The following is a 144,179-nucleotide window of genomic DNA, read 5'->3' as shown; positions in this document are numbered from 1 at the left end:
CAACTAGAAACTGTGCAACTAGAAACTCCACGACTAGAAACTCCACAACTAGAACCTCCACAACTATAAACTCCGCAACTAGAGACTCTGCAACTAGATACTCCGCAACTAGAGACTCCAAAACTAGAAACTCCGGAACTAGAGACTCCGCAACCAGAGACTCCGCGACTAGAAACTCCGCGACTAGAAACTCCACAACTAGATACTCTACAACTAGAAACTCCACAACTAGAAACTCCAGAACTTGAAACTGCACAACTATAAACTTCACAACTAGAAACTCCGCATCTAGAAACTCCGATTACAAACTGCACAACCATAAACTCCACAACTAGAGACTTCTCAACTAGTGACTCCACAACCAGAAACTCCGCAACTAGAAACTCCACAACTGGAAACTCCACAACTAGAAACTCCACAACTAGAGACTCCGCAATTGAACATCCACAACTAGAAACTCCACAACTAGAAACTCAACAACTAGAAACTACACAACTAGGGACTCCACAACTAGAAACTCCACAACTAGAAATTTCACAACTAGAAACTCTGCAACAAGAAACTCCGACTAGAAACTCCACAACTAGAGCCTCCACAACTAGAGACTCGACAACTAGATACTCCACAACTGGAAACTCCAGAACTAGAAACTCCACAACTAGAAACGGCGCAACTAGAAACTCCACGACTAGAAACTCCACAACTAGAACCTCCATAACTAGAGTCTCCACAACCAGAAACTCCACAACTAGATACTCCACAACTAGAAATTCCACAACTAGAAACTCCACAATCAGAAACTCCGCAACTAGAAATTCCACAACTGGAAACTCCACAACTAGAAACTCCAAAACTAGAGACGACGCAAATGAAACTCTGACACTAGAAACTCCGCAACTAGAAACTCAACAATTAGGAACTCCACAATTAGAGACTCCACAACTAGAGACTTCACAACTAGAAACTCCAGAACTAGAAACTCCGCAACCAGAAACTCCACAACTAGAAACTCCGACTAGAATCTCCACAACTAGAGACTCCACCATTTGAGACTCGACAACTAGAGAGTCCACAACTAGAAACTCCAGAACTAGAAACTTCACAACTAGAAACTCCACAACTAGAAACTCCACAACTAGAGACTCAACAACTAGAACCTCCACAACTGGAAACTCTGCCACTAGAAACTCCACAACTAGAAACTCCAGAACTTGAAACTCCACAACTAGAAACTCCACAAATAGGAACTCCACAACTAGAAACTCCGCAACTAGAAACTCCACAACTAGAAACTCCACAACTAGAAACTCCACAACTAGAGACTCCACAACTACAAACTCCACAACTAGAAATTTCACAACTAGAAACTCTACAACTAGAAACTCTGACTAGAAACTCCACAGCTAGAGACTCCACAACTAGAGACTCGACAACTAGACACTCCGCAACTGGAAACTCCAGAACTGGAAACTCCACAACTAGAAACTGCGCAACTAGAAACTACACGACTAGAAACCAGAAACTCCACAACTAGAAACTCCACAATCAGAAACTCCGCAACTAGAAACTCCACAACTGGAAACTCCACAACTAAAAACTCCACAACTAGAGACGACGCAAATGAAACTCTGACACTAGAAACTCCGCAACTAGAAACTCAACAATTAGGAACTCCACAACTAGAGACTCCACAACTAGAGACTTCACAACTAGAAACTCCAAAACTAGAAACTCCACAACTAGAAATTTCACAACTAGAAACTCTGCAACAAGAAACTCCGACTAGAAGCTCCACAACTAGAGGCTCCACAACTAGAGACTTGACAACTAGATACTCCGCAACTGAAAACTCCAGAACTAGAAACTTCACAACTAGAAACTGCTCAACTAGAAATTTCACGACTAGAAACTCCACAACTAGAACCTCCACAACTAGAAACTCCACAACTAGAGACGACGCAAATGAAACTCCGACACTAGAAACTCCGCAACTAGAAACTCAACAACTAGGAACTCAACAACTAGGAACTCAACAACTAGACTCCACAACTAGAAATTTCACAACTAGAAACTCTGTAACCAGAAACTCCACAGCTACAAACTCCGCAACTAGAAACTCCACAAGTAGAAACTCCGAATATAAACTCCACAACTAGAGACTCCACAACTAGAAACTCCACAACTAGAAACTCTACAGCTAGAAACTCCACGACTAGAAAGTCCACAACTAGAAACTCCGACTAGAAACTCCACGACTAGAAAGTCCACAACTAGAAACTCCGACTAGAAACTCCACAACTCGAGACTCCACCATTAGAGACTCGACAACTAGAGACTCCACAACTAGAAACTCCGAAACTAGAAACTTCCCAACTAGAAACTCCACAACAAGAACCTCCACAACTAGAAACTCCGCAACTAGAAACTCCACAACTAGAAACTCCAGAACTTGAAACTCCACAACTAGAAACTTCCCAACTAGAAACTCCACAACTAGAAACTCCGACTAGAAACTCCACAACTAGAGACTCGACAACTTGACACTCCGCAACTGGAAACTCCAGAACTAGAAACTCCACAACTAGAAACTGCGCAACTAGAAACTCCACGACTAGAAACTCCACAACTAGAACCTCCACAACTAGAAACTCTGCAACTAGAAACTCCACAATCAGAAACTCCGCAACTAGAAACTCAACAACTGGAAACTCCACAACTAGGAACTCCACAACTAGAGACGCCGCAAATGAAACTCCGACACTAGAAACTCCGCAACTAGAAACTCAACAACTAGGAACTCCACAACTAGAGACTCCACAACTAGAGACTTCACAACTAGAAACTCCAAAACTAGAAACTCCGCAACTAGAAACTCCACAACTAGAAACTCCGACTAGAATCTCCACAACTAGAGACTCCACCATTAGAGACTCGACAACTAGAGAGTCCACAACTAGAAACTCCACAACTAGAAACTCCACAACTAGAGGCTCAACAACTAGAACCTCCACAACTGGAAACTCCGCCACTAGAAACTCCACAACTAGAAACTCCAGAACTTGAAACTCCACAACTAGAAACTCCACAAATAGGAACTCCACAACTAGAAACTCTGCAACTAGAAACTCCACAACTAGAAACTAAACAACTAGAGACTCCACAACTACAAACTCCACAACTAGAAATTTCACAACTAGAAACTCTGCAACTAGAAACTCTGACTAGAAACTCCACAGCTAGAGACTCCACAACTAGAGACTCGACAACTAGACACTCCGCAACTGGAAACTCCAGAACTGGAAACTCCACAACTAGAAACTGCGCAACTAGAAACTCCACGGCTAGAAACTAGAAACTCCACAACTAGAACCTCCACAACTAGAAACTCCGCAACTAGAAACTCCACAACTAGGAACTCCCCAACTTGAAACTCCACAACAAGAAATTCCTCAACTAGAAACTCACAACCAGAAACTCCGCAACTAGAAACTCCGATTACAAACTGCACAACCAGGGACTCCACAACTACAGACTCCACAACTAGAGACTCCACAACCAGAAACTCCGCAACCAGAAAATCCACAACTGGAAACTCCACAACTAGAAATTTCACAACTAGAAACTCTGCAACAAGAAACTCCGACTAGAAGCTCCACAACTAGAGGCTCCACAACTAGAGACTCGACAACTAGATACTCCGCAACTGGAAACTCCAGAACTAGAAACTCCACAACTAGAAACTGCTCAACTAGAAATTTCACGACTAGAAACTCCACAACTAGAACCTCCACAACTAGAAACTCCACAATCAGAAACTCCGTAACTAGAAACTCCACAACTGGAAACTCCACAACTAGAAACTCCACAACTAGAGACGACGCAAATGAAACTCCGACACTAGAAACTCCGCAACTAGAAACTCAACAACTAGGAACTCAACAACTAGGAACTCAACAACTAGACTCCACAACTAGAAATTTCACAACTAGAAACTCTGTAACCAGAAACTCCACAGCTTCAAACTCCGCAACTAGAAACTCCACAAGTAGAAACTCCGACTTTAAACTCCACAACTAGAGACTCCACAACTATAAACTCCACAACTAGAAACTCTACAGCTAGAAACTCCACGACTAGAAAGTCCACAACTAGAAACTCCGACTAGAAACTCCACAACTCGAGACTCCACCATTAGAGACTCGACAACTAGAGACGCCACAACTCGAAACTCCGAAACTAGAAACTTCACAACTAGAAACTCCACAACAAGAACCTCCACAACTAGAAACTCCGCAACTAGAAACTCCACAACTAGAAACTCCAGAACTTGAAACTCCACAACTAGAAACTTCCCAACTAGAAACTCCACAACTAGAAACTCCGACTAGAAACTCCACAACTAGAGACTCGACAACTAGACACTCCGCAACTTAAAACTCCAGAACTAGAAACTCCACAACTAGAAACTGCGCAACTAGAAACTCCACGACTAGAAACTCCACAACTAGAGACTCAACAACTAGAACCTCCACAACTGGAAACTCCGCAACTAGAAACTCCACAACTAGAAACTCCACAACTGGAAACTCCACAACTAGAAACTCCACAACTAGAGACGCCGCAAATGAAACTCCGACACTAGAAACTCCGCAACTAGAAACTCCAGAACTAGAAACTTCACAACTAGAAACTCCACAACTAGAAACTCCACAACTAGAGACTCAACAACTAGAACCTCCACAACTGGAAACTCCGCCACTAGAAACTCCACAACTAGAAACTCCAGAACTTGAAACTCCACAACTAGAAACTCCACAATTAGGAACTCCACAACTAGAAACTCCGCAACTAGAAACTCCACAACTAGAAACTCAACAACTAGAAACTCCACAACTAGAGACTCCACAACTACAAACTCCACAACTAGAAATTTCACAACTAGAAACTCTGCAACTAGAAACTCTGACTAGAAACTCCACAGCTAGAGACTCCACAACTAGAGACTCGACAACTAGACACTCCGCAACTGGAAACTCCAGAACTGTAAACTCCACAACTAGAAACTGCGCAACTAGAAACTGCACATCTAGAAACTAGAAACTCCACAACTAGAACCTCCACAACTAGAAACTCCGCAACTAGAAACTCCACAACTAGAAACTCCCCAACTTGAAACTCCACAACTAGAAATTCCTCAACTAGAAACTCCACAACCAGAAACTCCGCAACTAGAAACTCCGATTACAAACTGCACAACCAGGGACTCCACAACTACAGACTCCACAACTTGAGACTCCAAAACCAGAAACTCCGCAACCAGAAAATCCACAACTGGAAACTCCACAACTAGAAATTTCACAACTAGAAACTCTGCAACAAGAAACTCCGACTAGAAGCTCCACAACTAGAGGCTCCACAACTAGAGACTCGACAACTAGATACTCCGCAACTGGAAACTCCAGAACTAGAAACTCCACAACTAGAAACTGCTCTACTAGAAATTTCACGACTAGAAACTCCACAACTAGAACCTCCGCAACTAGAAATTCCACAACTAGAAACTCCACAATCAGAAACTCCGTAACTAGAAACTCCACAACTGGAAACTCCACAACTAGAAACTCCACAACTAGAGACGACGCAAATGAAACTCCGACACTAGAAACTCCGCAACTAGAAACTCAACAACTAGGAACTCAACAACTAGGAACTCAACAACTACACTCCACAACTAGAAATTTCACAACTAGAAACTCTGTAACCAGAAACTCCACAGCTACAAACTCCGCAACTAGAAACTCCACAAGTAGAAACTCCGACTTTAAACTCCACAACTAGAGACTCCACAACTATAAACTCCACAACTAGAAACTCTACAGCTAGAAACTCCACGACTAGAAAGTCCACAACTAGAAACTCCGACTAGAAACTCCACAACTCGAGACTCCACCATTAGAGACTCGACAACTAGAGACGCCACAACTCGAAACTCCGAAACTAGAAACTTAACAACTAGAAACTCCACAACAAGAAACTCCAGAACTTGAAACTCCACAACTAGAAACTTCCCAACTAGAAACTCGACAACTGGAAACTCCGACTAGAAACTCCACAACTAGAGACTCGACAACTAGACACTCCGCAACTTAAAACTCCAGAACTAGAAACTCCACAACTAGAAACTGCGCAACTAGAAATTCCACGACTAGAAACTCCCCAACTTGAAACTCCACAACTAGAAATTCCACAACTAGAAGCTCCACAACTAGAAACTCCGCAACAAAAAACTCCGAATTCAAACTGCACAACCAGGGACTTCACAACTACAGACTCCACAACTAGAGACTCCACAACCCGAAACTCCGCAACCAGAAAATCCAATACTGGAAACTCCGCAACTAGAAACTCCACAACTAGAGACTCCGCAATTGAACCTCCGCACCTAGAAACTCAACAACTAGAAACTCAACAACTAGAAACTCCACAACTAGAGACTCCACAACTAGAAACTCCACAACTTGAAATTTCACAACTAGAAACTCTGCAAAAAGAAACTCGACTAGAAACTCCACAACTAGAGACTCCAAAACTAGAGACTCGACAACTAGACACTCCGCAACTGGAAACTCCAGAACTGGAAACTCCACAACTAGAAACTGTGCAACTAGAAACTCCACGACTAGAAACTCCACAACTAGAACCTCCACAACTATAAACTCCGCAACTAGAGACTCTGCAACTAGATACTCCGCAACTAGAGACTCCATAACTAGAAACTCCGGAACTAGAGACTCCGCAACCAGAGACTCCGCGACTAGAAACTCCGCGACTAGAAACTCCACAACTAGATACTCTACAACTAGAAACTCCACAACTAGAAACTCCAGAACTTGAAACTGCACAACTATAAACTTCACAACTAGAAACTCCGCATCTAGAAACTCCGATTACAAACTGCACAACCATAAACTCCACAACTAGAGACTTCTCAACTAGTGACTCCACAACCAGAAACTCCGCAACTAGAAACTCCACAACTGGAAACTCCACAACTAGAAACTCCACAACTAGAGACTCCGCAATTGAACATCCACAACTAGAAACTCCACAACTAGAAACTCAACAACTAGAAACTACACAACTAGGGACTCCACAACTAGAAACTCCACAACTAGAAATTTCACAACTAGAAACTCTGCAACAAGAAACTCCGACTAGAAACTCCACAACTAGAGCCTCCACAACTAGAGACTCGACAACTAGATACTCCACAACTGGAAACTCCAGAACTAGAAACTCCACAACTAGAAACGGCGCAACTAGAAACTCCACGACTAGAAACTCCACAACTAGAACCTCCATAACTAGAGTCTCCACAACCAGAAACTCCACAACTAGATACTCCACAACTAGAAATTCCACAACTAGAAACTCCACAATCAGAAACTCCGCAACTAGAAATTCCACAACTGGAAACTCCACAACTAGAAACTCCAAAACTAGAGACGACGCAAATGAAACTCTGACACTAGAAACTCCGCAACTAGAAACTCAACAATTAGGAACTCCACAATTAGAGACTCCACAACTAGAGACTTCACAACTAGAAACTCCAGAACTAGAAACTCCGCAACCAGAAACTCCACAACTAGAAACTCCGACTAGAATCTCCACAACTAGAGACTCCACCATTTGAGACTCGACAACTAGAGAGTCCACAACTAGAAACTCCAGAACTAGAAACTTCACAACTAGAAACTCCACAACTAGAAACTCCACAACTAGAGACTCAACAACTAGAACCTCCACAACTGGAAACTCTGCCACTAGAAACTCCACAACTAGAAACTCCAGAACTTGAAACTCCACAACTAGAAACTCCACAAATAGGAACTCCACAACTAGAAACTCCGCAACTAGAAACTCCACAACTAGAAACTCCACAACTAGAAACTCCACAACTAGAGACTCCACAACTACAAACTCCACAACTAGAAATTTCACAACTAGAAACTCTACAACTAGAAACTCTGACTAGAAACTCCACAGCTAGAGACTCCACAACTAGAGACTCGACAACTAGACACTCCGCAACTGGAAACTCCAGAACTGGAAACTCCACAACTAGAAACTGCGCAACTAGAAACTACACGACTAGAAACCAGAAACTCCACAACTAGAAACTCCACAATCAGAAACTCCGCAACTAGAAACTCCACAACTGGAAACTCCACAACTAAAAACTCCACAACTAGAGACGACGCAAATGAAACTCTGACACTAGAAACTCCGCAACTAGAAACTCAACAATTAGGAACTCCACAACTAGAGACTCCACAACTAGAGACTTCACAACTAGAAACTCCAAAACTAGAAACTCCACAACTAGAAATTTCACAACTAGAAACTCTGCAACAAGAAACTCCGACTAGAAGCTCCACAACTAGAGGCTCCACAACTAGAGACTTGACAACTAGATACTCCGCAACTGAAAACTCCAGAACTAGAAACTTCACAACTAGAAACTGCTCAACTAGAAATTTCACGACTAGAAACTCCACAACTAGAACCTCCACAACTAGAAACTCCACAACTAGAGACGACGCAAATGAAACTCCGACACTAGAAACTCCGCAACTAGAAACTCAACAACTAGGAACTCAACAACTAGGAACTCAACAACTAGACTCCACAACTAGAAATTTCACAACTAGAAACTCTGTAACCAGAAACTCCACAGCTACAAACTCCGCAACTAGAAACTCCACAAGTAGAAACTCCGAATATAAACTCCACAACTAGAGACTCCACAACTAGAAACTCCACAACTAGAAACTCTACAGCTAGAAACTCCACGACTAGAAAGTCCACAACTAGAAACTCCGACTAGAAACTCCACGACTAGAAAGTCCACAACTAGAAACTCCGACTAGAAACTCCACAACTCGAGACTCCACCATTAGAGACTCGACAACTAGAGACTCCACAACTAGAAACTCCGAAACTAGAAACTTCCCAACTAGAAACTCCACAACAAGAACCTCCACAACTAGAAACTCCGCAACTAGAAACTCCACAACTAGAAACTCCAGAACTTGAAACTCCACAACTAGAAACTTCCCAACTAGAAACTCCACAACTAGAAACTCCGACTAGAAACTCCACAACTAGAGACTCGACAACTTGACACTCCGCAACTGGAAACTCCAGAACTAGAAACTCCACAACTAGAAACTGCGCAACTAGAAACTCCACGACTAGAAACTCCACAACTAGAACCTCCACAACTAGAAACTCTGCAACTAGAAACTCCACAATCAGAAACTCCGCAACTAGAAACTCAACAACTGGAAACTCCACAACTAGGAACTCCACAACTAGAGACGCCGCAAATGAAACTCCGACACTAGAAACTCCGCAACTAGAAACTCAACAACTAGGAACTCCACAACTAGAGACTCCACAACTAGAGACTTCACAACTAGAAACTCCAAAACTAGAAACTCCGCAACTAGAAACTCCACAACTAGAAACTCCGACTAGAATCTCCACAACTAGAGACTCCACCATTAGAGACTCGACAACTAGAGAGTCCACAACTAGAAACTCCACAACTAGAAACTCCACAACTAGAGGCTCAACAACTAGAACCTCCACAACTGGAAACTCCGCCACTAGAAACTCCACAACTAGAAACTCCAGAACTTGAAACTCCACAACTAGAAACTCCACAAATAGGAACTCCACAACTAGAAACTCCGCAACTAGAAACTCCACAACTAGAAACTCAACAACTAGAAACTCCACAACTAGAGACTCCACAACTACAAACTCCACAACTAGAAATTTCACAACTAGAAACTCTGCAACTAGAAACTCTGACTAGAAACTCCACAGCTAGAGACTCCACAACTAGAGACTCGACAACTAGACACTCCGGAACTGGAAACTCCAGAACTGGAAACTCCACAACTAGAAACTGCGCAACTAGAAACTCCACGGCTAGAAACTAGAAACTCCACAACTAGAACCTCCACAACAAGAAACTCCGCAACTAGAAACTCCACAACTAGAAACTCCCCAACTTGAAACTCCACAACTAGAAATTCCTCAACTAGAAACTCCACAACCAGAAACTCCGCAACTAGAAACTCCGATTACAAACTGCACAACCAGGGACTCCACAACTACAGACTCCAGAACTAGAGACTCCACAACCAGAAACTCCGCAACCAGAAAATCCACAACTGGAAACTCCACAACTAGAAATTTCACAACTAGAAACTCTGCAACAAGAAACTCCGACTAGAAGCTCCACAACTAGAGGCTCCACAACTAGAGACTCGACAACTAGATACTCCGCAACTGGAAACTCCAGAACTAGAAACTCCACAACTAGAAACTGCTCAACTAGAAATTTAACGACTAGAAACTCCACAACTAGAACCTCCACAACTAGAAATTCCACAACTAGAAACTCCACAATCAGAAACTCCGTAACTAGAAACTCCATAACTGGAAACTCCACAACTAGAAACTCCACAACTAGAGACAACGCAAATGAAACTCCGACACTAGAAACTCCGCAACTAGAAACTCAACAACTAGGAACTCAACAACTAGAAACTCAACAACTAGACTCCACAACTAGAAATTTCACAACTAGAAACTCTGTAACCAGAAACTCCACAGCTAAAACTCCGCAACTAGAAACTCCACAAGTAGAAACTCCGACTTTAAACTCCACAACTATAAACTCCACAACTAGAAACTCTACAGCTAGAAACTCCACGACTAGAAAGTCCACAACTAGAAACTCCGAGTAGAAACTCCACAACTCGAGACTCCACCATTAGAGACTCGACAACTAGAGACGCCACAACTCGAAACTCCGAAACTAGAAACTTCACAACTAGAAACTCCAGAACTTGAAACTCCACAACTAGAAACTTCCCAACTAGAAACTCCACAACTGGAAACTCCGACTAGAAACTCCACAACTAGAGACTCGACAACTAGACACTCCGCAACTTAAAACTCCAGAACTAGAAACTCCACAACTAGAAACTGCGCAACTAGAAACTCCACGACTAGAAACTCCACAACTAGAACTTTTACAACTAGAAACTCTGCAACTTGAAACTCCACAACTAGAAACTCCCCAACATGAAACTCCACAACTAGAAATTCCACAACTAGAAACTCCACAACTAGAAACTCCGCAACAAAAAACTCCGAATTCAAACTGCACAACCAGGGACTCCACAACTACAGACTCCACAACTAGAGACTCCACAACCCGAAACTCAGCAACCAGAAAATCCACTACTGGAAACTCCACAACTAGAGACTCCACAACTAGAGACTCGACAACTAGACACTCCGCAACTGGAAACTCCAGAACTGGAAACTCCACAACTAGAAACTCCACGACTAGAAACTCCCCAACTTGAAACTCCACAACTAGAAATTCCACAACTAGAAACTCCACAACCAGAAACTCCGCAACTAGAAACTCCGATTACAAACTGCACAACCAGGGACTCCACAACTACAGACTCCACAACTAGAGACACCACAACCAGAAACTCCGCAACCAGAAACTCCACAACTGGAAACTCCAAAACTAGAGACTCCGCAATTGAACCTCTGCAACTAGAAACTCAACAACTAGAAACTCAACAACTAGAAACTCCACAACTAGGAACTCCACAACTAGGCTTCACAACTAGAAATTTCACAACTAAAAACTCTGCAACCAGAAACTCCACAGCTACAAACTCCGCAATTAGAAACTCCACAAGTAGAAACTCCGACTTCAAACTCCACAACTAGAGACTCCACAACTATAAACTCCACAACTAGAAACTCTACAGCTAGAAACTCCATGACTAGAAAGTCCACAACTAAAACCTCCACAACTAGAGACTCCGCCACTAGAAACTCCAACACTAGAGACTCTGCAACTAGGAACTCCGCAAAAAGAAACTCCACATCTAGAAACTCCGCAACTAGAAACTCCGCAACTAAAGACTCCACAACTAGGAACTCTGCAAATAGAGACTCCACAGCTAGAAACTCCACAACTAGAGACTCCACAACTAGAGACTCCACAACTAGAAACTCCGAAACTAGAAACTCCACGGCTAGAAACTAGAAACTCCACAACTAGAACCTCCACAACTAGAAACTCCGCAACTAGAAACTCCACAACTAGAAACTCCGCAACAAAAAACTCCGATTACAAACTGCACAACCAGGGACTCCACAACTACAGACTCCACAACTAGAGACTCCACAACCCGAAACTCCGCAACCAGAAAATCCACTACTGGAAACTCCTCAACTAGAAACTCCACAACTAGAGACTCCGCAATTGAACCTCCGCACCTAGAAACTCAACAACTAGAAACTCAACAACTAGAAACTCCACAACTAGAGACTCCACAACTAGAAACTCCACAACTTGAAATTTCACAACTAGAAACTCTGCAACAAGAAACTCCGACTGGAAACTTCACAACAAGAGACTCCACAACTAGAGACTCGACAACTAGATGCTCCGCAACTGGAAACTCCAGAACTAGAAACTCCACAACTAAAAACTGCGCAACTAGAAACTCCACGACTAGAAACTCCACAACTAGAACCTCCACAACTAGATATTCCACAACTAGAAACTCCACAATTAGAAACTCCGCAACTAGAAACTCCACAACTGGAAACTCCACAACTAGAAACTCCACAACTAGAGACGCCGCAAATGAAACTCCGACACTAGAAACTCCGCAACTAGAAACTACATAACTAGGAACTCAACAACTAGGAACTCCACAACTAGGCTTCACAACTAGAAATTTCACAACTAAAAACTCTGCAACCAGAAACTCCACAGCTACAAATTCCGCAACTAGAAATTCCACAAGTAGAAACTCCGACTTCAAACTCCACAACTAGAGACTCCACAACTATAAACTCCACAACTAGAAACTCTACAGCTAGAAACTCCACGACTAGAAAGTCCAGAACTAAAACCTCCACAACTAGAGACTCCGCAACTAGAAACTCCAACACTAGAGACTCTGCAACTAGGAACTCCGCAAAAAGAAACTCCACATCTAGAAACTCTGCAACTAGAAACTCCGCAACTAAAGACTCCACAACTAGGAACTCCGCAAATAGAGACTCCACAGCTAGAAACTCCACAACTAGAGACTCCACAACTAGAGACTCCACAACTAGAAACTCCACAACTAGAAACTCCACAACTAGAGACTCCACAACTACAAACTCCACAACTAGAAATTTCACAACTAGAAACTCTACAACTAGAAACTCTGACTAGAAACTCCACAGCTAGAGACTCCACAACTGGAGACTCGACAACTAGACACTCCGCAACTGGAAACTCCAGAACTGGAAACTCCACAACTAGAAACTGCGCAACTAGAAACTACACGACTAGAAACCAGAAACTCCACAACTAGAAACTCCACAATCAGAAACTCCGCAACTAGAAACTCCACAACTGGAAACTCCACAACTAAAAACTCCACAACTAGAGACGACGCAAATGAAACTCTGACACTAGAAACTCCGCAACTAGAAACTCAACAATTAGGAACTCCACAACTAGAGACTCCACAACTAGAGACTTCACAACTAGAAACTCCAAAACTAGAAACTCCACAACTAGAAATTTCACAACTAGAAACTCTGCAACAAGAAACTCCGACTAGAAGCTCCACAACTAGAGGCTCCACAACTAGAGACTCGACAACTAGATACTCCGCAACTGAAAACTCCAGAACTAGAAACTTCACAACTAGAAACTGCTCAACTAGAAATTTCACGACTAGAAACTCCACAACTAGAACCTCCACAACTAGAAACTCCACAACTAGAGACGACGCAAATGAAACTCCGACACTAGAAACTCCGCAACTAGAAACTCAACAACTAGGAACTCAACAACTAGGAACTCAACAACTAGACTCCACAACTAGAAATTTCACAACTAGAAACTCTGTAACCAGAAACTCCACAGCTACAAACTCCGCAACTAGAAACTCCACAAGTAGAAACTCCGAATATAAACTCCACAACTAGAGACTCCACAACTAGAAACTCCACAACTAGAAACTCTACAGCTAGAAACTCCACGACTAGAAAGTCCACAACTAGAAACTCCGACTAGAAACTCCACGACTAGAAAGTCCACAACTAGAAACTCCGACTAGAAACTCCACAACTCGAGACTCCACCATTAGAGACTCGACAACTAGAGACTCCACAACTAGAAACTCCGAAACTAGAAACTTCCCAACTAGAAACTCCACAACAAGAACCTCCACAACTAGAAACTCCGCAACTAGAAACTCCACAACTAGAAACTCCAGATCTTGAAACTCCACAACTAGAAACTTCCCAACTAGAAACTCCACAACTAGAAACTCCGACTAGAAACTCCACAACTAGAGACTCGACAACTAGAAACTCCACAATCAGAAACTCCGCAACTAGAAACTCAACAACTGGAAACTCCACAACTAGGAACTCCACAACTAGAGACGCCGCAAATGAAACTCCGACACTAGAAACTCCGCAACTAGAAACTCAACAACTAGGAACTCCACAACTAGAGACTCCACAACTAGAGACTTCACAACTAGAAACTCCAAAACTAGAAACTCCGCAACTAGAAACTCCACAACTAGAAACTCCGACTAGAATCTCCACAACTAGAGACTCCACCATTAGAGACTCGACAACTAGAGAGTCCACAACTAGAAACTCCACAACTAGAAACTCCACAACTAGAGGCTCAACAACTAGAACCTCCACAACTGGAAACTCCGCCACTAGAAACTCCACAACTAGAAACTCCAGAACTTGAAACTCCACAACTAGAAACTCCACAAATAGGAACTCCACAACTAGAAACTCCGCAACTAGAAACTCCACAACTAGAAACTCAACAACTAGAAACTCCACAACTAGAGACTCCACAACTACAAACTCCACAACTAGAAATTTCACAACTAGAAACTCTGCAACTAGAAACTCTGACTAGAAACTCCACAGCTAGAGACTCCACAACTAGAGACTCGACAACTAGACACTCCGGAACTGGAAACTCCAGAACTGGAAACTCCACAACTAGAAACTGCGCAACTAGAAACTCCACGGCTAGAAACTAGAAACTCCACAACTAGAACCTCCACAACAAGAAACTCCGCAACTAGAAACTCCACAACTAGAAACTCCCCAACTTGAAACTCCACAACTAGAAATTCCTCAACTAGAAACTCCACAACCAGAAACTCCGCAACTAGAAACTCCGATTACAAACTGCACAACCAGGGACTCCACAACTACAGACTCCACAACTAGAGACTCCACAACCAGAAACTCCGCAACCAGAAAATCCACAACTGGAAACTCCACAACTAGAAATTTCACAACTAGAAACTCTGCAACAAGAAACTCCGACTAGAAGCTCCACAACTAGAGGCTCCACAACTAGAGACTCGACAACTAGATACTCCGCAACTGGAAACTCCAGAACTAGAAACTCCACAACTAGAAACTGCTCAACTAGAAATTTAACGACTAGAAACTCCACAACTAGAACCTCCACAACTAGAAATTCCACAACTAGAAACTCCACAATCAGAAACTCCGTAACTAGAAACTCCATAACTGGAAACTCCACAACTAGAAACTCCACAACTAGAGACAACGCAAATGAAACTCCGACACTAGAAACTCCGCAACTAGAAACTCAACAACTAGGAACTCAACAACTAGAAACTCAACAACTAGACTCCACAACTAGAAATTTCACAACTAGAAACTCTGTAACCAGAAACTCCACAGCTAAAACTCCGCAACTAGAAACTCCACAAGTAGAAACTCCGACTTTAAACCCCACAACTAGAGACTCCACAACTATAAACTCCACAACTAGAAACTCTACAGCTAGAAACTCCACGACTAGAAAGTCCACAACTAGAAACTCCGACTAGAAACTCCACAACTCGAGACTCCACCATTAGAGACTCGACAACTAGAGACGCCACAACTCGAAACTCCGAAACTAGAAACTTCACAACTAGAAACTCCAGAACTTGAAACTCCACAACTAGAAACTTCCCAACTAGAAACTCCACAACTGGAAACTCCGACTAGAAACTCCACAACTAGAGACTCGACAACTAGACACTCCGCAACTTAAAACTCCAGAACTAGAAACTCCACAACTAGAACTTTTACAACTAGAAACTCTGCAACTTGAAACTCCACAACTAGAAACTCCCCAACTTGAAACTCCACAACTAGAAATTCCACAACTAGAAACTCCACAACTAGAAACTCCGCAACAAAAAACTCCGAATTCAAACTGCACAACCAGGGACTCCACAACTACAGACTCCACAACTAGAGACTCCACAACCCGAAACTCAGCAACCAGAAAATCCACTACTGGAAACTCCACAACTAGAGACTCCACAACTAGAGACTCGACAACTAGACACTCCGCAACTGGAAACTCCAGAACTGGAAACTCCACAACTAGAAACTCCACGACTAGAAACTCCCCAACTTGAAACTCCACAACTAGAAATTCCACAACTAGAAACTCCACAACCAGAAACTCCGCAACTAGAAACTCCGATTACAAACTGCACAACCAGGGACTCCACAACTACAGACTCCACAACTAGAGACACCACAACCAGAAACTCCGCAACCAGAAACTCCACAACTGGAAACTCCACAACTAGAGACTCCGCAATTGAACCTCTGCAACTAAAAACTCAACAACTAGAAACTCAACAACTAGAAACTCCACAACTAGGAACTCCACAACTAGGCTTCACAACTAGAAATTTCACAACTAAAAACTCTGCAACCAGAAACTCCACAGCTATAAACTCCGCAATTAGAAACTCCACAAGTAGAAACTCCGACTTCAAACTCCACAACTAGAGACTCCACAACTATAAACTCCACAACTAGAAACTCTACAGCTAGAAACTCCACGACTAGAAAGTCCACAACTAAAACCTCCACAACTAGAGACTCCGCCACTAGAAACTCCAACACTAGAGACTCTGCAACTAGGAACTCCGCAAAAAGAAACTCCACATCTAGAAACTCCGCAACTAGAAACTCCGCAACTAAAGACTCCACAACTAGGAACTCTGCAAATAGAGACTCCACAGCTAGAAACTCCACAACTAGAGACTCCACAACTAGAGACTCCACAACTAGAAACTCCGAAACTAGAAACTCCACGGCTAGAAACTAGAAACTCCACAACTAGAACCTCCACAACTAGAAACTCCGCAACTAGAAACTCCACAACTAGAAACTCCGCAACAAAAAACTCCGATTACAAACTGCACAACCAGGGACTCCACAACTACAGACTCCACAACTAGAGACTCCACAACCCGAAACTCCGCAACCAGAAAATCCACTACTGGAAACTCCTCAACTAGAAACTCCACAACTAGAGACTCCGCAATTGAACCTCCGCACCTAGAAACTCAACAACTAGAAACTCAACAACTAGAAACTCCACAACTAGAGACTCCACAACTAGAAACTCCACAACTTGAAATTTCACAACTAGAAACTCTGCAACAAGAAACTCCGACTGGAAACTTCACAACAAGAGACTCCACAACTAGAGACTCGACAACTAGATGCTCCGCAACTGGAAACTCCAGAACTAGAAACTCCACAACTAAAAACTGCGCAACTAGAAACTCCACGACTAGAAACTCCACAACTAGAACCTCCACAACTAGATATTCCACAACTAGAAACTCCACAATCAGAAACTCCGCAACTAGAAACTCCACAACTGGAAACTCCACAACTAGAAACTCCACAACTAGAGACGCCGCAAATGAAACTCCGACACTAGAAACTCCGCAACTAGAAACTACATAACTAGGAACTCAACAACTAGGAACTCCACAACTAGGCTTCACAACTAGAAATTTCACAACTAAAAACTCTGCAACCAGAAACTCCACAGCTACAAACTCCGCAACTAGAAATTCCACAAGTAGAAACTCCGACTTCAAACTCCACAACTAGAGACTCCACAACTATAAACTCCACAACTAGAAACTCTACAGCTAGAAACTCCACGACTAGAAAGTCCAGAACTAAAACCTCCACAACTAGAGACTCCGCAACTAGAAACTCCAACACTAGAGACTCTGCAACTAGGAACTCCGCAAAAAGAAACTCCACATCTAGAAACTCTGCAACTAGAAACTCCGCAACTAAAGACTCCACAACTAGGAACTCTGCAAATAGAGACTCCACAGCTAGAAACTCCACAACTAGAGACTCCACAACTAGAGACTCCACAACTAGAAACTCCGAAACTAGAAACTCCACAGCTAGAAACTCCAACACTAGAAACTCCACAACCAGAAACTCTACAAATAGGAACTCCACAACTAGAGACTCCGTGACTAGAGACTCCTCAACTCTAAACTCCACAACTAGAGACTGTACCCAGAAACTCCACAACTAGAAACTCCACAACCAGAAACTCCACAACTAGAAACTCCGCAACTAGACAATGCACGACTAGAAACTTCGCAACTAGAGACTCCACAACTAGACACTCCACGACAAGAGACTCCACAAGTAGAAACTCCGCATCTAGAAACTCCGATTACAAACTGCACAACCAGAAACTCCACAACTAGAGACTTCTCAACTAGTGACTCCACAACCAGAAACTCCGCAACTAGAAACTCCACAACTGGAAACTCCACAACTAGAAACTCCACAACTAGAGACTCCGCAATTGAACATCCACAACTAGAAACTCCACAACTAGAAACTCAACAACTAGAAACTACACAACTAGGGACTCAACAACTAGAAACTCCACAACTAGAAATTTCACAACTAGAAACTCTGCAACAAGAAACACCGACTAGAAACTCTGTAACCAGAAACTCCACAGCTACAAACTCCGCAACTAGAAACTCCACAAGTAGAAACTCCGACTTTAAACTCCACAACTAGAGACTCCACAACTATAAACTCCACAACTAGAAACTCTACAGCTAGAAACTCCACGACTAGAAAGTCCACAACTAGAAACTCCGACTAGAAACTCCACAACTCGAGACTCCACCATTAGAGACTCGACAACTAGAGACGCCACAACTCGAAACTCCGAAACTAGAAACTTCACAACTAGAAACTCCACAACAAGAAACTCCACAACAAGAAACTCCAGAACTTGAAACTCCACAACTAGAAACTTCCCAACTAGAAACTCCACAACTGGAAACTCCGACTAGAAACTCCACAACTAGAGACTCGACAACTAGACACTCCGCAACTTAAAACTCCAGAACTAGAAACTCCACAACTAGAAACTGCGCAACTAGAAACTCCACAACTAGAAACTCCCCAACTTGAAACTCCACAACTAGAAATTCCACAACTAGAAACTCCACAACTAGAAACTCCGCAACAAAAAACTCCGAATTCAAACTGCACAACCAGGGACTCCACAACTACAGACTCCACAACTAGAGACTCCACAACCCGAAGCTCAGCAACCAGAAAATCCACTACTGGAAACTCCACAACTAGAAACTCCACAACTAGACACTCGACAACTAGACACTCCACAACTGGAAACTCCAGAACTGGAAACTCCACAACTAGAAACTGTGCAACTAGAAACTCCACGACTAGAAACTCCCCAACTTGAAACTCCACAACTAGAAATTCCACAACTAGAAACTCCACAACCAGAAACTCCGCAACTAGAAACTCCGATTACAAACTGCACAACCAGGGACTCCACAACTACAGACTCCACAACTAGAGACTCCACAACCAGAAACTCCGCAACCAGAAACTCCACAACTGGAAACTCCACAACTAGAGACTCCGCAATTGAACCTCTGCAACTAGAAACTCAACAACTAGAAACTCAACAACTAGAAACTCCACAACTAGGAACTCCACAACTAGGCTTCACAACTAGAAATTTCACAACTAAAAACTCTGCAACCAGAAACTCCACAGCTACAAACTCCGCAATTAGAAACTCCACAAGTAGAAACTCCGACTTCAAACTCCACAACTAGAGACTCCACAACTATAAACTCCACAACTAGAAACTCTACAGCTAGAAACTCCACGACTAGAAAGTCCACAACTAGAACCTCCACAACTAGAGACTCCGCCACTAGAAACTCCAACACTAGAGACTCTGCAACTAGGAACTCCGCAAAAAGAAACTCCACATCTAGAAACTCCGCAACTAGAAACTCCGCAACTAAAGACTCCACAACTAGGAACTCTGCAAATAGAGACTCCACAGCTAGAAACTCCACAACTAGAGACTCCACAACTAGAGACTCCACAACTAGAAACTCCGAAACTAGAAACTCCACGACTAGAAACTAGAAACTCCACAACTAGAACCTCCACAACTAGAAACTCCGCAACTAGAAACTCCACAACTAGAAACTCCCCAACTTGAAACTCCACAACTAGGAATTCCTCAACTAGAAACTCCACAACCAGAAACTCCGCAACTAGAAACTCCGATTACAAACTGCACAACCGAAGACTCCACAACTACAGACTCCACAACTAGAGACTCCGCAACCAGAAACTCCGCAACCAGAAAATCCACAACTATAAACTCCACAACTAGAAATTTCACAACTAGAAACTCTGCAACAAGAAACTCCGACTAGAAGCTCCACAACTAGAGGCTCCACAACTAGAGACTCGACAACTAGATACTCCGCAACTGGAAACTCCAGAACTAGAAACTCCACAACTAGAAACTGCTCAACTAGAAATTTCACGACTAGAAACTCCACAACTAGAACCTCCACAACTAGAAACTCCACAATCAGAAACTCCGTAACTAGAAACTCCACAACTGGAAACTCCACAGCTAGAAACTCCACAACTAGAGACGACGCAAATGAAACTCCGACACTAGAAACTCCGCAACTAGAAACTCAACAACTAGGAACTCAACAACTAGGAACTCAACAACTAGACTCCACAACTAGAAATTTCACAACTAGAAACTCTGTAACCAGAAACTCCACATCTACAAACTCCGCAACTAGAAACTCCACAAGTAGAAACTCCGACTTTAAACTCCACAACTAGAGACTCCACAACTATAAACTCCACAACTACAAACTCTGCAGCTAGAAACTCCACAACTAGAAAGTCCACAACTAGAAACTCCGACTAGAAACTCCACAACTCGAGACTCCACCTATAGAGACTCGACAACTAGAGACGCCACAACTCGAAACTCCGAAACTAGAAACTTCACAACTAGAAACTCCACAACAAGAACCTCCACAACTAGAGACGCCGCAAATGAAACTCCGACACTAGAAACTCCGCAACTAGAAACTACATAACTAGGAACTCAACAACTAGGAACTCCACAACTAGGCTTCACAACTAGAAATTTCACCACTAAAAACTCTGCAACCAGAAACTCCACAGCTACAAACTCCGCAACTAGAAATTCAACAAGTAGAAACTCCGACTTCAAACTCCACAACTAGAGACTCCACAACTATAAACTCCACAACTAGAAACTCTACAGCTAGAAACTCCACGACTAGAAAGTCCAGAACTAAAACCTCCACAACTAGAGACTCCGCAACTAGAAACTCCAACACTAGAGACTCTGCAACTAGGAACTCCGCAAAAAGAAACTCCACATCTAGAAACTCTGCAACTAGAAACTCCGCAACTAAAGACTCCACAACTAGGAACTCTGCAAATAGAGACTCCACAGCTAGAAACTCCACAACTAGAGACTCCACAACTAGAGACTCCACAACTAGAAACTCCGAAACTAGAAACTCCACAGCTAGAAACTCCAACACTAGAAACTCCACAACCAGAAACTCTACAAATAGGAACTCCACAACTAGAGACTCCGTGACTAGAGACTCCTCAACTCTAAACTCCACAACTAGAGACTGTACCCAGAAACTCCACAACTAGAAACTCCACAACCAGAAACTCCACAACTAGAAACTCCGCAACTAGACAATGCACGACTAGAAACTTCGCAACTAGAGACTCCACAACTAGACACTCCACGACAAGAGACTCCACAAGTAGAAACTCCGCATCTAGAAACTCCGATTACAAACTGCACAACCAGAAACTCCACAACTAGAGACTTCTCAACTAGTGACTCCACAACCAGAAACTCCGCAACTAGAAACTCCACAACTGGAAACTCCACAACTAGAAACTCCACAACTAGAGACTCCGCAATTGAACATCCACAACTAGAAACTCCACAACTAGAAACTCAACAACTAGAAACTACACAACTAGGGACTCCACAACTAGAAACTCCACAACTAGAAATTTCACAACTAGAAACTCTGCAACAAGAAACACCGACTAGAAACTCTGTAACCAGAAACTCCACAGCTACAAACTCCGCAACTAGAAACTCCACAAGTAGAAACTCCGACTTTAAACTCCACAACTAGAGACTCCACAACTATAAACTCCACAACTAGAAACTCTACAGCTAGAAACTCCACGACTAGAAAGTCCACAACTAGAAACTCCGACTAGAAACTCCACAACTCGAGACTCCACCATTAGAGACTCGACAACTAGAGACGCCACAACTCGAAACTCCGAAACTAGAAACTTCACAACTAGAAACTCCACAACAAGAAACTCCACAACAAGAAACTCCAGAACTTGAAACTCCACAACTAGAAACTTCCCAACTAGAAACTCCACAACTGGAAACTCCGACTAGAAACTCCACAACTAGAGACTCGACAACTAGACACTCCGCAACTTAAAACTCCAGAACTAGAAACTCCACAACTAGAAACTGCGCAACTAGAAACTCCACGACTAGAAACTCCACAACTAGAACTTTTACAACTAGAAACTCTGCAACTTGAAACTCCACAACTAGAAACTCCCCAACTTGAAACTCCACAACTAGAAATTCCACAACTAGAAACTCCACAACTAGAAACTCCGCAACAAAAAACTCCGAATTCAAACTGCACAACCAGGGACTCCACAACTACAGACTCCACAACTAGAGACTCCACAACCCGAAACTCAGCAACCAGAAAATCCACTACTGGAAACTCCACAACTAGAAACTCCACAACTAGAGACTCCACAACTACAAACTCCACAACTAGAAATTTCACAACTAGAAACTCTGCAACTAGAAACTCTGACTAGAAACTCCACAGCTAGAGACTCCACAACTAGAGACTCGACAACTAGACACTCCGGAACTGGAAACTCCAGAACTGGAAACTCCACAACTAGAAACTGCGCAACTAGAAACTCCACGGCTAGAAACTAGAAACTCCACAACTAGAACCTCCACAACAAGAAACTCCGCAACTAGAAACTCCACAACTAGAAACTCCCCAACTTGAAACTCCACAACTAGAAATTCCTCAACTAGAAACTCCACAACCAGAAACTCCGCAACTAGAAACTCCGATTACAAACTGCACAACCAGGGACTCCACAACTACAGACTCCACAACTAGAGACTCCACAACCAGAAACTCCGCAACCAGAAAATCCACAACTGGAAACTCCACAACTAGAAATTTCACAACTAGAAACTCTGCAACAAGAAACTCCGACTAGAAGCTCCACAACTAGAGGCTCCACAACTAGAGACTCGACAACTAGATACTCCGCAACTGGAAACTCCAGAACTAGAAACTCCACAACTAGAAACTGCTCAACTAGAAATTTAACGACTAGAAACTCCACAACTAGAACCTCCACAACTAGAAATTCCACAACTAGAAACTCCACAATCAGAAACTCCGTAACTAGAAACTCCATAACTGGAAACTCCACAACTAGAAACTCCACAACTAGAGACAACGCAAATGAAACTCCGACACTAGAAACTCCGCAACTAGAAACTCAACAACTAGGAACTCAACAACTAGAAACTCAACAACTAGACTCCACAACTAGAAATTTCACAACTAGAAACTCTGTAACCAGAAACTCCACAGCTAAAACTCCGCAACTAGAAACTCCACAAGTAGAAACTCCGACTTTAAACTCCACAACTAGAGACTCCACAACTATAAACTCCACAACTAGAAACTCTACAGCTAGAAACTCCACGACTAGAAAGTCCACAACTAGAAACTCCGACTAGAAACTCCACAACTCGAGACTCCACCATTAGAGACTCGACAACTAGAGACGCCACAACTCGAAACTCCGAAACTAGAAACTTCACAACTAGAAACTCCAGAACTTGAAACTCCACAACTAGAAACTTCCCAACTAGAAACTCCACAACTGGAAACTCCGACTAGAAACTCCACAACTAGAGACTCGACAACTAGACACTCCGCAACTTAAAACTCCAGAACTAGAAACTCCACAACTAGAAACTGCGCAACTAGAAACTCCACGACTAGAAACTCCACAACTAGAACTTTTACAACTAGAAACTCTGCAACTTGAAACTCCACAACTAGAAACTCCCCAACTTGAAACTCCACAACTAGAAATTCCACAACTAGAAACTCCACAACTAGAAACTCCGCAACAAAAAACTCCGAATTCAAACTGCACAACCAGGGACTCCACAACTACAGACTCCACAACTAGAGACTCCACAACCCGAAACTCAGCAACCAGAAAATCCACTACTGGAAACTCCACAACTAGAGACTCCACAACTAGAGACTCGACAACTAGACACTCCGCAACTGGAAACTCCAGAACTGGAAACTCCACAACTAGAAACTCCACGACTAGAAACTCCCCAACTTGAAACTCCACAACTAGAAATTCCACAACTAGAAACTCCACAACCAGAAACTCCGCAACTAGAAACTCCGATTACAAACTGCACAACCAGGGACTCCACAACTACAGACTCCACAACTAGAGACACCACAACCAGAAACTCCGCAACCAGAAACTCCACAACTGGAAACTCCACAACTAGAGACTCCGCAATTGAACCTCTGCAACTAAAAACTCAACAACTAGAAACTCAACAACTAGAAACTCCACAACTAGGAACTCCACAACTAGGCTTCACAACTAGAAATTTCACAACTAAAAACTCTGCAACCAGAAACTCCACAGCTATAAACTCCGCAATTAGAAACTCCACAAGTAGAAACTCCGACTTCAAACTCCACAACTAGAGACTCCACAACTATAAACTCCACAACTAGAAACTCTACAGCTAGAAACTCCACGACTAGAAAGTCCACAACTAAAACCTCCACAACTAGAGACTCCGCCACTAGAAACTCCAACACTAGAGACTCTGCAACTAGGAACTCCGCAAAAAGAAACTCCACATCTAGAAACTCCGCAACTAGAAACTCCGCAACTAAAGACTCCACAACTAGGAACTCTGCAAATAGAGACTCCACAGCTAGAAACTCCACAACTAGAGACTCCACAACTAGAGACTCCACAACTAGAAACTCCGAAACTAGAAACTCCACGGCTAGAAACTAGAAACTCCACAACTAGAACCTCCACAACTAGAAACTCCGCAACTAGAAACTCCACAACTAGAAACTCCGCAACAAAAAACTCCGATTACAAACTGCACAACCAGGGACTCCACAACTACAGACTCCACAACTAGAGACTCCACAACCCGAAACTCCGCAACCAGAAAATCCACTACTGGAAACTCCTCAACTAGAAACTCCACAACTAGAGACTCCGCAATTGAACCTCCGCACCTAGAAACTCAACAACTAGAAACTCAACAACTAGAAACTCCACAACTAGAAACTCCACAACTAGAAACTCCACAACTTGAAATTTCACAACTAGAAACTCTGCAACAAGAAACTCCGACTGGAAACTTCACAACAAGAGACTCCACAACTAGAGACTCGACAACTAGATGCTCCGCAACTGGAAACTCCAGAACTAGAAACTCCACAACTAAAAACTGCGCAACTAGAAACTCCACGACTAGAAACTCCACAACTAGAACCTCCACAACTAGATATTCCACAACTAGAAACTCCACAATCAGAAACTCCGCAACTAGAAACTCCACAACTGGAAACTCCACAACTAGAAACTCCACAACTAGAGACGCCGCAAATGAAACTCCGACACTAGAAACTCCGCAACTAGAAACTACATAACTAGGAACTCAACAACTAGGAACTCCACAACTAGGCTTCACAACTAGAAATTTCACAACTAAAAACTCTGCAACCAGAAACTCCACAGCTACAAACTCCGCAACTAGAAATTCCACAAGTAGAAACTCCGACTTCAAACTCCACAACTAAAGACTCCACAACTATAAACTCCACAACTAGAAACTCTACAGCTAGAAACTCCACGACTAGAAAGTCCAGAACTAAAACCTCCACAACTAGAGACTCCGCAACTAGAAACTCCAACACTAGAGACTCTGCAACTAGGAACTCCGCAAAAAGAAACTCCACATCTAGAAACTCTGCAACTAGAAACTCCGCAACTAAAGACTCCACAACTAGGAACTCTGCAAATAGAGACTCCACAGCTAGAAACTCCACAACTAGAGACTCCACAACTAGAGACTCCACAACTAGAAACTCCGAAACTAGAAACTCCACAGCTAGAAACTCCAACACTAGAAACTCCACAACCAGAAACTCTACAAATAGGAACTCCACAACTAGAGACTCCGTGACTAGAGACTCCTCAACTCTAAACTCCACAACTAGAGACTGTACCCAGAAACTCCACAACTAGAAACTCCACAACCAGAAACTCCACAACTAGAAACTCCGCAACTAGACAATGCACGACTAGAAACTTCGCAACTAGAGACTCCACAACTAGACACTCCACGACAAGAGACTCCACAAGTAGAAACTCCGCATCTAGAAACTCCGATTACAAACTGCACAACCAGAAACTCCACAACTAGAGACTTCTCAACTAGTGACTCCACAACCAGAAACTCCGCAACTAGAAACTCCACAACTGGAAACTCCACAACTAGAAACTCCACAACTAGAGACTCCGCAATTGAACATCCACAACTAGAAACTCCACAACTAGAAACTCAACAACTAGAAACTACACAACTAGGGACTCAACAACTAGAAACTCCACAACTAGAAATTTCACAACTAGAAACTCTGCAACAAGAAACACCGACTAGAAACTCTGTAACCAGAAACTCCACAGCTACAAACTCCGCAACTAGAAACTCCACAAGTAGAAACTCCGACTTTAAACTCCACAACTAGAGACTCCACAACTATAAACTCCACAACTAGAAACTCTACAGCTAGAAACTCCACGACTAGAAAGTCCACAACTAGAAACTCCGACTAGAAACTCCACAACTCGAGACTCCACCATTAGAGACTCGACAACTAGAGACGCCACAACTCGAAACTCCGAAACTAGAAACTTCACAACTAGAAACTCCACAACAAGAAACTCCACAACAAGAAACTCCAGAACTTGAAACTCCACAACTAGAAACTTCCCAACTAGAAACTCCACAACTGGAAACTCCGACTAGAAACTCCACAACTAGAGACTCGACAACTAGACACTCCGCAACTTAAAACTCCAGAACTAGAAACTCCACAACTAGAAACTGCGCAACTAGAAACTCCACAACTAGAAACTCCCCAACTTGAAACTCCACAACTAGAAATTCCACAACTAGAAACTCCACAACTAGAAACTCCGCAACAAAAAACTCCGAATTCAAACTGCACAACCAGGGACTCCACAACTACAGACTCCACAACTAGAGACTCCACAACCCGAAGCTCAGCAACCAGAAAATCCACTACTGGAAACTCCACAACTAGAGACTCCACAACTAGACACTCGACAACTAGACACTCCGCAACTGGAAACTCCAGAACTGGAAACTCCACAACTAGAAACTGTGCAACTAGAAACTCCACGACTAGAAACTCCCCAACTTGAAACTCCACAACTAGAAATTCCACAACTAGAAACTCCACAACCAGAAACTCCGCAACTAGAAACTCCGATTACAAACTGCACAACCAGGGACTCCACAACTACAGACTCCACAACTAGAGACTCCACAACCAGAAACTCCGCAACCAGAAACTCCACAACTGGAAACTCCACAACTAGAGACTCCGCAATTGAACCTCTGCAACTAGAAACTCAACAACTAGAAACTCAACAACTAGAAACTCCACAACTAGGAACTCCACAACTAGGCTTCACAACTAGAAATTTCACAACTAAAGACTCTGCAACCAGAAACTCCACAGCTACAAACTCCGCAATTAGAAACTCCACAAGTAGAAACTCCGACTTCAAACTCCACAACTAGAGACTCCACAACTATAAACTCCACAACTAGAAACTCTACAGCTAGAAACTCCACGACTAGAAAGTCCACAACTAGAACCTCCACAACTAGAGACTCCGCCACTAGAAACTCCAACACTAGAGACTCTGCAACTAGGAACTCCGCAAAAAGAAACTCCACATCTAGAAACTCCGCAACTAGAAACTCCGCAACTAAAGACTCCACAACTAGGAACTCTGCAAATAGAGACTCCACAGCTAGAAACTCCACAACTAGAGACTCCACAACTAGAGACTCCACAACTAGAAACTCCGAAACTAGAAACTCCACGGCTAGAAACTAGAAACTCCACAACTAGAACCTCCACAACTAGAAACTCCGCAACTAGAAACTCCACAACTAGAAACTCCCCAACTTGAAACTCCACAACTAGGAATTCCTCAACTAGAAACTCCACAACCAGAAACTCCGCAACTAGAAACTCCGATTACAAACTGCACAACCGAAGACTCCACAACTACAGACTCCACAACTAGAGACTCCACAACCAGAAACTCCGCAACCAGAAAATCCACAACTATAAACTCCACAACTAGAAATTTCACAACTAGAAACTCTGCAACAAGAAACTCCGACTAGAAGCTCCACAACTAGAGGCTCCACAACTAGAGACTCGACAACTAGATACTCCGCAACTGGAAACTCCAGAACTAGAAACTCCACAACTAGAAACTGCTCAACTAGAAATTTCACGACTAGAAACTCCACAACTAGAACCTCCACAACTAGAAACTCCACAATCAGAAACTCCGTAACTAGAAACTCCACAACTGGAAACTCCACAGCTAGAAACTCCACAACTAGAGACGACGCAAATGAAACTCCGACACTAGAAACTCCGCAACTAGAAACTCAACAACTAGGAACTCAACAACTAGGAACTCAACAACTAGACTCCACAACTAGAAATTTCACAACTAGAAACTCTGTAACCAGAAACTCCACATCTACAAACTCCGCAACTAGAAACTCCACAAGTAGAAACTCCGACTTTAAACTCCACAACTAGAGACTCCACAACTATAAACTCCACAACTACAAACTCTGCAGCTAGAAACTCCACAACTAGAAAGTCCACAACTAGAAACTCCGACTAGAAACTCCACAACTCGAGACTCCACCTATAGAGACTCGACAACTAGAGACGCCACAACTCGAAACTCCGAAACTAGAAACTTCACAACTAGAAACTCCACAACAAGAACCTCCACAACTAGAGACGCCGCAAATGAAACTCCGACACTAGAAACTCCGCAACTAGAAACTACATAACTAGGAACTCAACAACTAGGAACTCCACAACTAGGCTTCACAACTAGAAATTTCACCACTAAAAACTCTGCAACCAGAAACTCCACAGCTACAAACTCCGCAACTAGAAATTCAACAAGTAGAAACTCCGACTTCAAACTCCACAACTAGAGACTCCACAACTATAAACTCCACAACTAGAAACTCTACAGCTAGAAACTCCACGACTAGAAAGTCCAGAACTAAAACCTCCACAACTAGAGACTCCGCAACTAGAAACTCCAACACTAGAGACTCTGCAACTAGGAACTCCGCAAAAAGAAACTCCACATCTAGAAACTCTGCAACTAGAAACTCCGCAACTAAAGACTCCACAACTAGGAACTCTGCAAATAGAGACTCCACAGCTAGAAACTCCACAACTAGAGACTCCACAACTAGAGACTCCACAACTAGAAACTCCGAAACTAGAAACTCCACAGCTAGAAACTCCAACACTAGAAACTCCACAACCAGAAACTCTACAAATAGGAACTCCACAACTAGAGACTCCGTGACTAGAGACTCCTCAACTCTAAACTCCACAACTAGAGACTGTACCCAGAAACTCCACAACTAGAAACTCCACAACCAGAAACTCCACAACTAGAAACTCCGCAACTAGACAATGCACGACTAGAAACTTCGCAACTAGAGACTCCACAACTAGACACTCCACGACAAGAGACTCCACAAGTAGAAACTCCGCATCTAGAAACTCCGATTACAAACTGCACAACCAGAAACTCCACAACTAGAGACTTCTCAACTAGTGACTCCACAACCAGAAACTCCGCAACTAGAAACTCCACAACTGGAAACTCCACAACTAGAAACTCCACAACTAGAGACTCCGCAATTGAACATCCACAACTAGAAACTCCACAACTAGAAACTCAACAACTAGAAACTACACAACTAGGGACTCCACAACTAGAAACTCCACAACTAGAAATTTCACAACTAGAAACTCTGCAACAAGAAACACCGACTAGAAACTCTGTAACCAGAAACTCCACAGCTACAAACTCCGCAACTAGAAACTCCACAAGTAGAAAATCCGACTTTAAACTCCACAACTAGAGACTCCACAACTATAAACTCCACAACTAGAAACTCTACAGCTAGAAACTCCACGACTAGAAAGTCCACAACTAGAAACTCCGACTAGAAACTCCACAACTCGAGACTCCACCATTAGAGACTCGACAACTAGAGACGCCACAACTCGAAACTCCGAAACTAGAAACTTCACAACTAGAAACTCCACAACAAGAAACTCCACAACAAGAAACTCCAGAACTTGAAACTCCACAACTAGAAACTTCCCAACTAGAAACTCCACAACTGGAAACTCCGACTAGAAACTCCACAACTAGAGACTCGACAACTAGACACTCCGCAACTTAAAACTCCAGAACTAGAAACTCCACAACTAGAAACTGCGCAACTAGAAACTCCACGACTAGAAACTCCACAACTAGAACTTTTACAACTAGAAACTCTGCAACTTGAAACTCCACAACTAGAAACTCCCCAACTTGAAACTCCACAACTAGAAATTCCACAACTAGAAACTCCACAACTAGAAACTCCGCAACAAAAAACTCCGAATTCAAACTGCACAACCAGGGACTCCACAACTACAGACTCCACAACTAGAGACTCCACAACCCGAAACTCAGCAACCAGAAAATCCACTACTGGAAACTCCACAACTAGAAACTCCACAACTAGAGATGACGCAAATGAAACTCCGACACTAGAAACTCCGCAACTAGAAACTCAACAACTAGGAACTCAACAACTAGGAACTCAACAACTAGACTCCACAACTAGAAATTTCACAACTAGAAACTCTGTAACCAGAAACCCCACAGCTACAAACTCCGCAACTAGAAACTCCACAAGTAGAAACTCCGAATATAAACTCCACAACTAGAGACTCCACAACTATAAACTCCACAACTAGAAACTCTACAGCTAGAAACTCCACGACTAGAAAGTCCACAACTAGAAACTCCGACTAGAAACTCCACAACTGGAGACTCCACCATTAGAGACTCGACAACTAGAGACTCCACAACTAGAAACTCCGAAACTAGAAACTTCCCAACTAGAAACTCCACAACAAGAACCTCCACAACTAGAAACTCCGCAACTAGAAACTCCACAACTAGAAACTCCAGAACTTGAAACTCCACAACTAGAAACTTCCCAACTAGAAACTCCACAACTAGAAACTCCGACTAGAAACTCCACAACTAGAGACTCGACAACTAGACACTCCGCAACTGGAAACTCCAGAACTAGAAACTCCACAACTAGAAACTGCGCAACTAGAAACTCCACGACTAGAAACTCCACAACTAGAACCTCCACAACTAGAAACTCTGCAACTAGAAACTCCACAATCAGAAACTCCGCAACTAGAAACTCAACAACTGGAAACTCCACAACTAGGAACTCCACAACTAGAGACGCCGCAAATGAAACTCCGACACTAGAAACTCCGCAACTAGAAACTCAACAACTAGGAACTCCACAACTAGAGACTCCACAACTAGAGACTTCACAACTAGAAACTCCAAAACTAGAAACTCCGCAACTAGAAACTCCACAACTAGAAACTCCGACTAGAATCTCCACAACTAGAGACTCCACCATTAGAGACTCGACAACTAGAGAGTCCACAACTAGAAACTCCAGAACTAGAAACTTCACAACTAGAAACTCCACAACTAGAAACTCCACAACTAGAGGCTCAACAACTAGAACCTCCACAACTGGAAACTCCGCCACTAGAAACTCCACAACTAGAAACTCCAGAACTTGAAACTCCACAACTAGAAACTCCACAAATAGGAACTCCACAACTAGAAACTCCGCAACTAGAAACTCCACAACTAGAAACTCAACAACTAGAAACTCCACAACTAGAGACTCCACAACTACAAACTCCACAACTAGAAATTTCACAACTAGAAACTCTGCAACTAGAAACTCTGACTAGAAACTCCACAGCTAGAGACTCCACAACTAGAGACTCGACAACTAGACACTCCGGAACTGGAAACTCCAGAACTGGAAACTCCACAACTAGAAACTGCGCAACTAGAAACTCCACGGCTAGAAACTAGAAACTCCACAACTAGAACCTCCACAACAAGAAACTCCGCAACTAGAAACTCCACAACTAGAAACTCCCCAACTTGAAACTCCACAACTAGAAATTCCTCAACTAGAAACTCCACAACCAGAAACTCCGCAACCAGAAACTCCGATTACAAACTGCACAACCAGGGACTCCACAACTACAGACTCCACAACTAGAGACTCCACAACCAGAAACTCCGCAACCAGAAAATCCACAACTGGAAACTCCACAACTAGAAATTTCACAACTAGAAACTCTGCAACAAGAAACTCCGACTAGAAGCTCCACAACTAGAGGCTCCACAACTAGAGACTCGACAACTAGATACTCCGCAACTGGAAACTCCAGAACTAGAAACTCCACAACTAGAAACTGCTCAACTAGAAATTTAACGACTAGAAACTCCACAACTAGAACCTCCACAACTAGAAATTCCACAACTAGAAACTCCACAATCAGAAACTCCGTAACTAGAATTTCCATAACTGGAAACTCCACAACTAGAAACTCCACAACTAGAGACAACGCAAATGAAACTCCGACACTAGAAACTCCGCAACTAGAAACTCAACAACTAGGAACTCAACAACTAGAAACTCAACAACTAGACTCCACAACTAGAAATTTCACAACTAGAAACTCTGTAACCAGAAACTCCACAGCTACAAACTCCGCAACTAGAAACTCCACAAGTAGAAACTCCGACTTTAAACTCCACAACTAGAGACTCCACAACTATAAACTCCACAACTAGAAACTCTACAGCTAGAAACTCCACGACTAGAAAGTCCACAACTAGAAACTCCGACTAGAAACTCCACAACTCGAGACTCCACCATTAGAGACTCGACAACTAGAGACGCCACAACTCGAAACTCCGAAACTAGAAACTTCACAACTAGAAACTCCAGAACTTGAAACTCCACAACTAGAAACTTCCCAACTAGAAACTCCACAACTGGAAACTCCGACTAGAAACTCCACAACTAGAGACTCGACAACTAGACACTCCGCAACTTAAAACTCCAGAACTAGAAACTCCACAACTAGAAACTGCGCAACTAGAAACTCCACGACTAGAAACTCCACAACTAGAACTTTTACAACTAGAAACTCTGCAACTTGAAACTCCACAACTAGAAACTCCCCAACTTGAAACTCCACAACTAGAAATTCCACAACTAGAAACTCCACAACTAGAAACTCCGCAACAAAAAACTCCGAATTCAAACTGCACAACCAGGGACTCCACAACTACAGACTCCACAACTAGAGACTCCACAACCCGAAACTCAGCAACCAGAAAATCCACTACTGGAAACTCCACAACTAGAGACTCCACAACTAGAGACTCGACAACTAGACACTCCGCAACTGGAAACTCCAGAACTGGAAACTCCACAACTAGAAACTTCACGACTAGAAACTCCCCAACTTGAAACTCCACAACTAGAAATTCCACAACTAGAAACTCCACAACCAGAAACTCCGCAACTAGAAACTCCGATCACAAACTGCACAACCAGGGACTCCACAACTACAGACTCCACAACTAGAGACACCACAACCAGAAACTCCGCAACCAGAAACTCCACAACTGGAAACTCCACAACTAGAGACTCCGCAATTGAACCTCTGCAACTAGAAACTCAACAACTAGAAACTCAACAACTAGAAACTCCACAACTAGGAACTCCACAACTAGGCTTCACAACTAGAAATTTCACAACTAAAAACTCTGCAACCAGAAACTCCACAGCTACAAACTCCGCAATTAGAAACTCCACAAGTAGAAACTCCGACTTCAAACTCCACAACTAGAGACTCCACAACTATAAACTCCACAACTAGAAAGTCTACAGCTAGAAACTCCACGACTAGAAAGTCCACAACTAAAACCTCCACAACTAGAGACTCCGCCACTAGAAACTCCAACACTAGAGACTCTGCAACTAGGAACTCCGCAAAAAGAAACTCCACATCTAGAAACTCCGCAACTAGAAACTCCGCAACTAAAGACTCCACAACTAGGAACTCTGCAAATAGAGACTCCACAGCTAGAAACTCCACAACTAGAGACTCCACAACTAGAGACTCCACAACTAGAAACTCCGAAACTAGAAACTCCACGGCTAGAAACTAGAAACTCCACAACTAGAACCTCCACAACTAGAAACTCCGCAACTAGAAACTCCACAACTAGAAACTCCGCAACAAAAAACTCCGATTACAAACTGCACAACCAGGGACTCCACAACTACAGACTCCACAACTAGAGACTCCACAACCCGAAACTCCGCAACCAGAAAATCCACTACTGGAAACTCCACAACTAGAAACTCCACAACTAGAGACTCCGCAATTGAACCTCCGCACCTAGAAACTCAACAACTAGAAACTCAACAACTAGAAACTCCACAACTAGAGACTCCACAACTAGAAACTCCACAACTTGAAATTTCACAACTAGAAACTCTGCAACAAGAAACTCCGACTGAAAAACTTCACAACAAGAGACTCCACAACTAGAGACTCGATAACTAGATGCTCCGCAACTGGAAACTCCAGAACTAGAAACTCCACAACTAAAAACTGCGCAACTAGAAACTCCACGACTAGAAACTCCACAACTAGAACCTCCACAACTAGATATTCCACAACTAGAAACTCCACAATCAGAAACTCCGCAACTAGAAACTCCACAACTGGAAACTCCACAACTAGAAACTCCACAACTAGAGACGCCGCAAATGAAACTCCGACACTAGAAACTCCGCAACTAGAAACTACATAACTAGGAACTCAACAACTAGGAACTCCACAACTAGGCTTCACAACTAGAAATTTCACAACTAAAAACTCTGCAACCAGAAACTCCACAGCTACAAACTCCGCAACTAGAAATTCCACAAGTAGAAACTCCGACTTCAAACTCCACAACTAGAGACTCCACAACTATAAACTCCACAACTAGAAACTCTACAGCTAGAAACTCCACGACTAGAAAGTCCAGAACTAAAACCTCCACAACTAGAGACTCCGCAACTAGAAACTCCAACACTAGAGACTCTGCAACTAGGAACTCCGCAAAAAGAAACTCCACATCTAGAAACTCTGCAACTAGAAACTCCGCAACTAAAGACTCCACAACTAGGAACTCTGCAAATAGAGACTCCACAGCTAGAAACTCCACAACTAGAGACTCCACAACTAGAGACTCCACAACTAGAAACTCCGAAACTAGAAACTCCACAGCTAGAAACTCCAACACTAGAAACTCCACAACCAGAAACTCTACAAATAGGAACTCCACAACTAGAGACTCCGTGACTAGAGACTCCTCAACTCTAAACTCCACAACTAGAGACTGTACCCAGAAACTCCACAACTAGAAACTCCACAACCAGAAACTCCACAACTAGAAACTTCGCAACTAGACAATGCACGACTAGAAACTTCGCAACTAGAGACTCCACAACTAGACACTCCACGACAAGAGACTCCACAAGTAGAAACTCCGCATCTAGAAACTCCGATTACAAACTGCACAACCAGAAACTCCACAACTAGAGACTTCTCAACTAGTGACTCCACAACCAGAAACTCCGCAACTAGAAACTCCACAACTGGAAACTCCACAACTAGAAACTCCACAACTAGAGACTCCGCAATTGAACATCCACAACTAGAAACTCCACAACTAGAAACTCAACAACTAGAAACTACACAACTAGGGACTCCACAACTAGAAACTCCACAACTAGAAATTTCACAACTAGAAACTCTGCAACAAGAAACACCGACTAGAAACTCTGTAACCAGAAACTCCACAGCTACAAACTCCGCAACTAGAAACTCCACAAGTAGAAACTCCGAATTTAAACTCCACAACTAGAGACTCCACAACTATAAACTCCACAACTAGAAACTCTACAGCTAGAAACTCCACGACTAGAAAGTCCACAACTAGAAACTCCGACTAGAAACTCCACAACTCGAGACTCCACCATTAGAGACTCGACAACTAGAGACGCCACAACTCGAAACTCCGAAACTAGAAACTTCACAACTAGAAACTCCACAACAAGAAACTCCACAACAAGAAACTCCAGAACTTGAAACTCCACAACTAGAAACTTCCCAACTAGAAACTCCACAACTGGAAACTCCGACTAGAAACTCCACAACTAGAGACTCGACAACTAGACACTCCGCAACTTAAAACTCCAGAACTAGAAACTCCACAACTAGAAACTGCGCAACTAGAAACTCCACGACTAGAAACTCCACAACTAGAACTTTTACAACTAGAAACTCTGCAACTGAAACTCCACAACTAGAAACTCCCCAACTTGAAACTCCACAACTAGAAATTCCACAACTAGAAACTCCACAACTAGAAACTCCGCAACAAAAAACTCCGAATTCAAACTGCACAACCAGGGACTCCACAACTACAGACTCCACAACTAGAGACTCCACAACCCGAAGCTCAGCAACCAGAAAATCCACTACTGGAAACTCCACAACTAGAGACTCCACAACTAGAGACTCGACAACTAGACACTCCGCAACTGGAAACTCCAGAACTGGAAACTCCACAACTAGAAACTGTGCAACTAGAAACTCCACGACTAGAAACTCCCCAACTTGAAACTCCACAACTAGAAATTCCACAACTAGAAACTCCACAACCAGAAACTCCGCAACCAGAAACTCCACAACTGGAAACTCCACAACTAGAGACTCCGCAATTGAACCTCTGCAACTAGAAACTCAACAACTAGAAACTCAACAACTAGAAACTCGACAACTAGGAACTCCACAACTAGGCTTCACAACTAGAAATTTCACAACTAAACACTCTGCAACCAGAAACTCCACAGCTACAAACTCCGCAACTAGAAATTCCACAAGTACAAACTCCGACTTCAAACTCCACAACTAGAGACTCCACAACTATAAACTCCAAAACTAGAAACTCTACAGCTAGAAACTCCACGACTAGAAAGTCCAGAACTAAAACCTCCACAACTAGAGACTCCGCAACTAGAAACTCCAACACTAGAGACTCTGCAACTAGGAACTCCGCAAAAAGAAACTCCACATCTAGAAACTCTGCAACTAGAAACTCCGCAACTAAAGACTCCACAACTAGGAACTCTGCAAATAGAGACTCCACAGCTAGAAACTCCACAACTAGAGATTCCACAACTAGAGACTCCACAACTAGAAACTCCGAAACTAGAAACTACACAGCTAGAAACTCCAACACTAGAAACTCCACAACCAGAAACTCTACAAATAGGAACTCCACAACTAGAGACTCCGTGACTAGAGACTCCTCAACTCTAAACTCCACAACTAGAGACTGTACCCAGAAACTCCACAACTAGAAACTCCACAACCAGAAACTCCACAACTAGAAACTTCGCAACTAGACAATGCACGACTAGAAACTTCGCAACTAGAGACTCCACAACTAGACACTCCACGACAAGAGACTCCACAAGTAGAAACTCCGCATCTAGAAACTCCGATTACAAACTGCACAACCAGAAACTCCACAACTAGAGACTTCTCAACTAGTGACTCCACAACCAGAAACTCCGCAACTAGAAACTCCACAACTGGAAACTCCACAACTAGAAACTCCACAACTAGAGACTCCGCAATTGAACATCCACAACTAGAAACTCCACAACTAGAAACTCAACAACTAGAAACTACACAACTAGGGACTCCACAACTAGAAACTCCACAACTAGAAATTTCACAACTAGAAACTCTGCAACAAGAAACACCGACTAGAAACTCTGTAACCAGAAACTCCACAGCTACAAACTCCGCAACTAGAAACTCCACAAGTAGAAACTCCGACTTTAAACTCCACAACTAGAGACTCCACAACTATAAACTCCACAACTAGAAACTCTACAGCTAGAAACTCCACGACTAGAAAGTCCACAACTAGAAACTCCGACTATAAACTCCACAACTCGAGACTCCACCATTAGAGACTCGACAACTAGAGACGCCACAACTCGAAACTCCGAAACTAGAAACTTCACAACTAGAAACTCCACAACAAGAAACTCCACAACAAGAAACTCCAGAACTTGAAACTCCACAACTAGAAACTTCCCAACTAGAAACTCCACAACTGGAAACTCCGACTAGAAACTCCACAACTAGAGACTCGACAACTAGACACTCCGCAACTTAAAACTCCAGAACTAGAAACTCCACAACTAGAAACTGCGCAACTAGAAACTCCACGACTAGAAACTCCACAACTAGAACTTTTACAACTAGAAACTCTGCAACTTGAAACTCCACAACTAGAAACTCCCCAACTTGAAACTCCACAACTAGAAATTCCACAACTAGAAACTCCACAACTAGAAACTCCGCAACAAAAAACTCCGAATTCAAACTGCACAACCAGGGACTCCACAACTACAGACTCCACAACTAGAGACTCCACAACCCGAAGCTCAGCAACCAGAAAATCCACTACTGGAAACTCCACAACTAGAGACTCCACAACTAGAGACTCGACAACTAGACACTCCGCAACTGGAAACTCCAGAACTGGAAACTCCACAACTAGAAACTGTGCAACTAGAAACTCCACGACTAGAAACTCCCCAACTTGAAACTCCACAACTAGAAATTCCACAACTAGAAACTCCACAACCAGAAACTCCGCAACCAGAAACTCCACAACTGGAAACTCCACAACTAGAGACTCCGCAATTGAACCTCTGCAACTAAAAACTCAACAACTAGAAACTCAACAACTAGAAACTCGACAACTAGGAACTCCACAACTAGGCTTCACAACTAGAAATTTCACAACTAAAAACTCTGCAACCAGAAACTCCACAACTACAAACTCCGCAAATAGAAACTCCACAAGTAGAAACTCCGACTTCAAACTCCACAACTAGAGACTCCACAACTATAAACTCCACAACTAGAAACTCTACAGCTAGAAACTCCACGACTAGAAAGTCCACAACTAAAACCTCCACAACTAGAGACTCCGCCACTAGAAACTCCAACACTAGAGACTCTGCAACTAGGAACTCCGCAAAAAGAAACTCCACATCTAGAAACTCCGCAACTAGAAACTCCGCAACTAAAGACTCCACAACTAGGAACTCTGCAAATAGAGACTCCACAGCTAGAAACTCCACAACTAGAGACTCCACAACTAGAGACTCCACAACTAGAAACTCCGAAACTAGAAACTCCACGGCTAGAAACTAGAAACTCCACAACTAGAACCTCCACAACTAGAAACTCCGCAACTAGAAACTCCACAACTAGAAACTCCCCAACTTGAAACTCCACAACTAGGAATTCCTCAACTTGAAACTCCACAACCAGAAACTCCGCAACTAGAAACTCCGATTACAAACTGTACAACCGAAGACTCCACAACTACAGACTCCACAACTAGAGACTCCACAACCAGAAACTCCGCAACCAGAAAATCCACAACTATAAACTCCACAACTAGAAATTTCACAACTAGAAACTCTGTAACCAGAAACCCCACAGCTACAAACTCCGCAACTAGAAACTCCACAAGTAGAAACTCCGAATATAAACTCCACAACTAGAGACTCCACAACTATAAACTCCACAACTAGAAACTCTACAGCTAGAAACTCCACGACTAGAAAGTCCACAACTAGAAACTCCGACTAGAAACTCCACAACTGGAGACTCCACCATTAGAGACTCGACAACTAGAGACTCCACAACTAGAAACTCCGAAACTAGAAACTTCCCAACTAGAAACTCCACAACAAGAACCTCCACAACTAGAAACTCCGCAACTAGAAACTCCACAACTAGAAACTCCAGAACTTGAAACTCCACAACTAGAAACTTCCCAACTAGAAACTCCACAACTAGAAACTCCGACTAGAAACTCCACAACTAGAGACTCGACAACTAGACACTCCGCAACTGGAAACTCCAGAACTAGAAACTCCACAACTAGAAACTGCGCAACTAGAAACTCCACGACTAGAAACTCCACAACTAGAACCTCCACAACTAGAAACTCTGCAACTAGAAACTCCACAATCAGAAACTCCGCAACTAGAAACTCAACAACTGGAAACTCCACAACTAGGAACTCCACAACTAGAGACGCCGCAAATGAAACTCCGACACTAGAAACTCCGCAACTAGAAACTCAACAACTAGGAACTCCACAACTAGAGACTCCACAACTAGAGACTTCACAACTAGAAACTCCAAAACTAGAAACTCCGCAACTAGAAACTCCACAACTAGAAACTCCGACTAGAATCTCCACAACTAGAGACTCCACCATTAGAGACTCGACAACTAGAGAGTCCACAACTAGAAACTCCAGAACTAGAAACTTCACAACTAGAAACTCCACAACTAGAAACTCCACAACTAGAGGCTCAACAACTAGAACCTCCACAACTGGAAACTCCGCCACTAGAAACTCCACAACTAGAAACTCCAGAACTTGAAACTCCACAACTAGAAACTCCACAAATAGGAACTCCACAACTAGAAACTCCGCAACTAGAAACTCCACAACTAGAAACTCAACAACTAGAAACTCCACAACTAGAGACTCCACAACTACAAACTCCACAACTAGAAATTTCACAACTAGAAACTCTGCAACTAGAAACTCTGACTAGAAACTCCACAGCTAGAGACTCCACAACTAGAGACTCGACAACTAGACACTCCGGAACTGGAAACTCCAGAACTGGAAACTCCACAACTAGAAACTGCGCAACTAGAAACTCCACGGCTAGAAACTAGAAACTCCACAACTAGAACCTCCACAACAAGAAACTCCGCAACTAGAAACTCCACAACTAGAAACTCCCCAACTTGAAACTCCACAACTAGAAATTCCTCAACTAGAAACTCCACAACCAGAAACTCCGCAACCAGAAACTCCGATTACAAACTGCACAACCAGGGACTCCACAACTACAGACTCCACAACTAGAGACTCCACAACCAGAAACTCCGCAACCAGAAAATCCACAACTGGAAACTCCACAACTAGAAATTTCACAACTAGAAACTCTGCAACAAGAAACTCCGACTAGAAGCTCCACAACTAGAGGCTCCACAACTAGAGACTCGACAACTAGATACTCCGCAACTGGAAACTCCAGAACTAGAAACTCCACAACTAGAAACTGCTCAACTAGAAATTTAACGACTAGAAACTCCACAACTAGAACCTCCACAACTAGAAATTCCACAACTAGAAACTCCACAATCAGAAACTCCGTAACTAGAATTTCCATAACTGGAAACTCCACAACTAGAAACTCCACAACTAGAGACAACGCAAATGAAACTCCGACACTAGAAACTCCGCAACTAGAAACTCAACAACTAGGAACTCAACAACTAGAAACTCAACAACTAGACTCCACAACTAGAAATTTCACAACTAGAAACTCTGTAACCAGAAACTCCACAGCTACAAACTCCGCAACTAGAAACTCCACAAGTAGAAACTCCGACTTTAAACTCCACAACTAGAGACTCCACAACTATAAACTCCACAACTAGAAACTCTACAGCTAGAAACTCCACGACTAGAAAGTCCACAACTAGAAACTCCGACTAGAAACTCCACAACTCGAGACTCCACCATTAGAGACTCGACAACTAGAGACGCCACAACTCGAAACTCCGAAACTAGAAACTTCACAACTAGAAACTCCAGAACTTGAAACTCCACAACTAGAAACTTCCCAACTAGAAACTCCACAACTGGAAACTCCGACTAGAAACTCCACAACTAGAGACTCGACAACTAGACACTCCGCAACTTAAAACTCCAGAACTAGAAACTCCACAACTAGAAACTGCGCAACTAGAAACTCCACGACTAGAAACTCCACAACTAGAACTTTTACAACTAGAAACTCTGCAACTTGAAACTCCACAACTAGAAACTCCCCAACTTGAAACTCCACAACTAGAAATTCCACAACTAGAAACTCCACAACTAGAAACTCCGCAACAAAAAACTCCGAATTCAAACTGCACAACCAGGGACTCCACAACTACAGACTCCACAACTAGAGACTCCACAACCCGAAACTCAGCAACCAGAAAATCCACTACTGGAAACTCCACAACTAGAGACTCCACAACTAGAGACTCGACAACTAGACACTCCGCAACTGGAAACTCCAGAACTGGAAACTCCACAACTAGAAACTTCACGACTAGAAACTCCCCAACTTGAAACTCCACAACTAGAAATTCCACAACTAGAAACTCCACAACCAGAAACTCCGCAACTAGAAACTCCGATCACAAACTGCACAACCAGGGACTCCACAACTACAGACTCCACAACTAGAGACACCACAACCAGAAACTCCGCAACCAGAAACTCCACAACTGGAAACTCCACAACTAGAGACTCCGCAATTGAACCTCTGCAACTAGAAACTCAACAACTAGAAACTCAACAACTAGAAACTCCACAACTAGGAACTCCACAACTAGGCTTCACAACTAGAAATTTCACAACTAAAAACTCTGCAACCAGAAACTCCACAGCTACAAACTCCGCAATTAGAAACTCCACAAGTAGAAACTCCGACTTCAAACTCCACAACTAGAGACTCCACAACTATAAACTCCACAACTAGAAAGTCTACAGCTAGAAACTCCACGACTAGAAAGTCCACAACTAAAACCTCCACAACTAGAGACTCCGCCACTAGAAACTCCAACACTAGAGACTCTGCAACTAGGAACTCCGCAAAAAGAAACTCCACATCTAGAAACTCCGCAACTAGAAACTCCGCAACTAAAGACTCCACAACTAGGAACTCTGCAAATAGAGACTCCACAGCTAGAAACTCCACAACTAGAGACTCCACAACTAGAGACTCCACAACTAGAAACTCCGAAACTAGAAACTCCACGGCTAGAAACTAGAAACTCCACAACTAGAACCTCCACAACTAGAAACTCCGCAACTAGAAACTCCACAACTAGAAACTCCGCAACAAAAAACTCCGATTACAAACTGCACAACCAGGGACTCCACAACTACAGACTCCACAACTAGAGACTCCACAACCCGAAACTCCGCAACCAGAAAATCCACTACTGGAAACTCCACAACTAGAAACTCCACAACTAGAGACTCCGCAATTGAACCTCCGCACCTAGAAACTCAACAACTAGAAACTCAACAACTAGAAACTCCACAACTAGAGACTCCACAACTAGAAACTCCACAACTTGAAATTTCACAACTAGAAACTCTGCAACAAGAAACTCCGACTGAAAAACTTCACAACAAGAGACTCCACAACTAGAGACTCGATAACTAGATGCTCCGCAACTGGAAACTCCAGAACTAGAAACTCCACAACTAAAAACTGCGCAACTAGAAACTCCACGACTAGAAACTCCACAACTAGAACCTCCACAACTAGATATTCCACAACTAGAAACTCCACAATCAGAAACTCCGCAACTAGAAACTCCACAACTGGAAACTCCACAACTAGAAACTCCACAACTAGAGACGCCGCAAATGAAACTCCGACACTAGAAACTCCGCAACTAGAAACTACATAACTAGGAACTCAACAACTAGGAACTCCACAACTAGGCTTCACAACTAGAAATTTCACAACTAAAAACTCTGCAACCAGAAACTCCACAGCTACAAACTCCGCAACTAGAAATTCCACAAGTAGAAACTCCGACTTCAAACTCCACAACTAGAGACTCCACAACTATAAACTCCACAACTAGAAACTCTACAGCTAGAAACTCCACGACTAGAAAGTCCAGAACTAAAACCTCCACAACTAGAGACTCCGCAACTAGAAACTCCAACACTAGAGACTCTGCAACTAGGAACTCCGCAAAAAGAAACTCCACATCTAGAAACTCTGCAACTAGAAACTCCGCAACTAAAGACTCCACAACTAGGAACTCTGCAAATAGAGACTCCACAGCTAGAAACTCCACAACTAGAGACTCCACAACTAGAGACTCCACAACTAGAAACTCCGAAACTAGAAACTCCACAGCTAGAAACTCCAACACTAGAAACTCCACAACCAGAAACTCTACAAATAGGAACTCCACAACTAGAGACTCCGTGACTAGAGACTCCTCAACTCTAAACTCCACAACTAGAGACTGTACCCAGAAACTCCACAACTAGAAACTCCACAACCAGAAACTCCACAACTAGAAACTTCGCAACTAGACAATGCACGACTAGAAACTTCGCAACTAGAGACTCCACAACTAGACACTCCACGACAAGAGACTCCACAAGTAGAAACTCCGCATCTAGAAACTCCGATTACAAACTGCACAACCAGAAACTCCACAACTAGAGACTTCTCAACTAGTGACTCCACAACCAGAAACTCCGCAACTAGAAACTCCACAACTGGAAACTCCACAACTAGAAACTCCACAACTAGAGACTCCGCAATTGAACATCCACAACTAGAAACTCCACAACTAGAAACTCAACAACTAGAAACTACACAACTAGGGATTCCACAACTAGAAACTCCACAACTAGAAATTTCACAACTAGAAACTCTGCAACAAGAAACACCGACTAGAAACTCTGTAACCAGAAACTCCACAGCTACAAACTCCGCAACTAGAAACTCCACAAGTAGAAACTCCGAATTTAAACTCCACAACTAGAGACTCCACAACTATAAACTCCACAACTAGAAACTCTACAGCTAGAAACTCCACGACTAGAAAGTCCACAACTAGAAACTCCGACTAGAAACTCCACAACTCGAGACTCCACCATTAGAGACTCGACAACTAGAGACGCCACAACTCGAAACTCCGAAACTAGAAACTTCACAACTAGAAACTCCACAACAAGAAACTCCACAACAAGAAACTCCAGAACTTGAAACTCCACAACTAGAAACTTCCCAACTAGAAACTCCACAACTGGAAACTCCGACTAGAAACTCCACAACTAGAGACTCGACAACTAGACACTCCGCAACTTAAAACTCCAGAACTAGAAACTCCACAACTAGAAACTGCGCAACTAGAAACTCCACGACTAGAAACTCCACAACTAGAACTTTTACAACTAGAAACTCTGCAACTGAAACTCCACAACTAGAAACTCCCCAACTTGAAACTCCACAACTAGAAATTCCACAACTAGAAACTCCACAACTAGAAACTCCGCAACAAAAAACTCCGAATTCAAACTGCACAACCAGGGACTCCACAACTACAGACTCCACAACTAGAGACTCCACAACCCGAAGCTCAGCAACCAGAAAATCCACTACTGGAAACTCCACAACTAGAGACTCCACAACTAGAGACTCGACAACTAGACACTCCGCAACTGGAAACTCCAGAACTGGAAACTCCACAACTAGAAACTGTGCAACTAGAAACTCCACGACTAGAAACTCCCCAACTTGAAACTCCACAACTAGAAATTCCACAACTAGAAACTCCACAACCAGAAACTCCGCAACCAGAAACTCCACAACTGGAAACTCCACAACTAGAGACTCCGCAATTGAACCTCTGCAACTAGAAACTCAACAACTAGAAACTCAACAACTAGAAACTCGACAACTAGGAACTCCACAACTAGGCTTCACAACTAGAAATTTCACAACTAAACACTCTGCAACCAGAAACTCCACAGCTACAAACTCCGCAACTAGAAATTCCACAAGTACAAACTCCGACTTCAAACTCCACAACTAGAGACTCCACAACTATAAACTCCAAAACTAGAAACTCTACAGCTAGAAACTCCACGACTAGAAAGTCCAGAACTAAAACCTCCACAACTAGAGACTCCGCAACTAGAAACTCCAACACTAGAGACTCTGCAACTAGGAACTCCGCAAAAAGAAACTCCACATCTAGAAACTCTGCAACTAGAAACTCCGCAACTAAAGACTCCACAACTAGGAACTCTGCAAATAGAGACTCCACAGCTAGAAACTCCACAACTAGAGATTCCACAACTAGAGACTCCACAACTAGAAACTCCGAAACTAGAAACTACACAGCTAGAAACTCCAACACTAGAAACTCCACAACCAGAAACTCTACAAATAGGAACTCCACAACTAGAGACTCCGTGACTAGAGACTCCTCAACTCTAAACTCCACAACTAGAGACTGTACCCAGAAACTCCACAACTAGAAACTCCACAACCAGAAACTCCACAACTAGAAACTTCGCAACTAGACAATGCACGACTAGAAACTTCGCAACTAGAGACTCCACAACTAGACACTCCACGACAAGAGACTCCACAAGTAGAAACTCCGCATCTAGAAACTCCGATTACAAACTGCACAACCAGAAACTCCACAACTAGAGACTTCTCAACTAGTGACTCCACAACCAGAAACTCCGCAACTAGAAACTCCACAACTGGAAACTCCACAACTAGAAACTCCACAACTAGAGACTCCGCAATTGAACATCCACAACTAGAAACTCCACAACTAGAAACTCAACAACTAGAAACTACACAACTAGGGACTCCACAACTAGAAACTCCACAACTAGAAATTTCACAACTAGAAACTCTGCAACAAGAAACACCGACTAGAAACTCTGTAACCAGAAACTCCACAGCTACAAACTCCGCAACTAGAAACTCCACAAGTAGAAACTCCGACTTTAAACTCCACAACTAGAGACTCCACAACTATAAACTCCACAACTAGAAACTCTACAGCTAGAAACTCCACGACTAGAAAGTCCACAACTAGAAACTCCGACTATAAACTCCACAACTCGAGACTCCACCATTAGAGACTCGACAACTAGAGACGCCACAACTCGAAACTCCGAAACTAGAAACTTCACAACTAGAAACTCCACAACAAGAAACTCCACAACAAGAAACTCCAGAACTTGAAACTCCACAACTAGAAACTTCCCAACTAGAAACTCCACAACTGGAAACTCCGACTAGAAACTCCACAACTAGAGACTCGACAACTAGACACTCCGCAACTTAAAACTCCAGAACTAGAAACTCCACAACTAGAAACTGCGCAACTAGAAACTCCACGACTAGAAACTCCACAACTAGAACTTTTACAACTAGAAACTCTGCAACTTGAAACTCCACAACTAGAAACTCCCCAACTTGAAACTCCACAACTAGAAATTCCACAACTAGAAACTCCACAACTAGAAACTCCGCAACAAAAAACTCCGAATTCAAACTGCACAACCAGGGACTCCACAACTACAGACTCCACAACTAGAGACTCCACAACCCGAAGCTCAGCAACCAGAAAATCCACTACTGGAAACTCCACAACTAGAGACTCCACAACTAGAGACTCGACAACTAGACACTCCGCAACTGGAAACTCCAGAACTGGAAACTCCACAACTAGAAACTGTGCAACTAGAAACTCCACGACTAGAAACTCCCCAACTTGAAACTCCACAACTAGAAATTCCACAACTAGAAACTCCACAACCAGAAACTCCGCAACCAGAAACTCCACAACTGGAAACTCCACAACTAGAGACTCCGCAATTGAACCTCTGCAACTAAAAACTCAACAACTAGAAACTCAACAACTAGAAACTCGACAACTAGGAACTCCACAACTAGGCTTCACAACTAGAAATTTCACAACTAAAAACTCTGCAACCAGAAACTCCACAACTACAAACTCCGCAAATAGAAACTCCACAAGTAGAAACTCCGACTTCAAACTCCACAACTAGAGACTCCACAACTATAAACTCCACAACTAGAAACTCTACAGCTAGAAACTCCACGACTAGAAAGTCCACAACTAAAACCTCCACAACTAGAGACTCCGCCACTAGAAACTCCAACACTAGAGACTCTGCAACTAGGAACTCCGCAAAAAGAAACTCCACATCTAGAAACTCCGCAACTAAAGACTCCACAACTAGGAACTCTGCAAATAGAGACTCCACAGCTAGAAACTCCACAACTAGAGACTCCACAACTAGAGACTCCACAACTAGAAACTCCGAAACTAGAAACTCCACGGCTAGAAACTAGAAACTCCACAACTAGAACCTCCACAACTAGAAACTCCGCAACTAGAAACTCCACAACTAGAAACTCCCCAACTTGAAACTCCACAACTAGGAATTCCTCAACTTGAAACTCCACAACCAGAAACTCCGCAACTAGAAACTCCGATTACAAACTGTACAACCGAAGACTCCACAACTACAGACTCCACAACTAGAGACTCCACAACCAGAAACTCCGCAACCAGAAAATCCACAACTATAAACTCCACAACTAGAAATTTCACAACTAGAAACTCTGCAACAAGAAACTCCGACTAGAAGCTCCACAACTAGAGGCTCCACAACTAGAGACTCGACAACTAGATACTCCGCAACTGGAAACTCCAGAACTAGAAACTCCACAACTAGAAACTGCTCAACTAGAAATTTCACGACTAGAAACTCCACAACTAGAACCTCCACAACTAGAAACTCCACAATCAGAAACTCCGTAACTAGAAACTCCACAACTGGAAACTCCACAGCTAGAAACTCCACAACTAGAGACGACGCAAATGAAACTCCGACACTAGAAACTCCGCAACTAGAAACTCAACAACTAGGAACTCAACAACTAGGAACTCAACAACTAGACTCCACAACTAGAAATTTCACAACTAGAAACTCTGTAACCAGAAACTCCACATCTACAAACTCCGCAACTAGAAACTCCACAAGTAGAAACTCCGACTTTAAACTCCACAACTAGAGACTCCACAACTATAAACTCCACAACTACAAACTCTACAGCTAGAAACTCCACAACTAGAAAGTCCACAACTAGAAACTCCGACTAGAAACTCCACAACTCGAGACTCCACCTATAGAGACTCGACAACTAGAGACGCCACAACTCGAAACTCTGAAACTAGAAACTTCACAACTAGAAACTCCACAACAAGAACCTCCACAACTAGAAACTCCGCAACTAGAAACTCCACAACTAGAAACTCCAGAACTTGAAACTCCACAACTAGAAACTTCCCAACTAGAAACTCCACAACTAGAAACTCCGACTAGAAACTCCACAACTAGAAACTCTGCAACAAGAAACTCCGACTGGAAACTCCACAACAAGAGACTCCACAACTAGAGACTCGACAACTAGATGCTCCGCAACTTAAAACTCCAGAACTAGAAACTCCACAACTAGAACCTTTACAACTAGAAACTCTGCAACTAGAAACTTCACAACTAGAAACTCCCCAACTTGAAACTCCACAACTAGAAATTCCACAACTAGAAACTCCACAACTAGAAACTCCGCAACAAAAAACTCCGATTACAAACTGCACAACCAGGGACTCCACAACTACAGACTCCACAACTAGAGACTCCACAACCCGAAACTCCGCAAACAGAAAATCCACTACTGGAAACTCCACACTTAGAAACTCCACAACTAGAGACTCCGCAATTGAACCTCCGCACCTAGAAACTCAACAACTAGAAACTCAACAACTAGAAACTCCACAACTAGAGACTCCACAACTAGAAACTCCACAACTTGAAATTTCACAACTAGAAACTCTGCAACAAGAAACTCCGACTGGAAACTCCACAACAAGAGACTCCACAACTAGAGACTCGACAACTAGATGCTCCGCAACTGGAAACTCCAGAACTAGAAACTCCACAACTAAAAACTGCGCAACTAGAAACTCCACGACTAGAAACTCCACAACTAGAACCTCCACAACTAGATATTCCACAACTAGAAACTCCACAATCAGAAACTCCGCAACTAGAAACTCCACAACTGGAAACTCCACAACTAGAAACTCCACAACTAGAGACGCCACAAATGAAACTCCGACACTAGAAACTCCGCAACTAGAAACTACATAACTAGGAACTCAACAACTAGGAACTCCACAACTAGGCTTCACAACTAGAAATTTCACCACTAAAAACTCTGCAACCAGAAACTCCACAGCTACAAACTCCGCAACTAGAAATTCAACAAGTAGAAACTCCGACTTCAAACTCCACAACTAGAGACTCCACAACTATAAACTCCACAACTAGAAACTCTACAGCTAGAAACTCCACGACTAGAAAGTCCAGAACTAAAACCTCCACAACTAGAGACTCCGCAACTAGAAACTCCAACACTAGAGACTCTGCAACTAGGAACTCCGCAAAAAGAAACTCCACATCTAGAAACTCTGCAACTAGAAACTCCGCAACTAAAGACTCCACAACTAGGAACTCTGCAAATAGAGACTCCACAGCTAGAAACTCCACAACTAGAGACTCCACAACTAGAGACTCCACAACTAGAAACTCCGAAACTAGAAACTCCACAGCTAGAAACTCCAACACTAGAAACTCCACAACCAGAAACTCTACAAATAGGAACTCCACAACTAGAGACTCCGTGACTAGAGACTCCTCAACTCAAAACTCCACAACTAGAGACTGTACCCAGAAACTCCACAACTAGAAACTCCACAACCAGAAACTCCACAACTAGAAACTCCGCAACTAGACAATGCACGACTAGAAACTTCGCAACTAGAGACTCCACAACTAGACACTCCACGACAAGAGACTCCACAAGTAGAAACTCCGCATCTAGAAACTCCGATTACAAACTGCACAACCAGAAACTCCACAACTAGAGACTTCTCAACTAGTGACTCCACAACCAGAAGCTCCGCAACTAGAAACTCCACAACTGGAAACTCCACAACTAGAAACTCCACAACTAGAGACTCCGCAATTGAACATCCACAACTAGAAACTCCACAACTAGAAACTCAACAACTAGAAACTACACAACTAGGGACTCCACAACTAGAAACTCCACAACTAGAAATTTCACAACTAGAAACTCTGCAACAAGAAACACCGACTAGAAACTCTGTAACCAGAAACTCCACAGCTACAAACTCCGAAACTAGAAACTCCACAAGTAGAAACTCCGACTTTAAACTCCACAACTAGAGACTCCACAACTATAAACTCCACAACTAGAAACTCTACAGCTAGAAACACTACGACTAGAAAGTCCACAACTAGAAACTCCGACTAGAAACTCCACAACTCGAGACTCCACCATTAGAGACTCGACAACTAGAGACGCCACAACTCGAAACTCCGAAACTAGAAACTTCACAACTAGAAACTCCACAACAAGAAACTCCACAACAAGAAACTCCAGAACTTGAAACTCCACAACTAGAAACTTCCCAACTAGAAACTCCACAACTGGAAACTCCGACTAGAAACTCCACAACTAGAGACTCGACAACTAGACACTCCGCAACTTAAAACTCCAGAACTAGAAACTCCACAACTAGAAACTGCGCAACTAGAAACTCCACGACTAGAAACTCCACAACTAGAACTTTTACAACTAGAAACTCTGACTTGAAACTCCACAATTAGAAACTCCCCAACTTGAAACTCCACAACTAGAAATTCCACAACTAGAAACTCCACAACTAGAAACTCCGCAACAAAAAACTCCGAATTCAAACTGCACAACCAGGGACTCCACAACTACAGACTCCACAACTAGAGACTCCACAACCCGAAACTCAGCAACCAGAAAATCCACTACTGGAAACTCCACAACTAGAGACTCCACAACTAGAGACTCGACAACTAGACACTCCGCAACTGGAAACTCCAGAACTGGAAACTCCACAACTAGAAACTGTGCAACTAGAAACTCCACGACTAGAAACTCCCCAACTTGAAACTCCACAACTAGAAATTCCACAACTAGAAGCTCCACAACCAGAAACTCCGCAACTAGAAACTCCGATTACAAACTGCACAACCAGGGACTCCACAACTACATACTCCACAACTAGAGACTCCACAACCAGAAACTCCGCAACCAGAAACTCCACAACTGGAAACTCCACAACTAGAGACTCCGCAATTGAACCTCTGCAACTAGAAACTCAACAACTAGAAACTCAACAACTAGAAACTCCACAACTAGGAACTCCACAACTAGGCTTCACAACTAGAAATTTCACAACTAAAAACTCTGCAACAAGAAACTCCACAGCTACAAACTCCGCAATTAGAAACTCCACAAGTAGAAACTCCGACTTCAAACTCCACAACTAGAGACTCCACAACTATAAACTCCACAACTAGAAACTCTACAGCTAGAAACTCCACGACTAGAAAGTCCACAACTAAGACCTCCACAACTAGAGACTCCGCCACTAGAAACTCCAACACTAGAGACTCTGCAACTAGGAACTCCGCAAAAAGAAACTCCACATCTAGAAACTCCGCAACTAGAAACTCCGCAACTAAAGACTCCACAACTAGGAACTCTGCAAATAGAGACTCCACAGCTAGAAACTCCACAACTAGAGACTCCACAACTAGAGAATCCACAACTAGAAACTCCGAAACTAGAAACTCCACGGCTAGAAACTAGAAACTCCACAACTAGAACCTCCACAACTAGAAACTCCGCAACTAGAAACTCCACAACTAGAAACTCCCCAACTTGAAACTCCACAACTAGGAATTCCTCAACTAGAAACTCCACAACCAGAAACTCCGCAACTAGAAACTCCGATTACAAACTGCACAACCGAAGACTCCACAACTACAGACTCCACAACTAGAGACTCCACAACCAGAAACTCCGCAACCAGAAAATCCACAACTATAAACTCCACAACTAGAAATTTCACAACTAGAAACTCTGCAACAAGAAACTCCGACTAGAAGCTCCACAACTAGAGGCTCCACAACTAGAGACTCGACAACTAGATACTCCGCAACTGGAAACTCCAGAACTAGAAACTCCACAACTAGAAACTGCTCAACTAGAAATTTCACGACTAGAAACTCCACAACTAGAACCTCCACAACTAGAAACTCCACAATCAGAAACTCCGTAACTAGAAACTCCACAACTGGAAACTCCACAGCTAGAAACTCCACAACTAGAGACGACGCAAATGAAACTCCGACACTAGAAACTCCGCAACTAGAAACTCAACAACTAGGAACTCAACAACTAGGAACTCAACAACTAGACTCCACAACTAGAAATTTCACAACTAGAAACTCTGTAACCAGAAACTCCACATCTACAAACTCCGCAACTAGAAACTCCACAAGTAGAAACTCCGACTTTAAACTCCACAACTAGAGACTCCACAACTATAAACTCCACAACTACAAACTCTACAGCTAGAAACTCCACAACTAGAAAGTCCACAACTAGAAACTCCGACTAGAAACTCCACAACTCGAGACTCCACCTATAGAGACTCGACAACTAGAGACGCCACAACTCGAAACTCCGAAACTAGAAACTTCACAACTAGAAACTCCACAACAAGAACCTCCACAACTAGAAACTCCGCAACTAGAAACTCCACAACTAGAAACTCCAGAACTTGAAACTCCACAACTAGAAACTTCCCAACTAGAAACTCCACAACTAGAAACTCCGACTAGAAACTCCACAACTAGAAACTCTGCAACAAGAAACTCCGACTGGAAACTCCACAACAAGAGACTCCACAACTAGAGACTCGACAACTAGATGCTCCGCAACTTAAAACTCCAGAACTAGAAACTCCACAACTAGAACCTTTACAACTAGAAACTCTGCAACTAGAAACTTCACAACTAGAAACTCCCCAACTTGAAACTCCACAACTAGAAATTCCACAACTAGAAACTCCACAACTAGAAACTCCGCAACAAAAAACTTCGATTACAAACTGCACAACCAGGGACTCCACAACTACAGACTCCACAACTAGAGACTCCACAACCCGAAACTCCGCAACCAGAAAATCCACTACTGGAAACTCCACAACTAGAAACTCCACAACTAGAGACTCCGCAATTGAACCTCTGCACCTAGAAACTCAACAACTAGAAACTCAACAACTAGAAACTCCACAACTAGAGACTCCACAACTAGAAACTCCACAACTTGAAATTTCACAACTAGAAACTCTGCAACAAGAAACTCCGACTGGAAACTCCACAACAAGAGACTCCACAACTAGAGACTCGACAACTAGATGCTCCGCAACTGGAAACTCCAGAACTAGAAACTCCACAACTAAAAACTGCGCAACTAGAAACTCCACGACTAGAAACTCCACAACTAGAACCTCCACAACTAGATATTCCACAACTAGAAACTCCACAATCAGAAACTCCGCAACTAGAAACTCCACAACTGGAAACTCCACAACTAGAAACTCCACAACTAGAGACGCCGCAAATGAAACTCCGACACTAGAAACTCCGCAACTAGAAACTACATAACTAGGAACTCAACAACTAGGAACTCCACAACTAGGCTTCACAACTAGAAATTTCACAACTAAAAACTCTGCAACCAGAAACTCCACAGCTACAAACTCCGCAACTAGAAATTCCACAAGTAGAAACTCCGACTTCAAACTCCACAACTAGAGACTCCACAACTATAAACTCCACAACTAGAAACTCTACAGCTAGAAACTCCACGACTAGAAAGTCCAGAACTAAAACCTCCACAACTAGAGACTCCGCAACTAGAAACTCCAACACTAGAGACTCTGCAACTAGGAACTCCGCAAAAAGAAACTCCACATCTCGAAACTCTGCAACTAGAAACTCCGCAACTAAAGACTCCACAACTAGGAACTCTGCAAATAGAGACTCCACAGCTAGAAACTCCACAACTAGAGACTCCACAACTAGAGACTCCACAACTAGAAACTCCGAAACTAGAAACTCCACAGCTAGAAACTCCAACACTAGAAACTCCACAACCAGAAACTCTACAAATAGGAACTCCACAACTAGAGACTCCGTGACTAGAGACTCCTCAACTCTAAACTCCACAACTAGAGACTGTACCCAGAAACTCCACAACTAGAAACTCCACAACCAGAAACTCCACAACTAGAAACTCCGCAACTAGACAATGCACGACTAGAAACTTCGCAACTAGAGACTCCACAACTAGACACTCCACGACAAGAGACTCCACAAGTAGAAACTCCGCATCTAGAAACTCCGATTACAAACTGCACAACCAGAAACTCCACAACTAGAGACTTCTCAACTAGTGACTCCACAACCAGAAACTCCGCAACTAGAAACTCCACAACTGGAAACTCCACAACTAGAAACTCCACAACTAGAGACTCCGCAATTGAACATCCACAACTAGAAACTCCACAACTAGAAACTCAACAACTAGAAACTACACAATTAGGGACTCCACAACTAGAAACTCCACAACTAGAAATTTCACAACTAGAAACTCTGCAACAAGAAACACCGACTAGAAACTCCACAACTAGAGCCTCCACAACTAGAGACTCGACAACTAGATACTCCACAACTGGAAACTCCAGAACTAGAAACTCCACAACTAGAAACTGCGCAACTAGAAACTCCACAACTGGAAACTTCACAACTAGAAACTCCACAACTAGAGACGACGCAAATGAAACTCTGACACTAGAAACTCCGCAACTAGAAACTCAACAATTAGGAACTCCACAACTAGAGACTCCACAACTAGAGACTTCACAACTAGAAACTCCAAAACTAGAAACTCCGCAACCAGAAACTCCACAACTAGAAACTCCGACTAGAATCTCCACAACTAGAGACTCCACCATTAGAGACTCGACAACTAGAGAGTCCACAACTAGAAACTCCAGAACTAGAAACTTCACAACTAGAAACTCCACAACTAGAAACTCCACAACTAGAGACTCAACAACTAGAACCTCCACAACTGGAAACTCCGCCACTAGAAACTCCACAACTAGAAACTCCAGAACTTGAAACTCCACAACTAGAAACTCCACAAATAGGAACTCCACAACTAGAAACTCCGCAACTAGAAACTCCACAACTAGAAACTCAACAACTAGAAACTCCACAACTAGAGACTCCACAACTACAAACTCCACAACTAGAAATTTCACAGCTAGAAACTCTGCAACTAGAAACTCTGACTAGAAACTCCACAGCTAGAGACTCCACAACTAGAGACTCGACAACTAGACACTCCGCAACTGGAAACTCCAGAACTGGAAACTCCACAACTAGAAACTGCGCAACTAGAAACTCCACGACTAGAAACTAGAAACTCCACAACTAGAAACTCCACAATCAGAAACTCCGCAACTAGAAACTCCACAACTGGAAACTCCACAACTAAAAACTCCACAACTAGAGACGACGCAAATGAAACTCTGACACTAGAAACTCCGCAACTAGAAACTCAACAATTAGGAACTCCACAACTCGAGACTCCACAACTAGAGACTTCACAACTAGAAACTCCAAAACTAAAAACTCCACAACTAGAAATTTCACAACTAGAAACTCTGCAACTAGAAACTCTGACTAGAAACTCCACAGCTAGAGACTCCACAACTAGAGACTCGACAACTAGACACTCCGCAACTGGAAACTCCAGAACTGGAAACTCCACAACTAGAAACTGCACAACTAGAAACTCCAAGGCTAGAAACTAGAAACTCCACAACTAGAACCTCCACAACTAGAAACTCCGCAACTAGAAACTCCACAACTAGAAACTCCACAACCAGAAACTCCGCAACTAGAAACTCCGATTACAAACTGCACAACCAGGGACTCCACAACTACAGACTCCACAACTAGAGACTCCACAACCAGAAACTCCGCAACCAGAAAATCCACAACTGGAAACTCCACAACTAGAAATTTCACAACTAGAAACTCTGCAACAAGAAACTCCGACTAGAAGCTCCACAACTAGAGGCTCCACAACTAGAGACTCGACAACTAGATACTCCGCAACTGGAAACTCCAGAACTAGAAACTCCACAACTAGAAACTGCTCAACTAGAAATTTCACGACTAGAAACTCCACAACTAGAACCTCCACAACTAGAAACTCCACAATCAGAAACTCCGTAACTTGAAACTCCACAACTGGAAACTCCACAACTAGAAACTCCACAACTAGAGACGACGCAAATGAAACTCCGACACTAGAAACTCCGCAACTAGAAACTCAACAACTAGGAACTCAACAACTAGGAACTCAACAACTAGACTCCACAACTAGAAATTTCACAACTAGAAACTCTGTAACCAGAAACTCCACAGCTACAAACTCCGCAACTAGAAACTCCACAAGTAGAAACTCCGAAACTAGAAACTCCACAGCTAGAGACTCCACAACTATAAACTCCACAACTAGAAACTCTACAGCTAGAAACTCCACGACTAGAAAGTCCACAACTAGAAACTCCGACTAGAAACTCCCCAACTCGAGACTCCACCATTCGAGACTCGACAACTAGAGACGCCACAACTCGAAACTCCGAAACTAGAAACTTCACAACTAGAAACTCCACAACAAGAACCTCCACAACTAGAAACTCCGCAACTAGAGACGCCGCAAATGAAACTCCGACACTAGAAACTCCGCAACTAGAAACTACATAACTAGGAACTCAACAACTAGGAACTCCACAACTAGGCTTCACAACTAGAAATTTCACAACTAAAAACTCTGCAACCAGAAACTCCACAGCTACAAACTCCGCAACTAGAAATTCCACAAGTAGAAACTCCGACTTCAAACTCCACAACTAGAGACTCCACAACTATAAACTCCACAACTAGAAACTCTACAGCTAGAAACTCCACGACTAGAAAGTCCAGAACTAAAACCTCCACAACTAGAGACTCCGCAACTAGAAACTCCAACACTAGAGACTCTGCAACTAGGAACTCCGCAAAAAGAAACTCCACATCTAGAAACTCTGCAACTAGAAACTCCGCAACTAAAGACTCCACAACTAGGAACTCTGCAAATAGAGACTCCACAGCTAGAAACTCCACAACTAGAGACTCCACAACTAGAGACTCCACAACTAGAAACTCCGAAACTAGAAACTCCACAGCTAGAAACTCCAACACTAGAAACTCCACAACCAGAAACTCTACAAATAGGAACTCCACAACTAGAGACTCCGTGACTAGAGACTCCTCAACTCTAAACTCCACAACTAGAGACTGTACCCAGAAACTCCACAACTAGAAACTCCACAACCAGAAACTCCACAACTAGAAACTCCGCAACTAGACAATGCACGACTAGAAACTTCGCAACTAGAGACTCCACAACTAGACACTCCACGACAAGAGACTCCACAAGTAGAAACTCCGCATCTAGAAACTCCGATTACAAACTGCACAACCAGAAACTCCACAACTAGAGACTTCTCAACTAGTGACTCCACAACCAGAAACTCCGCAACTAGAAACTCCACAACTGGAAACTCCACAACTAGAAACTCCACAACTAGAGACTCCGCAATTGAACATCCACAACTAGAAACTCCACAACTAGAAACTCAACAACTAGAAACTACACAATTAGGGACTCCACAACTAGAAACTCCACAACTAGAAATTTCACAACTAGAAACTCTGCAACAAGAAACACCGACTAGAAACTCCACAACTAGAGCCTCCACAACTAGAGACTCGACAACTAGATACTCCACAACTGGAAACTCCAGAACTAGAAACTCCACAACTAGAAACTGCGCAACTAGAAACTCCACAACTGGAAACTTCACAACTAGAAACTCCACAACTAGAGACGACGCAAATGAAACTCTGACACTAGAAACTCCGCAACTAGAAACTCAACAATTAGGAACTCCACAACTAGAGACTCCACAACTAGAGACTTCACAACTAGAAACTCCAAAACTAGAAACTCCGCAACCAGAAACTCCACAACTAGAAACTCCGACTAGAATCTCCACAACTAGAGACTCCACCATTAGAGACTCGACAACTAGAGAGTCCACAACTAGAAACTCCAGAACTAGAAACTTCACAACTAGAAACTCCACAACTAGAAACTCCACAACTAGAGACTCAACAACTAGAACCTCCACAACTGGAAACTCCGCCACTAGAAACTCCACAACTAGAAACTCCAGAACTTGAAACTCCACAACTAGAAACTCCACAAATAGGAACTCCACAACTAGAAACTCCGCAACTAGAAACTCCACAACTAGAAACTCAACAACTAGAAACTCCACAACTAGAGACTCCACAACTACAAACTCCACAACTAGAAATTTCACAGCTAGAAACTCTGCAACTAGAAACTCTGACTAGAAACTCCACAGCTAGAGACTCCACAACTAGAGACTCGACAACTAGACACTCCGCAACTGGAAACTCCAGAACTGGAAACTCCACAACTAGAAACTGCGCAACTAGAAACTCCACGACTAGAAACTAGAAACTCCACAACTAGAAACTCCACAATCAGAAACTCCGCAACTAGAAACTCCACAACTGGAAACTCCACAACTAAAAACTCCACAACTAGAGACGACGCAAATGAAACTCTGACACTAGAAACTCCGCAACTAGAAACTCAACAATTAGGAACTCCACAACTCGAGACTCCACAACTAGAGACTTCACAACTAGAAACTCCAAAACTAAAAACTCCACAACTAGAAATTTCACAACTAGAAACTCTGCAACTAGAAACTCTGACTAGAAACTCCACAGCTAGAGACTCCACAACTAGAGACTCGACAACTAGACACTCCGCTACTGGAAACTCCAGAACTGGAAACTCCACAACTAGAAACTGCACAACTAGAAACTCCAAGGCTAGAAACTAGAAACTCCACAACTAGAACCTCCACAACTAGAAACTCCGCAACTAGAAACTCCACAACTAGAAACTCCACAACCAGAAACTCCGCAACTAGAAACTCCGATTACAAACTGCACAACCAGGGACTCCACAACTACAGACTCCACAACTAGAGACTCCACAACCAGAAACTCCGCAACCAGAAAATCCACAACTGGAAACTCCACAACTAGAAATTTCACAACTAGAAACTCTGCAACAAGAAACTCCGACTAGAAGCTCCACAACTAGAGGCTCCACAACTAGAGACTCGACAACTAGATACTCCGCAACTGGAAACTCCAGAACTAGAAACTCCACAACTAGAAACTGCTCAACTAGAAATTTCACGACTAGAAACTCCACAACTAGAACCTCCACAACTAGAAACTCCACAATCAGAAACTCCGTAACTTGAAACTCCACAACTGGAAACTCCACAACTAGAAACTCCACAACTAGAGACGACGCAAATGAAACTCCGACACTAGAAACTCCGCAACTAGAAACTCAACAACTAGGAACTCAACAACTAGGAACTCAACAACTAGACTCCACAACTAGAAATTTCACAACTAGAAACTCTGTAACCAGAAACTCCACAGCTACAAACTCCGCAACTAGAAACTCCACAAGTAGAAACTCCGAAACTAGAAACTCCACAGCTAGAGACTCCACAACTATAAACTCCACAACTAGAAACTCTACAGCTAGAAACTCCACGACTAGAAAGTCCACAACTAGAAACTCCGACTAGAAACTCCCCAACTCGAGACTCCACCATTCGAGACTCGACAACTAGAGACGCCACAACTCGAAACTCCGAAACTAGAAACTTCACAACTAGAAACTCCACAACAAGAACCTCCACAACTAGAAACTCCGCAACTAGAAACTCCACAACTAGAAACTTCAGAACTTGAAACTCCACAACTAGAAACTTCCCAACTAGAAACTCCACAACTAGAAAGTCCGACTAGAAACTCCACAACTAGAGACTCGACAACTAGACACTCCGCAACTTAAAACTCCAGAACTAGAAACTCCACAACTAGAAACTGCGCAACTAGAAACTCCACGACTAGAAACTCCACAACTAGAACCTTTACAACTAGAAACTCTGCAACTAGAAACTCCACAACTAGAAACTCCCCAACTTGAAACTCCACAACTAGAAATTCCACAACTAGAAACTCCACAACTAGAAACTCCGCAACAAAAAACTCCGATTACAAACTGCACAACCAGGGACTCCACAACTACAGACTCCACAACTAGAGACTCCACAACCCGAAACTCCGCAACCAGAAAATCCACTACTGGAAACTCAACAACTAGAAACTCCACAACTAGAGACTCCGCAATTGAACCTCTGAACCTAGAAACTCAACAACTAGAAACTCAACAACTAGAAACTCCACAACTAAAGACTCCACAACTAGAAACTCCACAACTTGAAATTTCACAACTAGAAACTCTGCAACAAGAAACTCCGACTGGAAACTCCACAACAAGAGACTCCACAACTAGAGACTCGACAACTACATGCTCCGCAACGGGAAACTCCAGAACTACAAACTCCACAACTAAAAACTGCGCAACTAGAAACTCCACGACTAGAAACTCCACAACTAGAACCTCCACAACTAGATATTCCACAACTAGAAACTCCACAATCAGAAACTCCGCAACTAGAAACTCCACAACTGGAAACTCCACAACTAGAAACTCCACAACTAGAGACGCCGCAAATGAAACTCCGACACTAGAAACTCCGCAACTAGAAACTACACAACTAGGAACTCAACAACTAGGAACTCCACAACTAGGCTTCACAACTAGAAATTTCACAACTAAAAACTCCGCAACCAGAAACTCCACAGCTACAAACTCCGCAACTAGAAACTCCACAAGTAGAAACTCCGAATTCAAACTCCACAACTAGAGACTCCACAACTTTAAACTCCACAACTAGAAACTCTACAGCTAGAAACTCCACGACTAGAAAGTCCACAACTAGAAACTCCGACTAGAAACTCCACAACTCGAGACTCCACCATTAGAGACTCGACAACTAGAGACTCCACAACTAGAAACTCCGAAACTAGAAACTTCCCAACTAGAAACTCCACAACAAGAACCTCCACAACTAGAAACTCCACAACTAGAAACTCCACAACTAGAAACTCCAGAACTTGAAACTCCACAACTAGAAACTTCCCAACAAGAAACTCCACAACTAGAAACTCCGACTAGAAACTCCACAACTAGAGACTCGAAAACTAGACACTCCGCAACTGGAAACTCCAGAACTAGAAACTCCACAACTAGAAACTGCGCAACTAGAAACTCCACGACTAGAAACTCCACAACTAGAACCTCCACAACTAGAAACTCTGCAACTAGAAACTCCACAATCAGAAACTCCGCAACTAGAAACTCCACAACTGGAAACTCCACAACTAGAAACTCCACAACTAGAGACGCCGCAAATGAAACTCCGACACTAGAAACTCCGCAACTAGAAACTCCAGAACTAGAAACTTCACAACTAGAAACTCCACAACTATAAACTCCACAACTAGAGACTCAACAACTAGAACCTCCACAACTGGAAACTCCGCCACTAGAAACTCCACAACTAGAAACTCCAGAACTTGAAACTCCACAACTAGAAACTCCACAAATAGGAACTCCACAACTAGAAACTCCGCAACTAGAAACTCCACAACTAGAAACTCCACAACTAGAAACTCCACAACTAGAGACTCCACAACTACAAACTCCACAACTAGAAATTTCACAACTAGAAACTCTGCAACTAGAAACTCTGACTAGAAACTCCACAGCTAGAGACTCCACAACTAGAGACTCGACAACTAGACACTCCGCAACTGGAAACTCCAGAACTGGAAACTCCACAACTAGAAACTGCGCAACTAGAAACTCCACGGCTAGAAACTAGAAACTCCACAACTAGAACCTCCACAACTAGAAACTCCGCAACTAGAAACTCCACAACTAGAACCTCCACAACTAGAAACTCCGCAACTAGAAACTCCACAACTAGAAACTCCACAACCAGAAACTCCGCAACTAGAAACTCCGATTACAAACTGCACAACCAGGGACTCCACAACTACAGACTCCACAACTAGAGACTCCACAACCAGAAACTCCGCAACCAGAAAATCCACAACTGGAAACTCCACAACTAGAAATTTCACAACTAGAAACTCTGCAACAAGAAACTCCGACTAGAAGCTCCACAACTAAAGGCTCCACAACTAGAGACTCGACAACTAGATACTCCGCAACTGGAAACTCCAGAACTAGAAACTCCACAACTAGAAACTGCTCAACTAGAAATTTCACGACTAGAAACTCCACAACTAGAACCTCCACAACTAGAAACTCCACAACTAGAGACGACGCAAATGAAACTCCGACACTAGAAACTCCGCAACTAGAAACTCAACAACTAGGAACTCAACAACTAGGAACTCAACAACTAGACTCCACAACTAGAAATTTCACAACTAGAAACTCTGTAACCAGAAACTCCACAGCTACAAACTCCGCAACTAGAAACTCCACAAGTAGAAACTCCGAAACTAGAAACTCCACAGCTAGAGACTCCACAACTATAAACTCCACAACTAGAAACTCTACAGCTAGAAACTCCACGACTAGAAAGTCCACAACTAGAAACTCCGACTAGAAACTCCACAACTCGAGACTCCACCATTAGAGACTCGACAACTAGAGACGCCACAACTCGAAACTCCGAAACTATAAACTTAACAACTAGAAACTCCACAACAAGAAACTCCACAACAAGAAACTCCAGAACTTGAAACTCCACAACTAGAAACTTCCCAACTAGAAACTCGACAACTGGAAACTCCGACTAGAAACTCCACAACTAGAGACTCGACAACTAGACACTCCGCAACTTAAAACTCCAGAACTAGAAACTCCACAACTAGAAACTGCGCAACTAGAAACTCCACGACTAGAAACTCCACAACTAGAACCTTTACAACTAGAAACTCTGCAACTAGAAACTCCACAACTAGAAACTCCCCAACTTGAAACTCCACAACTAGAAATTCCACAACTAGAAACTCCACAACTAGAAACTCTGCAACAAAAAACTCCGAATTCAAACTGCACAACCAGGGACTCCACAACTACAGACTCCACAACTAGAGACTCCACAACCCGAAACTCCGCAACCAGAAAATCCACTACTGGAAACTCCACAACTAGAAACTCCACAACTAGAGACTCCGCAATTGAACCTCCGCACCTAGAAACTCAACAACTAGAAACTCAACAACTAGAAACTCCACAACTAGAGACTCCACAACTAGAAACTCCACAACTTGAAATTTCACAACTAGAAACTCTGCAACAAGAAACTCCGACTAGAAACTCCACAACTAGAGACTCCAAACCTAGAGACTCGACAACTAGACACTCCGCAACTGGAAACTCCAAAACTGGAAACTCCACAACTAGAAACTGTGCAACTAGAAACTCCGCAACTAGAGACTCTGCAACTAGATACTCCGCAACTAGAGACTCCATAACTAGAAACTCCGGAACTAGAGACTCCGCAACCAGAGACTCCGCGACTAGAAACTCCGCGACTAGAAACTCCACAACTAGATACTCTACAACTAGAAACTCCACAACTAGAAACTCCAGAACTTGAAACTGCACAACTATAAACTTCACAACTAGAAACTCCGCATCTAGAAACTCCGATTACAAACTGCACAACCATAAACTCCACAACTAGAGACTTCTCAACTAGTGACTCCACAACCAGAAACTCCGCAACTAGAAACTCCACAACCGGAAACTCCACAACTAGAAACTCCACAACTAGAGACTCCGCAATTGAACATCCACAACTAGAAAATCCACAACTAGAAACTCAACAACTAGAAACTACACAACTAAGGACTCCACAACTAGAAACTCCACAACTAGAAATTTCACAACTAGAAACTCTGCAACAAGAAACTTCGACTAGAAACTCCACAACTAGAGCCTCCACAACTAGAGACTCGACAACTAGATACTCCACAACTGGAAACTCCAGAACTAGAAACTCCACAACTAGAAACGGCGCAACTAGAAACTCCACGACTAGAAACTCCACAACTAGAACCTCCATAACTAGAGTCTCCACAACCAGAAACTCCACAACTAGATACTCCACAACTAGAAATTCCACAACTAGAAACTCCACAATCAGAAACTCCGCAACTAGAAACTCCACAACTGGAAACTCCACAACTAGAAACTCCAAAAATAGAGACGACGCAAATGAAACTCTGACACTAGAAACTCCGCAACTAGAAACTCAACAATTAGGAACTCCACAACTAGAGACTCCACAACTAGAGACTTCACAACTAGAAACTCCAAAACTAGAAACTCCGCAACCAGAAACTCCACAACTAGAAACTCCGACTAGAATCTCCACAACTAGAGACTCCACCATTAGAGACTCGACAACTAGAGAGTCCACAACTAGAAACTCCAAAACTAGAAACTTCACAACTAGAAACTCCACAACTAGAAACTCCACAACTAGAGACTCAACAACTAGAACCTCCACAACTGGAAACTCCGCCACTAGAAACTCCACAACTAGAAACTCCAGAACTTGAAACTCCACAACTAGAAACTCCACAAATAGGAACTCCACAACTAGAAACTCCGCAACTAGAAACTCCACAACTAGAAACTCAACAACTAGAAACTCCACAACTAGAGACTCCACAACTACAAACTCCACAACTAGAAATTTCACAACTAGAAACTCTGCAACTAGAAACTCTGACTAGAAACTCCACAGCTAGAGACTCCACAACTAGAGACTCGACAACTAGACACTCCGCAACTGGAAACTCCAGATCTGGAAACTCCACAACTAGAAACTGCGCAACTAGAAACTCCACGACTAGAAACTAGAAACTCCACAACTAGAAACTCCACAATCAGAAACTCCGCAACTAGAAACTCCACAACTGGAAACTCCACAACTAAAAACTCCACAACTAGAGACGACGCAAATGAAACTCTGACACTAGAAACTCCGCAACTAGAAACTCAACAATTAGGAACTCCACAACTAGAGACTCCACAACTTGAGACTTCACAACTAGAAACTCCAAAACTAGAAACTCCACAACTAGAAATTTCACAACTAGAAACTCTGCAACAAGAAACTCCGACTAGAAGCTCCACAACTAGAGGCTCCACAACTAGAGACTCGACAACTAGATACTCCGCAACTGAAAACTTCAGAACTAGAAACTCCACAACTAGAAACTGCTCAACTAGAAATTTCACGACTAGAAACTCCACAACTAGAACCTCCACAACTAGAAATTCCACAACTAGAAACTCCACAATCAGAAACTCCGCAACTAGAAACTCCACAACTGGAAACTCCACAACTAGAAACTCCACAACTAGAGACGACGCAAATGAAACTCCGACACTAGAAACTCCGCAACTAGAAACTCAACAACTAGGAACTCAACAACTAGGAACTCAACAACTAGACTCCACAACTAGAAATTTCACAACTAGAAACTCTGTAACCGGAAACTCCACAGCTACAAACTCCGCAACTAGAAACTCCACAAGTAGAAACTCCGAACATAAACTCCACAACTAGAGACTCCACAACTATAAACTCCACAACTAGAAACTCTACAGCTGGAAACTCCACGACTAGAAAGTCCACAACTCGAGACTCCACCATTAGAGACTCGACAGCTAGAGACTCCACAACTAGAAACTCCGAAACTAGAAACTTCCCAACTAGAAACTCCACAACAAGAACCTCCACAACTAGAAACTCCGCAACTAGAAACTCCACAACTAGAAACTCCAGAACTTGAAACTCCACAACTAGAAACTTCCCAACTAGAAACTCCACAACTAGAAACTCCGACTAGAAACTCCACAACTAGAGACTCGACAACTAGACACTCCGCAACTGGAAACTCCAGAACTAGAAACTCCACAACTAGAAACTGCGCAACTAGAAACTCCACGACTAGAAACTCCACAACTAGAACCTCCACAACTAGAAACTCTGCAACTAGAAACTCCACAATCAGAAACTCCGCAACTAGAAACTCAACAACTGGAAACTCCACAACTAGGAACTCCACAACTAGAGACGCCGCAAATGAAACTCCGACACTAGAAACTCCGCAACTAGAAACTCAACAACTAGGAACTCCACAACTAGAGACTCCACAACTAGAGACTTCACAACTAGAAACTCCAAAACTAGAAACTCCGCAACTAGAAACTCCACAACTAGAAACTCCGACTAGAATCTCCACAACTAGAGACTCCACCATTAGAGACTCGACAACTAGAGAGTCCACAACTAGAAACTCCAGAACTAGAAACTTCACAACTAGGAACTCCACAACTAGAAACTCCACAACTAGAGACTCAACAACTAGAACCTCCACAACTGGAAACTCCGCCACTAGAAACTCCACAACTAGAAACCCCAGAACTTGAAACTCCACAACTAGAAACTCCACAAATAGGAACTCCACAACTAGAAACTCCGCAACTAGAAACTCCACAACTAGAAACTCAACAACTAGAAACTCCACAACTAGAGACTCCACAACTACAAACTCCACAACTAGAAATTTCACAACTAGAAACTCTGCAACTAGAAACTCTGACTAGAAACTCCACAGCTAGAGACTCCACAACTAGAGACTCGACAACTAGACACTTCGCAACTGGAAACTCCAGAACTGGAAACTCCACCAACTAGAAACTGCGCAACTAGAAACTCCACGGCTAGAAACTAGAAACTCCACAACTAGAACCTCCACAACAAGAAACTCCGCAACTAGAAACTCCACAACTAGAAACTCCTCAACTAGAAACTCCACAACCAGAAACTCCGCAACTAGAAACTCCGATTACAAACTGCACAACCAGGGACTCCACAACTACAGACTCCACAACTAGAGACTCCACAACTAGAAACTCCGCAACCAGAAAATCCACAACTGGAAACTCCACAACTAGAAATTTCACAACTAGAAACTCTGCAACAAGAAACTCCGACTAGAAGCTCCACAACTAGAGGCTCCACAACTAGAGACTCGACAACTAGATACTCCGCAACTGGAAACTCCAGAACTAGAAACTCCACAACTAGAAACTGCTCAACTAGAAATTTCACGACTAGAAACTCCACAACTAGAACCTCCACAACTAGAAATTCCACAACTAGAAACTCCACAATCAGAAACTCCGTAACTAGAAACTCCATAACTGGAAACTCCACAACTAGAAACTCCACAACTAGAGACAACGCAAATGAAACTCCGACACTAGAAACTCCGCAACTAGAAACTCAACAACTAGGAACTCAACAACTAGAAACTCAACAACTAGACTCCACAACTAGAAATTTCACAACTAGAAACTCTGTAACCAGAAACTCCACAGCTACAAACTCCGCAACTAGAAACACCACAAGTAGAAACTCCGACTTTAAACTCCACAACTAGAGACTCCACAACTATAAACTCCACAACTAGAAACTCTACAGCTAGAAACTCCATGACTAGAAAGTCCACAACTAGAAACTCCGACTAGAAACTCCACAACTCGAGACTCCACCATTAGAGACTCGACAACTAGAGACGCCACAACTCGAAACTCCGAAACTAGAAACTTCACAACTAAAAACTCCACAACAAGAAATTCCACAACAAGAAACTCCAGAACTTGAAACTCCACAACTAGAAACTTCCCAACTAGAAACTCCACAACTGGAAACTCCGACTAGAAACTCCACAACTAGAGACTCGACAACTAGACACTCCGCAACTTAAAACTCCAGAACTAAAAACTCCACAACTAGAAACTGCGCAACTAGAAACTCCACGACTAGAAACTCCACAGCTAGAAACTCCAACACTAGAAACTCCACAACCAGAAACTCTACAAATAGGAACTCCACAACTAGAGACTCCGTGACTAGAGACTCCTCAACTCTAAACTCCACAACTAGAGACTGTACCCAGAAACTCCACAACTAGAAACTCCACAACCAGAAACTCCACAACTAGAAACTCCGCAACTAGACAATGCACGACTAGAAACTTCGCAACTAGAGACTCCACAACTAGACACTCCACGACAAGAGACTCCACAAGTAGAAACTCCGCATCTAGAAACTCCGATTACAAACTGCACAACCAGAAACTCCACAACTAGAGACTTCTCAACTAGTGACTCCACAACCAGAAACTCCGCAACTAGAAACTCCACAACTGGAAACTCCACAACTAGAAACTCCACAACTAGAGACTCCGCAATTGAACATCCACAACTAGAAACTCCACAACTAGAAACTCAACAACTAGAAACTACACAATTAGGGACTCCACAACTAGAAACTCCACAACTAGAAATTTCACAACTAGAAACTCTGCAACAAGAAACACCGACTAGAAACTCCACAACTAGAGCCTCCACAACTAGAGACTCGACAACTAGATACTCCACAACTGGAAACTCCAGAACTAGAAACTCCACAACTAGAAACTGCGCAACTAGAAACTCCACAACTGGAAACTTCACAACTAGAAACTCCACAACTAGAGACGACGCAAATGAAACTCTGACACTAGAAACTCCGCAACTAGAAACTCAACAATTAGGAACTCCACAACTAGAGACTCCACAACTAGAGACTTCACAACTAGAAACTCCAAAACTAGAAACTCCGCAACCAGAAACTCCACAACTAGAAACTCCGACTAGAATCTCCACAACTAGAGACTCCACCATTAGAGACTCGACAACTAGAGAGTCCACAACTAGAAACTCCAGAACTAGAAACTTCACAACTAGAAACTCCACAACTAGAAACTCCACAACTAGAGACTCAACAACTAGAACCTCCACAACTGGAAACTCCGCCACTAGAAACTCCACAACTAGAAACTCCAGAACTTGAAACTCCACAACTAGAAACTCCACAAATAGGAACTCCACAACTAGAAACTCCGCAACTAGAAACTCCACAACTAGAAACTCAACAACTAGAAACTCCACAACTAGAGACTCCACAACTACAAACTCCACAACTAGAAATTTCACAGCTAGAAACTCTGCAACTAGAAACTCTGACTAGAAACTCCACAGCTAGAGACTCCACAACTAGAGACTCGACAACTAGACACTCCGCAACTGGAAACTCCAGAACTGGAAACTCCACAACTAGAAACTGCGCAACTAGAAACTCCACGACTAGAAACTAGAAACTCCACAACTAGAAACTCCACAATCAGAAACTCCGCAACTAGAAACTCCACAACTGGAAACTCCACAACTAAAAACTCCACAACTAGAGACGACGCAAATGAAACTCTGACACTAGAAACTCCGCAACTAGAAACTCAACAATTAGGAACTCCACAACTCGAGACTCCACAACTAGAGACTTCACAACTAGAAACTCCAAAACTAAAAACTCCACAACTAGAAATTTCACAACTAGAAACTCTGCAACTAGAAACTCTGACTAGAAACTCCACAGCTAGAGACTCCACAACTAGAGACTCGACAACTAGACACTCCGCAACTGGAAACTCCAGAACTGGAAACTCCACAACTAGAAACTGCACAACTAGAAACTCCAAGGCTAGAAACTAGAAACTCCACAACTAGAACCTCCACAGCTAGAAACTCCGCAACTAGAAACTCCACAACTAGAAACTCCACAACCAGAAACTCCGCAACTAGAAACTCCGATTACAAACTGCACAACCAGGGACTCCACAACTACAGACTCCACAACTAGAGACTCCACAACCAGAAACTCCGCAACCAGAAAATCCACAACTGGAAACTCCACAACTAGAAATTTCACAACTAGAAACTCTGCAACAAGAAACTCCGACTAGAAGCTCCACAACTAGAGGCTCCACAACTAGAGACTCGACAACTAGATACTCCGCAACTGGAAACTCCAGAACTAGAAACTCCACAACTAGAAACTGCTCAACTAGAAATTTCACGACTAGAAACTCCACAACTAGAACCTCCACAACTAGAAACTCCACAATCAGAAACTCCGTAACTTGAAACTCCACAACTGGAAACTCCACAACTAGAAACTCCACAACTAGAGAGGACGCAAATGAAACTCCGACACTAGAAACTCCGCAACTAGAAACTCAACAACTAGGAACTCAACAACTAGGAACTCAACAACTAGACTCCACAACTAGAAATTTCACAACTAGAAACTCTGTAACCAGAAACTCCACAGCTACAAACTCCGCAACTAGAAACTCCACAAGTAGAAACTCCGAAACTAGAAACTCCACAGCTAGAGACTCCACAACTATAAACTCCACAACTAGAAACTCTACAGCTAGAAACTCCACGACTAGAAAGTCCACAACTAGAAACTCCGACTAGAAACTCCACAACTCGAGACTCCACCATTAGAGACTCGACAACTAGAGACGCCACAACTCGAAACTCCGAAACTATAAACTTAACAACTAGAAACTCCACAACAAGAAACTCCACAACAAGAAACTCCAGAACTTGAAACTCCACAACTAGAAACTTCCCAACTAGAAACTCGACAACTGGAAACTCCGACTAGAAACTCCACAACTAGAGACTCGACAACTAGACACTCCGCAACTTAAAACTCCAGAACTAGAAACTCCACAACTAGAAACTGCGCAACTAGAAACTCCACGACTAGAAACTCCACAACTAGAACCTTTACAACTAGAAACTCTGCAACTAGAAACTCCACAACTAGAAACTCCCCAACTTGAAACTCCACAACTAGAAATTCCACAACTAGAAACTCCACAACTAGAAACTCCGCAACAAAAAACTCCGAATTCAAACTGCACAACCAGGGACTCCACAACTACAGACTCCACAACTAGAGACTCCACAACCCGAAACTCCGCAACCAGAAAATCCACTACTGGAAACTCCACAACTAGAAACTCCACAACTAGAGACTCCGCAATTGAACCTCCGCACCTAGAAACTCAACAACTAGAAACTCAACAACTAGAAACTCCACAACTAGAGACTCCACAACTAGAAACTCCACAACTTGAAATTTCACAACTAGAAACTCTGCAACAAGAAACTCCGACTAGAAACTCCACAACTAGAGACTCCAAACCTAGAGACTCGACAACTAGACACTCCGCAACTGGAAACTCCAAAACTGGAAACTCCACAACTAGAAACTGTGCAACTAGAAACTCCGCAACTAGAGACTCTGCAACTAGATACTCCGCAACTAGAGACTCCATAACTAGAAACTCCGGAACTAGAGACTCCGCAACCAGAGACTCCGCGACTAGAAACTCCGCGACTAGAAACTCCACAACTAGATACTCTACAACTAGAAACTCCACAACTAGAAACTCCAGAACTTGAAACTGCACAACTATAAACTTCACAACTAGAAACTCCGCATCTAGAAACTCCGATTACAAACTGCACAACCATAAACTCCACAACTAGAGACTTCTCAACTAGTGACTCCACAACCAGAAACTCCGCAACTAGAAACTCCACAACCGGAAACTCCACAACTAGAAACTCCACAACTAGAGACTCCGCAATTGAACATCCACAACTAGAAAATCCACAACTAGAAACTCAACAACTAGAAACTACACAACTAAGGACTCCACAACTAGAAACTCCACAACTAGAAATTTCACAACTAGAAACTCTGCAACAAGAAACTTCGACTAGAAACTCCACAACTAGAGCCTCCACAACTAGAGACTCGACAACTAGATACTCCACAACTGGAAACTCCAGAACTAGAAACTCCACAACTTGAAACGGCGCAACTAGAAACTCCACGACTAGAAACTCCACAACTAGAACCTCCATAACTAGAGTCTCCACAACCAGAAACTCCACAACTAGATACTCCACAACTAGAAATTCCACAACTAGAAACTCCACAATCAGAAACTCCGCAACTAGAAACTCCACAACTGGAAACTCCACAACTAGAAACTCCAAAAATAGAGACGACGCAAATGAAACTCTGACACTAGAAACTCCGCAACTAGAAACTCAACAATTAGGAACTCCACAACTAGAGACTCCACAACTAGAGACTTCACAACTAGAAACTCCAAAACTAGAAACTCCGCAACCAGAAACTCCACAACTAGAAACTCCGACTAGAATCTCCACAACTAGAGACTCCACCATTAGAGACTCGACAACTAGAGAGTCCACAACTAGAAACTCCAAAACTAGAAACTTCACAACTAGAAACTCCACAACTAGAAACTCCACAACTAGAGACTCAACAACTAGAACCTCCACAACTGGAAACTCCGCCACTAGAAACTCCACAACTAGAAACTCCAGAACTTGAAACTCCACAACTAGAAACTCCACAAATAGGAACTCCACAACTAGAAACTCCGCAACTAGAAACTCCACAACTAGAAACTCAACAACTAGAAACTCCACAACTAGAGACTCCACAACTACAAACTCCACAACTAGAAATTTCACAACTAGAAACTCTGCAACTAGAAACTCTGACTAGAAACTCCACAGCTAGAGACTCCACAACTAGAGACTCGACAACTAGACACTCCGCAACTGGAAACTCCAGATCTGGAAACTCCACAACTAGAAACTGCGCAACTAGAAACTCCACGACTAGAAACTAGAAACTCCACAACTAGAAACTCCACAATCAGAAACTCCGCAACTAGAAACTCCACAACTGGAAACTCCACAACTAAAAACTCCACAACTAGAGACGACGCAAATGAAACTCTGACACTAGAAACTCCGCAACTAGAAACTCAACAATTAGGAACTCCACAACTAGAGACTCCACAACTAGAGACTTCACAACTAGAAACTCCAAAACTAGAAACTCCACAACTAGAAATTTCACAACTAGAAACTCTGCAACAAGAAACTCCGACTAGAAGCTCCACAACTAGAGGCTCCACAACTAGAGACTCGACAACTAGATACTCCGCAACTGAAAACTTCAGAACTAGAAACTCCACAACTAGAAACTGCTCAACTAGAAATTTCACGACTAGAAACTCCACAACTAGAACCTCCACAACTAGAAATTCCACAACTAGAAACTCCACAATCAGAAACTCCGCAACTAGAAACTCCACAACTGGAAACTCCACAACTAGAAACTCCACAACTAGAGACGACGCAAATGAAACTCCGACACTAGAAACTCCGCAACTAGAAACTCAACAACTAGGAACTCAACAACTAGGAACTCAACAACTAGACTCCACAACTAGAAATTTCACAACTAGAAACTCTGTAACCGGAAACTCCACAGCTACAAACTCCGCAACTAGAAACTCCACAAGTAGAAACTCCGAACATAAACTCCACAACTAGAGACTCCACAACTATAAACTCCACAACTAGAAACTCTACAGCTGGAAACTCCACGACTAGAAAGTCCACAACTAGAAACTCCGACTAGAAACTCCACAACTCGAGACTCCACCATTAGAGACTCGACAGCTAGAGACTCCACAACTAGAAACTCCGAAACTAGAAACTTCCCAACTAGAAACTCCACAACAAGAACCTCCACAACTAGAAACTCCGCAACTAGAAACTCCACAACTAGAAACTCCAGAACTTGAAACTCCACAACTAGAAACTTCCCAACTAGAAACTCCACAACTAGAAACTCCGACTAGAAACTCCACAACTAGAGACTCGACAACTAGACACTCCGCAACTGGAAACTCCAGAACTAGAAACTCCACAACTAGAAACTGCGCAACTAGAAACTCCACGACTAGAAACTCCACAACTAGAACCTCCACAACTAGAAACTCTGCAACTAGAAACTCCACAATCAGAAACTCCGCAACTAGAAACTCAACAACTGGAAACTCCACAACTAGGAACTCCACAACTAGAGACGCCGCAAATGAAACTCCGACACTAGAAACTCCGCAACTAGAAACTCAACAACTAGGAACTCCACAACTAGAGACTCCACAACTAGAGACTTCACAACTAGAAACTCCAAAACTAGAAACTCCGCAACTAGAAACTCCACAACTAGAAACTCCGACTAGAATCTCCACAACTAGAGACTCCACCATTAGAGACTCGACAACTAGAGAGTCCACAACTAGAAACTCCAGAACTAGAAACTTCACAACTAGGAACTCCACAACTAGAAACTCCACAACTAGAGACTCAACAACTAGAACCTCCACAACTGGAAACTCCGCCACTAGAAACTCCACAACTAGAAACTCCAGAACTTGAAACTCCACAACTAGAAACTCCACAAATAGGAACTCCACAACTAGAAACTCCGCAACTAGAAACTCCACAACTAGAAACTCAACAACTAGAAACTCCACAACTAGAGACTCCACAACTACAAACTCCACAACTAGAAATTTCACAACTAGAAACTCTGCAACTAGAAACTCTGACTAGAAACTCCACAGCTAGAGACTCCACAACTAGAGACTCGACAACTAGACACTTCGCAACTGGAAACTCCAGAACTGGAAACTCCACCAACTAGAAACTGCGCAACTAGAAACTCCACGGCTAGAAACTAGAAACTCCACAACTAGAACCTCCACAACAAGAAACTCCGCAACTAGAAACTCCACAACTAGAAACTCCTCAACTAGAAACTCCACAACCAGAAACTCCGCAACTAGAAACTCCGATTACAAACTGCACAACCAGGGACTCCACAACTACAGACTCCACAACTAGAGACTCCACAACTAGAAACTCCGCAACCAGAAAATCCACAACTGGAAACTCCACAACTAGAAATTTCACAACTAGAAACTCTGCAACAAGAAACTCCGACTAGAAGCTCCACAACTAGAGGCTCCACAACTAGAGACTCGACAACTAGATACTCCGCAACTGGAAACTCCAGAACTAGAAACTCCACAACTAGAAACTGCTCAACTAGAAATTTCACGACTAGAAACTCCACAACTAGAACCTCCACAACTAGAAATTCCACAACTAGAAACTCCACAATCAGAAACTCCGTAACTAGAAACTCCATAACTGGAAACTCCACAACTAGAAACTCCACAACTAGAGACAACGCAAATGAAACTCCGACACTAGAAACTCCGCAACTAGAAACTCAACAACTAGGAACTCAACAACTAGAAACTCAACAACTAGACTCCACAACTAGAAATTTCACAACTAGAAACTCTGTAACCAGAAACTCCACAGCTACAAACTCCGCAACTAGAAACACCACAAGTAGAAACTCCGACTTTAAACTCCACAACTAGAGACTCCACAACTATAAACTCCACAACTAGAAACTCTACAGCTAGAAACTCCATGACTAGAAAGTCCACAACTAGAAACTCCGACTAGAAACTCCACAACTCGAGACTCCACCATTAGAGACTCGACAACTAGAGACGCCACAACTCGAAACTCCGAAACTAGAAACTTCACAACTAAAAACTCCACAACAAGAAATTCCACAACAAGAAACTCCAGAACTTGAAACTCCACAACTAGAAACTTCCCAACTAGAAACTCCACAACTGGAAACTCCGACTAGAAACTCCACAACTAGAGACTCGACAACTAGACACTCCGCAACTTAAAACTCCAGAACTAAAAACTCCACAACTAGAAACTGCGCAACTAGAAACTCCACGACTAGAAACTCCACAACTAGAACCTTTACAACTAGAAACTCTGCAACTAGAAACTCCACAACTAGAAACTCCCCAACTTGAAACTCCACAACTAGAAATTCCACAACTAGAAACTCCACAACTAGAAACTCCGCAACAAAAAACTCCGAATTCAAACTGCACAACCAGGGACTCCACAACTACAGACTCCACAACTACAGACTCCACAACCCGAAACTCAGCAACCAGAAAATCCACTACTGGAAACTCCACAACTAGAGACTCCACAACTAGAGACTCGACAACTAGACACTCCGCAACTGGAAACTCCAGAACTGGAAACTCCACAACTAGAAACTGTGCAACTAGAAACTCCACGACTAGAAACTCCACAACTAGAACCTCCACAACTAGAAACTCCGCAACTAGAAACTCCACATCTAGGAACTCCCCAACTTGAAACTCCACAACTAGAAATTCCACAACTAGAAACTCCACAACCAGAAACTCCGCAACTAGAAACTCCGATTACAAACTGCACAACCAGGGACTCCACAACTACAGACTCCACAACTAGAGACTCCACAACCAGAAACTCCGCAACCAGAAACTCCACAACTGGAAACTCCACAACTAGAGACTCCGCAATCGAACCTCTGCAACTAGAAACTCAACAACTAGAAACTCAACAACTAGAAACTCCACAAGTAGAAACTCCGACTTCAAACTCCACAACTAGAGACTCCACAACTACAAACTCCACAACTAGAAACTCTACAGCTAGAAACTCCACGACTAGAAAGTCCACAACTAAAACCTCCACAACTAGAGACTCCGCAACTAGAAACTCCAACACTAGAGACTCTGCAACTAGGAACTCCGCAAAAAGAAACTCCACATCTAGAAACTCCGCAACTAGAAACTCCGCAACTAAAGACTCCACAACTAGGGACTCTGCAAATAGAGACTCCACAGCTAGAAACTCCACAACTAGAGACTCCACAACTAGAGACTCCACAACTAGAAACTGCGAAACTAGAAACTCCACAGCTAGAAACTAGAAACTCCACAACTAGAACCTCCACAACTAGAAACTCCGCAACTAGAAACTCCACAACTAGAAACTCCCCAACTTGAAACTCCACAACTAGGAATTCCTCAACTAGAAACTCCACAACCAGAAACTCCACAACTAGAAACTCCGATTACAAACTGCACAACCAGGGACTCCACAACTACAGACTCCACAACTAGAGACTCCACAACCAGAAACTCCGCAACCAGAAAATCCACAACTGGAAACTCCACAACAAGAAATTTCACAACTAGAAATTCTGCAACAAGAAACTCCGACTAGAAGCTCCACAACTAGAGGCTCCACAACTAGAGACTCGACAACTAGATACTCCGCAACTGGAAACTCCAGAACTAGAAACTCCACAACTAGAAACTGCTCAACTAGAAATTTCACGACTAGAAACTCCACAACTAGAACCTCCACAACTAGAAACTCCACAATCAGAAACTCCGTAACTAGAAACTCCACAACTGGAAACTCCACAGCTAGAAACTCCACAACTAGAGACGACGCAAATGAAACTCCGACACTAGAAACTCCGCAACTAGAAACTCAACAACTAGGAACTCAACAACTAGGAACTCAACAACTAGACTCCACAACTAGAAATTTCACAACTAGAAACTCTGTAACCAGAAACTCCACAGCTACAAACTCCGCAACTAGAAACTCCACAAGTAGAAACTCCGACTTTAAACTCCACAACTAGAGACTCCACAACTATAAACTCCACAACTACAAACTCTACAGCTAGAAACTCCACAACTAGAAAGTCCACAACTAGAAACTCCGACTAGAAACTCCACAACTCGAGACTCCACCATTAGAGACTCGACAACTAGAGACGCCACAACTCGAAACTCCGAAACTAGAAACTTCACAACTAGAAACTCCACAACAAGAACCTCCACAACTAGAAACTCCGCAACTAGGAACTCCACAACTAGAAACTCCAGAACTTGAAACTCCACAACTAGAAACTTTCCAACTAGAAACTCCACAACTAGAAACTCCGACTAGAAACTCCACAACTAGAAACTCTGCAACAAGAAACTCCGACTGGAAACTCCACAACAAAGACTCCACAACTAGAGACTCGACAACTAGATGCTCCGCAACTTAAAACTCCAGAACTAGAAACTCCACAACTAGAACCTTTACAACTAGAAACTCTGCAACTAGAAACTCCACAACTAGAAACTCCCCAACTTGAAACTCCACAACTAGAAATTCCACAACTAAAAACTCCACAACTAGAAACTCCGCAACAAAAAACTCCGATTACAAACTGCACAACCAGGGACTCCACAACTACAGACTCCACAACTAGAGACTCCACAACCCGAAACTCCGCAACCAGAAAATCCACTACTGCAAACTCCACAACTAGAAACTCCACAACTAGAGACTCCGCAATTGAACCTCCGCACCTAGAAACTCAACAACTAGAAACTCAACAACTAGAAACTCCACAACTAAAGACTCCACAACTAGAAACTCCACAACTTGAAATTTCACAACTAGAAACTCTGCAACAAGAAACTCCGACTGGAAACTCCACAACAAGAGACTCCACAACTAGAGACTCGACAACTAGATGCTCCGCAACTGGAAACTCCAGAACTAGAAACTCCACAACTAAAAACTGCGCAACTAGAAACTCCACGACTAGAAACTCCACAACTAGAACCTCCACAACTAGATATTCCACAACTAGAAACTCCACAATCAGAAACTCCGCAACTAGAAACTCCACAACTGGAAACTCCACAACTAGAAACTCCACAACTAGAGACGCCGCAAATGAAACTCCGACACTAGAAACTCCGACTAGAAACTACATAACTAGGAACTCAACAACTAGGAACTCCACAACTAGGCTTCACAACTAGAAATTTCACAACTAAAAACTCTTCAACCAGAAACTCCACAGCTACAAACTCCGCAACTAGAAACTCCACAAGTAGAAACTCCGACTTCAAACTCCACAACTAGAGACTCCACAACTATAAACTCCACAACTAGAAACTCTACAGCTAGAAACTCCACGACTAGAAAGTCCAGAACTAAAACCTCCACAACTAGAGACTCCGTAACTAGAAACTCCAACACTAGAGACTCTGCAACTAGGAACTCCGCAAAAAGAAACTCCACATCTGAAAACTCCGCAACTAGAAACTCCGCAACTAAAGACTCCACAACTACGAACTCTGCAAATAGAGACTCCACAGCTAGAAACTCCACAACTAGAGACTCCACAACTAGAGACTCCACAACTAGAAACTCCGAAACTAGAAACTCCACAGCTAGAAACTTCAACACTAGAAACTCCACAACCAGAAACTCTACAAATAGGAACTCCACAACTAGAGACTCCGTGACTAGAGACTCCTCAACTCTAAACTCCACAACTAGAGACTGTACCCAGAAACTCCACAACTAGAAACTCCACAACCAGAAACTCCACAACTAGAAACTCCGCAACTAGACAATGCACGACTAGAAACTTCGCAACTAGAGACTCCACAACTAGACACTCCACGACAAGAGACTCCACAAGTAGAAACTCCGCATCTAGAAACTCCGATTACAAACTGCATAACCAGAAACTCCACAACTAGAGACTTCTCAACTAGTGACTCCACAACCAGAAACTCCCCAACTAGAAACTCCACAACTGGAAACTCCACAACTAGAAACTCCACAACTAGAGACTCCGCAATTGAACATCCACAACTAGAAACTCCACAACTAGAAACTCAACAACTAGAAACTACACAACTAGGGACTCCACAACTAGAAACTCCACAACTAGAAATTTCACAACTAGAAACTCTGCAACAATAAACTCCGACTAGAAACTCCACAACTAGAGCCTCCACAACTAGAGACTCGACAACTAGATACTCCACAACTGGAAACTCCAGAACTAGAAACTCCACAACTAGAAACTGCGCAACTAGAAACTCCACAACTGGAAACTCCACAACTAGGAACTCCACAACTAGAGACGACGCAAATGAAACTCTGACACTAGAAACTCCGCAACTTATAAACTCAACAATTAGGAACTCCACAACTAGAGACTCCACAACTAGAGACTTCACAACTAGAAACTCCAAAACTAGAAACTCCGCAACCAGAAACTCCACAACTAGAAACTCCGACTAGAATCTCCACAACTAGAGAATCCACCATTAGAGACTCGACAACTAGAGAGTCCACAACTAGAAACTCCAGAACTAGAAACTTCACAACTAGAAACTCCACAACTAGAAACTCCACAACTAGAGACTCAACAACTAGAACCTCCACAACTGGAAACTCCGCCACTAGAAACTCCACAACTAGAAACTCCATAACTTGAAACTCCACAACTAGAAACTCCACAAATAGGAACTCCACAACTAGAAACTCCGCAACTAGAAACTCCACAACTAGAAACTCAACAACTAGAAACTCCACAACTGGAGACTCCACAACTACAAACTCCACAACTAGAAATTTCACAGCTAGGAACTCTGCAACTAGAAACTCTGACTAGAAACTCCACAGCTAGAGACTCCACAACTAGAGACTCGACAACTAGACACTCCGCAACTGGAAACTCCAGAACGGGAAACTCCACAACTAGAAACTGCGCAACTAGAAACTCAACAACTAGAGACTCAACAACTAGAACCTCCACAACTGGAAACTCCGCCACTAGAAACTCCACAACTAGAAACTCCAGAACTTGAAACTCCACAACTAGAAACTCCACAAATAGGAACTCCACAACTAGAAACTCCGCAACTAAAAACTCCACAACTAGAAACTCAACAACTAGAAACTCCACAACTAGAGACTCCACAACTACAAACTCCACAACTAGAAATTTCACAACTAGAAACTCTGCAACTAGAAACTCTGACTAGAAACTCCACAGCTAGAGACTCCACAACTAGAGACTCGACAACTAGACACTCCGCAACTGGAAACTCCAGAACTGGAAACTCCACAACTAGAAACTGCGCAACTAGAAACTCCACGGCTAGAAACTAGAAACTCCACAACTAGAACCTCCACAACTAGAAACTCCGCAACTAGAAACTCCACAACTAGAAACTCCCCAACTTGAAACTCCACAACTAGAAATTCCTCAACTAGAAACTCCACAACCAGAAACTCCGCAACTAGAAACTCCGATTACAAACTGCACAACCAGGGACTCCACAACTACAGACTCCACAACTTGAGACTCCACAACCAGAAACTCCGCAACCAGAAAATCCACAACTGGAAACTCCACAACTAGAAATTTCACAACTAGAAACTCTGCAACAAGAAACTCCGACTAGAAGCTCCACAACTAGAGGCTCCACAACTAGAGACTCGACAACTAGATACTCCGCAACTGGAAACTCCAGAACTAGAAACTCCACAACTAGAACCTCCACAACTAGAAATTCCACAACTAGAAACTCCACAATCAGAAACTCCGCAACTAGAAACTCCACAACTGGAAACTCCACAACTAGAAACTCCACAACTAGAGACGACGCAAATGAAACTCCGACACTAGAAACTCCGCAACTAGAAACTCAACAACTAGGAACTCAACAACTAGGAACTCAACAACTAGACTCCACAACTAGAAATTTCACAACTAGAAACTCTGTAACCAGAAACTCCACAGCTACAAACTCCGCAACTAGAAACTCCACAAGTAGAAACTCCGAATATCAACTCCACAACTAGAGACTCCACAACTATAAACTCCACAACTAGAAACTCTACAGCTAGAAACTTCACGACTAGAAAGTCCACAACTAGAAACTCCGACTAGAAACTCCACAACTCGAGACTCCACCATTAAAGACTCGACAACTAGAGACTCCACAACTAGAAACTCCGAAACTAGAAACTTCCCAACTAGAAACTCCACAACAAGAACCTCCACAACTAGAAACTCCGCAACTAGAAACTCCACAACTAGAAACTCCAGAACTTGAAACTCCACAACTAGAAACTTCCCAACTAGAAACTCCACAACTAGAAACTCCGACTAGAAACTCCACAACTAGAGACTCGACAACTAGACACTCCGCAACTGGAAACTCCAGAACTAGAAACTCCACAACTAGAAACTGCGCAACTAGAAACTCCACGACTAGAAACTCCACAACTAGAACCTCCACAACTAGAAACTCTGCAACTAGAAACTCCACAATCAGAAACTCCGCAACTAGAAACTCAACAACTGGAAACTCCACAACTAGGAACTCCACAACTAGAGACGCCGCAAATGAAACTCCGACACTAGAAACTCCGCAACTAGAAACTCAACAACTAGGAACTCCACAACTAGAGACTCCACAACTAGAGACTTCACAACTAGAAACTCCAAAACTAGAAACTCCGCAACTAGAAACTCCACAACTAGAAACTCCGACTAGAATCTCCACAACTAGAGACTCCACCATTAGAGACTCGACAACTAGAGAGTCCACAACTAGAAACTCCAGAACTAGAAACTTCACAACTAGAAACTCCTCAACTAGAAACTCCACAACTAGAGACTCAACAACTAGAACCTCCACAACTGGAAACTCCGCCACTAGAAACTCCACAACTAGAAACTCCACAAATAGGAACTCCACAACAAGAAACTCCGCAACTAGAAACTCCACAACTAGAAACTCAACAACTAGAAACTCAACAACTAGAGACTCCACAACTACAAACTCCACAACTAGAAATTTCACAACTAGAAACTCTGCAACTAGAAACTCTGACTAGAAACTCCACAGCTAGAGACTCCACAACTAGAGACTCGACAACTAGACACTCCGCAACTGGAAACTCCAGAACTGGAAACTCCACAACTAGAAACTGCGCAACTAGAAACTCCACGGCTAGAAACTAGAAACTCCACAACTAGAACCTCCACAACAAGAAACTCCGCAACTAGAATCTCCACAACTAGAAACTCCCCAACTTGAAACTCCACAACTAGAAATTCCTCAACTAGAAACTCCACAACCAGAAACTCCGCAACTAGAAACTCCGATTACAAACTGCACAACCAGGGACTCCACAACTACAGACTCCACAACTAGAGACTCCACAATCAGAAACTCCGCAACCAGAAAATCCACAACTGGAAACTCCACAACTAGAAATTTCACAACTAGAAACTCTGCAACAAGAAACTCCGACTAGAAGCTCCACAACTAGAGGCTCCACAACTAGAGACTCGACAACTAGATACTCCGCAACTGGAAACTCCAGAACTAGAAACTCCACAACTAGAAACTGCTCAACTGGAAATTTCACGACTAGAAACTTCACAACTAGAACCTCCACAACTAGAAATTCCACAACTAGAAACTCCACAATCAGAAACTCCGTAACTAGAAACTCCATAACTGGAAACTCCACAACTAGAAACTCCACAACTAGAGACAACGCAAATGAAACTCCGACACTAGAAACTCCGCAACTAGAAACTCAACAACTAGGAACTCAACAACTAGAAACTCAACAACTAGACTCCACAACTAGAAATTTCACAACTAGAAACTCTGTAACCAGAAACTCCACAGCTACAAACTCCGCAACTAGAAACTCCACAAGTAGAAACTCCGACTTTAAACTCCACAACTAGAGACTCCACAACTATAAACTCCACAACTAGAAACTCTACAGCTAGAAACTCCACGACTAGAAAGTCCACAACTAGAAACTCCGACTAGAAACTCCACAACTCGAGACTCCACCATTAGAGACTCGACAACTAGAGACTCCACAACTAGAAACTCCGAAACTAGAAACTTCACAACTAGAAACTCCACAACAAGAACCTCCACAACTAGAAACTCCGCAACTAGAAACTCCACAACTAGAAACTCCAGAACCTCAAACTCCACAACAAGAAACTTCCCAACTAGAAACTCCATAACTAGAAACTCCGACTAGAAACTCCACAACTAGAGACTCGACAACTAGACACTCCGCAACTGGAAACTCCAGAACTAGAAACTCCACAACTAAAAACTGCGCAACTAGAAACTCCACAACTAGAAACTCCACCACTAGAGACGCCGCAAATGAAACTCCGACACTAGAAACTCCGCAACTAGAAACTCAACAACTAGGAACTCAACAACTAGGAACTCCACAACTAGGCTTCACAACTAGAAATTTCACAACTAAAAACTCTGCAACCAAAACTCCACAGCTACAAACTCCGCAACTAGAAACCCCACAAGTAGAAACTCCGACTTCAAACTCCACAACTAGAGACTCCACAACTAGAAACTCCACAACTAGAAACTCTACAGCTAGAAACTCCACGACTAGAAAGTCCACAACTAAAACCTCCACAACTAGAGATACCGCAACTAGAAACTCCAATACTAGAGACTCTGCAACTAGGAACTCCGCAAAAAGAAACTCCACATCTAGAAACTCCGCAACTAGAAACTCCGCACCTAAAGACTCCACAACTAGGAACTCTGCAAATAGAGACTCCACAGCTAGAAACTCCACAACTAGAGACTCCACGACTAGAGACTCCACAACTAGAAACTCCAAAACTAGAAACTCCACAGCTAGAAACTCCAACACTAGAAACTCCACAACCAGAAACTCTACAAATAGGAACTCCACAACTAGAGACTCCGTGACTAGAGACTCCTCAACTCTAAACTCCACAACTAGAGACTGTACGCAGAAACTCCACAACTAGAAACTCCACAACCAGAAACTCCACAACTAGAAACTCCGCAACTAGACACTGCACGACTAGAAACTTCGCAACTGGAGACTCCACAACTAGACACTCCACGACAAGAGACTCCACAACTAGAAACTCCACAACTAGAAACTCCACAACTACAAACCCAAAAACAAGAAACTCAACTACAAACTTCACAACTAGAGACTGCGCAACTACAAACTCCACAATTGAAACTCCAAAACTAGAAACTTCGCAACTACAAACTCCACAACTAGAAACTTCAACACTACAAACTCCACAACTAGTGACTCCGCAATTAGAGACTCCCCAAATAGAAGCTCCACAACTGGAAACTCCAAAACTTTAGACTCCGAAACTAGAAACTCCACAGCTAGAAACTCCACAAGAGAAACTCCACAACTAGAGATACTTGAACTAGAAACTCCGCAACTAGAGACTCTGCAACTAGATACTCCGCAACTAGAGACTCCATAACTAGAAACTCCGGAACTAGAGACTCCGCAACCAGAGACTCCGCGACTAGTAACTCCGCGACTAGAAACTCCACAACTAGATACTCTACAACTAGAAACTCCACAACTAGAAACTCCAGAACTTGAAACTGCACAACTATAAACTTCACAACTAGAAACTCCGCATCTAGAAACTCCGATTACAAACTGCACAACCAGAAACTCCACAACTAGAGACTTCTCAACTAGTGACTCCACAACCAGAAACTCCGCAACTAGAAACTCCACAACTCTAAACTCCACAACTAGAAACTCCACAACTAGAGACTCCGCAATTGAACATCCACAACTAGAAACTCCACAACTAGAAACTAAACAACTAGAAACTACACAACTAGAGACTCCACAACTAGAAACTCCACAACTAGAAATTTCACAACTAGAAACTCTGCAACTAGAGCCTCCACAACTAGAGACTCCAGAACTAGATACTCCACAACTGGAAACTCCAGAACTAGAAACTCCGCAACTAGAAACTGCGCAACTATAAACTCCACGACTAGAAACTCCACAACTAGAACCTCCATAACTAGAGTCTCCACAACCAGAAACTCCACAACTAGATACTCCACAACTAGAGACTCTACAACTGGAAACTCCACAACTAGAAACTCCACAACTAGAAATTCCACAACTAGATACTCCGCAACTAGAAACTCCAAAACTAGAGACTCCGCCATTAGAGACTCGACAACTAGAGACTCCACAACTAGAAACTCCAGAACTAGAAACTTCACAACTAGAAACTCCACAACTAGAAACTCCACAACTAGAAACTCAACAACTAGAACCTCCACAACTGGAAACTCCGCAACTAGAAACTCCACAACTAGAAACTCCAGAACTTGAAACTCCACAACTAGAAACTCCACAAATAGGAACTCCACAACTAGAAACTCCGCAACTAGAAACTCCACAACTAGATACTCAAAAACCATAAACTCCGCAACTAGAAACTCCACAACTGGAAACTCCACAACTAGAAACTCCACAACTAGAGACTCTGCAATTCAACCTCCGCAACTAGAAACTCCACAACTAGAAACTCAACAACTAAAAACTCCACAACTAGAGACTCAACAACTACAAACTCCACAACTAGTAATTTCAAGACTAGAAACTCTGCAACTAGAAACTCCGACTAGAAACTCCACAACTAGAGACTCCACAACTAGAGACTCGACAACTAGACACTCCGCAACTGGAAACTCCCGAACTGGAAACTACACAACTAGAAACTGTGCAACTAGAAACTCCACGACTAGAAACTCCACAACTAGAACCTCCACAACTAGAAACTCCGCAACTAGAAACTCCACATCTAGAAACTCCCCAACTTGAAACTCCACAACTAGAAATTCCACAACTAGAAACTCCACAACCAGAAACTCCGCAACTAGAAACTCCGATTACAAACTGCACAACCAGGGACTCCACAACTACTGACTCCACAACTAGAGACTCCACAACCAGAAACTCCGCAACCAGAAAATCCACAACTGGAAACTCCACAACTAGAGACTCCGCAATTGAACCTCTGCAATTAGAAACTCTGCAACAAGAAACTCCGACTAGAAGCTCCACAACAGGAGGCTCCACAACTAGAGACTCGACAACTAGATACTCCGCAACTGGAAACTCCAGAACTAGAAACTCCACAACTAGAAACTGCTCAACTAGAAATTTCACGACTAGAAACTCCACAACTAGAACCTCCACAACTAGAAATTCCACAACTAGAAACTCCACAATCAGAAACTCCGTAACTAGAAACTCCACAACTGGAAACTCCACAACTAGAAACTCCACAACTAGAGACGGCGCAAATGAAACTCCGACACTAGAAACTCCGCAACTAGAAACTCAACAACTAGGAACTCAACAACTAGGAACTCAACAACTAGACTCCACAACTAGAAATTTCACAACTAGAAACTCTGTAACCAGAAACTCCACAGCTACAAACTCCGCAACTAGAAACTCCACAAGTAGAAACTCCGACTTTAAACTCCACAACTAGAGACTCCACAACTATAAACTCCACAACTAGAAACTCTACAGCTAGAAACTCCACGACTAGAAAGTCCACAACTAGAAACTCCGACTAGAAACTCCACAACTCGAGACTCCACCATTAGAGACTCGACAACTAGAGACTCCACAACTAGAAACTCTGAAACTAGAAACTTCACAACTAGAAACTCCACAACAAGAACCTCCACAACTAGAAACTCCGCAACTAGAAACTCCACAACTAGAAACTCCAGTACTTGAAACTCCACAACTAGAAACTTCCCAACTAGAAACTCCATAACTAGAAACTCCGACTAGAAACTCCACAACTAGATACTCCACAACTAGAGACTCGACAACTAGACACTCCGCAACTGGAAACCCCAGAACTAGAAACTCCACAACTAAAAACTGCGCAACTAGAAACTCCACGACTAGAAAGTCCACAACTAGAACCTCCACAACTAGATATTCCACAACTAGAAACTCCACAATCAGAAACTCCGCAACTAGAAACTCCACAACTGGAAACTCCACAACTAGAAACTCCACAACTAGAGACGCCGCAAATGAAACTCCGACACTAGAAACTCCGCAACTAGAAACTCAACAACTAGGAACTCCACAACTAGGCTTCACAACTAGAAATTTCACAACTAAAAACTCTGCAACCAGAAACTCCACAGCTACAAACTCCGCAACTAGAAACTCCACAAGTAGAAACTCCGACTTCAAACTCCACAACTAGAGACTCCACAACTATGAACTCCACAACTAGAAACCCTTAGCTAGAAACTCCACGACTAGAAAGTCCACAACTAAAACCTCCACAACTAGAGACTCCGCAACTAGAAACTCCAACACTAGAGACTCTGCAACTAGGAACTCCGCAAAAAGAAACTCCACATCTAGAAACTCCGCAACTAGAAACTCCGCAACTAAAGACTCCACAACTAGAGACTCCAAAACTAGAGACTCCACAACTAGAGACTCCACAACTAGAAACTCCGAAACAAGAAACTCCACAGCTAGAAACTCCAACACTAGAAACTCCACAACCAGAAACTCTACAAATAGGAACTCCACAACTAGAGACTCCGTGACTAGAGACTCCTCAACTCTAAACTCCACAACTAGAGACTGTACCCAGAAACTCCACAACTAGAAACTCCGCAACTAGACACTGCACGACTAGAAACTTCGCAACTAGAGACTCCACAACTAGACACTCCACGACAAGAGACTCCACAACTAGAAACTCTACAACTAGAAACTCCACAACTAGAAACCCAACAACAAGAAACTCAACTACAAACTTCACAACTAGAGACTGCGCAACTACAAACTCCACAATTGAAACTCCAAAACTAGAAACTTCGCAACTACAAACTCCACAACTAGAAACTTCAACACTACAAACTCCACAACTAGTGACTCCGCAATTAGAGACTCCCCAAATAGAAGCTCCACAACTGGAAACTCCAAAACTTGAGACTCCGCAACTAGAAACTCCACAGCTAGAAACTCCACAATAGAAACTCCACAACTAGAGATACTTGAACTAGAAACTCCGCAACTACAGACTCTGCAACTAAATACTCCGCAACTAGAGACTCCATAACTAGAAATTCCGGAACTAGAGACTCCGCAACCAGAGACCCCGCGACTAGAAACTCCACAACTAGATATTCTACAACTAAAAACTCCACAACTAGAAACTCCAGAACTTGAAACTCCACAACTATAAACTTCACAACTAGAAACTCCGCATCTAGAAACTCCGATTACAAACTGCACAACCAGAAACTCCACAACTAGAGACTTCTCAACTAGTGACTCAACAACCAGAAACTCCGCAACTAGAAACTCCACAACTGCAAACTCCACAACTAGAAACTCCACAACTAGAGACTCTGCAATTGAACATCCACAACTAGAAACTCCACAACTAGAAACTCAACAACTAGAAACTTCACAACTAGAGACTCCACAACTAGAAACTCCACAACTAGAAATTTCACACATAGAAACTCTGCAACAAGAAACTCCGTCTAGAAACTCCACAACTAGAGCCTCCACAACTACAAACCCAACAACAAGAAACTCAACTACAAACTTCACAACTAGAGACTGCGCAACTACAAACTCCACAATTGAAACTCCAAAACTAGAAACTTCGCAACTACAAACTCCACAACTAGAAACTTCAACACTACAAACTCCACAACTAGTGACTCCGCAATTAGAGACTCCCCAAATAGAAGCTCCACAACTGGAAACTCCAAAACTTTAGACTCCGAAACTAGAAACTCCACAGCTAGAAACTCCACAAGAGAAACTCCACAACTAGAGATACTTGAACTAGAAACTCCGCAACTAGAGACTCTGCAACTAGATACTCCGCAACTAGAGACTCCATAACTAGAAACTCCGGAACTAGAGACTCCGCAACCAGAGACTCCGCGACTAGAAACTCCGCGACTAGAAACTCCACAACTAGATACTCTACAACTAGAAACTCCACAACTAGAAACTCCAGAACTTGAAACTGCACAACTATAAACTTCACAACTAGAAACTCCGCATCTAGAAACTCCGATTACAAACTGCACAACCAGAAACTCCACAACTAGAGACTTCTCAACTAGTGACTCCACAACCAGAAACTCCGCAACTAGAAACTCCACAACTGGAAACTCCACAACTAGAAACTCCACAACTAGAGACTCCGCAATTGAACATCCACAACTAGAAACTCCACAACTAGAAACTCAACAACTAGAAACTACACAACTAGAGACTCCACAACTAGAAACTCCACAACTAGAAATTTCACAACTAGAAACTCTGCAACAAGAAACTCCGACTAGAAACTCCACAACTAGAGCCTCCACAACTAGAGACTCCAGAACTAGATACTCCACAACTGGAAACTCCAGAACTAGAAACTCCGCAACTAGAAACTGCGCAACTAGAAACTCCACGACTAGAAACTCCACAACTAGAACCTCCATAACTAGAGTCTCCACAACCAGAAACTCCACAACTAGATACTCCACAACTAGAGACTCTACAACTGGAAACTCCACAACTAGAAACTCCACAACTAGAAATTCCAACCCTAGATACTCCGCAACTAGAAACTCCAAAACTAGAGACTCCGCCATTAGAGACTCGACAACTAGAGACTCCACAACTAGAAACTCCAGAACTAGAAACTTCACAACTAGAAACTCCACAACTAGAAACTCCACAACTAGAAACTCAACAACTAGAACCTCCACAACTGGAAACTCCGCAACTAGAAACTCCACAACTAGAAACTCCGCAACTAGAAACTCCACAACTAGATACTCAAAAACCATAAACTCCGCAACTAGAAACTCCACAACTGGAAACTCCACAACTAGAAACTCCACAACTAGAGACTCTGCAATTCAACCTCCGCAACTAGAAACTCCACAACTAGAAACTCAACAACTAAAAACTCCACAACTAGAGACTCAACAACTACAAACTCCACAACTAGTAATTTCAAGACTAGAAACTCTGCAACTAGAAACTCTGCAACTAGAAACTCCGACTAGAAACTCCACAACTAGAGACTCCACAACTAGAGACTCGACAACTAGACACTCCGCAACTGGAAACTCCCGAACTGGAAACTACACAACTAGAAACTGTGCAACTAGAAACTCCACGACTAGAAACTCCACAACTAGAACCTCCACAACTAGAAACTCCGCAACTAGAAACTCCACATCTAGAAACTCCCCAACTTGAAACTCCACAACTAGAAATTCCACAACTAGAAACTCCACAACCAGAAACTCCGCAACTAGAAACTCCGATTACAAACTGCACAACCAGGGACTCCACAACTACTGACTCCACAACTAGAGACTCCACAACCAGAAACTCCGCAACCAGAAAATCCACAACTGGAAACTCCACAACTAGAGACTCCGCAATTGAACCTCTGCAATTAGAAACTCTGCAACAAGAAACTCCGACTAGAAGCTCCACAACAGGAGGCTCCACAACTAGAGACTCGACAACTAGATACTCCGCAACTGGAAACTCCAGAACTAGAAACTCCACAACTAGAAACTGCTCAACTAGAAATTTCACGACTAGAAACTCCACAACTAGAACCTCCACAACTAGAAATTCCACAACTAGAAACTCCACAATCAGAAACTCCGTAACTAGAAACTCCACAACTGGAAACTCCACAACTAGAAACTCCACAACTAGAGACGGCGCAAATGAAACTCCGACACTAGAAACTCCGCAACTAGAAACTCAACAACTAGGAACTCAACAACTAGGAACTCAACAACTAGACTCCACAACTAGAAATTTCACAACTAGAAACTCTGTAACCAGAAACTCCACAGCTACAAACTCCGCAACTAGAAACTCCACAAGTAGGAACTCTGACTTTAAACTCCACAACTAGAGACTCCACAACTATAAACTCCACAACTAGAAACTCTACAGCTAGAAACTCCACGACTAGAAAGTCCACAACTAGAAACTCCGACTAGAAACTCCACAACTCGAGACTCCACCATTAGAGACTCGACAACTAGAGACTCCACAACTAGAAACTCCGAAACTAGAAACTTCACAACTAGAAACTCCACAACAAGAACCTCCACAACTAGAAACTCCGCAACTAGAAACTCCACAACTAGAAACTCCAGTACTTGAAACTCCACAACTAGAAACTTCCCAACTAGAAACTCCATAACTAGAAACTCCGACTAGAAACTCCACAACTAGATACTCCACAACTAGAGACTCGACAACTAGACACTCCGCAACTGGAAACCCCAGAACTAGAAACTCCACAACTAAAAACTGCGCAACTAGAAACTCCACGACTAGAAAGTCCACAACTAGAACCTCCACAACTAGATATTCCACAACTAGAAACTCCACAATCAGAAACTCCGCAACTAGAAACTCCACAACTGGAAACTCCACAACTAGAAACTACACAACTAGAGACGCCGCAAATGAAACTCCGACACTAGAAACTCCGCAACTAGAAACTCAACAACTAGGAACTCAACAACTAGGAACTCCACAACTAGGCTTCACAACTAGAAATTTCACAACTAAAAACTCTGCAACCAGAAACTCCACAGCTACAAACTCCGCAACTAGAAACTCCACAAGTAGAAACTCCGACTTCAAACTCCACAACTAGAGACTCCACAACTATGAACTCCACAACTAGAAACCCCTTAGCTAGAAACTCCACGACTAGAAAGTCCACAACTAAAACCTCCACAACTAGAGACTCCGCAACTAGAAACTCCAACACTAGAGACTCTGCAACTAGGAACTCCGCAAAAAGAAACTCCACATCTAGAAACTCCGCAACTAGAAAATCCGCAACTAAAGACTCCACAACTAGAGACTCCACAACTAGAGACTCCACAACTAGAGACTCCACAACTAGAAACTCCGAAACAAGAAACTCCACAGCTAGAAACTCCAACACTAGAAACTCCGCAACCAGAAACTCTACAAATAGGAACTCCACAACTAGAGACTCCGTGACTAGAGACTCCTCAACTCTAAACTCCACAACTAGAGACTGTACCCAGAAACTCCACAACTAGAAACTCCACAACCTGAAACTCCACAACTAGAAACTCCGCAACTAGACACTGCACGACTAGAAACTTCGCAACTAGAGACTCCACAACTAGACACTCCACGACAAGAGACTCCACAACTAGAAACTCCACAACTAGAAACTCCACAACTAGAAACCCAACAACAAGAAACTCAACTACAAACTTCACAACTAGAGACTGCGCAACTACAAACTCCACAATTGAAACTCCAAAACTAGAAACTTCGCAACTACAAACTCCACAACTAGAAACTTCAACACTACAAACTCCACAACTAGTGACTCCGCAATTAGAGACTCCCCAAATAGAAGCTCCACAACTGGAAACTCCAAAACTTGAGACTCCGCAACTAGAAACTCCACAGCTAGAAACTCCACAATAGAAACTCCACAACTAGAGATACTTGAACTAGAAACTCCGCAACTACAGACTCTGCAACTAAATACTCCGCAACTAGAGACTCCATAACTAGAAATTCCGGAACTAGAGACTCCGCAACCAGAGACCCCGCGACTAGAAACTCCACAACTAGATATTCTACAACTAAAAACTCCACAACTAGAAACTCCAGAACTTGAAACTCCACAACTATAAACTTCACAACTAGAAACTCCGCATCTAGAAACTCCGATTACAAACTGCACAACCAGAAACTCCACAACTAGAGACTTCTCAACTAGTGACTCAACAACCAGAAACTCCACAACTAGAAACTCCACAACTGCAAACTCCACAACTAGAAACTCCACAACTAGAGACTCCGCAATTGAACATCCACAACTAAAAACTCCACAACTAGAAACTCAACAACTAGAAACTTCACAACTAGAGACTCCACAACTAGAAACTCCACAACTAGAAATTTCACACATAGAAACTCTGCAACAAGAAACTCCGTCTAGAAACTCCACAACTAGAGCCTCCACAACTAGAGACTCGACAACTAGATACTCCACAACTGGAAACTCCAGAACTAGAAACTCCACAACTAGAAACTGCGCAACTAGAAACTCCACGACTAGAAACTCCACAACTAGAACCTCCATAACTAGAGTCTCCACAACCAGAAACTCCACAACTAGATACTCCACAACTAGAAAATCTACAACTGGAAACTCCACAACTAGAAACTCCACAACTAGAAATTCCACAACTAGATACTCCGCAACTAGAAACTCCAAAACTAGAGACTCCGCATTTGAAACTCCGCAACTAGAAACTTCACAACGAGAAACTCAACAACTAGAAACTCCACAACTAGAGACTCCACAACTAGAGACTTCACAACTTGAAACTCCAGAACTAGAAACTGCGCAACTAGAAACTCCACAACTAGAAACTCCGACTAGAATCTCCACAACTAGAGACTCCACCATTAGAGACTCGACAACTAGAGACTCCACAACTAGAAACTCCAGAACTAGAAACTTCACAACCAGAAACTCCACAACTAGAAACTCCACAACTAGAGACTCAACAACTAGAACCTCCACAACTGGAAACTCCGCAACTAGAAACTCCACAACGAGAAACTCCAGAACTTGAAACTCCACAACTAGAAACTCCACAAATAGGAACTCCACAACTAGAAACTCCGCAACTAGAAACTCCACAACTAGATACTCAAAAACCAGAAACTCCGCAACTAGAAACTCCACAACTCGAAACTCCACAACTAGAAACTCCACAACTAGAGACTCTGCAATTCAACCTCCGCAACTAGAAACTCCACAACTAGAAACTCAACAACTAGAAACTCCACAACTAGAGACTCCTCAACTACAAACTCCACAACTAGTAATTTCAAGACTAGAAACTCTGCAACTAGAAACTCCGACTAGAAACTCCACAACTAGAGACTCCACAACTAGAGACTCGACAACTAGACACTCCGCAACTGGAAACTCCAGAACTGGAAACTCCACAACTAGAAACTGTGCAACTAGAAACTCCACGACTAGAAACTCCACAACTAGAACCTCCACAACTAGAAACTCCGCAACTAGAAACTCCACATCTAGAAACTCCCCAACTTGAAACTCCACAACTAGAAATTCCACAACTAGAAACTCCACAACCAGAAACTCCGCAACTAGAAACTCCGATTACAAACTGCACAACCAGGGACTCTACAACTACAGACTCCACAACTAGAGACTCCACAACCAGAAACTCCGCAACCAGAAAATCCACAACTGGAAACTCCACAACTAGAGACTCCGCAATTGAACCTCTGCAACTAGAAACTCAACAACTAGAAACTCAACAACTAGAAACTCCACAACTAGAGACTCCACAACTAGAAACTCCACAACTAGAAATTTCACAACTAGAAACTCTGCAACAAGAAACTCCGACTAGAAGCTCCACAACTAGGGGCTCCACAACTAGAGACTCGACAACTAGATACTCCGCAACTGGAAACTCCAGAACTAGAAACTCCACAACTAGAAACTGCTCAACTAGAAATTTCACGACTAGAAACTCCACAACTTGAACCTCCACAACTAGAAATTCCACAACTAGAAACTCCACAATCAGAAACTCCATAACTAGAAACTCCACAACTGGAAACTCCACAACTAGAAACTCCACAACTAGAGACGACGCAAATGAAACTCTGACACTAGAAACTCCGCAACTAGAAACTCAACAACTAGGAACTCAACAACTAGGAACTCAACAACTAGACTCCACAACTGGAAATCTCACAACTAGAAACTCTGCAACCAGAAACTCCACAGCTACAAACTCCGCAACTAGAAACTCCACAAGTAGAAACTCCGACTTTAAACTCCACAACTAGAGACTCCACAACTATAAACTCCACAACTAGAAACTCTACAGCTAGAAACTCCACGACTAAAAAGTCCACAACTAGAAACTCCGACTAGAAACTCCACAACTCGAGACTCCACCATTAGAGACTCGACAACTAGAGACTCCACAACTAGAAATTCCGAAACTAGAAACTTCACAACTAGAAACTCCACAACACGAACCTCCACAACTAGAAACTCCGCAACTAGAAACTCCACAACTAGAAACTCCAGAACTTGAAACTCCACAACTAGAAACTTCCCAACTAGAAACTCCATAACTAGAAACTCCGACTAGAAACTCCACAACTAGATACTCCACAACTAGAGACTCGACAACTAGACACTCCGCAACTGGAAACTCCAGAACTAGAAACTCCACAATTAAAAACTGCGCAACTAGAAACTCCACGACTAGAAACTCCACAACTAGAACCTCCACAACTAGATATTCCACAACTAGAAACTCCACAATCAGAAACTCCGCAACTAGAAACTCCACAACTGGAAACTCCACAACTAGAAACTCCACAACTAGAGACGCCGCAAATGAAACTCCGACACTAGAAACTCCGCAACTAGAAACTCAACAACTAGGAACTCAACAACTAGGAACTCCACAACTAGGCTTCACAACTAGAAATTTCACAACTAAAAACTCTGCAACCAGAAACTCCACAGCTACAAACTCCGCAACTAGAAACTCCACAAGTAGAAACTCCGACTTCAAACTCCACAACTAGAGACTCCACAACTATGAACTCCACAACTAGAAACTCTACAGCTAGAAACTACACGACTAGAAACTCCACAACTAGAACCTCCACAACTAGATATTCCACAACTAGAAACTCCACAATCAGAAACTTCGCAACTAGAAACTCCACAACTGGAAACTCCACAACTAGAAACTCCACAACTAGAGACGCCGCAAATGAAACTCCGACACTAGAAACTCCGCAACTAGAAACTCAACAACTAGGAACTCAACAACTAGGAACTCCACAACTAGGCTTCACAACTAGAAATTTCACAACTAAAAACTCTGCAACCAAAACTCCACAGCTACAAACTTTGCAACTAGAAACTCCACAAGTAGAAACTCCGACTTCAAACTCCACAACTAGAGACTCCACAACTAGAAACTCCATAACTAGAAACTCTACAGCTAGAAACTCCACAACTAGAAACTCCACAACTAGATACCCAACAACAAGAAACTCAACTACAAACTTCACAACTAGAGACTGCGCAACTACAAACTCCACAATTGAAACTCCAAAACTAGAAACTTCGCAACTACAAACTCCACAACTAGAAACTTCAACACTACAAACTCCACAACTAGTGACTCCGCTATTAGAGACTCCCCAAATAGAAGCTCCACAACTGGAAACTCCAAAACTTGAGACTCCGCAACTAGAAACTCCACAGCTAGAAACTCCACAATAGAAACTCCACAACTAGAGATACTTGAACTAGAAACTCCGCAACTAGAGACTCTGAAACTAGATACTCCGCAACTAGAGACTCCATAACTAGAAACTCCGGAACTAGAGACTCCGCAACCAGAGACTCCGCGACTAGAAACTCCGCGACTAGAAACTCCACAACTAGATACTCTACAACTAGAAACTCCACAACGTGAAACTCCAGAACTTGAAACTCCACAACTATAAACTTCACAACTAGAAACTCCGCATCTAGAAACTCCGATTACAAACTGCACAACCAGAAACTCCACAACTAGAGACTTCTCAACTAGTGACTCCACAACCAGAAACTCCGCAACTAGAAACTCCACAACTGGAAACTCCACAACTAGAAACTCCACAACTAGAGACTCCGCAATTGAACATCCACAACCAGAAACTCCACAACCAGAAACTCCACAACTAGAAACTCCGACTAGAATCTCCACAACTAGAGACTCCACCATTAGAGACTCGACAACTAGAGAGTCCACAACTAGAAACTCCAGAACTAGAAACTTCACAACTAGAAACTCCACAACTAGAAACTCCACAACTAGAGACTCAACAACTAGAACTTCCACAACTGGAAACTCCGCAACTAGAAACTCCACAACTGGAAACTCCAGAACTTGAAACTCCACAACTAGAAACTCCACAAATAGGAACTCCACAACTGGAAACTCCACAACTAGAAACTCCAGCACTAGAGACTCTGCAATTGAACTTCCGCAACTAGAAACTCCACAACTAGAAACTCAACAACTGGAAACTCTACAACTAGAGACTCCACAAATACAAACTACACAACTAGTATTTCAAGACTAGAAACTCTGCAGCTAGAAACTCCGACTAGAAACTCCACAAATAGAGACTCCACGGCTAGAGACTCAACAACTAGATACTCCACAACTGGAAACTCCAGAACTAGAAACTGCACAACTAGAAACTGCGCAACTAGAAACTCCACGACTAGAAACTCCACAACTAGAACCTCCATAACTATAGTCTCCACAACCAGAAACTCCACAACTAGATACTCCACAACTAGAGAATCTACAACTGGAAACTTCACAACTAGAAACTCCACACCTAGAAATTCCACAACTAGATTCTCCGCAACTAGAAACTCCAAAACTAGAGACTCCGCATTTGAAACTCCGCAACTAGAAACTCCACAACGAGAAACTCAACAACTAGAAACTCCAGAACTAGAGACTCCACAGCTAGAGACTTAACAACTAGAAACTCCAGAACTAGAAACTCCGCAACTAGAAACTCCACAACTAGAAACTCCGACTAGAATCTCCACAACTAGAGACTCCACAACTAGAAAATCTACAACTAGAAACTCCACAATCAGAAACTCCGTAACTAGAAACTCCACAACTGGAAACTCCACAACTAGAAACTCCACAACAAGAGACGGCGCAAATGAAACTCCGACACTAGAAACTCCGCAACTAGAAACTCAACAACTAGGAACTCAACAACTAGGAACTCAACAACTAGACTCCACAGCTAGAAATTTCACAACTAGAAACTCTGTAACCAGAAACTCCACAGCTACAAACTCCGCAACTAGAAACTCCACAAGTAGAAACTGCGACTTTAAAGTCCACAACTAGAGACTCCACAACTATAAACTCCACAACTAGAAACTCTACAGCTAGAAACTCCACGACTAGAAAGTCCACAACTAGAAACTCCGACTAGAAACTCCACAACTCGAGACTCCATCATTAGAGACTCGACAACTAGAGACTCCACAACTAGAAACTCCGAAACTAGTAACTTCACAACTAGAAACTCCACAACAAGAACCTCCACAACTACAAACTCCGCAACTAGAAACTCCACAACTAGAAACTCCAGTACTTGAAACTCCACAATTAGAAACTTCCCAACTAGAAACTCCATAACTAGAAACTCCGACTAGAAACTCCACAACTAGATACTCCACAACTAGAGACTCGACAACTAGACACTCCGCAACTGGAAACTCCAGAACTAGAAACTCCACAACTAAAAACTGCGCAACTAGAAACTCCACGACTAGAAACTCCACAACTAGAACCTCCACAACTAGATATTCCACAACTAGAAACTCCACAATCAGAAACTCCGCAACTAGAAACTCCACAACTAGAAACTCCACAACTAGAAACTCCACAACTAGAGACGCCGCAAATGAAACTCCGACACTAGAAACTCCGCAACTAGAAACTCAACAACTAGGAACTCAACAACTAGGAACTCCACAACTAGGCTTCACAACTAGAAATTTCACAACTAAAAGCTCTGCAACCAGAAACTCCACAGCTACAAACTCCGCAACTAGAAACTCCACAAGTAGAAACTCCGACTTCAAACTCCACAACTAGAGACTCCACAACTATGAACTCCACAACTAGAAACTCTACAGCTAGAAACTCCACAACTAGAAAGTCCACAACTAAAACCTCCACAACTAGAGACTCCGCAACTAGAAACTCCAACACTAGAGACTCTGCAACTAGGAACTCCGCAAAAAGAAACTCCACATCTAGAAACTCCACAACTAGAAACTCCGCAACTAAAGACTCCACAACTAGGAACTCTGCAAATAGAGACTCCACAACTAGAGACTCCACAACTAGAGACTCCACAACTAGAAACTCCGAAACAAGAAACTCCCCAGCTAGAAACTCCAACACTAGAAACTCCACAACCAGAAACTCTACAAATAGGAACTCCACAACTAGAGACTCCGTGACTAGAGACTCCTCAACTCTAAACTCCACAACTAGAGACTGTACCCAGAAACTCCACAACTAGAAACTCCACAACCAGAAACTCCACAACTAGAAACTCCGCAACTAGACACTGCACAACTAGAAACTTCGCAACTAGAGACTCCACAACTAGACACTCCACGACAAGAGACTCCACAACTAGAAACTCCACAACTAGAAACTCCACAACTAGAAACGCAACAACAAGAAACTCAACTACAAACTTCACAACTAGAGACTGCGCAACTACAAACTCCACAATTGAAACTCCAAAACTAGAAACTTCGCAACTACAAACTCCACAACTAGAAACTTCAACACTACAAACTCCACAACTAGTGACTCCGCAATTAGAGACTCCCCAAATAGAAGCTCCACAACTGGAAACTCCAAAACTTGAGACTCCGCAACTAGAAACTCCACAGCTAGAAACTCCACAATAGAAACTCCACAACTAGAGATACTTGAACTAGAAACTCCGCAACTACAGACTCTGCAACTAGATACTCCGCAAGTAGAGACTCCATAACTAGAAACTCCGGAACTAGAGACTCCGCAACCAGAGACTCCGCGACTAGAAACCCCGCGACTAGAAACTCCACAACTAGATACTCTACAACTAGAAACTCCACAACTAGAAACTCCAGAACTTGAAACTCCACGACTATAAACTTCACAACTAGAAACTCCGCATCTAGAAACTCCGATTACAAACTGCACAACCAGAAACTCCACAACTAGAGACTTCTCAACTAGTGACTCCACAACCAGAAACTCCGCAACTAGAAACTCCACAACTGGAAACTCCACAACTAGAGACTCCGCAACTAGAGACTCCGCAATTGAACATCCACAACTAGAAACTCCACAACTAGAAACTCAACAACTAGAAACTTCACAACTAGAGACTCCAAAACTAGAAACTCCACAACTAGAAATTTCACAACTAGAAACTCTGCAACAAGAAACTCCGTCTAGAAACTCCACAACTGGAAACTCCACAACTAGAAACTCCACAACTAGATACTCCACAACTAGAAACTCTAAAACTAGAGACTCCGCATTTGAAACTCCGCAACTAGAAACTCCACAACGAGAAACTCAACAACTAGAAACTCCACAACTAGAGACTCCACAACTAGAGACTTCACAACTAGAAACTCCAGAACTAGAAACTCCGCAACTAAAAACTCCACAACTAGAAACTCCGACTAGAATCTCCACAACTAGAGACTCCACCATTAGAGACTCGACAACTAGAGACTCCACAACTAGAAACTCCAGAACTAGAAACTTCACAACTAGAAACTCCACAACTAGAAACTCCACAACTAGAGACTCAACAACTAGAACCTCCACAACTGGAAACTCCGCAACTAGAAACTCCACAACTAGAAACTCCAGAACTTGAAACTCCACAACTAGAAACTCCACAAATAGGAACTCCACAACTAGAAACTCCGCAACTAGAAACTCCACAACTAGATACTCAAAAACCAGAAACTCCCCAACTAGAAACTCAACAACTGGAAACTCCACAACTAGAAACTCCACAACTAGAGACTCTGCAATTCAACCTCCGCAACTAGAAACTCTACAATTAGAAACTCAACAACTAGAAACGCCACAACTAGAGACTCCACAACTACAAACTCCACAACTAGTAATTTCAAGACTAGAAACTCTGCAACTATAAACTCCGACTAGAAACTCCACAACTAGAGACTCCACAACTAGAGACTCCACAACTAGACACTCCGCAACTGGAAACTCCAGAACTGGAAACTCCACAACTAGAAACTGTGCAACTAGAAACTCCACGACTAGAAACTCCACAACTAGAACCTCCACAAATAGAAACTTCGCAACTAGAAACTCCACATCTAGAAACTCCCCAACTTGAAACTCCACAACTAGAAATTCCACAACTAGAAACTCCACAACCAGAAACTCCGCAACTAGAAACTCCGATTACAAACTGCACAACCAGGGACTCCACAACTACAGACTCCACAACTAGAGACTCCACAACCAGAAACTCCGCAACCAGAAAATTCACAACTGGAAACTCCACAACTAGAGACTCCGCAATTGAACCTCTGCAACTAGAAACTCAACAACTAGAAACTCAACAACTAGAAACTCCACAACTAGAGACTCCACAACTAGAAACTCCACAACTAGAAATTTCACAACTAGAAACTCTGCAACAAGAAACTCCGACTAGAAGCTCCACAACTAGGGGCTCCACAACTAGAGACTCGACAACTAGATACTCCCCAACTGGAAACTCCAGAACTAGAAACTCCACAACTAGAAACTGCTCAACTAGAAATTTCACGACTAGAAACTCCACAACTTGAACCTCCACAACTAGAAATTCCACAACTAGAAACTCCACAATCAGAAACTCCGTAACTAGAAACTCCACAACTGGAAACTCAACAACTAGAAACTCAACAACTAGGAACTCAACAACTAGACTCCACAACTAGAAATTTCACAACTAGAAACTCTGTAACCAGAAACTCCACAGCTACAAACTCCGCAACTAGAAACTCCACAAGTAGAAACTCCGACTTTAAACTCCACAACTAGAGACTCCACAACTATAAACTCCACAACTAAAAACTCTACAGCTAGAAACTCCACGACTAGAAAGTCCACAACTAGAAACTCCGACTAGAAACTCCACAACTCGAGACTCCACCATTAGAGACTCGACAACTAGAGACTCCACAACTAGAAACTCCGAAACTAGACACTTCACAACTAGAAACTCCACAACAAGAACCTCCACAACTAGAAACTCCGCAACTAGAAACTCCACAACTAGAAACTCCAGAACTTGAAACTCCACAACTAGAAACTTCCCAACTAGAAACTCCACAACTAGAAACTCCGACTAGAAACTCTACAACTAGAGACTCCACAACTAGAGACTCGACAACTAGACACTCCGCAACTGGAAACTCCAGAACTAGAAATTCCACAACTAGAAACTGCGCAACTAGAAACTCCACGACTAGAAACTCCACAACTAGAACCTTTACAACTAGAAACTCTGCAACTAGAAACTCCAAAACTAGAAACCCCCCAACTTGAAACTCTACAACTAGAAATTCCACAACTAGAAACTCCACAACTAGAAACTCCGCAACGAAAAACTCCGATTACAAACTGCACAACCAGGGACTCCACAACTACAGACTCCACAACTAGAGACTCCGCAACTAGACACTGCACGACTAGAAACTTCGAAACTAGAGACTCCACAACTAGAAACCCAACAACAAGAAACTCAACTACAAACTTCACAACTAGAGACTGCGCAACTACAAACTCCACAATTGAAACTACAAAACTAGAAACTTCGCAACTACCAACTCCACACCTAGAAACTTCAACACTACAAACTCCACAGCTAGTGACTCCGCAATTAGAGACTTCCCAAATAGAAGCTCCACAACTGGAAACTCCAAAACTTGAGACTCCGCAACTAGAAAATCCACAGCTAGAAACTCCACAATAGAAACTCCACAACTAGAGATACTTGAACTAGAAACTCCGCAACTAGAGACTCTGAAACTAGATACTCCGCAACTAGAGACTCCATAACTAGAAACTCCGGAACTAGAGACTCCGCAACCAGAGACTCCGCGACTAGAAACCCCGCGACTAGAAACTCCACAACTAAATACTCTACAACTAGAAACTCCACAACTAGAAACTCCAGAACTTGAAACTCCACAACTAGAGACTCCGCAATTGAATATCCACAACTAGAAACTCCACAACTAGAAATTTCACAACTAGAAACTCTGCAACAAGAAACTCCGACTAGAAACTCCACAACTAGAGCCTCCACAACTAGAGACTCGACAACTAGATACTCCACAACTGGAAACTCCAGAACTAGAAACTCCACAACTAGAAACTGCGCAACTAGAAACTCCACGACTAGAAACTCCACAACTAGAACCTCCATAACTAGAGTCTCCACAACCAGAAAGTCCACAACTAGATACTCCACAACTAGAGAATCTACAACTGGAAACTCCACAACTAGAAACTCCACAACTAGAAATTCCACAACTAGATACTCCGCAACTAGAAACTCCAAAACTAGAGACTCCGCATTTGAAACTCCGCAACTAGAAACTCCACAACGAGAAACTCAACAACTAGAAACTCCACAACTAGAGACTCCACAACTAGAGACTTCACAACTAGAAACTCCAGAACTAGAAACTCCGCAACTAGAAACTCCACAACTAGAAACTCCGACTAGAATCTCCACAACTAGAGACTCCACCATTAGAGACTCGACAACTAGAGACTCCAGAACTAGAAACTCCAGAACTAGAAACTTCACAACAAGAAACTCCACAACTAGAAACTCCACAACTAGAGACTCAACAACTAGATACTCAAAAACCAGAAACTCCGCAATTAGAAACTCCACAACTGGAAACTCCACAACTAGAAACTCCACAACTAGAGACTCTGCAATTCAACCTCCGCAACTAGAAACTCCACAACTAGAAACTCAACAACTAGAAACTCCACAACTAGAGACTCCACAACTACAAACTCCACAACTAGTAATTTCAAGACTAGAAACTCTGCAACTAGAAACTCCGACTAGAAACTCCACAACTAGAGACTCCACAACTTGAGACTCGACAACTAGACACTCCGCAACTGGAAACTCCAGAACTGGAAACTCCGCAACTCGAAACTGTGCAACTAGAAACTCCACGACTAGAAACTCCACAACTAGAACCTCCACAACTAGAAACTCCGCAACTAGAAACTCCACATCTAGAAACTCCCCAACTTGAAACTCCACAACTAGAAATTCCACAACTAGAAACTCCACAACGAGAAACTCTGCAACTAGAAACTCCAATTACAAACTGCACAACCAGGGACTCCACAACTACAGACTCCACAACCAGAAACTCCGCAACCAGAAAATCCACAACTGGAAACTCCACAACTAGAAACTCCACAACTAGAGACTCCGCAATTGAACCTCTGCAACTAGAAACTCTACAACTAGAAACTCAACAACTAGAAACTCCACAACTAGAGACTCCACAACTAGAAACTCCACAACTAGAAATTTCACAACTAGAAACTCTGCAACAAGAAACTCCGACTAGAAGCTCCACAAGTAGAGGCTCCACAACTAGAGACTCGACAACTAGATACTCCGCAACTGGAAACTCCAGAACTAGAAACTCTACAACTAGAAACTGCTCAACTAGAAATTTCACGACTAGAAACTCCACAACTTGAACCTCCACAACTAGAAATTCCACAACTAGAAACTTCACAATCAGAAACTCCGTAACTAGAAACTCCACAACTGGAAACTCCACAACTAGAAACTCCACAACTAGAGACGACGCAAATGAAACTCCGACACTAGAAACTCCGCAACTAGAAACTCAACAACTAGGAACTCAACAACTAGGAACTCAACAACTAGACTCCACAACTAGAAATTTCACAACTAGAAACTCTGTAACCAGAAACTTCAGAGCTACAAACTCCGCAACTAGAAACTCCACAAGTAGAAACTCCGACTTCAAACTCCACAACTAGAGACTCCACAACTATAAACTCCACAACTAAAAACTCTACAGCTAGAAACTCCACGACTAGAAAGTCCACAACTAGAAACCCCGACTAGAAACTCCACAACTCGAGACTCCACCATTAGAGACTCGACAACTAGAGACTCCACAACTAGAAACTCCGAAACTAGAAACTTCACAACTAGAAACTCCACAACAAGAACCTCCACAACTAGAAACTCTGCAACTAGAAACTCCACAACTAGAAACTCCAGAACTTGAAACTCCACAGCTAGAAACCTCCCAACTAGAAACTCCACAACTAGAAACTCCGACTAGAAACTCCACAACTAGAAACTCCACAACTAGAGACTCGACAACTAGACACTCCGCAACTGGAAACTCCAGAACTAGAAATTCCACAACTAGAAACTGCGCAACTAGAAACTCCACGACTAGAAACTCCACAACTAGAACCTTTACAACTAGAAACTCTGCAACTAGAAACTCCACAACTAGAAACTCCCCAACTTGAAACTCCACAACTAGAAATTCCACAACTAGAAACTCCACAACTAGAAACTCCGCAACGAAAAACTCCGATTACAAACTGCACAACCAGGGACTCCACAACTACAGACTCCACAACTAGAGACTCCACAACCAGAAACTCCGCAACCAGAAAATCCACTACTGGAAACTCCACAACTAGAAACTCCACAACTAGAGACTCCGCAATTGAACCTCCGCAACTAGAAACTCAACAACTAGAAACTCAACAACTAGAAACTCCACAACTAGAGACTCCACAACTAGAAACTCCACAACTAGAAATTTCACAACTAGAAACTCTGCAACAAGAAACTCCGACTGGAAACTCCACAACAAGAGACTCCACAACTAGAGACTCGACAACTAGATGCTCCGCAACTGGAAACTCCAGAACTAGAAACTCCACAACTAAAAACTGCGCAACTAGAAACTCCACGACTAGAAACTCCACAACTAGAACCTCCACAACTAGATATTCCACAACTAGAAACTCCACAATCAAAAACTCCGCAACTAGAAACCCCACAACTGGAAACTCCACAACTAGAAACTTCACAACTAGAGACGCCACAAATGAAACTCCGACACTAGAAACTCCGCAACTAGAAACTCAACAACTAGGAACTCAACAACTAGGAACTCCAACACTAGGCTTCACAACTAGAAATATCACAACTAAAAACTCTGCAACCAGAAACTCTACAGCTACAAACTCCGCAACTAGAAACTCCACAAGTAGAAACTCCGTCTTCAAACTCCACAACTAGAGACTCCACAACTATAAACTCCACAACTAGAAACTCTACAGCTAGAAACTCCACGACTAGAAAGTCCACAACTAAAACCTCCACAACTAGAGACTCCGCAACTAGAAACTCCACAACTAGAAACTCCCCAACTTGAAACTCCACAACTAGAAATTCTACAACTAGAAACTCCACAACCAGAAACTCCGCAACCAGGAAATCCACAACTGGAAACTCCACAACTAGAGACTCCGCAATTGAATCTCCGCAACTAGAAACTCAACAACTAGAAACTCAACAACTAGAAACTCCACAACTAGAGACTCCACAACTAGAAACTCCACAACTAGAAATTTCACTAGAAACTCTGCAACAAGAAACTCCGACTAGAAACTCCACAACTAGAGGCTCCACAACTAGAGACTCGACAACTAGATACTCTGCAACTTGAAACTCCAGAACTAGAAACTCCACAACTAGAAACTGCTCAACTAGCAACTCCACGACTAGAAACTCCACAACTAGAACCTCCATAACTAGAGCCTCCACAACCAGAAGCTCCGCAACTAGAAAACCCACAACTGGAAACTCCACAACTAGAAACTCCACAACTAGAGACTCCGCAATTGAAACTCTCCAACTAGAAATTCCACAACTGGAAACTAAACAACTAGAAACTCCACAACTAGAGATTCCGCAATTGAAACTCCGCAACTAGAAACTCCACAACTAGAGACTCTGCAATTCAAACTCCGCAACTAGAAACTCCACAACTAGAAATTCAACAACTAGAAACTCCACAACTAGAGACTCCACAACTACAAACTCCACAACTAGTAATTTCAAAACTAGAAACTCTGCAGCTAGAAACTCCGACTAGAAACTCCACAACTAGAGACTCCACAACTTGAGACTCGAACACTAGACACTCCGCAACTGGAAACTCCAGAACTGGAAACTCCACAACTAGAAACTCCACAACAAGAACCTCCACAACTAGAAACTCCGCAACTAGAAACTCCACAACTAGAAACTTCAGAACTTGAAACTCCACAGCTAGAAACTTCCCAACTAGAAACTCCACAACTAGAAACTCCGACTAGAAACTCCACAACTAGAGACTCCGCAACTAGAGACTCGACAACTAGACACTCCGCAACTGGAAACTCCAGAACTAGAAATTCCACAACTAGAAACTGCGCAACTAGAAACTCCACGACTAGAAACTCCACAACTAGAACCTTTACAACTAGAAACTCTGCAACTAGAAACTCCACAACTAGAAATTCAACAACTAGAAACTCCACAACTAGAGACTACACAACTACAAACTCCACAACTAGTAATTTCAAAACTAGAAACTCTGCAACTAGAAACTCCGACTAGAAACTCCACAACTAGAGACTCCACAACTTGAGACTCGACAACTAGACACTCCGCAACTGGAAACTCCAGAACTGGAAACTCCACAACTATAAACTCCACAACAAGAACCTCCACAACTAGAAACTCCGCAACTAGAAACTCCACAACTAGAAACTCCAGAACTTGAAACTCCACAGCTAGAAACTTCCCAACTAGAAACTCCACAACTAGAAACTCCGACTAGAAACTCCACAACTAGAGACTCCACAACTAGAGACTCGACAACTAGACACTCCGCAACTGGAAACTCCACAACTAGAAACTCCACAAATAGGAACTCCACAACTAGAAACTCCGCAACTAGAAACTCCACAACTAGAGACTCAAAAACCAGAAACTCCGCAACTAGAAACTCCACAACTGGAAACTCCACAACTAGAAACTCCAGCACTAGAGACTCTGCAATTGAACTTCCGACACTAGAAACTCCGCAACTAGAAACTCAACAACTGGAAACTCCACAACTAGAGACTCCACAAATACAAACTCCACAACTAGTATTTCAAGACTAGAAACTCTGCAGCTAGAAACTCCGACTAGAAACTCCACAAATAGAGACTCCACAACTAGAGACTCGACAACTACATACTCGACAACTGGAAACTCCAGAACTAGAAACTCCCCAACTAGAAACTGCGCAACTAGAAACTCCACGACTAGAAACTCCACAACTAGAACCTCCATAACTATAGTCTCCACAACCAGAAACTCCACAACTAGATACTCCACAACTAGAGAATCTACAACTGGAAACTCCACAACTAGAAACTCCACAACTAGAAATTCCACAACTAGATACTCCGCAACTAGAACTCCAAAACTAGAGACTCCGCATTTGAAACTCCACAACTAGAAACTCCACAACGAGAAACTCAACAACTAGAAACTCCAGAACTAGAGACTCCACAGCTAGAGACTTCACAACTAGAAACTCCAGAACTAGAAACTCCGCAACTAGAAACTCCACAACTAGAAACTCCGACTAGAATCTCCACAACTAGAGACTCCACCATTAGAGACTCGACAACTAGAGACTCCACAACTAGAAACTCCAGAACTAGAAACTTCACAACTAGAAACTCCACAACTAGAGACTCAACAACAAGAACCTCCACAACTGGAAACTCCGCCACTAGAAACTCCACAACTAGAAACTCCAGAACTTGAAACTCCACAACTAGAAACTCCACAAATAAGAACTCCACAACTAGAAACTCCGCAACTAGAAACTCCACAACTAGATACTCAAAAACCAGAAACTCCGCAACTAGAAACTCCACAACTGGAAACTCCATAACTAGAAACTCCACAACTAGAGACTCTGCAATTCAACCTCCGCAACTAGAAACTCCACAACTAGAAACTCCAGAACTTGAAACTCCACAGCTAGAAACTTCCCAACTAGAAACTCCACAACTAGAAACTCCGACTAGAAACTCCACAACTAGAGACTCCACAACTAGAGACTCGACAACTAGACACTCCGCAACTGGAAACTCCAGAACTAGAAATTCCACAACTAGAAACTGCGCAACTAGAAACTCCACGACTAGAAACTCCACAACTAGAACCTTTACAACTAGAAACTCTGCAACTAGAAACTCCACAACTAGAAACTCCCCAACTTGAAACTCCACAACTAGAAATTCCACAACTAGAAACTCCACAACTAGAAACTCCGCAACGAAAAACTCCGATTACAAACTGCACAACCAGGGACTCCACAACTACAGACTCCACAACTAGAGACTCCACAACCAGAAACTCCGCAACCAGAAAATCCACTACTGGAAACTCCACAACTAGAAACTCCACAACTAGAGACTCCGCAATTGAACCTCCGCAACTAGAAACTCAACAACTAGAAACTCAACAGCTAGAAACTCCACAACTAGAGACTCCACAACTAGAAACTCCACAACTAGAAATTTCACAACTAGAAACTCTGCAACAAGAAACTCCGACTGGAAACTCCACAACAAGAGACTCCACAACTAGAGACTCGACAACTAGATGCTCCGCAACTGGAAACTCCAGAACTAGAAACTCCACAACTAAAAACTGCGCAACTAGAAACTCCACGACTAGAAACTCCACAACTAGAACCTCCACAAGTAGAAACTCCACAATCAAAAACTCCGCAACTAGAAACTCCACAACTGTAAACTCCACAACTAGGAACTCCACAACTAGAGACGCCGCAAATGAAACTCCGACACTAGAAACTCCGCAACTAGAAACTCAACAACTAGGAACTCAACAACTAGGAACTCCAACACTAGGCTTCACAACTAGAAATTTCACAACTAAAAACTCTGCAACCAGAAACTCCACAGCTACAAACTCCGCAACTAGAAACTCCACAAGTAGAAACTCCGACTTCAAACTCCACAACTAGAGACTCCACAACTATAAACTCCACAACTAGAAACTCTACAGCTAGAAACTCCACGACTAGAAAGTCCACAACTAAAACTTCCACAACTAGAGACTCCGCAACTAGAAACTCCAACACTAGAGACTCTGCAACTAGGAACTCCGCAAATAGAAACTCCACATCTAGAAACTCCGCAACTAGAAACTCCGCAACTAAAGACTCCACAACTAGGAACTCTGCAAAGAGAGACTCCACAGCTAGAAACTCCACAACTAGAGACTCCACAACTAGAGACTCCACAACTAGAAACTCCGAAACTAGAAACTCCACAGCTAGAAACTCCAACACTAGAAACTCCACAACCAGAAACTCTCCAAATAGAAACTCCACAACTAGAGACTCCGTGACTAGAGACTCCTCAACTCTAAACTCCACAACAAGAGACTGTACCCAGAAACTCCACAACTAGAAACTCCACAACCAGAAACTCCACAACTAGAAACTCCGCAACTAGACACTGCACGACTAGAAACTTCACAACTAGAGACTCCACAACTAGACACTCCACGACAAGAGACTCCACAACTAGAAACTCCACAACTAGAAACTCCACAACTAGAAACCCAACAACAAGAAACTCAACTACAAACTTCACAACTAGAGACTGCGCAACTACAAACTCCACAATTGAAACTCCAAAACTAGAAACTTCGCAACTACAAACTCCACAACTAGAAACTTCAACACTACAAACTCCACAACTAGTGACTCCGCAATTAGAGACTCCCCAAATAGAAGCTCCACAACTGGAAACTCCAAAACTTGAGACTCCGCAACTAGAAACTCCACAGCTAGAAACTCCACAATAGAAACTCCACAACTAGAGATACTTGAACTAGAAACTCCGCAACTAGAGACTCTGAAACTAGATACTCCGCAACTAGAGACTCCATAACTAGAAACTCCGGAACTAGAGACTCCGCAACCAGAGACTCCGCGACTAGAAACTCCGCGACTAGAAACTCCACAACTAGATACTCTACAACTAGAAACTCCACAACTAGAAACTCCAGAACTTGAAACTCCACAACTATAAACTTCACAACTAGAAACTCCGCATCTAGAAACTCCGAATACAAACTGCACAACCAGAAACTCCACAACTAGAGACTTCTCAACTAGTGACTCCACAACCAGAAACTCCGCAACTAGAAACTCCACAACTGGAAACTCCACAACTAGAAACTCCACAACTAGAGACTCCGCAATTGAACATCCACAACCAGAAACTCCACAACTAGAAACTCCGACTAGAATCTCCACAACTAGAGACTCCACCATTAGAGACTCGACAACTAGAGAGTCCACAACTAGAAACTCCAGAACTAGAAACTTCACAACTAGAAACTCCACAACTAGAAACTCCACAACTAGAGACTCAACAACTAGAACCTCCACAACTGGAAACTCCGCAACTAGAAACTCCACAACTAGAAACTCCAGAACTTGATACTCCACAACTAGAAACTCCACAAATAGGAACTCCACAACTAGAAACTCCGCAACTAGAAACTCCACAACTAGAGACTCAAAAACCAGAAACTCCGCAACTAGAAACTCCACAACTGGAAACTCCACAACTAGAAACTCCAGCAGTAGAGACTCTGCAATTGAACTTCCGCAACTAGAAACTCCACAACTAGAAACTCAACAACTGGAAACTCCACAACTAGAGACTCCACAAATACAAACTCCACAACTAGTATTTCAAGACTAGAAACTCTGCAGCTAGAAACTCCGACTAGAAACTCCACAAATAGACTCCACAACTAGAGACTCGACAACTACATACTCCACAACTGGAAACTCCAGAACTAGAAACTCCACAACTAGAAACTGCGCAACTAGAAACTCCACGACTAGAAACTCCACAACTAGAACCTCCATAACTAGAAACTCCGCAACTAGAAACTCCACAACTAGAAACTCCCCAACTTGAAACTCCACAACTAGAAATTCTACAACTAGAAACTCCACAACCAGAAACTCCGCAACTAGAAACTCCGATTACAAACTGCACAACCAGGGACTCCACAACTACAGACTCCACAACTAGAGACTCCACAGACAGAAACTCCGCAACCAGGAAATCCACAACTGGAAACTCCACAACTAGAGACTCCGCAATTGAATCTCCGCAACTAGAAACTCAACAACTAGAAACTCAACAACTAGAAACTCCACAACTAGAGACTCCACAACTAGAAACTCCACAACTAGAAATTTCACTAGAAACTCTGCAACAAGAAACTCCGACTAGAAACTCCACAACTAGAGGCTCCACAACTAGAGACTCGACAACTAGATACTCCGCAACTTGAAACTCCAGAACTAGAAACTCCACAACTAGAAACTGCTCAACTAGAAACTCCACGACTAGAAACTCCTCAACTAGAACCTCCATAACTAGAGCCTCCACAACCAGAAGCTCCGCAACTAGAAAACCCACAACTGGAAACTCCACAACTAGAAACTCCACAACTAGAGCCTCCGCAATTGAAACTCTGCAACTAGAAATTCCACAACTGGAAACTAAACAACTAGAAACTCCACAACTAGAGATTCCGCAATTGAAACTCCACAACTAGAAACTCCACAACTACAGACTCTGCAATTCAACCTCCGCAACTAGAAACTCCACAACTAGAAATTCAACAACTAGAAACTCCACAACTAGAGACTCCACAACTACAAACTCCACAACTAGTAATTTCAAAACTAGAAACTCTGCAACTAGAAACTTCGACTAGAAACTCCACAACTAGAGACTCCACAACTAGAGACTCGACAACTAGACACTCCGCAACTGGAAACTCCAGAACTGGAAACTCCACAACTAGAAACTGTGCAACTAGAAACTCCACGACTAGAAACTCCACAACTAGAACCTCCACAACTAGAAAACCCGCAACTAGAAACTCCACATCTATAAACTCCCCAACTTGAAACTCCACAACTAGAAATTCCACAACTGGAAACTCCACAACCAGAAACTCCGCAACTAGAAACTCCGATTACAAACTGCACAACCAGGGACTCCACAACTCTCAGACTCCACAACTAGAGATTCCACAACCAGAAACTCCGCAACCAGGAAATCTACAACTGGAAACTCCACAACTAGAGACTCCGCAATTGAATCTCCGCAACTAGAAACTCAACAACTAGAAACTCAACAACTAGAAACTCCACAACTAGAGACTCCACAACTAGAAACTCCACAACTAGAAATTTCACAACTAGAAACTCTGCAACAAGAAACTCCGACTAGAAACTCCACAACTGGAAACTCCACAACTAGAAACTCCACAACTAGAGACGCCGCAAATGAAACTCCGACACTAGAAACTCCGCAACTAGAAACTCAACAACTAGGAACTCAACAACTAGGAACTCCACAAATCGGCTTCACAACTTGAAATTTCACAACTAAAAACTCTGCAACCAGAAACTCCACAGCTACAAGCTCCGCAACTAGAAACTCCACAAGTAGAAACACCGACTTCAAACTGCACAACCAGGGACTCCACAACTACAGACTCCACAACTAGAGACTCCACAACTATGAACTCCACAACTATGAACTCCACAACTAGAAACTCTACAGCTAGAAACTCCACGACTAGAAAGTCCACAACTAAAACCTCCACAACTAGAGACTCCGCAACTAGAAACTCCAATACTAGAGACTCTGCAACTAGGAACTCCGCAAAAAGAAACTCCACATCTAGAAACTCCGCAACTAGAAACTCCGCAACTAAAGACTCCACAACTAGGAACTCTGCAAATAGAGACTCCACAACTAGAGACTCCACAACTAGAAACTCCGAAACTAGAAACTCCACAGCTAGAAACTCCAACACTAGAAACTCCACAACCAAAAACTCTACAAATAGGAACTCCACAACTAGAGACTCCGTGACTAGAGACTCCTCAACTCTAAACTCCACAACTAGAGACTGTACCCAGAAACTCCACAACTAGAAACTCCACAACCAGAAACTCCACAACTAGAAACTCTGCAACTAGACACTGCACGACTAGAAACTTCGCAACTAGAGACTCCACAACTAGACACTCCACGACAAGAGACTCCACAACTAGAAACTCCACAACTAGAAACTCCACAACTAGAAACCCAACAACAGGAAACTCAACTACAAACTTCACAACTAGAGACTGCGCAACTACAAACTCCACAATTGAAACTCCAAAACTAGAAACTTCGCAACTACAAACTCCACAACTAGAAACTTCAACACTAGAAACTCCACAACTAGTGACTCCGCAATTAGAGACTCCCCAAATAGAAGCTCCACAACTGGAAACTCCAAAACTTGAGACTCCGCAACTAGAAACTCCACAGCTAGAAACTCCACAATAGAAACTCCACAACTAGAGATACTTGAACTAGAAACTCCGCAACTAGAGACTCTGCAACTAGATACTCCGCAACTAGAGACTCCATAACTAGAAACTCCGGAACTAGAGACTCCGCAACCAGAGACTCCGTGACTAGAAACCCCGCGACTAGAAACTCCACAACTAGATACTCTACAACTAGAAACTCCACAACTAGAAACTCCAGAACTTGAAACTCCACAACTATAAACTTCACAACTAGAAACTCCGCATCTAGAAACTCCGATTACAAACTGCACAACCAGAAACTCCACAACTAGAGACTTCTCAACTAGTGACTCCACAACCAGAAACTCCGCAACTAGAAACTCCACAACTGGAAACTCCACAACTAGAAACTCCACAACTAGAGACTCCGCAATTGAACATCCACAACTAGAAACTCCACAACTAGAAACTCAAAAACTAGAAACTACACAACTAGAGACTACACAAATAGAAACTCCACAACTAGAAATTTCACAACTAGAAACTCTGCAACAAGAAACTCCGACTAGAAACTCCACAACTAGAGCCTCCACAACTAGAGACTCGACAACTAGATACTCCACAACTGGAAACTCCAGAACTAGAAACTCCACAACTAGAAACTGCGCAACTAGAAACTCCACGACTAGAAACTCCACAACTAGAACCTCCATAACTAGAGTCTCCACAACCAGAAACTCCACAACTGGATACTCCACAACTAGAGAATCTACAACTGGAAACTCCACAACTAGAAACTCCACAACTAGAAATTCCACAACTAGATACTCCGCAACTAGAAACTCCAAAACTAGAGACTCCGCATTTGAAACTCCGCAACTAGAAACTCCACAACGAGAAACTCAACAACTAGAAACTCCACAACTAGAGACTCCACAACTAGAGACTTCACAACTAGAAACTCCAGAACTAGAAACTCCGCAACTAGAAACTCCACAACTAGAAACTCCGACTAGAATCTCCACATCTAGAGACTCCACCATTAGAGACTCGACAACTAGAGACTCCACAACTAGAAACTCCAGAACTAGAAACTTCACAACTAGAAACTCCACAACTAGAAACTCCACAACTAGAAACTCAACAACTAGAACCTCCACAACTGGAAACTCCGCAACTAGAAACTCCACAACTAGAAACTCCAGAACTTGAAACTCCACAACTAGAAACTCCACAAATAGGAACTCCACAACTAGAAACTCCGCAACTAGAAACTCCACAACTAGATACTCAAAAACCAGAAACTCCGCAACTAGAAACTCCACAACTGGAAACTCCACAACTAGAAACTCCTCAACTATAGACTCCGCAATTGAACCTCTGCAACTAGAAACTCAACAACTAGAAACTCAACAACTAGAAACTCCACAACTAGAGACTCCACAACTAGAAACTCCACAACTAGAAATTTCACAACTAGAAACTCTGCAACAAGAAACCTCGACTAGAAGCTCCACAACTAGAGGCTCCACAACTAGAGACTCGACAACTAGATACTCCGCAACTGGAAACTCCAGAACTAGAAACTCCACAACTAGAAACTGCTCAACTAGAAATTTCACGACTAGAAACTCCACAACTTGAACCTCCACAACTAGAAATTCCACAACTAGAAACTCCACAATCAGAAACTCCGTAACTAGAAACTCCACAACTGGAAACTCCACAACTAGAAACTCCACAACTAGAAACTCCGCAACTAGACACTGCACGACTAGAAACTTCGCAACTAGAGACTCCACAACTAGACACTCCACGACAAGAGACTCCACAACTAGAAACTCCACAACTAGAAACTCCACAACTAGAAACCCAACAACAAGAAACTCAACTACAAACTTCACAACTAGAGACTGCGCAACTACAAACTCCACAATTGAAACTCCAAAACTAGAAACTTCGCAACTACAAACTCCACAACTAGAAACTTCAACACTACAAACTCCACAACTAGTGACTCCGCAATTAGAGACTCCCCAAATAGAAGCTCCACAACTGGAAACTCCAAAACTTGAGACTCCACAACTAGAAACTCCACAGCTAGAAACTCCACAATAGAAACTCCACAACTAGAGATACTTGAACTAGAAACTCCGCAACTAGAGACTCTGAAACTAGATACTCCGCAACTAGAGACTCCATAACTAGAAACTCCGGAACTAGAGACTCCGCAACCAGAGACTCCGCGACTAGAAACTCCGCGACTAGAAACTCCACAACTAGATACTCTACAACTAGAAACTCCACAACTAGAAACTCCAGAACTTGAAACTCCACAACTATTAACTTCACAACTAGAAACTCCGCATCTAGAAACTCCGAATACAAACTGCACAACCAGAAACTCCACAACTAGAGACTTCTCAACTAGTGACTCCACAACCAGAAACTCCGCAACTAGAAACTCCACAACTGGAAACTCCACAACTAGAAACTCCACAACTAGAGACTCCGCAATTGAACATCCACAACCAGAAACTCCACAACTAGAAACTCCGACTAGAATCTCCACAACTAGAGACTCCACCATTAGAGACTCGACAACTAGAGAGTCCACAACTAGAAACTCCAGAACTAGAAACTTCACAACTAGAAACTCCACAACTAGAAACTCCACAACTAGAGACTCAACAACTAGAACCTCCACAACTGGAAACTCCGCAACTAGAAACTCCACAACTAGAAACTCCAGAACTTGAAACTCCACAACTAGAAACTCCACAAATAGGAACTCCACAACTAGAAACTCCGCAACTAGAAACTCCACAACTAGAGACTCAAAAACCAGAAACTCCGCAACTAGAAACTCCACAACTGGAAACTCCACAACTAGAAACTCCAGCAGTAGAGACTCTGCAATTGAACTTCCGCAACTAGAAACTCCACAACTAGAAACTCAACAACTGGAAACTCCACAACTAGAGACTCCACAAATACAAACTCCACAACTAGTATTTCAAGACTAGAAACTCTGCAGCTAGAAACTCCGACTAGAAACTCCACAAATAGACTCCACAACTAGAGGCTCGACAACTACATACTCCACAACTGGAAACTCCAGAACTAGAAACTCCACAACTAGAAACTGCGCAACTAGAAACTCCACGACTAGAAACTCCACAACTAGAACCTCCATAACTAGAAACTCCGCAACTAGAAACTCCACAACTAGAAACTCCCCAACTTGAAACTCCACAACTAGAAATTCTACAACTAGAAACTCCACAACCAGAAACTCCGCAACTAGAAACTCCGATTACAAACTGCACAACCAGGGACTCCACAACTACAGACTCCACAACTAGAGACTCCACAGACAGAAACTCCGCAACCAGGAAATCCACAACTGGAAACTCCACAACTAGAGACTCCGCAATTGAATCTCCGCAACTAGAAACTCAACAACTAGAAACTCAACAACTAGAAACTCCACAACTAGAGACTCCACAACTAGAAACTCCACAACTAGAAATTTCACTAGAAACTCTGCAACAAGAAACTCCGACTAGAAACTCCACAACTAGAGGCTCCACAACTAGAGACTCGACAACTAGATACTCCGCAACTTGAAACTCCAGAACTAGAAACTCCACAACTAGAAACTGCTCAACTAGAAACTCCACGACTAGAAACTCCTCAACTAGAACCTCCATAACTAGAGCCTCCACTACCAGAAGCTCCGCAACTAGAAAACCCACAACTGGAAACTCCACAACTAGAAACTCCACAACTAGAGCCTCCGCAATTGAAACTCTGCAACTAGAAATTCCACAACTGGAAACTAAACAACTAGAAACTCCACAACTAGAGATTCCGCAATTGAAACTCCACAACTAGAAACTCCACAACTACAGACTCTGCAATTCAACCTCCGCAACTAGAAACTCCACAACTAGAAATTCAACAACTAGAAACTCCACAACTAGAGACTCCACAACTACAAACTCCACAACTAGTAATTTCAAAACTAGAAACTCTGCAACTAGAAACTTCGACTAGAAACTCCACAACTAGAGACTCCACAACTAGAGACTCGACAACTAGACACTCCGCAACTGGAAACTCCAGAACTGGAAACTCCACAACTAGAAACTGTGCAACTAGAAACTCCACGACTAGAAACTCCACAACTAGAACCTCCACAACTAGAAAACCCGCAACTAGAAACTCCACATCTATAAACTCCCCAACTTGAAACTCCACAACTAGAAATTCCACAACTGGAAACTCCACAACCAGAAACTCCGCAACTAGAAACTCCGATTACAAACTGCACAACCAGGGACTCCACAACTCTCAGACTCCACAACTAGAGATTCCACAACCAGAAACTCCGCAACCAGGAAATCCACAACTGGAAACTCCACAACTAGAGACTCCGCAATTGAATCTCCGCAACTAGAAACTCAACAACTAGAAACTCAACAACTAGAAACTCCACAACTAGAGACTCCACAACTAGAAACTCCACAACTAGAAATTTCACAACTAGAAACTCTGCAACAAGAAACTCCGACTAGAAACTCCACAACTGGAAACTCCACAACTAGAAACTCCACAACTAGAGACGCCGCAAATGAAACTCCGACACTAGAAACTCCGCAACTAGAAACTCAACAACTAGGAACTCAACAACTAGGAACTCCACAAATCGGCTTCACAACTTGAAATTTCACAACTAAAAACTCTGCAACCAGAAACTCCACAGCTACAAGCTCCGCAACTAGAAACTCCACAAGTAGAAACACCGACTTCAAACTGCACAACCAGGGACTCCACAACTACAGACTCCACAACTAGAGACTCCACAACTATGAACTCCACAACTATGAACTCCACAACTAGAAACTCTACAGCTAGAAACTCCACGACTAGAAAGTCCACAACTAAAACCTCCACAACTAGAGACTCCGCAACTAGAAACTCCAATACTAGAGACTCTGCAACTAGGAACTCCGCAAAAAGAAACTCCACATCTAGAAACTCCGCAACTAGAAACTCCGCAACTAAAGACTCCACAACTAGGAACTCTGCAAATAGAGACTCCACAACTAGAGACTCCACAACTAGAAACTCCGAAACTAGAAACTCCACAGCTAGAAACTCCAACACTAGAAACTCCACAACCAGAAACTCTACAAATAGGAACTCCACAACTAGAGACTCCGTGACTAGAGACTCCTCAACTCTAAACTCCACAACTAGAGACTGTACCCAGAAACTCCACAACTAGAAACTCCACAACCAGAAACTCCACAACTAGAAACTCTGCAACTAGACACTGCACGACTAGAAACTTCGCAACTAGAGACTCCACAACTAGACACTCCACGACAAGAGACTCCACAACTAGAAACTCCACAACTAGAAACTCCACAACTAGAAACCCAACAACAGGAAACTCAACTACAAACTTCACAACTAGAGACTGCGCAACTACAAACTCCACAATTGAAACTCCAAAACTAGAAACTTCGCAACTACAAACTCCACAACTAGAAACTTCAACACTAGAAACTCCACAACTAGTGACTCCGCAATTAGAGACTCCCCAAATAGAAGCTCCACAACTGGAAACTCCAAAACTTGAGACTCCGCAACTAGAAACTCCACAGCTAGAAACTCCACAATAGAAACTCCACAACTAGAGATACTTGAACTAGAAACTCCGCAACTAGAGACTCTGCAACTAGATACTCCGCAACTAGAGACTCCATAACTAGAAACTCCGGAACTAGAGACTCCGCAACCAGAGACTCCGCGACTAGAAACCCCGCGACTAGAAACTCCACAACTAGATACTCTACAACTAGAAACTCCACAACTAGAAACTCCAGAACTTGAAACTCCACAACTATAAACTTCACAACTAGAAACTCCGCATCTAGAAACTCCGATTACAAACTGCACAACCAGAAACTCCACAACTAGAGACTTCTCAACTAGTGACTCCACAACCAGAAACTCCGCAACTAGAAACTCCACAACTGGAAACTCCACAACTAGAAACTCCACAACTAGAGACTCCGCAATTGAACATCCACAACTAGAAACTCCACAACTAGAAACTCAAAAACTAGAAACTACACAACTAGAGACTACACAAATAGAAACTCCACAACTAGAAATTTCACAACTAGAAACTCTGCAACAAGAAACTCCGACTAGAAACTCCACAACTAGAGCCTCCACAACTAGAGACTCGACAACTAGATACTCCACAACTGGAAACTCCAGAACTAGAAACTCCACAACTAGAAACTGCGCAACTAGAAACTCCACGACTAGAAACTCCACAACTAGAACCTCCATAACTAGAGTCTCCACAACCAGAAACTCCACAACTGGATACTCCACAACTAGAGAATCTACAACTGGAAACTCCACAACTAGAAACTCCACAACTAGAAATTCCACAACTAGATACTCCGCAACTAGAAACTCCAAAACTAGAGACTCCGCATTTGAAACTCCGCAACTAGAAACTCCACAACGAGAAACTCAACAACTAGAAACTCCACAACTAGAGACTCCACAACTAGAGACTTCACAACTAGAAACTCCAGAACTAGAAACTCCGCAACTAGAAACTCCACAACTAGAAACTCCGACTAGAATCTCCACATCTAGAGACTCCACCATTAGAGACTCGACAACTAGAGACTCCACAACTAGAAACTCCAGAACTAGAAACTTCACAACTAGAAACTCCACAACTAGAAACTCCACAACTAGAAACTCAACAACTAGAACCTCCACAACTGGAAACTCCGCAACTAGAAACTCCACAACTAGAAACTCCAGAACTTGAAACTCCACAACTAGAAACTCCACAAATAGGAACTCCACAACTAGAAACTCCGCAACTAGAAACTCCACAACTAGATACTCAAAAACCAGAAACTCCGCAACTAGAAACTCCACAACTGGAAACTCCACAACTAGAAACTCCACAACTATAGACTCCGCAATTGAACCTCTGCAACTAGAAACTCAACAACTAGAAACTCAACAACTAGAAACTCCACAACTAGAGACTCCACAACTAGAAACTCCACAACTAGAAATTTCACAACTAGAAACTCTGCAACAAGAAACCTCGACTAGAAGCTCCACAACTAGAGGCTCCACAACTAGAGACTCGACAACTAGATACTCCGCAACTGGAAACTCCAGAACTAGAAACTCCACAACTAGAAACTGCTCAACTAGAAATTTCACGACTAGAAACTCCACAACTTGAACCTCCACAACTAGAAATTCCACAACTAGAAACTCCACAATCAGAAACTCCGTAACTAGAAACTCCACAACTGGAAACTCGACAACTAGAAACTCCACAACTAGAGACGACGCAAATGAAACTCCGACACTAGAAACTCCGCAAATAGAAACTCAACAACAAGGAACTCAACAACTAGGAACTCAACAACTAGACTCCACAACTAGAAATTTCACAACTAGAAACTCTGTAACCAGAAACTCCACAGCTACAAACTCTGCAACTAGAAACTCCACAACGAGAAACTCAACAACTAGAAACTCCAGAACTAGAGACTCCACAGCTAGAGACTTCACAACTAGAAACTCCAGAACTAGAAACTCCGCAACTAGAAACTCCACAACTAGAAACTCCGACTAGAATCTCCACAACTACAGACTCCACCATTAGAGACTCGACAACTAGAGACTCCACAACTAGAAACTCCAGAACTAGAAACTTCACAACTAGAAACTCCACAACTAGAAACTCCACAACTAGAGACTCAACAACAAGAACCTCCACAACTGGAAACTCCGCAACTAGAAACTCCACAACTAGAAACTCCAGTACTTGAAACTCCACAACTAGAAACTCCGCAACTAGAAACTCCACAACTAGATACTCAAAACCCAGAAACTCCGCAACTAGAAACTCCACAACTGGAAACTCCATAACTAGAAACTCCACAACTAGAGACTCTGCAATTCAACCTCTGCACCTAGAAACTCCACAACTAGAAACTCAACAACTAGAAACTCCACAACTAGAGACTCCACAACTACAAACTCCACAACTAGTAATTTCAAGACTAGAAACTCTGCAACTAGAAACTCCGACTAGAAACTCCACAACTAGAGACTCCACAACTAGAGACTCGACAACTAGACACTCCGCAACTGGAAACTCAAGAACTGGAAACTCCACAACTAGAAACTGTGCAACTAGAAACTCCACGACTAGAAACTCCACAACTAGAACCTCCACAACTAGAAACTCCGCAACTAGAAACTCCACAACTAGAAACTCCCCAACTTGAAACTCCACAACTAGAAATTCTACAACTAGAAACTCCACAACCAGAAACTCCGCAACTAGAAACTCCGATTACAAACTGCACAACCAGGGACTCCACAACTACAGACTCCACAAGTAGAGACTCCACAGCCAGAAACTCCGCAACCAGGAAATCCACAACTGGAAACTCCACAACTAGAGACTCCGCAATTGAATCTCCGCAACTAGAAACTCAACAACTAGAAACTCAACAACTAGAAACTCCACAACTAGAGACTCCACAACTAGAAACTCCACAACTAGAAATTTCACAACTAGAAACTCTGCAACAAGAAACTCCGACTAGAAACTCCACAACTAGAGGCTCCACAACTAGAGACTCGACAACTAGATACTCCGCAACTTGAAACTCCAGAACTAGAAACTCCACAAGTAGAAACTGCTCAACTAGAAACTCCACGACTAGAAACTCCACAACTAGAACCTCCATAACTAGAGCCTCCACAACCAGAAGCTCCGCAACTAGAAAACCCACAACTGGAAACTCCACAACTAGAAACTTCACAACTAGAGACTCCGCAATTGAAACTCTGCAACTAGAAATTCCACAACTGGAAACTAAACAACTAGAAACTCCACAACTAGAGATTCCGCAATTGAAACTCCGCAAGTAGAAACTCCACAACTAGAGACTCTGCAATTCAACCTCCGCCACTAGAAACTCCACAACTAGAAACTCAACAACTAGAAACTCCACAACTAGAGACTCCACAACTAGAGACTCCACTACTACAAACTCCACAACTAGTAATTTCAAGACTAGAAACTCTGCAACTAGAAACTCCGACTAGAAACTCCACAACTAGAGACTCTACAACTAGAGTCTCGACAACTAGACACTCCGCAACTGGAAACTCCAGAACTGGAAACTCCACAACTAGAAACTGTGCAACTAGAAACTCCACGACTAGAAACTCCACAACTAGAACCTCCACAACTAGAAAACCCGCCACTAGAAACTCCACATCTAGAAACTACCCAACTTGAAACTCCACAACTAGAAATTCCACCACTAGAAACTCCACAACCAGAAACTCCGCAACTAGAAACTCCGAATACAAACTGCACAACCAGGGACTCCACAACTACAGACTCCACAACTAGAGACTCCACAACCATAAACTCCGCAACCAGGAAATCCACAACTGGAAACTCCACAACTAGAGACTCCACAATTGAATCTCCGCAACTAGAAACTCAACAACTAGAAACTCAACAACTAGAATTTCCACAACTAGAGACTCCACAACTAGAAACTCCACTACTAGAAATTTCACAACTAGAAACTCTGCAACAAGAAACTCCGACTAGAAACTCCACAACTGGAAACTCCACAACTAGAAACTCCGCAACTAGAGACGCCGCAAATGAAACTCCGACACTAGAAACTCCGCAACTAGAAACTCAACAACTAGGAACTCAACAACTAGGAACTCCAGAACTAGGCTTCACAACTAGAAATTTCACAACTAAAAACTCTGCTACCAGAAACTCCACAGCTACAAACTCCGCAACTAGAAACTCCACAAGTAGAAACTCCGACTTCAAACTCCACAACTAGAGACTCCACAACTATGAACTCCACAACTAGAAACTCTACAGCTAGAAACTCCACGACTAGAAAGTCCACAACTAAAACCTCCACAACTAGAGACTCCGCAACTAGAAACTCCAACACTATAGACTCTGCAACTAGAAACTCCGCAAAAAGAAACTCCACATCTAGAAACTCCGCAACTAGAAACTCCGCAACTAAAGACTCCACAACTAGGAACTATGCAAATAGAGACTCCACAACTAGAGACTCCACAACTAGAGACTCCACAGCTAGAAACTCCAGCACTAGAAACTCCACAACCAGAAACTCTAAAAATAGGAACTCCACAACTAGAGACTCCGTGACTAGAGACTCCTCAACTCTAAACTCCACAACTAGAGACTGTACCCAGAAACTCCACAACTAGAAACTCCACAACCAGAAACTCCACAACTAGAAACTCCGCAACTAGACACTGCACGACTAGAAACTTCGCAACTAGAGACTCCACAACTAGACACTCCACGACAAGAGACTCCACAACTAGAAACTCCACAACTAGAAACCCAACAACAAGAAACTCAACTACAAACTTCACACCTAGAGACTGCGCAACTACAAACTCCACAATTAAAACTCCAAAACTAGAAACTTCGCAACTACAAACTCCACAACTAGAAACTTCAACACTACAAACTCCACAACTAGTGACTCCGCAATTAGAGACTCCCCAAATAGAAGCTCCACAACTGGAAACTCCAAAACTCGAGACTCCGCAACTAGAAACTCCACACCTAGAAACTCCACAATAGAAACTCCACAACTAGAGATACTTGAACTAGAAACTCCGCAACTAGAGACTCTGCAACTAGATACTCCACAACTAGAGACTCCATAACTAGAAACTCCGGAACTAGAGACTCCGCAACCAGAGACTCCGCGACTAGAAACTCCACGACTAGAAACTCCACAACTAGATACTCTACAACTAGAAACTCCACAACTAGAAACTCCTGAACTTGAAACTCCACAACTATAAACTTCACAACTAGAAACTCCGCATCTAGAAACTCCGATTACAAACTGCACAACCAGAAACTCCACAACTAGAGACTTCTCAACTAGTGACTCCACAACCAGAAACTCCGCAACTAGAATTTCCACAACTGGAAACTCCACAACTAGAAACTCCACAACTAGAGACTCCGCAATTGAACATCCACAACTAGAAACTCCACAACTAGAAATTTCACAACTAGAAACTCTGCAACAAGAAACTCCGACTAGAAACTCCACAACTAGAGCCTCCACAACTAGAGACTCGACAACTAGATACTCCACAACTGGAAACTCCAGAACTAGAAACTCCACAACTAGAAACTGCGCAAGTAGAAACTCCACGAATAGAAACTCCACAACTAGAACCTCCATAACTAGAGTCTCCACAACCAGAAACTCCACAACTAGATACTCCACAACTAGAGAATCTACAACTGGAAACTCCACAACTGGAAACTCCACAACTAGAAATTCCACAACTAGATTCTCCGCAACTAGAAACTCCAAAACTAGAGACTCCGCATTTCAAACTCCGCAACTAGAAACTCCACAACGAGAAACTCAACAACTAGAAACTCCACAACTAGAGACTCCACAACTAGAGACTTCACAACTAGAAACTCCAGAACTAGAAACTCCGCAACTAGAAACTCCACAACTAGAAACTCCGACTAGAATCTCCACAACTAGAGACTCCACCATTAGAGACTCGACAACTAGAGACTCCACAACTAGAAACTCCAGAACTAGAAACTTCACAACTAGAAACTCCACAACTAGAAACTCCACAACTAGAAACTCCACAACTAGAGACTCCGCAATTGAACATCCACAACCAGAAACTCCACAACTAGAAACTCCGACTAGAATCTCCACAACTAGAGACTCCACCATTAGAGACTCGACAACTAGAGAGTCCACAACTAGAAACTCCAGAACTAGAAACTTCACAACTAGAAACTCCACAACTAGAAACTCCACAACTAGAGACTCAACAACTAGAACCTCCACAACTGGAAACTCCGCAACTAGAAACTCCACAACTAGAAACTCCAGAACTTGAAACTCCACAACTAGAAACTCCACAAATAGGAACTCCACAACTAGAAACTCCGCAACTAGAAACTCCACAACTAGAGACTCAAAAACCAGAAACTCCGCAACTAGAAACTCCACAACTGGAAACTCCACAACTAGAAACTCCAGCAGTAGAGACTCTGCAATTGAACTTCCGCAACTAGAAACTCCACAACTAGAAACTCAACAACTGGAAACTCCACAACTAGAGACTCCACAAATACAAACTCCACAACTAGTATTTCAAGACTAGAAACTCTGCAGCTAGAAACTCCGACTAGAAACTCCACAAATAGACTCCACAACTAGAGGCTCGACAACTACATACTCCACAACTGGAAACTCCAGAACTAGAAACTCCACAACTAGAAACTGCGCAACTAGAAACTCCACGACTAGAAACTCCACAACTAGAACCTCCATAACTAGAAACTCCGCAACTAGAAACTCCACAACTAGAAACTCCCCAACTTGAAACTCCACAACTAGAAATTCTACAACTAGAAACTCCACAACCAGAAACTCCGCAACTAGAAACTCCGATTACAAACTGCACAACCAGGGACTCCACAACTACAGACTCCACAACTAGAGACTCCACAGACAGAAACTCCGCAACCAGGAAATCCACAACTGGAAACTCCACAACTAGAGACTCCGCAATTGAATCTCCGCAACTAGAAACTCAACAACTAGAAACTCAACAACTAGAAACTCCACAACTAGAGACTCCACAACTAGAAACTCCACAACTAGAAATTTCACTAGAAACTCTGCAACAAGAAACTCCGACTAGAAACTCCACAACTAGAGGCTCCACAACTAGAGACTCGACAACTAGATACTCCGCAACTTGAAACTCCAGAACTAGAAACTCCACAACTAGAAACTGCTCAACTAGAAACTCCACGACTAGAAACTCCTCAACTAGAACCTCCATAACTAGAGCCTCCACAACCAGAAGCTCCGCAACTAGAAAACCCACAACTGGAAACTCCACAACTAGAAACTCCACAACTAGAGCCTCCGCAATTGAAACTCTGCAACTAGAAATTCCACAACTGGAAACTAAACAACTAGAAACTCCACAACTAGAGATTCCGCAATTGAAACTCCACAACTAGAAACTCCACAACTACAGACTCTGCAATTCAACCTCCGCAACTAGAAACTCCACAACTAGAAATTCAACAACTAGAAACTCCACAACTAGAGACTCCACAACTACAAACTCCACAACTAGTAATTTCAAAACTAGAAACTCTGCAACTAGAAACTTCGACTAGAAACTCCACAACTAGAGACTCCACAACTAGAGACTCGACAACTAGACACTCCGCAACTGGAAACTCCAGAACTGGAAACTCCACAACTAGAAACTGTGCAACTAGAAACTCCACGACTAGAAACTCCACAACTAGAACCTCCACAACTAGAAAACCCGCAACTAGAAACTCCACATCTATAAACTCCCCAACTTGAAACTCCACAACTAGAAATTCCACAACTGGAAACTCCACAACCAGAAACTCCGCAACTAGAAACTCCGATTACAAACTGCACAACCAGGGACTCCACAACTCTCAGACTCCACAACTAGAGATTCCACAACCAGAAACTCCGCAACCAGGAAATCCACAACTGGAAACTCCACAACTAGAGACTCCGCAATTGAATCTCCGCAACTAGAAACTCAACAACTAGAAACTCAACAACTAGAAACTCCACAACTAGAGACTCCACAACTAGAAACTCCACAACTAGAAATTTCACAACTAGAAACTCTGCAACAAGAAACTCCGACTAGAAACTCCACAACTGGAAACTCCACAACTAGAAACTCCACAACTAGAGACGCCGCAAATGAAACTCCGACACTAGAAACTCCGCAACTAGAAACTCAACAACTAGGAACTCAACAACTAGGAACTCCACAAATCGGCTTCACAACTTGAAATTTCACAACTAAAAACTCTGCAACCAGAAACTCCACAGCTACAAGCTCCGCAACTAGAAACTCCACAAGTAGAAACACCGACTTCAAACTGCACAACCAGGGACTCCACAACTACAGACTCCACAACTAGAGACTCCACAACTATGAACTCCACAACTATGAACTCCACAACTAGAAACTCTACAGCTAGAAACTCCACGACTAGAAAGTCCACAACTAAAACCTCCACAACTAGAGACTCCGCAACTAGAAACTCCAATACTAGAGACTCTGCAACTAGGAACTCCGCAAAAAGAAACTCCACATCTAGAAACTCCGCAACTAGAAACTCCGCAACTAAAGACTCCACAACTAGGAACTCTGCAAATAGAGACTCCACAACTAGAGACTCCACAACTAGAAACTCCGAAACTAGAAACTCCACAGCTAGAAACTCCAACACTAGAAACTCCACAACCAGAAACTCTACAAATAGGAACTCCACAACTAGAGACTCCGTGACTAGAGACTCCTCAACTCTAAACTCCACAACTAGAGACTGTACCCAGAAACTCCACAACTAGAAACTCCACAACCAGAAACTCCACAACTAGAAACTCTGCAACTAGACACTGCACGACTAGAAACTTCGCAACTAGAGACTCCACAACTAGACACTCCACGACAAGAGACTCCACAACTAGAAACTCCACAACTAGAAACTCCACAACTAGAAACCCAACAACAGGAAACTCAACTACAAACTTCACAACTAGAGACTGCGCAACTACAAACTCCACAATTGAAACTCCAAAACTAGAAACTTCGCAACTACAAACTCCACAACTAGAAACTTCAACACTAGAAACTCCACAACTAGTGACTCCGCAATTAGAGACTCCCCAAATAGAAGCTCCACAACTGGAAACTCCAAAACTTGAGACTCCGCAACTAGAAACTCCACAGCTAGAAACTCCACAATAGAAACTCCACAACTAGAGATACTTGAACTAGAAACTCCGCAACTAGAGACTCTGCAACTAGATACTCCGCAACTAGAGACTCCATAACTAGAAACTCCGGAACTAGAGACTCCGCAACCAGAGACTCCGCGACTAGAAACCCCGCGACTAGAAACTCCACAACTAGATACTCTACAACTAGAAACTCCACAACTAGAAACTCCAGAACTTGAAACTCCACAACTATAAACTTCACAACTAGAAACTCCGCATCTAGAAACTCCGATTACAAACTGCACAACCAGAAACTCCACAACTAGAGACTTCTCAACTAGTGACTCCACAACCAGAAACTCCGCAACTAGAAACTCCACAACTGGAAACTCCACAACTAGAAACTCCACAACTAGAGACTCCGCAATTGAACATCCACAACTAGAAACTCCACAACTAGAAACTCAAAAACTAGAAACTACACAACTAGAGACTACACAAATAGAAACTCCACAACTAGAAATTTCACAACTAGAAACTCTGCAACAAGAAACTCCGACTAGAAACTCCACAACTAGAGCCTCCACAACTAGAGACTCGACAACTAGATACTCCACAACTGGAAACTCCAGAACTAGAAACTCCACAACTAGAAACTGCGCAACTAGAAACTCCACGACTAGAAACTCCACAACTAGAACCTCCATAACTAGAGTCTCCACAACCAGAAACTCCACAACTGGATACTCCACAACTAGAGAATCTACAACTGGAAACTCCACAACTAGAAACTCCACAACTAGAAATTCCACAACTAGATACTCCGCAACTAGAAACTCCAAAACTAGAGACTCCGCATTTGAAACTCCGCAACTAGAAACTCCACAACGAGAAACTCAACAACTAGAAACTCCACAACTAGAGACTCCACAACTAGAGACTTCACAACTAGAAACTCCAGAACTAGAAACTCCGCAACTAGAAACTCCACAACTAGAAACTCCGACTAGAATCTCCACATCTAGAGACTCCACCATTAGAGACTCGACAACTAGAGACTCCACAACTAGAAACTCCAGAACTAGAAACTTCACAACTAGAAACTCCACAACTAGAAACTCCACAACTAGAAACTCAACAACTAGAACCTCCACAACTGGAAACTCCGCAACTAGAAACTCCACAACTAGAAACTCCAGAACTTGAAACTCCACAACTAGAAACTCCACAAATAGGAACTCCACAACTAGAAACTCCGCAACTAGAAACTCCACAACTAGATACTCAAAAACCAGAAACTCCGCAACTAGAAACTCCACAACTGGAAACTCCACAACTAGAAACTCCACAACTATAGACTCCGCAATTGAACCTCTGCAACTAGAAACTCAACAACTAGAAACTCAACAACTAGAAACTCCACAACTAGAGACTCCACAACTAGAAACTCCACAACTAGAAATTTCACAACTAGAAACTCTGCAACAAGAAACCTCGACTAGAAGCTCCACAACTAGAGGCTCCACAACTAGAGACTCGACAACTAGATACTCCGCAACTGGAAACTCCAGAACTAGAAACTCCACAACTAGAAACTGCTCAACTAGAAATTTCACGACTAGAAACTCCACAACTTGAACCTCCACAACTAGAAATTCCACAACTAGAAACTCCACAATCAGAAACTCCGTAACTAGAAACTCCACAACTGGAAACTCGACAACTAGAAACTCCACAACTAGAGACGACGCAAATGAAACTCCGACACTAGAAACTCCGCAAATAGAAACTCAACAACAAGGAACTCAACAACTAGGAACTCAACAACTAGACTCCACAACTAGAAATTTCACAACTAGAAACTCTGTAACCAGAAACTCCACAGCTACAAACTCTGCAACTAGAAACTCCACAACGAGAAACTCAACAACTAGAAACTCCAGAACTAGAGACTCCACAGCTAGAGACTTCACAACTAGAAACTCCAGAACTAGAAACTCCGCAACTAGAAACTCCACAACTAGAAACTCCGACTAGAATCTCCACAACTAGAGACTCCACCATTAGAGACTCGACAACTAGAGACTCCACAACTAGAAACTCCAGAACTAGAAACTTCACAACTAGAAACTCCACAACTAGAAACTCCACAACTAGAGACTCAACAACAAGAACCTCCACAACTGGAAACTCCGCAACTAGAAACTCCACAACTAGAAACTCCAGTACTTGAAACTCCACAACTAGAAACTCCGCAACTAGAAACTCCACAACTAGATACTCAAAACCCAGAAACTCCGCAACTAGAAACTCCACAACTGGAAACTCCATAACTAGAAACTCCACAACTAGAGACTCTGCAATTCAACCTCTGCACCTAGAAACTCCACAACTAGAAACTCAACAACTAGAAACTCCACAACTAGAGACTCCACAACTACAAACTCCACAACTAGTAATTTCAAGACTAGAAACTCTGCAACTAGAAACTCCGACTAGAAACTCCACAACTAGAGACTCCACAACTAGAGACTCGACAACTAGACACTCCGCAACTGGAAACTCAAGAACTGGAAACTCCACAACTAGAAACTGTGCAACTAGAAACTCCACGACTAGAAACTCCACAACTAGAACCTCCACAACTAGAAACTCCGCAACTAGAAACTCCACAACTAGAAACTCCCCAACTTGAAACTCCACAACTAGAAATTCTACAACTAGAAACTCCACAACCAGAAACTCCGCAACTAGAAACTCCGATTACAAACTGCACAACCAGGGACTCCACAACTACAGACTCCACAAGTAGAGACTCCACAGCCAGAAACTCCGCAACCAGGAAATCCACAACTGGAAACTCCACAACTAGAGACTCCGCAATTGAATCTCCGCAACTAGAAACTCAACAACTAGAAACTCAACAACTAGAAACTCCACAACTAGAGACTCCACAACTAGAAACTCCACAACTAGAAATTTCACAACTAGAAACTCTGCAACAAGAAACTCCGACTAGAAACTCCACAACTAGAGGCTCCACAACTAGAGACTCGACAACTAGATACTCCGCAACTTGAAACTCCAGAACTAGAAACTCCACAAGTAGAAACTGCTCAACTAGAAACTCCACGACTAGAAACTCCACAACTAGAACCTCCATAACTAGAGCCTCCACAACCAGAAGCTCCGCAACTAGAAAACCCACAACTGGAAACTCCACAACTAGAAACTTCACAACTAGAGACTCCGCAATTGAAACTCTGCAACTAGAAATTCCACAACTGGAAACTAAACAACTAGAAACTCCACAACTAGAGATTCCGCAATTGAAACTCCGCAAGTAGAAACTCCACAACTAGAGACTCTGCAATTCAACCTCCGCCACTAGAAACTCCACAACTAGAAACTCAACAACTAGAAACTCCACAACTAGAGACTCCACAACTAGAGACTCCACTACTACAAACTCCACAACTAGTAATTTCAAGACTAGAAACTCTGCAACTAGAAACTCCGACTAGAAACTCCACAACTAGAGACTCTACAACTAGAGTCTCGACAACTAGACACTCCGCAACTGGAAACTCCAGAACTGGAAACTCCACAACTAGAAACTGTGCAACTAGAAACTCCACGACTAGAAACTCCACAACTAGAACCTCCACAACTAGAAAACCCGCCACTAGAAACTCCACATCTAGAAACTACCCAACTTGAAACTCCACAACTAGAAATTCCACCACTAGAAACTCCACAACCAGAAACTCCGCAACTAGAAACTCCGAATACAAACTGCACAACCAGGGACTCCACAACTACAGACTCCACAACTAGAGACTCCACAACCATAAACTCCGCAACCAGGAAATCCACAACTGGAAACTCCACAACTAGAGACTCCACAATTGAATCTCCGCAACTAGAAACTCAACAACTAGAAACTCAACAACTAGAATTTCCACAACTAGAGACTCCACAACTAGAAACTCCACTACTAGAAATTTCACAACTAGAAACTCTGCAACAAGAAACTCCGACTAGAAACTCCACAACTGGAAACTCCACAACTAGAAACTCCGCAACTAGAGACGCCGCAAATGAAACTCCGACACTAGAAACTCCGCAACTAGAAACTCAACAACTAGGAACTCAACAACTAGGAACTCCAGAACTAGGCTTCACAACTAGAAATTTCACAACTAAAAACTCTGCTACCAGAAACTCCACAGCTACAAACTCCGCAACTAGAAACTCCACAAGTAGAAACTCCGACTTCAAACTCCACAACTAGAGACTCCACAACTATGAACTCCACAACTAGAAACTCTACAGCTAGAAACTCCACGACTAGAAAGTCCACAACTAAAACCTCCACAACTAGAGACTCCGCAACTAGAAACTCCAACACTATAGACTCTGCAACTAGGAACTCCGCAAAAAGAAACTCCACATCTAGAAACTCCGCAACTAGAAACTCCGCAACTAAAGACTCCACAACTAGGAACTATGCAAATAGAGACTCCACAACTAGAGACTCCACAACTAGAGACTCCACAGCTAGAAACTCCAGCACTAGAAACTCCACAACCAGAAACTCTAAAAATAGGAACTCCACAACTAGAGACTCCGTGACTAGAGACTCCTCAACTCTAAACTCCACAACTAGAGACTGTACCCAGAAACTCCACAACTAGAAACTCCACAACCAGAAACTCCACAACTAGAAACTCCGCAACTAGACACTGCACGACTAGAAACTTCGCAACTAGAGACTCCACAACTAGACACTCCACGACAAGAGACTCCACAACTAGAAACTCCACAACTAGAAACCCAACAACAAGAAACTCAACTACAAACTTCACACCTAGAGACTGCGCAACTACAAACTCCACAATTAAAACTCCAAAACTAGAAACTTCGCAACTACAAACTCCACAACTAGAAACTTCAACACTACAAACTCCACAACTAGTGACTCCGCAATTAGAGACTCCCCAAATAGAAGCTCCACAACTGGAAACTCCAAAACTCGAGACTCCGCAACTAGAAACTCCACACCTAGAAACTCCACAATAGAAACTCCACAACTAGAGATACTTGAACTAGAAACTCCGCAACTAGAGACTCTGCAACTAGATACTCCACAACTAGAGACTCCATAACTAGAAACTCCGGAACTAGAGACTCCGCAACCAGAGACTCCGCGACTAGAAACTCCACGACTAGAAACTCCACAACTAGATACTCTACAACTAGAAACTCCACAACTAGAAACTCCTGAACTTGAAACTCCACAACTATAAACTTCACAACTAGAAACTCCGCATCTAGAAACTCCGATTACAAACTGCACAACCAGAAACTCCACAACTAGAGACTTCTCAACTAGTGACTCCACAACCAGAAACTCCGCAACTAGAATTTCCACAACTGGAAACTCCACAACTAGAAACTCCACAACTAGAGACTCCGCAATTGAACATCCACAACTAGAAACTCCACAACTAGAAATTTCACAACTAGAAACTCTGCAACAAGAAACTCCGACTAGAAACTCCACAACTAGAGCCTCCACAACTAGAGACTCGACAACTAGATACTCCACAACTGGAAACTCCAGAACTAGAAACTCCACAACTAGAAACTGCGCAAGTAGAAACTCCACGAATAGAAACTCCACAACTAGAACCTCCATAACTAGAGTCTCCACAACCAGAAACTCCACAACTAGATACTCCACAACTAGAGAATCTACAACTGGAAACTCCACAACTGGAAACTCCACAACTAGAAATTCCACAACTAGATTCTCCGCAACTAGAAACTCCAAAACTAGAGACTCCGCATTTCAAACTCCGCAACTAGAAACTCCACAACGAGAAACTCAACAACTAGAAACTCCACAACTAGAGACTCCACAACTAGAGACTTCACAACTAGAAACTCCAGAACTAGAAACTCCGCAACTAGAAACTCCACAACTAGAAACTCCGACTAGAATCTCCACAACTAGAGACTCCACCATTAGAGACTCGACAACTAGAGACTCCACAACTAGAAACTCCAGAACTAGAAACTTCACAACTAGAAACTCCACAACTAGAAACTCCACAACTAGAGACTCAACAACTACAACCTCCACAACTGGAAACTCCGCAACAAGAAACTCCACAACTAGAAACTCCAGAACTTGAAACTCCACAACTAGAAACTCCACAAATAGGAACTCCACAACTAGAAACTCCGCAACTAGAAACTCCACAACTAGATACTCAAAAACCAGAAACTCCGCAACTAGAAACTCCACAACTGGAAACTCCACAACTAGAAACTCCACAACTAGAGACTCTGCAATTCAACCTCCGCAACTAGAAACTCCACAACTAGAAACTCAACAACTAGAAACTCCACAACCACAAACTCCACAACTAGTAATTTCAAGACTAGAAACTCTTCAACTAGAAACTCCGACTAGAAACTCCACAACTAGAGACTCCACAACTAGAGACTCGACAACTAGACACTCCGCAACTGGAAACTCCAGAACTGTAAACTCCAAAACTAGAAACTGTGCAACTAGAATTTCCACGACTAGAAACTCCACAACTAGAACCTCCACAACTAGAAACTCCGCAACTAGAAACTCCACAACTAGAAATTCCACAACTAGAAACTCCACAACGAGGAACTCCGCAACTAGAAAATCTGATTACAAACTGCACAACCAGGGACTCCATAACTACAGACTCCACAACTAGAGACTCCACAACCAGAAACTCCGCAACCAGAAAATCCACAACTGGAAACTCCACAACTAGAAACTCCACAACTAGAGACTTCACAACTAGAAACTCCACAACTAGAAATTTCACAACTAGAAACTCTGCAACAAGAAACTCCGACTAGAAGCTCCACAACTAGAGGCTCCACAACTAGAGACTCGACAACTAGATACTCCGCAACTGGAAACTCCAGAACTAGAAACTCCACAACTAGAAACTGCTCAACTAGAAATTTCACGACTAGAAACTCCACAACTTGAACCTCCACAACTAGAAATTCCACAACTAGAAACTCCACAATCTGAAACTCCGTAACTAGAAACTCCACAACTGGAAACTCCACAACTAGAAACTCCACAACTAGAGACGACGCAAATGAAACTCCGACACTAGAAACTCCGCACTTAGAAACTCAACAACTAGGAACTCAACAACTAGGAACTCAACAACTAGACTCCACAACTAGAAATTCCACAACTAGAAACTCTGTAACCAGAAACTCCACAGCTACAAACTCCGCAACTAGAAACTCCACAAGTAGAAACTCCGACTTTAAACTCCACAACTAGAGACTCCACAACTATAAACTCCACAACTAAAAACTCTACAGCTAGAAACTCCACGACTAGAAAGTCCACAACTAGAAACTCCGACTAGAAACTCCACAACTCGATACTCCACCATTAGAGACTCGACAACTAGAGACTCCACAACTAGAAACTCCGAAACTAGAAACTTCACAACTAGAAACTCCACAACAAGAACCTCCACAACTAGAAACTCCGCAACTAGAAACTCCACAACTAGAAACTCCAGAACTTGAAACTCCACAACTAGAAACTCAACAACTAGAAACTACACAACTAGAGACTCCACAAATAGAAACTCCACAACTAGAAAATTCACAACTAGAAACTCTGCAACATGTAACTCCAAAACTAGATACTCCGCAACTAGAAACTCCAAAACTAGAGACTCCGCATTTGAAACTCCGCAACTAGAAACTCCACAACGAGGAACTCAACAACTAGAAACTCCACAACTAGAGACTCCACAACTAGAGACTTCACAACTAGAAACTCCAGAACTAGAAACTCCGCAACTAGAAACTCCACAACTAGAAACTCCGACTAGAATCTCCACATCTAGAGACTCCACCATTAGAGACTCGACAACTAGAGACTCCACAACTAGAAACTCCAGAACTAGAAACTTCACAACTAGAAACTCCACAACTAGAAACTCCACAACTAGAGACTCAACAACTAGAACCTCCACAACTGGAAACTCCGCAACTAGAAACTCCACAACTAGAAACTCCAGAACTTGAAACTCCACAACTAGAAACTCCACAAATAGGAACTCCACAACTAGAAACTCCGCAACTAGAAACTCCACAACTAGATACTCAAAAACCAGAAACTCCGCAACTAGAAACTCCACAACTGGAAAATCCACAACTAGAAACTCCACAACTAGAGACTCCGCAATTGAACCTCTGCAACTAGAAACTCAACAACTAGAAACTCAACAACTAGAAACTCCACAACTAGAGACTCCAAAACTAGAAACTCCACAACTAGAAATTTCACAACTAGAAACTCTGCAACAAGAAACCTCGACTAGAAGCTCCACAACTAGAGGCTCCACAACTAGAGACTCGACAACTAGATACTCCGCAACTGGAAACTCCAGAACTAGAAACTCCACAACTAGAAACTGCTCAACTAGAAATTTCACGACTAGAAACTCCACAACTTGAACCTCCACAACTAGAAATTCCACAACTAGAAACTCCACAATCAGAAACTCCGTAACTAGAAACTCCACAACTGGAAACTCCACAACTAGAAACTCCACAACTAGAGACGACGCAAATGAAACTCCGACACTAGAAACTCCGCAAATAGAAACTCAACAACAAGGAACTCAACAACTAGGAACTCAACAACTAGACTCCACAACTAGAAATTTCACAACTAGAAACTCTGTAACCAGAAACTCCACAGCTACAAACTCTGCAACTAGAAACTCCACAACGAGAAACTCAACAACTAGAAACTCCAGAACTAGAGACTCCACAGCTAGAGACTTCACAACTAGAAACTCCAGAACTAGAAACTCCGCAACTAGAAACTCCACAACTAGAAACTCCGACTAGAATCTCCACAACTAGAGACTCCACCATTAGAGACTCGACAACTAGAGACTCCACAACTAGAAACTCCAGAACTAGAAACTTCACAACTAGAAACTCCACAACTAGAAACTCCACAACTAGAGACTCAACAACAAGAACCTCCACAACTGGAAACTCCGCAACTAGAAACTCCACAACTAGAAACTCCAGTACTTGAAACTCCACAACTAGAAACTCCACAAATAGGAACTCCACAACTAGAAACTCCGCAACTAGAAACTCCACAACTAGATACTCAAAAACCAGAAACTACGCAACTAGAAACTGCACAACTGGAAACTCCATAACTAGAAACTCCACAACTAGAGACTCTGCAATTCAACCTCTGCACCTAGAAACTCCACAACTAGAAACTCAACAACTAAAAACTCCACAACTAAAGACTCCACAACTACAAACTCCACAACTAGTAATTTCAAGACTAGAAACTCTGCAACTAGAAACTCCGACTAGAAACTCCACAACTAGAGACTCCACAACTAGACACTCCGCAACTGGAAACTCAAGAACTGGAAACTCCACAACTAGAAACTGTGCAACTAGAAACTCCACGACTAGAAACTCCACAACTAGAACCTCCACAACTAGAAACTCCGCAACTAGAAACTCCACAACTAGAAACTCCCCAACTTGAAACTCCACAACTAGAAATTCTACAACTAGAAACTCCACAACCAGAAACTCCGCAACTAGAAACTCCGATTACAAACTGCACAACCAGGGACTCCACAACTACAGACTCCACAACTAGAGACTCCACAGCCAGAAACTCCGCAACCAGGAAATCCACAACTGGAAACTCCACAACTAGAGACTCCGCAATTGAATCTCCGCAACTAGAAACTCAACAACTAGAAACTCAACAACTAGAAGCTCCACAACTAGAGACTCCACAACTAGAAACTCCACAACTAGAAATTTCACAACTAGAAACTCTGCAACAAGAAACTCCGACTAGAAACTCCACAACTAGAGGCTCCACAACTAGAGACTCGACAACTAGATACTCCGCAACTTGAAACTCCAGAACTAGAAACTCCACAACTAGAAATTCAACAACTAGGAACTCAACAACTAGGAACTCCAGAACTAGGCTTCACAACTAGAAATTTCACAACTAAAAACTCTGCTACCAGAAACTCCACAGCTACAAACTCCACAACTAGAAACTCCACAAGTAGAAACTCCGACTTCAAACTCCACAACTAGAAACTCCGACTAGAAACTCCACAACTAGAGACTCCACAACTAGAGACTCGACAACTAGACACTCCGCAACTGGAAACTCCAGAACTAGAAATTCCACAACTAGAAACTGCGCAACTAGAAACTCCACGACTAGAAACTCCACAACTAGAACCTTTACTACTAGAAACTCTGCAACTAGAAACTCCACAACTAGAAACTCCCCAACTTGAAACTCCACAACTAGAAATTCCACAACTAGAAACTCCACAAATAGAAACTCCGCAACGAAAAACTCCGATTACAAACTGCACAACCAGGGACTCCACAACTACAGACTCCACAACTAGAGACTCCACAACCAGAAACTCCGCAACCAGAAAATCCACAACTGGAAACTCCACAACTAGAAACTCCACAACTAGAGACTCCGCAATTGAACCTCCGCAACTAGAAACTCAACAACTAGAAACTCAACAACTAGAAACTCCACAACTAGAGACTCCACAACTAGAAACTCCACAACTAGAAATTTCACAACTAGAAACTCTGCAACAAGAAACTCAGACTGGAAACTTCACAACAAGAGACTCCACAACTAGAGACTCGACAACTAGATGCTCCGCAACTGGAAACTCCAGAACTAGAAACTCCACAACTAAAAACTGCGCAACTAGAAACTCCACGACTAGAAACTCCACAACTAGAACCTCCACAACTAGATAATCCACATCTAGAAACTCCACAATCAAAAACTCCGCAACTAGAAACTCCACAACTTGAAACTCCACAACTAGAAACTCCACAACTAGAGACGCCGCAAATGAAACTCCGACACTAGAAACTCCGCAACTAGAAACTCAACAACTAGGAACTCAACAACTAGGAACTCCACAACTAGGCTTCACAACTAGAAATTTCACAACTAAAAACTCTGCAACCAGAAACTCCACAGCTACAAACTCCGCAACTAGAAACTCCACAAGTAGAAACTCCGACTTCAAACTCCACAACTAGAGACTCCACAACTATAAACTCCACAACTAGAAACTCTACAGCTAGAAACTCCACGACTAGAAAGTCCACAACTAAAACCTCCACAACTAGAGACTCCGCAACTAGAAACTCCAACACTAGAGACTCTGCAACTAGGAACTCCGCAAATAGAAACTCCACATCTAGAAACTCCGCAACTAGAAACTCCGCAACTAAAGACTCCACAACTAGGAACTCTGCAAAGAGAGACTCCACAGCTAGAAACTCCACAACTAGAGACTCCACAACTAGAGACTCCACAACTAGAAACTCCACAACCAGAAACTCCACAACTAGAAACTCCGCTACTAGAAACTTCAACACTACAAACTCCACAACTAGTGACTCCGCAATTAGAGACTCCCCAAATAGAAGCTCCATAACTGGAAACTCCAAAAGTTGAGACTCCTCAACTAGAAACTCCACAGCTAGAAACTCCACAATAGAAATTCCACAACTAGAGATACTTGAACTAGAAACTCCGCAACTAGAGACTCTGCAACTAGAGACTCCGCAACTAGAGACTCCATAACTAGAAACTCCGGAACTAGAGACTCCGCAACCAGAGACTCCGCGACTAGAAACTCCACAACTAGAAACTCCAGAACTTGAAACTCCACAACTATAAACTTCACAACTAAAAACTCCGCATCTAGAAACTCCAATTACAAACTGCACAGCCAGAAACTCCACAACTAGAGACTTCTCAACTAGTGACTCCACAACCAGAAACTCCGCAACTAGAAACTCCACAACTGGAAACTCCACAACTAGAAACTCCACAACTAGAGACTCCGCAATTGAACATCCACAACCAGAAACTCCACAACTAGAAACTCAACAACTAGAAACTACACAACTAGAGACTCCACAACTAGAAACTCCACAACTAGAAATTTCACAACTAGAAACTCTGCAACAAGAAACTCCGACTAGAAACTCCACAACTAGAGCCTCCACAACTAGAGACTCGACAACTAGATACTCCACAACTAAAAACTCCAGAACTAGAAACTCCGCAACTAGAAACTGCGCAACTAGAAACTCCACGACTAGAAACTCCACAACTAGAACCTCCATAACTAGAGTCTCCACAACCAGAAACTCCACAACTAGATACTCCACAACTAGAGAATCTACAACTGGAAACTCCACAACTAGAAACTCCACAGCTAGAAATTCCACAACTAGATACTCCGCAACTACAAACTCCAATACTAGAGACTCCGCATTTGAAACTCCGCAACTAGAAACTCCACAACTAGAGACTTCACAACTTGAAACTCCAGAACTAGAAACTCCACAACTAGAAACTGCTCAACTAGAAACTCCACGACTAGAAACTCCACAACTAGAACCTCCACAACTAGAAATTCCACAA

This window comes from Rhipicephalus microplus, chromosome 3 (genome assembly GCF_043290135.1).
Source record: "Rhipicephalus microplus isolate Deutch F79 chromosome 3, USDA_Rmic, whole genome shotgun sequence".
Taxonomy (NCBI): domain Eukaryota; kingdom Metazoa; phylum Arthropoda; class Arachnida; order Ixodida; family Ixodidae; genus Rhipicephalus; species Rhipicephalus microplus.
Note: the sequence above shows the minus strand (reverse complement) of the source record.